At 55.1% G+C, this 138,323-nt stretch overlaps 5 protein-coding genes and 1 pseudogene across 5 annotated transcripts in view; 5 read left to right on the top strand and 1 right to left on the bottom strand.

Annotated features, from left to right (window-relative positions):
• The first annotated feature begins 18,520 nt into the window (after positions 1–18,520).
• LOC123369196 lies at positions 18,521–22,728 on the top strand (annotated as a pseudogene).
• Positions 22,729–24,196: 1,468 nt separating this feature from the next.
• Positions 24,197–29,103, top strand: LOC123369195 (serine protease 27-like). The gene is made up of 4 exons (XM_045014555.1): positions 24,197–24,349; positions 26,734–26,992; positions 28,032–28,201; positions 28,896–29,103. The coding sequence occupies exons 1-4, from the start codon at positions 24,197–24,199 to the stop codon at positions 29,058–29,060; spliced, it is 747 nt and encodes a 248-aa protein (XP_044870490.1). The 3' UTR covers positions 29,061–29,103.
• A 3,988-nt stretch (positions 29,104–33,091) lies between these two features.
• On the bottom strand, positions 33,092–36,919 carry LOC123368849 (serine protease 27-like). The gene is made up of 6 exons (XM_045014012.1): positions 36,615–36,919; positions 35,861–35,887; positions 35,548–35,707; positions 35,093–35,361; positions 33,793–33,971; positions 33,092–33,479 (listed from the first exon to the last, which is right to left on the bottom strand). Exons 1-6 carry the CDS (start codon positions 36,685–36,687, stop codon positions 33,267–33,269), a joined length of 921 nt encoding a protein of 306 aa, XP_044869947.1. The 5' UTR covers positions 36,688–36,919; the 3' UTR covers positions 33,092–33,266.
• An 18,242-nt stretch (positions 36,920–55,161) lies between these two features.
• LOC123368850 (prostasin-like) lies at positions 55,162–59,081 on the top strand. Its single transcript, XM_045014013.1, has 6 exons — positions 55,162–55,360; positions 56,094–56,120; positions 56,292–56,448; positions 56,677–56,948; positions 58,121–58,293; positions 58,740–59,081. Exons 1-6 carry the CDS (start codon positions 55,291–55,293, stop codon positions 58,983–58,985), a joined length of 945 nt encoding a protein of 314 aa, XP_044869948.1. The 5' UTR covers positions 55,162–55,290; the 3' UTR covers positions 58,986–59,081.
• A 9,588-nt stretch (positions 59,082–68,669) lies between these two features.
• On the top strand, positions 68,670–119,992 carry LOC123368848 (RING finger protein 112-like). The gene is made up of 15 exons (XM_045014011.1): positions 68,670–68,884; positions 71,348–71,583; positions 71,859–72,074; positions 73,910–74,047; positions 74,376–74,480; positions 74,782–74,832; positions 75,744–75,800; positions 76,014–76,100; positions 76,272–76,401; positions 76,556–76,686; positions 115,590–115,643; positions 117,371–117,445; positions 117,740–118,015; positions 118,296–118,568; positions 119,077–119,992. Exons 2-15 carry the CDS (start codon positions 71,506–71,508, stop codon positions 119,686–119,688), a joined length of 2,283 nt encoding a protein of 760 aa, XP_044869946.1. The 5' UTR covers positions 68,670–68,884; positions 71,348–71,505; the 3' UTR covers positions 119,689–119,992.
• A 12,865-nt stretch (positions 119,993–132,857) lies between these two features.
• LOC123369194 (RING finger protein 112-like) overlaps positions 132,858–138,323 on the top strand; it is a gene marked incomplete at its 3' end in the record, with an annotated part of 23,000 nt that continues 17,534 nt past the window's right edge. Inside the window, exons 1-2 of the mRNA XM_045014554.1 lie at positions 132,858–132,978; positions 135,790–136,056. Coding sequence (XP_044870489.1) covers positions 135,808–136,056 — 249 coding nt within the window. The remainder of the gene's footprint in view (positions 132,979–135,789; positions 136,057–138,323) is intronic.

Raw genomic sequence — 138,323 nt, 5'->3', positions numbered from 1 at the left:
GTGTGTGAGCATGCACCAGGATTGTCCCTCGTGGCTACACAGCTCCTAGTGTGTTTCGAGCTCAGAGGAAGGGGCTCTCAGATCCAACCCACAATCTACCAAATAGACCAGGGGTCTCATACATGCGGCGCGCGGAGATCTTCCCTGCGGCCCGCGGAGCTCCCCTAGGGCGTGACTCCGCAGGGGCCCCCAAGAGAAAAGCGGAGGCTCCCGCCTCCGCCCCTCTCCGGGGACGCCTCGGCACATAGAGCGCCGAGTCGCCCGTCACCGAGCGCCCTTGAGCCCCGCCACCATACGAACCGCGTGGGGATCTGGGGGCGGGGCTGGGAGCTCTGGGTCTGAGCGCTGCGCTCGGCGTGGAGCTCCCAGCCCCGCCCCCTCACCACGCGGCTCTGAGCGGGACGGAGCTCAGGCCTCGCCGGAGTCGCGCTGGGTAAGGGGGGGGGAAAGCGAGACCCGCCGGGCGGGGGGGGGGGGGAGGGAAGCGGGACCCACCGGGGCTGGGCTGGGGGGGGGAAGGGAAGCGAGACATGCCGGGGCAGGGCCGGGCCGGGGGAAGGGAAGCGAGACCCGCCGGGGCTGGGCCGGGGGAAGGGAAGCGGGACCGCCGGGGCTGGGCCGGGCCGGGAGCATGGGCGGCAGGTTATATATTTGTGTGGGGCCCGGGGCCCAGCAATATTCAGGGCTGGGCGCCCTGCTCCAGCAATAGTTGGAGCTGGGTCTCTTCCCGCCCCCCCCCCCCCGGTCCTGCCTGGATTGGGCCGGCCACCGCCGGTCCCCCCCCGCCGCCGCGCCCCTGCCTGGTGCCGGTCCCAGCCCCCGCCGGCCCCCCCCCCTCCGCGTGTCCCCCCCCCCCGCCGCGTTGTGTTGCGTCCCTGCCTGACAGAACGCAGCGCGCCTCTCCCCTGCCTGCTGCCCGGAGGGCTCCCAGCAGATTGGCTGTCTGCTGCAGCAGGGTACTAGTGCCTGGCCACCGCCAGTACTGGCAAGGCAGGCTGCCCTTACCCTGAGCCTCTCCAACCCCAAACCCTCAGCCCCAGCAGAGCCCTCATTCCCCCCGCACCCTAATCCTCAGCCCCAGCCTGAGCACCCCCACATCATGAACCCCTCATCCCCCGGCACCCTAATCCTCAGCCCCAGCCAGAGCCCTCATCCCCTGCACCCTAATCCTCTGCCCCAGCCCTGAGCGCCCCCACATCATGAACCCCTCATCCCCCCGCACCCGAATCCGCAGCCCCAGCCAGAGCCCTCATTCCCCCGCACCCTAATCCTCAGCCCCAGCCCTGGAGCACCCCGCATCATGAAACCCTCATCCCCCTGCACCCTAATCCTCAGCCCCAGCCAGAGCCCTCATCCCCCCGCACCCTAATCCTCTGCCCCAGCCCTGAGCGCCCCCACATCATGAACCCCTCATCCCCCCGCACCCGACTCCTCAGCCCCAGCCAGTTCCCTCTTTCCCCCCGCACCCTAATCCTCAGCCCCAGCCCTGAGCACCCCCACATCATGAACCCCTCATCCCCCTGCACCCTAATCCTCAGCCCCAGCCAGAGCCCTCATCCCCCTGCACCCTAATCCTCAGCCCCAGCCAGAGCCCTCATTCCCCCCGCACCCTAATCCTCAGCCCCAGCCCTGAGCACCCCCACATCATGAACCCCTCATCCCCCTGCACCCTAATCCTCAGCCCCAGCCAGAGCCCTCATCCCCCTGCACCCTAATCCTCAGCCCCAGCCCTGAGCGCCCCCACATCATGAACCCCGCATCCCCCGCACCCTAATCCTCTGCCCCAGCCCTGAGCGCCCCCACATCATGAACCCCTCATCCCCCTGCACCCTAATCCTCAGCCCCAGCCAGAGCCCTCATCCCCCCGCACCCTAATCCTCTGCCCCAGCCCTGAGTGCCCCCACATCTGAACCCCTCATCCCCGCACCCTAATCCTCTGCCCCAGCCCTGAGCGCCCCCACATCATGAACCCCTCATCCTCCGCCATCACCCCACACTCCAAACCTCTGCCCTAGCCCTGAGCCCCCTCCTGCATCATGAACCCCTCATCCACAGCCCTCACCCACAGCCCAACCTCTTCCCTAGCCCTGAGCCCCCTCCTGCATCATGTACCCCTCACCCTCCGCCCCACAGCCCTCACCCCTGCACTCCCTCCTATCCCCAAACTCCGTCCCAACGCCTGCCACCCCACCCCCTGCCGCAGCCTGGAGCCTGCATCGAGCACAGAGCCTGCATCCAGACCCCCTCCCCCACCCAAACTCCCTCCAGAGCCTTAGGCAGTAAATCTAAGTGCGTGTTTTGTCCTTTGAGTGAGGTGCATTACTGAGTGTATATATTTATTAAAACTGCCTGTGCTTAGGGGAGGAGGTGGAGAAGAGACAGGGCAGGGGCGGGGCCTCATGGAAGGGGTGGATTGGGGGTGGGGCCAGGGGCAGCAAGGGGGCGTGTCAGTGATCGCGGCCCTCGGGCCAATGCACTAGTCCTCATGCGGCCCTCGGGGTCATTTGAGTTTGAGACCCCTGCATTAGACCCACCAAGCTCCCATCCCCCCTCACCTTTACACTCTGGCCCGGTATTCCCCCAGCCCGTGACCCAGCACTTTTCCCGGCTGGGAACTGGGTGGAGGGGCCCAGCAGGGAGACGTGGGCGGATGGTGTCTGTGAAGTTGACAGGTTCCATCAGCTGCACCAGGGCGATGTCGGCGAAGAACGGGCTCTGGTTGTAGTTCGGGGTGGCTGATGAAGCGACGCACGGGGGACGAGATGCAGGTGGCGGGAGGCATTGGGGAGCTGGTACTCCCCCAGGTTCACGCAATAACTAGATTCACTGAGATGGCTCGGGAGAGGAGGGGCAGAAAATACTGATCAAGGAGGAAAGATAGATTGTGAAACATAGACAAAAATGCAGCCACTTCTGGGGCAGAGATGCTGGGGAACAGCCACACAGCAACGCGATGCCTCACCCAGCACAAAGATGCAGCCAGCTCTGGGGTGGGGGCAGCAGGGGAACCGTCACACTGCACCATGGGGATAGTCTGACCAAGAGCAGGAAGTCAGCCATGGAGCTGAGACCATAGACAGATGTCACTGCAAACCAAGTCAGGGCAGCCTGGGATCCCCTGCCAGGGTGACTCACCGACTGAAGCAGTGAGCGGCTGACACCACCCACTGGGCTGAGATGAGGGATCCTCCACAGATGTGGTCGTATTCATTTTTTTTGACATCATATTCCTGCACACTGACCTGCCAGGGCCATCGGACCCTCCTGTGCATCCTGCCCCCCTGTGATACAGGTCTGAACACTGCACAAAACCAGGGAGCCATGTTAACACAGGACAAGGTGCACACCTCTCCCCCTCCCAGAACTAAAGATAGAACCCAGGAGTCCTGAGTCTTTACCTGGCTGGTCTTGACTCTCCTCAGCACCTTATGGAGGGAACAGAAATGTCGGGAAGACATTACAGCATCAGGGCCATAGGGACAGGAGCGGCATTAGGATCCGAAGGAAGGGCAGGATGATGGAAGGTGCGGAACTACTAACTGTGGTATATAACTGTGGTATGTATTATTTTCAGTCAGCTTCTGGACCCAATGAATGGAAGATTAGCTAATGTGACTCCAGAGGTGATCCCAGAAATTACAGGCCCGTAAGCCTGGTTTCAGTACCGGGCAAACTGGCTGAAACTATAATAAAGAACAATATTGTCAGATTTATAGATGATTATAATTTGTTGAGGAAGAGTCAACATGGTTTTAGTAAAGGGAAATCATGCCTCACCAATCTACTAGAATTCGCTGAGGAGGTCAACAAGCATGTGGACTAAGGGGATCCGGTGGATATAGTTGTACTTAGATTTTCAGAAAGCCTTTGACAAGGTCCCTCACCAAAGGCTCTTAAGTAAATTAAGCTGCAGCGGGGTAAGAGGGGAGATTCTCTCAATGACTGTTAACTTGTTAAAAGATAAGAAACAAAGGGTGGGTATGAATGGTCAGTTTGCAGAATGGAGAGAGGTAAATAGTGGTGTCCCCCAGGGGTCTGTACTGGGATCGGTCCTATTCAACATATTCATAAATGATCTGGAAAAGGGGCTAAACAGTGAGGTGGCAACATTTGCAGATAATACAAAATTATTAAAGATAGTTAAGTCCCAGGCAGACTGCGAAGAGCTACAAAGGATCTGTCAAAACTAGGTGACTGGGCAACAAAATGGCAGATGAAATTTAATGCTGATAAAGGCAAAGTAATGCACATTGGAAAGCATAATCCCAACTATCGATATAAGATGATGGGGTATAAATTAGCGGTTCCCACTCAAGAAAGATCTTGGACTCATTGTGGAGAGTTCTCTGAAAACGTCCACTCAATGTGCAGCAGCAGTCAAAAAAGCCACCTGAATGCTGGGAATAATTAAGAAAGGGATAGATAATAGGACAGAAAATATCATATTGCCTCTGTATAAATCTATGGTATGCCCACATCTTGAGCACTGCGTGCAGATGTGGTCGCCCCACTCACAAAAGATGTATTGGAATTGGAAAAGGTTCAGAAAGAGCAGCAAAAATGATTAGGGGTCTGGCACGGCTTCCGTGTGAGGAGAGACTAATAAAACTGAGGCTTTTCATCTTGGAAAAGAGACGACTAAGGGGAGATATGGTTGAGGTCTATAAAATCATGACTGGTGCAGAGAAAATAGATAAGGATGTGTTGTTTACTACTGCCTATAACACAAGAACTAGAGGTTGAAATTAATAGGCATCAGGTTTTAAAACAAACAAAAGGAAGTATTTCTTCACACAACGCACAGTCAACCTGTGGAACTCCTTGCCAGAGGATGTTGTGAAGGCCAAGACCACGACAGGGTTCAAAAAAGAACTAGAGAAGTTCATGGAGGACAGGTCCATCAATGGCTACTAGCCAGGTTGGGCAGGAATGGTGTCCCTGGCCTCTGTTTGCCAGAAGCTGGGAATGGGTGACAGGTGACTGGATGCTTCCCGGTTCTGTTCATTCCCTCTGGGGCACCTGGCATTGGCCACTGTCGGCAGACAGGACACTGGGCTAGATGGACCTTTGGTCTGACCCAGGATGGCCGTTCTTATGTTCTTATCAGGCTGGAATACAAGCCCCACCCACTGTCCCATAGCTCCTCCCATAATCCCCATACCGCACCCCAAATTGTAGGTGGCTACCATGTGTCAATAGGTTTCAGAGTGAACATCGACATGAGATGAACGAGGGCTGCGCTCAGCTCTCTCAGGGCCAAACGTGCTCTTTCCACCCAGCCAAGCCTGAGGGCAGGAGATTGGGGCACAACAAATGGGAGGGGGACTGGAGGCAGTGGCTCCTGTGGGGGGTTAGTCAGAGGGGTGGGAGGGGTCAAGCCGGTGATGTCTGGGGCGGTGGGGAACAGGGTCCCTTCATGCACACCAGGGCCTGGGGACCGGCACTGTCATTTCTGCCCCTCTCTGGGTAGGATCTGTTTTCCTCATGTGCCCCCAGACCCACAAACTTACAAACCCAGGCCCTGGGAAAGAGTCAGAGCCAGTCCACTGGGGCAGGATCTGGATCTGATCTTCCCCTTCTGGTCTGTTCCCCATGGCTCTGCATCGCTCTGGATCCCTTGCTCCCTCTTACCATGCACTGGGGACGGCAGCAGCACCAGCAACAGGAGCAACGCGGCCAGCTGGGAGCAGAGTCCCGCCATGATCCGGTCCCACAGGAGCTCTGGGTCGGGACGGCCCAGCTCAGCCTCCAGCCGGCGGAGCAAGAAGCTCTGGCTTCGAGGCAGCGGGTTCTAAACCCAGCGGGAGCCGCCCCGTGGGTGTGGGGGCTGATTTTGGCCAGATGTGCTGATGCTGAGGAAGCCATGGCACCTCGGACTCTGGTTCTCCAGCTGTCTGGCTCGGAGCCCAGCGGTTACATTTCTGATTCACAGGAAATTGAAAGCAGAAGCTCATGAACCCTCATCTCTGCGCCCCACCCCATTGTGAGACACGCCCGTTCACAGCCCGGCTCCCCTCTGCACAGAGTCTCTTTTCCTCACATCCCCCAGACCTACAAACCCACGAGCCCAGGCCCTGGGAAAGGGACAGAGCCAGGCCACTGGGTCAGGCTCATCCCCTCTGGTCCTTCCGTCCGTCCCCCCCCGCCCCCGCCCCCGCCAGCCCCGGGGGCAGGATCTGCTTCTTCTCTGTTCCCCCCGGGGGAAGTTTGGCTGGTGGGGGTGGGGGTTCCTTTGCCAACCCACATGATATTTAAATTGCTTCTCCCTGCTTGGCCTACTACAGGCAGTCAAACCGCTGGTGGCAACATGGAAGCTCCCAACCTGCTTTCCACCCAGGTCTCCTGTCTCTGGCCCGTGTCAGGAAGTGGCCAGCTGGCAGATGCTTGTCCAACCTGTTCTTAAAAGCCTTCAATGACAGATATATTCCCCAGCCTCCCTCGAAACCCTGTTCCAGACACCTTAACTACCCTTAGCCTTAGAAAGCTCCTCCTAATATCTAATCTAGATTTCCCTTCAACCTCAAGATTAAACAAGGTCAGTTATAATAACACATGGAGATATACTTATCTCCTAGAATGGCAAGGGACCCAGAAAGGTCATTGAGTCCAGCCCCCTGCCTTCACTAGCGGGACCAAGTACTGATTTTTACTCCAGATTCCTAAGTGGCCCCCTGAAGGATTGAACTCATAACCCTAGGTTTAGCAGGCCAATGCTGAAACCACTGAGCTATCCCTCCCCCTAAACCTTATAGGCCCTGTTTTCTGAACCTTTGATCATTTATGTTGCTCTCCTCTGGACCCCTCAATTTGTCCACATCTTTCCTAATGTGCGGTGTCCTGAATTCAGCACACTCTGCCCCCTGAGACTTCACCATAGAGTGGGCAAATGACCTCCCATGTCTTCCTGACAACACTGCTTTTAATACAGCCCCAAAAGATATTCGCCTTTTTTGCAACAGCGTCCCATTGTTGACTCAGATTCAATTTGAGATCTGCTCTAGCCCCCGGGTCCTTTCCAGAAATACAACCCCCAGGCAGCGATTCTCCATTTTGTAGTTGTGCATTTGATTTTTCCTTCCTACTTTGTGCTCGTCTTTCCTGAATTTCTTCTTGTTGATTTCAGACCAGCTCTCCCATTTGTCAAGGTCTTTTTGACTTCTGATCCTGGACTTTAATTAATCACTATGCTTGGAAGGATCAGATTGTTACCGGTAAACGTCAATTTCACTGCATCCACCCCAACTGATGAGCAAATATTTCCATCGGCAATCATCAAAATTTACCAATAGGAAACATAAGAAAAATGTATCAGAGGGGTGGCCATGTTTAGTCTGGATCTGTGAAAAGCAACAAAGAGTCCTGTGGTACCTTATAGACTAACAGACGTACTGGAGCATGAGCTTTCATGGGTGAATACCCACTTTGTCAGATGCAATTGAGTATTCACCCACGAAAGCTCATGCTCCAGTACGTCTGTTAGTCTACAAGGTGCCACAGGACTCTTTGTCGCTTTTTACATAAGAAAAATGCTGTTTGAAAACTTAGAGTCAGAATCCAACGATTTAGATTTCTGAATTAGGCTTGTTACAAACGGGCTAGTGAATGAAGAGGTCTGATTTGAGATTTACTTTGTATATTTTCACGTGTGGTGTTCACATTTTGCGTTCATGCGTTATAAAGCTTAGACGCTTTGGATAGCATTTGCTATCAGTAAAATAATTGCCTGACTGCCCCCGCCTCCCCCACCCATCATTTCCTGCAACTGAACAAAATTAAACAGATAAAAACAGAAAAAAATGCTTAACAATAAGTATTGTTCTCTGTCAAAATTATCAAAAAATAAAATTTAAATGCTACCGAGCCTATTCCTACCCCGGGCGGGCAGACACCAGGTCTGTAGCCAACTTTTGGCTAACTTACAGTTACAATTGATACCGTTGATTATCTAAGCCATTGTATTGTCCAGCATGGCCATGCCCTGCTCTCAGATCCGGCTTCCACCAGGTCAGGGGCTTGCATCTGAGCCTTGACTGACCATCAGGCCGTGAATTTACGTTTCCTGGAAGTCAGTGGCTGGGGCATAAAAGTCTGTGCATGAGGAATTGTGAGAGATAAAACAGGATCCAGTAGGTTGGCGTTGGCACCCCTGTCACTGCCCCTTGCCACCCTGAAATGGCAGGCTGGGTTCTCCTCTTTTGCCAGGGTTATTGGATGAGAACCGGGCATCGCATGATGTGTCACCTTTCTTTTAAAGCTCTGAGCTCCAGGAGTCAGGTGATCACTGGTATTCTCAAGGGGTCAGTTACTTGCCTTTGTGGTGCCAGAGAAAAACTTGACAAGAAGGCTCAGAAAGCCAGAAGCTGCATTTGCCCCTTTTCTCCATCTCTGACCTCCCCGAAAATCAGCAGGGTTCTGGCCATTGGCACTTAGAACATTCCCGGCACTTTTGGAAGCCCTGGATGTGGCATTCAAACGCTATCACGTTACAGACAGGATCACCGCTGCACCCTGGCTTTGCTAGAGACCTTTGGAGGAACCGCTTCAGGGCACCCGACCTTCAAGGGATCCCCCTCTTTCTTCAGAGTCATTGTCCAACTCTGGCAGACCCCGGCTGAGTTCACAGGCTCCGCCTGCCGGAGATCCCCGGGGATCAGCGTCAGTTGTTCAGTCCTCAGGGCTCCGTTGTCCTGGCCAACCCTCCATTCACACGGGTCCATTTCAGCCAGTCTTGTAATGACCCCGGCACCCTACCCCAGTTATGTCACTCAAACACCCCATGTTTCCTTCTCGGTCCTCAAAATGGCTTTTAACCCTTTTTCACTCCTGGGTAGCAATGCACCGTAGAGAGGGAAACTGAGGCACACATCAGCATCCTAAAAATAGGACAGGAGATTCCTACTTCATCACAGCCCCACCTCATTCAAAGGGTGGGTGTGAAGCTGCCCAGGAGCTATGGGCTGAGGATTGGTTTAGGTGGAGGCAGGGGCGGGGGAAGCGAGATCACAGGGGAGCTGAGGAGAGACGAAAGACAGAACAGAGGAGAGCAGAGACAGAGGCAGAGGCAGGATCTTGTGAGAACAGTGCGATGCTGGGAAAAGCCAGACCGAGAGTTTGGGGCTCTGCTGGTGAAGGGGGCTGAAAGCTAAAAATCCTGCTCCTTTCAGTCTCAGCTCCCCCTGGGTTTGGAGAAGCAGGACTTTGTATGCTCTGTGTGTAACCAGCAGGAAGCTTACATCGATCCCTGGGTGCGTGTAGCTCAGGGGAACCAGGCTGGTTTGGGGAAGGATTGCAGGAGGTCTGCTTGGAGGATGGGTGTGAAGCTTGCTTTGTCTCTGAGAACCCCTTCTTCATCTACGTCAGTTTCAACCAGTCTCTTAATGACCCTATTCGTTCCTCCCAGACAACGCGGTGACAAACACCCCCCTGTGCCTCTTAGTCTGCCCTGAGAGCAAACTGGAGCCTGTTTTCCCCTGGGAGAAACTGAAGCTTCCTATAAATACGAAAAATGCAGACTATCGTGTTCCAAAGCTGTGGGAGTCGAGCGATTGCCAACAAACCCGTCCAAAATTGTGACTAACTCCCCAAAACCATGAAAAAACAATTAAATAAGTGGTGGGAATTTGCATCCCAATGTCATGATGCTGGGCAGTGTTAGGGATATAGATATTCAGGCCTGTCTGTAAAGGCCTATATTTTAAGAATGTAGGTATATGTTTTGTAACCCTTCGGCCCATCTGAGTTGGCAGCGACAAGGGCCGGGTTCAGTATCCAGGGGTTCCGTGTCAATAACACAATGCAAAACCGGCTCGAGCCCCCACCCAGTGACCTGGGACAATTACATACCCCCCCCCCCCACCAGGCGCCTCTAGGAGGCAAGACTTCCCCACTTGCAAGCACAGAGTCTGAGTGTAGCAAAATCCTTTTAATAAAGGAGGGAAACAATGCAGTGTTATGTTGGGGAAACACCACAAACAGGATTCACAACACAAACCATGAGCAAAAGACCCCCCCTCCCCCAAGTAAGTTTGGCAATGTCCTTTTCCCCTCGGGGTCTTAAGTCCGGCAACCCCCAAAAATCACCCAAAAGTCCAACAACCCAAAAGTCTCTGTCCCTGGTCAGTGCAGCCCCAGAGTTCAAAAGTTTATCTGCAGAGTTTTACCTCCCAGCCTGGGGGGGAGGGGAGGCACAGCAGTGTTAAGGGGCACCTTACGTGGTCCAAGGCCGACTGCCCCACCTCTCCATGGGGTTCTGCTGCAGTCTTCACCGTGAGCCATTCCACCAGCCGCTCCACTCCTCCAGCTGTCCCGTGAGCCGCTCCACAAGCTGTCCTGCAAACCACTCCAGCCATCCCAGAACTAGCTCTGCAGCATACCTTCAGGCTGCCCCACAGCACTCAGTGACTTCAGCTTGTAGTAGGGGAGCCTCAGTGCTGTTGTACCATTGGCCTGCAGTGAATTCAGGTCTGCAGCCTGTAACCAGTCTCCTAACGGAATTAAAGTTAGCTCTGATATTCCACAGTAGAGAGCAAAGAAAAACCTCAAGAAGGGCAGGCTGACCATCAGGTACAAATCCCTGTCCCTGTCCCTGTCCCTGTCCCTGTCCCCAGCCAGCCAGCCAGCCAGCCAGCCAGCCTGCCTGCCTGCCTGCCTGCCTGCCTGCCTCTCTCTCTCTCTCTCTCTCTCTCAATTCACTGGGTTTTGGAACCCATGTCCCTTGTCTAGCGAGTGCTACTTAGTTGATGGCAAGTCCCTCTGTCATGAAACAGTTCCACTGGCCTTGATTCACATAATCAGGGTAACAACACTTTATTCTTCCTGCCTCAATAACAGAGAAACTGGGGACCCCACAGCAGGCACAGTGACCATGTGGGCTCATGCTAGGCAGGGTGGGTGTGTCTATGCAAACAAGACCAACCCCTTAAGTTCTTTTCCACAACTCACCACAATTCACCACCAGATCTGAGGGTAGAGCTCAGCCTGACTCTGCTTACATGTTTATCATTTAGCTAGTTATAGCGGTATAAAAGAAAGAATCTGTTTAAGGGCCTTCTGTCACTGTGACACTCTGAGGCCCTGTTCTTAGGCTCAGGCCTTTGGCTAAGCAGTGCGAGCAGCCACAAGCCGGGAAGCGACCGGTCACGTCCTCACATTCCAAACTAGTCACACTGAAATAAGGCGCTATTGGGCTGTTAGGTAGGTGATCCGATCTATCACCTCCAGAGAAAGGGAAGAGCCTAGAAGATGTAAAAGGAAATTTACTTTGATCGTTTTCTGTTTGGTAAGAACTCATTTATCAATAGACACAGCTGGGAAATCCTTATGTCTGTCTAGATGTAGTTGTGAAATCCTCCCTTCTGTTATTGTTTTGTCATTATAGGTCCCACTTTGCTGTTGTTTATTTGCATGGTCTCTGTCTGATTCGGTGATTGTTTCTGGCTGCTGTATAATTAGTTTTGCTGGGTGTAAACCAATTAAGGTGGTGGGATATAATTGGTTAGCTAATCATGTTACAATATGTTAGGATTGGTTAGGTAAATTTCAGAAGAATGATCAGTTAAGGCAGGGGTAGGCAAGCTATGGCACATGTGCCGAAGGCGGCACGCGAGCTGATTTTCAGTGGCACTCACACTGCCCGCGTCCTGGCCACCGGTCCAGGGGGCTCTGCATTTTAATTTAAATTTAAATGAAGCTTCTTAAACATTTTAAAAGCCTTATTTACTTTACATACAACAATAGTTTAGTTATATATTATAGACTTATAGAAAGAGAACTTCTAAAAACGTTAAAATGTATGACTGGGACATGAAACCTTAAATTAGAGTGACTAAATGAAGACTCGGCACAGCACTTCTGAAAGGTTGCCAACCCCTGGGTTAAGGTATAGCTAAGCATATTACTATATAAATTAGGGGTGGGATGATGTGCAGTCTATATGGTTTTATAAAAATATGATAATGAGTGAATATAATGTAACTGGAATGTGCTTCATGCAAAAGGTCTCTTGTAAGGTATCGTTACAAAGCTTATAATCTACTGAGTGTGATCATCCTAGTTGTATAAATGTACCACTCTTGTATCTGAAACTAGAAATATGAACTATAAGTTTGAGGTCCTACTGTAATTATGCAAAGTGTGGACCATGAATGGTGGTTTGGAATCTTGATGACTCCCATTAGCCAGAACAATTGACTGCAGATGGCTCTGTTTTACCTGTCAGTCTTCCTGCATACCTGTGTGCTGGCAAGCGGGTAATGAAGTCTTGCAGTGACATGTGATCATGTCACCTGAACTGGAATCCATCTTTAACCTGGTGCTTTTCCAGTGATGGGGGGGTGGAAACCCAGAGAGAATAAGAATTCCCGCCTTATGCAAAAGATATATAAAGGGGTCGAACAGAATAAAGGTGGGGAGGAGCTATCGTGAAGAATCCCCTAACTACCACCTGAGCTGGAACAAGAGCTGTACCAGGGGAAAGAATTGTGCCCAGGCCTGGAAGGTGTCCAGTCCGAGGAAAAAACTTACTGAAGCATCTCTGAGGGTGAGATTATCTGTATTCAGTTTGATTAGACATAGATTTGCGTATTTTATTTTATTTTGCTTGGTGACTGACTTTGTTCTGTCTGTTACTACTTGGAACCATTTAAATCCTACTTTCTGTATTTAATAAAATCACTTTTTACTTATTAATTAACTCAGAGTGTGTATTAATACCTGGGGGAGCAAACAACATTGCATATCTCTCTATCAGTGTTATAGAGGGTGAACAATTTATGAGTTTACCCTGTATAAGTTTTATACAGCGTAAAACAGATTTATTGGGGTTTAGACCGCATGGGAGTTGGGCATCTGAGTGCTAAAGACAACAAGCACATTTCTGTGAGCTGCTTTCAGGTAAACCTGCAGCTTTGGGGCAAGTAATTCGGACCCTGGGTCTGTGTTGGAGCAGACGGGAATGTCTGGCTCAGCAAGACAAGGTGCTGGAGTCCCAAGCTGGCAGGGAAAGCAGGGGCAGAAGTAGTCTTGGCACATCAGGTGGCAGCTCCCAGGGCATTTCTGTGATCCAACCCGTCACAAGGGGCAAACAGGAAGTAAGTTGGGATTCAAAAATAAGGAAAAAGGAACTTGGATTTAAGCTTGCTCGAAGTTCAACCCAATAAATATCAAATTGTTTGCACCTTCGGATGCTTAGGGTGGCAAAAAGGCTGGAGCCGGCCCTGCCTGAGAAGCATTGCAACAGTGCCGGGCTTTTTGTGGGCTTTGTTTGCTGTCTTGTTTTGCAGCCAGTATGAATTCTGCTAACCCTTTTCATGTTCTCTGTATGTATAACTATCTCCTGTCTGTGTGTTCCATTCTATGCAGCTGATGAGGTGAGCTGTAGCCCACAAAAGCTTATGCTCAAATAAATTTGTTAGTCTCTAAGATGCTGCAACAACTTCTGTTGTTTTTGCGGATACAGACTAACACGGCTGCTACTCTGAAAGCTAACCCTCTTGTTTCTCAGAAAGAGCAGTTCGAACCTGCTTTTGGTTTCCAACTGCATGAGACAGGAAACCAACCTAATGAAAGGTGGAAGGTCTCATGGCCAGCGACTGAGATACATCAAAGAAACCTGACAGCTCTTACTGATGTCTCTGCAGCTCTTCATAATATGATCGCTGCCGTCTGGCCTCAAAGCCCGGGATCCACAGCGAAGACATTGGGATGCTGAGAAGTGAATCGCCCTTAGCAGGGATCAGAGTTAGCGCCACATTGAGGTGTATTGGGCCCAGCTTGCACCCCTCTCACAGCCCTTGTCTCAGGCTCTCGGCAGAGGTTAGGGAGTGGTTCACCCCATCTTTAAAGAACCAGAAACTGGGAAATACCAGACAGGAGACCATCACACAGGAGGGTTCGTACCCAGAGGCAGTAAAAAGCCCGAGCACAGAGATGCAGGGTACAGAACACTCTGAACAGAGCGGGGCTCATACAGCAGTGAGTTCCAAACATAAAAGATCCACTAATAAATATATGAAGAACCCACCTCAGAGGGGGTTAGGGGCCAGGCAGGAGGCTGGAACTGAAGGTTCAGAGGGGGTTTCGTTACACAGACTGTGACGGAGCAGGGCGTGGGGAGGACTGACCCGGGAATGTTGTGGGGGAGTTTTACTGGGACTGTCTGCATTGGGGATGGGATATCAGGGTGTGACTTCACTTGAGGGACGATACCTGAGCATGTAACCTGAGCCCAGGACGGGGATGGGGCCAGGTGACACCTTCTCCCCAGGAAACTGGACAAAGGCTGGAGGAGGAGCTGGGGGGAGGCTGGGGGAGAGGCTGGAGGGGTTTCAGTTCGGAGCTGGCTGGGGAAATGGAGGGAGACCCAGGGCCATGATCTAGGCTCCCTGTCCCCCAAGATGGACTTGACTGAGGGGGTCCTGCTGTTGGTACCTACAAGCTCTGTTTTGGTCTGTGTTCCTGTCATCTAATAAACCTTCTGTTTACCAGCTGGCTGAGTCACGGTGAATCACAAGAAGTGGGGGGTGCAGGGTCCTGACTCCTCCACACTCTGTGACACAGACCCCAAATGCAACCCAGGGAACCCCACCCGCAGCACAGCCAGGTCCTGGAAGAAGACACCGGACTCATAAATTTGTTGTGACTGTAAAGTTCATTGCACTTTAGAGACTGTTGCTCTGAACCTCACCCAAGCCATTTCCTCACGGGGTGCAACCTGGGCTGTGGGGCCACGGAGCCCTCTGCCCCACTGACCTGGGGTGAGCGTCTCACGCTGTGATGCTGTGACAAGCCACAGGCCTCTGGCAGGCGCTGCACCCACACAGACACCCACAGGCAGGGATCCGCCCATCTGAGATACATGGATGCTTCTCTCAGCCACTCATGAACCAACAGTTGAGAGGCCCAGCCAGTTCCCCCTCCGCCTTGCACCCCAGAGCTGTCCTGTCTGGCAGTGGTCAGAAGCCCGTCCAGTGCAAGTTCATTACCCAGTTCACCCCTCCCTCAGTTTGCAGAGGAGATGCACCAGCCTGAGCTGAGATTTCCCCAACACTTCAAACAAAACTAACTGTTTAAGGTAAAATATAAAACAGGTTTATTAACTACAGGCAGATCGATTTTAAGTGATTATAAGTAAAAAGCGCAGACATCAGAGTTGGTTCCTAAAGAAACAAAAAATAAATTAGCAGTCCCAGGTCTACAAACTAAACAGGATTTGAATGAAGCAGAGTCTCCCCCTAACAGATGGTACAAAACTGGTCAGAGATCCTCAATACATAGGCTGGGACTCTTTCCCGGCCCGGGACCACCCTTCCCTAATTCAAAGTCTTTGTCCTCCAGATGTGTTTCCAGGTGTCAGTTCCCCGCTTTTATAGTTTCTTCCAGCTTCCTGGAAAGATCCTTGCTGTGAAGTGGGGATCAAGCAGTCTCCATTGTATACGTGTTCCCACTGAGAAGTCTTCACTGTATGCGTGATCCCTCTGAGAAATCTCCATTGTCTACAGTTCCTGGGACAGTGGATTCTTTCCTTGCTGGGTGTTGATGAGCCATTGACCCGCTGTCTAGCTGTTTATGGCTACTCCGTTGTTGTACCTGAAAGGCTTGTTGTGGGTGTCTCCCTGCCTCACAACATTTTTCAGTGACACACACATAGCAAAGCTTCATAACTTCACATACAGTGGCAGCACACACAACTCAACAGGATATGAATGTTCAACAGATCAAGACTTTTCAAATGATACCTCACAAGGTATGTGTGCCGGGTTCGGTCACAGAGACCCCTTGGGACTGTCACCTGATGTGCTGAGACTGCCTCTGAGCCCATTTTCCCTGCCAGCTTTGGACTCCAGAACCCTGCCTTGTTGAGCCAGACACGCTCGCCTGCTGCAACACAGACCCAGAGTCTGAACCACGTCCCCAAAGCTGCAGACTTAACTGAAAACAGCTTAGCAAGTAGTCCTGTCTCCAGCACCCAGACACCCAGCTCCCAATAGGATCCAAACCCCAAATAAATCTGTTTTACCCTGTATAAAGCTTATACAGGGTAAACTCATAAATTGTCCGCCCTCTATCACACTGATAGGGAGACATGCACAGCTGTTTGCTCCCCCAGGTATTAACCACTTAGTCTGGGTTAATTAATAAACAAAAGTGATTTTATTAAGGATTCAAGTGGTTTCAAGTAAAACAGACAGAACAAAGTTACCAAGCAAAATAAAACAAAAACACTCAAGTCTAAGCCTAATACATTAAGAAACTGATACAGGTAATATCTCACCCTCAGAGATGTTCCAATCAGCTTCTTTCACAGACTAGACTCCTTTCTAGTCTGGGCCCAATCCTTCCCCTGGTACAGTCCTTCTTCCAGCTCAGGTGGTAGCTAGGGGATTCCTCATGACTAGCAGCACCCTCTGTTCTGCTCCACCCCCTTTTATATCTTTGGCACAAGGCGGGAATCCTTTGTCTCTCTCTAGGTTCCCACCGTTCCATCTAAATGGAAAAGCACCAGGTTTAAGATGGATTCCAGTACCAGGTGACATGGTCACATGTCCTGGGAGACCCCCCCAAGCCTTCATTCTTCCCTGCCTGACCCACAGGAAGGCTTTCAAATAAACAGAGCCATTTACAACCAATTGTCCTGGTTAATGGGAGCCATCAAGACTCCAAGCCATTATTAATGGCCCACACTTCGCAAAGTTACAATAGGACTTTAGAGTAATACTTCACATTTCTAGCTTTAGATACAAGAATGATACATTTGTACAAATGGGATGACCACACTCCGTAGATTATAAGCTTTGTGACGATACCTTACAAGAGACCTTTTGCATGAAGCATATTCCAGCTACATTATAGTCACACTCATTAGCATATTTCCATAAGCCATATGGAGTGCAACGTCACACCAGGCCCTGCACAGATCCCCCCTGACTGAGATCGGGGCCCCTCTCACACTGGGCCCTGCACAGACCCCCCTGACTGAGATCAGGTGCCCTGTTAAGCCAGGCCCAGCACAGACCCCCCTCACTGAGATTGGGGGCCTGTTGTGCCGGATGCTGCAGAGACTGACTGCGTTTGCGGCTAGGATGTGTCAGCGAGGGCTGTGCCGGGGGGTGACGTTTTGGGGGATGGGGCAAAGTGAAGCAGCCACAGCAGAGTAAAGGAAAAAAGCCGCTCTGAGCTCAGTGGTGTCGGCGTGTTTCTATAGCCCCCCCATGTACCATCCCCTCCCCACCTACTACCCCCTGCCACCAAACTGCTGCGGGGGCAGGAAATCTCTCTGGTGCCCCCGGCTGCTGGAGGCCAACGAGCGAGAGCAGCACGGGAGGCTGCTGCCTGCGACACCTGCCTGGGGAAAGGGCTGCACGGGAGCTCCCTGGAAGTGGTGGGTAGCGTCTGGGAGGGGGAGTGGGCGCATGTGTGGAAGAACTGGCTGGCTGGGGGGATCCTGACCCCAGAGCACTGGCCAGCCGTGGGCACCGAGCACTGGACAGAAAGCCCAGCCCGGCTACCTCCAGCAAAGGGACAGTCCCAGGCAGGGCCGGTTTTAGGCCAATTCAACCAATTCCCCTGAATCGGGCCCCGCGCCCAAGCCCCAGCACGGCGTACGGGCAAGAGCCGGTGCGCTGTACCGGGGTGGCCCGGCTTTCCCAGGGGGCAATTTAAAGGGCCTGGGGCTCCCAGCAGTGGCTGGAGCCCCAGGCCCTTTAAATTGCCACCAGAGCCCCACTGCTGGAGCCTTGGGGTAGGGCTGCGGGGCTCTGGGGGCTATTTAAAAAGTCCAGGGCTCTGCTGCTTCTACCGCCCCGGCCCTTTAAATAGCCGCCGAAGCCCCACCACTTCCCCAGGGCTCCCGCGGGTATTTAAAGGGCCAGGGTGGTAGAAGCAGGGGAGCTCTGGGCCCTTTAAATAGCCCCGGAGCCCTGTGGTAACGGGAGGCTCTGGGGGCTATTTAAAGGGCCGGGGCTCCAGCTGCCCCTACCGCTCTGGTCCTTTAAATAGCAGCCAGAGCCCCGCCACTTCCCCGGGGCTCCCTTGGCTATTTACAGGGCCGGGGTGGTGGAAGCACAGGCGCCCCGGGCCCTTTAAATAGCCCCCGAGCCCCGGGCTGCTGCTGCTACCCCGGTGGGGGAGGGAGGAGGAGGAGGCACTCACCGTACAGGGTGGGCTGTACCCCCTGTACCCAAACCCCTGCCCGCAGCCAGCCCCTGCTGCACCCCCTGCCCTGCCTGCACCAGCCCCGCACCCCCTTCCCTGTCTCCAGCCAACCCCTGCCGCACTCCCCTGCCTGAAGCCAGCCAGCCCACCCCACATCCCCGTCTCCAGCCAGCCCCACACCCCTTGCCCTGCCTGCAGCCAGACCCTACCTCCAGTCAGCCCCTGCCCTCCCTCCAGCCAGCCCCATGTCCACTGGTGCCTTGCAGTTCCCAGGGCAGTAACCCTGCTTCAATGAGGGGGGCAGGGAGCAGCTGGGACCCACACGTGTGCACACCCTAGGGTGACCAGACAGCAAGTGTGACAAATCGGGATGGGGGTGGGCGGTAATAAGATCCTATATAAGAAAAAGACCAAAAAATCGGGACTGTCCCTATAAAATCGGGACATCTGGTCACCCTAGCACACCCTCAGGGAGTGGCGGGGACCCACCCATGTGAAACGGAGCTCATTTCTAACTCAGGCCCATCTTTTAAAAAAAGAACTTTAGGTAGGATTAACATACATCCGTATTTTCCCGGACATGTCAGGCTTTTTGGTTCTTAAATCACCATCCGGGAAGAAATTTAAAAATTTAAAAATTCCTCCTGGGAAAATACGGACATATGGTAACCCTATTGGTACAAAAAATACATACCGTGGCATGTCCCTTAAATCAGAACTTTTTATAGGGAACTGGTTGCTAAGAAATGAAAGGCTTCTTTTTACATTTTTTTTTTTTTTTTTAGTTGTACCTGCCAGGGCCCCGCCGAAAATGTTCGAATTGGGCTCCGCACTTCCTAAAGCTGGCCCTGGTCCCAGGAAAACCAAGGCAAGGAGTTGCAGCCCTGATTTCTCCTCCCGACAGGTATGGCCCGGCAAGGACCAGATCTCGGTTAAGCTACGCAAGGGGTCGGGGAGAGATGAGGGTCTGTGAGCTTCTGCTTTCACTTTCCTGTACTTCAGAGATTTAAACAGGAAAACGCGGGGCTCCAAGCCAGAGAACCACAGGACCAGAGATAAGGGCTCAGAGGTGCCGTGGCTTCTTGGTGCACACGGCTGGTGGTCTGGCAGAAATCACACCCCACACCCATGGGGCGGCTGCAGCTGGGTTTATAACTCACTGCCTTGAAGCCAGGAGCTGTCTGCTCCGCTAGCTGGAGGCTGAGCTGGGCCGTCCCAACCCAGAGCTCCTGTGGGGCCGGATCATGGCGGGACTCTGCTCCCAGCTGGCCGTGCTGCTCCTGCTGCTGGTGCTGCTGCCGTCCCCAGTGCATGGTAAGAGGGACCAAGGGATCCAGAGCGATGCAGAGCCACAGGGAACAGACCAGAGGGGATGACCCTGCAGCCTGGGGTTGGGAATAGAGCTGAGGGGAGGAATCGACTGGATGAGACGATCCTGGCCCCTGCGGTTTGAATTGACAGGAAGGGACCATCCTGCCCCCCGAGGGTGGAATCGACTCAGGGGGACAATCCTGCCCCAGTCGACTGGCTCTGTCTCTTTCCCAGGTCCTGGGTACAAGGGTTTGTGGGGACGGGAGCAGAACAGGTTCTGTGCACTGAGGGGCAGAAATGATGTGCCAGTCCCCGGACCTGCTGTGAATGAAGGGACCCTGAGCCCACCTCTGAGACACCACCCCCCCACACACACAGGCCGGCATGACCCCTGCAGCCCCTCTGACTCACTCCAACAGGTGCCATGGCCCCAGCACCCTCTCAGCTTCAGCACCCAAACCCTCTCCCGCCCTTGGGCTTTGCTGGGTGGAGGGAGGACGTGTGGCCCTGAGAGAGCTGGGAGCAGCCCCCTTTCATCTCATGTCAGCGTTCACTCTGAAACCTACTGATGCATAGTAGCCACCAATGATTTGAGGCAGAGTATGTAGATTATGGAAGGAGCTATAGGACAGTGGGTGGGTGGGGGTTATTCCAGCTCTTTTCCCTGCCTTCCACCCTCCCCAATCGGACCCTAGTGATGCTCCTCCCCCAGTGGCCCTGACTCTGTAATGTCTCCCCAACATTTCCATCCCTCCGCAGGTGCTGAGAGTCAAGACCAGCCAGGTAAAGAGTCTGGACTCCTGGGTTCTATCAGCTGCTCTGGGAGGGGAGTGGGGGCTGGTGGGTTATGGGTGCGGATGTGGGAGGCAGACAGGACTCCTGGGTTCTCTCCCTGGCTCTGGGTGGGAGATGTGCACTTTGTCCCATGTTAACATGACTCCCTGGTTTGTGCAGTGTTCAGCCGTATCATAGGGGGGCAGGATGCACAGGAGGGTCAATGGCCCTGGCAAGTCAGTGTGCAAAAATATGATGACAAAAACCATGAATACCACCACATCTGTGGAGGATCCCTCATCTCGGCCCAGTGGGTGGTGTCAGCTGCTCACTGCTTCAATCGGTAAGTAACCCAGGCAGAAGCAGGGGGAGGGAGGGGCAGGTTCCTCTTATTTGGGTTGCAGCAACATCTGTTTGTGGCCTCTGCCCCCTCATTGACTCCCTGCTCTTGGTCAAGCCATCCCCACGGTGCTGTGCAGCTGTTCTGCTGCTGTGCCCGCCCCAGAGGTGGCTGCATCTCAGTATCACACTGTCTTCCCCTTTTCCTTTTCTCTCCCCCAGCTCTCTGCCCTATTCCCAGTACCAGTTAGTGCTGGGAGCGCACCAGCTCCTCAACCCCTCCCCCAATCAGGTCCTGGCCGAGGTGCAGAAGATCATCCCCCACCCCAGGTACAATAGGAGGAGCTTCGTTGCTGACATCGCCTTGGTGAGGCTGAAGGAGCCAGTGAAATCCACGTTCATCCGGCCCATCTTCCTGCCAGGTGCCTCCCGCCAGTTCCGCGTGGGGAAGAAGTGTTGGGTCACCGGCTGGGGACGGGTAGAAGTGAGCGGTAAGTCTCAGAGAGGCACTGGGAGAACATAATCATTAGGGAGTTGGGGAGAGAAGTACCCTGCTCTGTCCCCTCCCTTTTCCTCAAGTCCCTGCCCCTGCTCCGCCCCCTCCCCAGCCCCATTCCACCCCTTCCCCGAAGCCCCCTCCCCTGAGCGACGCGGCCTTGGGGGGGTTAGCACGGGGCCTGGTGCCAGCAGCAGGAGTGGAATCATCCCCGCATTGACCTGCTCTGCTCCGCTGGCTCCCAGCCGTGCCGCTCCACTTCCCACCACTGCCGGTGGGGCAGGGAGACAGGCCTGACCCCTGCTGCCAGCGCCAGGCCCCCACTAATCCCTCAGACTGTCCTGTGCCCCACAGGGCCCCCAAAGCACGGGGCCCGGGGCAGACGCCACACACCTTCCTATGAGAAGGGCTCTGGTGGTCATGGACACTGTGACCATCTCGGCTGACCTCCTGGAGAGCACAAGCCAGAGAACGTCCCTGAAGGAATTGCTGCTTTAAGGAGACCAGATCTCTGAGCTGGCCGCCCCATCTGGATTTACAAATGGAGAATCCACCACTGCCCTTGGTAAATTGCTCCAACCGTTAATCGCCCTCACTGTTAAAAACTGACACCTCATTTCCAGGCTGAGTGTGTCTGGCTTCAACTTCCAGCCGCTGGATCATGTTCAATCTTCCCCTGCTCGACTGCAGAGCCCGTTATTAAACACGTCTTCGCATTGTAGATACGAATAGACTGGGCTCAATTCACCCCTTAGCCTTCTCTCTGTGAAGTTAAATCAACTGAGCTCCTGAGTTAGAGGCCTGGGGTCCCGGATGATCAGGGCCGTGTGTGGGGGGGGTGGTGGGGCGCAGCGCTGCTCCCTGCTGCGCCAGAGGCTGGCAGAATAACTCTGCCGCACCTCTGCTTCTCCCCATCCAGAGCGTCTCCAACCACCCAAGACCCTGCAGGAGCTGGAGGTTCCCATCCTCAGCACAGCGACCTGCAACAAGCGTTACAGCACACTGAGACGAAACCCATTTCTGGGTCCACAGGCAGTCAAAACCAGCATGATCTGCGCTGGGTACATGGACAGCAACAAGGGATTCTGCCATGTGAGAGCCTTTCCTCCCAGTGATTGTGGGTATTACACCTCCGGTGCCCAGACCCTGACCGAGATCAGAGCCGCCTTGTGCCAGGCGCCGCCCAGACCCTGATTGAGACCAGGGCCCCCATGTTCACGGTGACAGCGACGGGAATTGGGGCCCTGACCCCCGTTTCTCTCTTTCTCTCTCTAGGGCGACTCCGGGGGGCCTCTGGCCTGTGAGCAGGGCGGCACCTGGTACCTGGCCGGAGTCGTGAGCTGGTTTCTGACCAGAAAAGTGAGTGGAATCGTCTGTTCTCATCCCAAGTTCCCCGGAGTCTTCACCCGGGTGACGGCCTACGACAGCTGGATCCAGGAGCATGTGAAGGGGGTGGGCCCTCTGCCAGCGCTTCTCCAGCTGCACTGACACTCGCCGCCCTCCTCCTCGCAGCCCTGTGAGCCACGCGCGGACCTGCCCCTGGCACTGCCAGGCCGACCCCCCTCAGGATGTCTATAGACCCCCGCCCCTTGACACCGGGTGTGGGCCCCGCGCTGCTGGGGTCTGCGGGACGCGGCTGGGAGAGGCTGGTGGATGGAAGCACGGGGGGCGGGGGAGGGCTATGGGGAGGTGAGGGCGGGGGGGGCTTACGTCCTGCTTTTCCTACAGCTCTGCAGCGCCCCCTGGGGGTGACTGGGAAGCCAACAGGGACAGGCCCCGCAGCCGCTTCTATCCCCTGACTTGTGCTCTGAAAATCATCAATAAATCGGCTTTGCAAGCAAACTGCCCTGCAGCAGCTGGTCCCACCTCCCGCTGGGACAGTCCTGCCATGGCAACAGCCTCCCATGGGCTCCACGGTTTAGCTGAGCGTAGGGGCCTCCCATCGCGCTGGGCGCTGCACAGACACCCCCGACCGAGATCAGGGCCCCCGTCATACTGGGTGCTCCACACACCCACCCAACCGAGATCAGGGCCCCCATCGCCCCAGGCGCTGCATATACCTCCCCCAGATGAGAATGGGGCTCCCAGCACACTGGATACCGTGCAGACCCTCCCTACCGACTGGGAACCCCATCATGCCGGGTGCTGCACATACCTTGAGTCAGATCAGGGCCCCATCGTGCCAGGCGCTGCCCAGAGACACGTTATGAGACAGTCCCAGCCCTCACAATCACAGACAAAAGATCCCAGCTGGAGACAGACAGACAGACGGGGAAGCACCAGGGAGCAACGGGACGATGCTGGTCACCGTGACGGGGTCTGTTCTCTGCCCAGTCACTCACCCACCGCCCCGGTAGAGCTTCCCTGCTGGACACTCACCGAGCTACGGTGTGAGGGTCTCAGTGCACCAGGCCCCATGTGCTTTAATCCTCCAGTGGCTGAACAGAGCCCAGGCACAGCCCCTGGCTGGGTCCCCAGGTGCCCCCTGTGCAAAATTGTGGGATTTGGGCATTTTTTAATTTTTTTTTTATTGATTTAAATGTTCAGAGTTGTGGGAAATTATGGAGGTGGGGGTCAGACACTGTGGGGATCAGACAATAATTAGATAATGACAGTGGATGCTAAAAGCTAAAGCTTTAGAACCGTTCAAATACCAATTGTCAACATCCCTCATCAAAAAAGTACAAAGTCAATCGCCTTAAAGCAAAGTCTTTTCTCACTGTGTCTGGTGGCACATTTCGATTCTTACTGATGGAAATATTAAGGCAGCAGTCTCTGTGTGTGTGCAGTGACATCAAGGTGGGGGAGCCAATATCCTTTCTCAGACCATCTTCCATTGGTGGAAGAGACAAGCTCAGGACCTCCCCAAAGCTCTGGTTCGGGTCTGGGCTGAAGAAGACCAGAAGAAGATTTGAAGAAGAGAAGCTCCGTGTAGCTGGAAAGCTTGTCTCTCTCACCAACAGAAGCTGGTCCAACAAACGGTATTTCCTCCCCCACCTCATCTCTTATATTCTGGGACCAACTCGGCTTCGACACTATGAACAGCTACGGTGAAACCGACATTTACCGACACAACTCCAGCCCTTCCCAGGCTGGTAGCGCAGGAGCTCAGGCGAGGTGATCACCATGGTCCCGTCTGGCTTGAGAAGCGACGTGTCTGTGTCTGGACTCTCGGACATGACCCGGGTGGCATCGCAGAGATCACAGGACGGGGACTGCAGCGAAGAGCAGGCCTGGCTCCTCGCCCCGATTTCTCCTCCAAAGGGAAACAGCTCGGACGTCAGATAAACCACCCGGGGCCAAACTGGGGAAACGGGTGTAAACACTCTGCTGCCGATTCGACTGCAAATCTCTGGTCCTGGCGGGGGAGGGGAGGGGAGACAAGGGCCCCGGCTCAGACGTGCCGGGGGCTTCCCAGCACAGAGCCACAGGGTCGGGGGCCCCCCAGGGTCGGCTAGTCCCAGCCCCGGTGGAGATGCAGGATTTGTCGTGTCTGCACCACCCAGGACAGATGGTTTCGCAGCCGCTTTCTGAAACCGCCCAGTGAAGGAGCTTCCAGCCCCTCCCAAGGCTTCCTGGGAGTGGGGCCTCCACTGTCCTGCTGCTCTTACCCAGCCGGGGGCCGGCCCAGATCGGCCCCAGCTCCGAGCTGCCTGGCCCCAGGGCTCGCGTGGGGCTGGCCCGGGGGGGGGGGGGCTGGGCTCCCAGCTGGCCTGGCTGCTGGTGCTGGTGCGTGTTCCCAGCTAAGAGGGGCCAGAGCAGCCTCCCACCGAGAGAGAGTCACAGACATCCGGGGGGGGCAGCCTGGAGGGGAAAAATCTGTCCAGGGGGGGGGAAATCGACTGGAGGGGGAGATCCTGCCCCCCCCCGGGGATGGTAGTTCCCCCCTCCCCCCCGTGACCGGCCCCACAGCTCGCTCTGTCTGCCCGGAATTTTCTCCGGCAGAACCGAAAGTAAAACCTCCGCTGGTTTCTGTTTCCTCCTGCCCCGCAGCCGGGCGCTGATCCCGCAGGAGATCGGCTCCCAGGGGCGGGAGGGGTGTAGCCAGAGGGGAGGCTGTTAATAGCCACTGCTGGTGGGGGCTGGGAGCCAGGACTCCTGGGTTCTCTCCCAGCTCTGGGAGGGGAGTGGGGTCTGGTGGGTTAGAGCAGGGGGGCTGGGATCCAGGATTCCTGGGTTCTCTCCCCAGCTCTGGGAGGGGAGTGGGGGCTGGTGGGTTAGAGCAGGGGGGCTGGGATCCAGGATTCCTGGGTTCTCTCCCCAGCTCTGGGAGGGGAGTGGGGGCTGGTGGGTTAGAGCAGGGGGGCTGGGAGCCAGGACTACCACCTGTTCAGCACATTGAATTTAGCAGCTGTTATTTCCTGGCTCAGGTTCCCAGGAAATCAGTCCCCATTATTCTCTATAGATGCAGGGAGGGGCACACAGGTGCCCATAAAAACCTGCCCTGGCACTTGCATTCCCCAGTCGGGCTTTGGTCGGAGCAGTGGAGGCAGCTGCATGCAGCCAAGACAGGCCTGGGGAAGGCTGAACCATGGGGTGTCTCCGCTCCCCACTGGCTCTAGCATTGCTGGCGATGACACTGCTGCAGGGTGAGTGTGGGGTGGGGATGTAGGGACCAGCCCCTCCCTCCCAGGGGGAGGGGAGTGAGATACAGGTTGTGGGGGAGGGAATTGGCTAGTGACTATCAGGGAGATCCAAGCCCTTGGCTCTTCATAGCCCCCCCCGAGCCTGGATTGGTACATTCAGTCCTGAGCTGCCCCACTCAGATCAATGGGGCATGTTGATTCTTGAACCGGCTGGTGGTAAATCAGAAACAGGGCTGAGACTTGTGGCTGGTGCTGAGGACGGCAGGGCTGCTCTGGGGCAATGGGCGGAGCTTGGGAATTATGGGTGGAGCTACTGGCACTCAGTCCCCTCCACACACCTTCTCAGGTCCCAGCAATGCCTGTGAATAACCCTCACCCCCAACACACACACTGGGTGCTCAGGGGAGCTGGAATCAGCCAGGTAAGACACCCACTACAGAACTCCAGCCTCACCTGCCCTGGGCATGTGCCCTGAGAATAAGGGTGGGAGCCTGGACTCCTGGGTTCAATCCCCAGCTCTGGCAGGGGGTGGGGGTGAGGCTGAAAGCCAGGAGTATGGCTTCTTTGCTCATCCCATGCCAATGCTGTTCCCCTCTCGGGTGCAGCCACAGCGGTCTGTCAGGTTGAATTGGTGGGGATGCCCCAAGGGGCCGGTGGCCGTGGCAGGTCAGCATCCAGTATAATAGACACCACTTTTGCGGCGGGTCCCTCATCTCAGCCCAGTGGGTTGTGTCAGCAGCTCATTGCTTCCAATTGTGAGTAACTGGGATGGGTAGGGATTGGTGCTGCACAGTCAGGCATCCTGCCTCGATCTATGCCAGGGAAACCATCCCTGGATGGCATCGCTGTGTGGCTGTTATCCAGCTGCCCCACCCCAGAGGTGGCTGCATCTCAGAATTGGATGGGCCATCCCCGTGCAGCGTCCTGGGTGGTTTTCCCCCAGCTGCCCTGCCCCAGAGGTGGCTGCCTCTCACCGTCAGGTGTTGCCTGGACCCTACTGCATTTTTGCCCATGTTTGCAATCCAGTTTCCCCCACTGATCGTTGCTGTCCCTCTGCTCCCCAGCTCTTTCCCCCAGTCTGCCTATCGTGTGACCCTCGGGGAGCACCAGCTGTCCAACCCCTCCCCGAGTTGGGTCTCATCCCCTGTGCGCCAGATCCTCGTCCACCCCGATTACAACAGGGGGACCCGTTCCGCCGATATTGCCCTAGTGAAGCTCACGGAGCCAGTGCGATACACCGACGAAATCCTCCCCATCTGCTTGCCAGGCCCCTCCCACTCCTTCCCTGGCAACCACACGTGCTGGGTCACCGGCTGGGGGACAACAGCTTCTGCGGGTAAGACCATCCCCCGCGGGAGATGCACTATCACTCTGTGACTCAAACCCCGAGCTCCTGGAGCCCCGTGATTCCTGCTGCATCTTGAAATAATCCTCACCCAGCTCTCTGCTGCCCCCTGCCGGCAGGAGGACCAGGAAGTAGGTTGGGGAGGTATATGGGGAAAGGGAATTGCCAGGCATGGGCATGGGTTGCAGCCAAGGATCTATTAACTTCTCTGAGGGCTCAGGGATATTAGATTTTGTGGGGCTCCCTAGGCTCAGGATGCAGCCAAAAATGTGGGGTAAAAGTGTGGGAGAAGGCAGGGGGTTGGGTGCAGGAGGGGGTGAGACCTTCAGCTTAGGGTGCATTTGGGGGGCAGGAGAGGGGGTCCAGGCTGGGCTCAAGGGGTTTGGCGTGCAGGAGCGGACTCAGGGCAGGAGGTTGGGATGTGGGGTCTGGTTGGGAGTCGGGGTGCTGGAGTGGGGTGGGAGTTGGAGTGAGGGTTCTGGGAGGGAGTTATGGTGCAGGAGGGGGATCAGGGCTGGGGCAGGGGATCGGGATGTGGGCCGCGTCCCTGGGGCAGCTCCTGTTTGGTGGCAGAGCTGGGCTGAGGCAGGCACCTGGTCTGTCTTGGCCCCATGCTGCTCCTTCCTGACTGAGCCTGAGGCTGCCGGCATGGCACGGACATCCCTGGCTGTGGCTCTGTGCACCGCCCCCCCGATGCCCGATCAATGGGAGCTGCGGGGGCAGAGCCTGCAGGCGAGGGCAGCATGCAGACGGAGCTCCCCAGCGCTCACAGCTCCAGCCCGGCGGGGCTGAGAGGGGGGAACAGGAGTGTGCAGAGCTGCCCCCACACTAGGTGGGGCTGGAACTCAGGGGCTTTAGTGGTGCAGCCCACGGCCCCAGGCTAAGGGGACCCCCGAAAAGATCTGCACTTTTGGCAGCCCGGAGATCTTTTTGCAGGGGCCCCCTTTAGCCTGGGCGTCTGTGTAGGGGTTCGCTCCTGCATTAATTCAGCCCCAGTTGTGGGTGTCCCAGCTCCTTCCCCACCCCCCAGTCTCTCTCCCACCCCCCAAGACGCTGCAGGAGGTTCCGGTCCAGCTGATGGACACTGCAGCCTGCAACGCCCTCTACAACATCGACCTGGCCCCGAACATCGGCAGGGACCCCATTAAACCCAACATGATCTGTGCCAGCTATGCAGAAGGGAAGAGGGACTCCTGCCAGGTGAGAGAGGGCTCTGGGCCAGCTGGATGCAGGTGAGCCCCAGTGCGTCTCCCCGTCACCATCTAGGGCCTATCGAAGGTAAAACGGCTGCTGCATTTGCAAAGCTCCAGACATGGTTCCTCCCAGCTGGCAGGTGCATCTCTGACTTTTAGAGCCAGGTGGAGTCACAGCCCTGTGCCTAAGCCCCAGCTCCTGGAGTCCTGGGATTAGGGCAGAGCCCCAGCTTTTATATTTTATTGAAGTAATAGTTGAACCTTTGTGTTTGCATAGAAAAGAGGAAGAATGTGGCTAGACAGTAACTGAGGCCTGCCTGAGTCTGCAGAGAGCCTGAGCCAGTCACTGTGGGATGGGAAAATACCCCATGCCTGAATATTCAAGGTGTCAACTCCCAGCCCCACTGCTCTGGGGAGCTCTGCCAGTGGTCTCTGTGTAGGGCAGGAGAGGAAGAACACAGCCACCCCAGCACCTGTGAATGTCCTGGGGGACTCTCACTTCCGCTACCAAAGCCTCCTTCAGGGAAAGTGAGCTGGAAAAGCACAGCAAACTCCTTTCACTTCTCATGTTGGTGTGGACAAAACTTGTGGGTGGGGCCATGGGATGGCCCATATGCCTACAGTCCCAAGGGGCTGGATGCCTGGGGATAGGGTCATCAGGGGGGAGACCCTCATTAATCCCAATTTCTCTACTCCTCCAGGGTGACTCTGGGGGGCCACTGACCTGTGACCACAATGGGACCTGGTTCCTGATGGGGGTTGTGAGTTGGGGGGACGGCTGTGGCCAGCCCAATCGTCCCGGTGTCTATGTCTGGACAGTGGCCTACGGTGAATGGATATGGGGGCACATGGTCTCCAGGGGATGAGCCACCAGTACAGAAAACAGCCTCTCTGCAATAAATGATGCCAGATCCTCCTTCAGCACCTACAGGCTTCTCTTCACCACTCTCATGATGGCACTGTGACGTCCCCCGCATCTCTCCCTCCTCCGTTCACCCAGCAGTGAAACCATCCACTGTCTGTGGACAGTGTGAGATGGAGATGGGAAAGGATCTGAGATCTATCAGCAATGCCCACATGCCAGAGTCTGCAGGGAGCCTGACCCTGTTGCAATGAGAAGGGAGAGCTGCCCTGAGTGTGACTGAGAGCAACACTGCCTGAGTCTGCAGAGAGCCTGAGCTGGTTGCTTGGAGAGGGGTGAACAGTGGATCCCTCAAATCTAACCAACTTGTTGAAACACTTTGGAGTCAAAGCTTCGCCCATGATCTCTGTGTAACCCACCTGGGAGCCCAGACCTGGTGAAGGATTCATTCCCTGGGACCCCGGCTACTGTCACAGACTCGGGATTTCTTAGGGGCTGGGTTGTGAAGGTGGCCACAGCGACCAGCCAACGTTCTCCACTAGAGTCTGTCTGAGGCAAAGTCCAAACCACGTCAGCAGCAACCTGCCCCATTGGTGCCCCCGCAAGTTACCGCCACGTCGGGCGCTGCCTGTCTTAGGGGAGCCCTTTCTTGCAAGGAAAATCACATTCCATGCGCCCGAGTTCTACACCCACCCAGCAGAAATTCACCCGGCGCTTGGCTATGGTTTTACACCCCTGAACTCTCCAGCCATTTTAAGACCGTGGCATGTCCCTTCTCAGAGTATCTGGTAGAAGCAGCTGATCCCGGGACTCATCCCTCACCCGCTGACGCTTCACTCCCACCACTAGATGGCAGCAGGGAGCCCCTCCCCCAGCGCGCTGCAGGGTAAGGCCGGATCGGATGCGAGAGTTCGGCTGCCACTTTGTTCAGCTGAACAATGGCAATTCTCTGAGCTGTCTCTGTCTGGGGGGAAAAATCCCACAAATTGCAAAAGGTTTCAATGATCAATTTTACCTCCATTTTATGACAGAAAGCACACCAGGAACTCTACCCCCCCCACCACCACCACTTCCCTGCAAGAGCTGGGGAGAGAACCCAGGAGTCCTGGCTCCTAGCCCCGCCTGCTCTAACCACCAGCCCCTACTCCCCTCCCAGAGCTGGGAGAGAACCCAGGAGTCCTGGCCCCTCTTCCCCTCCCAGAGCCGGGAGAGAACCCAGGAGTCCTGGCTCCCAGCCCCGCCTGCTCTAACCACCAGCCCCTACTCCCCTCCCAGAGCTGGGGAGAGAACCCAGGAGTCCTGGCTCCCAGCCCCCACCAGCAGTGGCTATTAACAGCCTCCTCTCTGGCTACACCCCTCCCGCCCCAGGAGCCAATCTCCTGCGGGGTCAGCGCCCGGCTGCGGGGCAGGAGGAAACAGAAACCAGGGGAAGTTTTACTTTCGGTTCTGCCGGAGAAAATTCCGGGCAGACAGAGCGAGCTGTGGGGCAGGTCACAGAGGGGGGGAGGGGGGCACTACCATCCCGGGGGGGGGCAGGATCTCCCCCTCCAATCGATTTCCCCCCCGGACAGATTTGCCCCTCCAGGCTGCCCCCCCCCCAGATGTCTGTGACTCTCTCTCGGTGGGAGGCTGCTCTGGCCCCCCCTTAGCTGGGAACACGCACCAGCACCAGCAGCCAGGCCAGCTGGGAGCCCAGCCCCCCCCCCCCCCCCCCCCCCCCCGCTCCCCGCCCCGGGCCAGCCCCACGTGAGCCCTGGGGCCGGGCAGCTCGGAGCTGGGGCCGATCTGGGCCGGCCCCCGGCTGGGTAAGAACAGCAGGACAGTGGAGGCCCCACTCCCAGGAGGCCTTGGGAGGGGCTGGAAGCTCCTTCACTGGGCGGTTTCAGAAAGCGGCTGCGAAACCATCTGTCCTGGGTGGTTTAGACACAACAAATCCTGCATCTCGGCCGGGGCTGGGACTAGCCGACCCTGGGGGTCCCCCGACTCTGTGGCTCTCTGCTGAGAAGCCCCCGGCACGTCTGAGCCGGGGCCTTTGTCTCTCCTCCCCTCCCCCGCCAGGACCAGAGATTTGCAGTCGAATCCACAGCAGAGTATTTACACCCGGTTCCCCAGTTTGGCCCCCGGGCGGTTTCCCTGACTTCCGAGCTGTTTCCCTTCGGAGGAGAAATCGGGGCGAGGAGCCAGGCCTGCTCTTCGCTGCAGTCCCCGTCCTGTGATCTCTGGGATGCCGCCCGGGTCACGTCTGAAAGTCCAGACACAGACACGTCGATTCTCAAGCCAGACGGGACCATGGTGATCACCGCGCCTGAGCTCCTGCGCTACCAGCCTGGGAAGGGCTGGAGTTGTGTCGGTAAATGTCGGTTTCACCGTAGCTGTTCGCACTGTCGAAGCCGAGTTGGTCCCAGGATATAAGAGATGAGGTGGGGGAGGGAATATCGTTTGTTGGACCAGCTTCTGTTGGTGAGCGAGACAAGCTTTCCAGCAACACGGAGCTTCTGTTCTTCAAATCTTCTTCTGGTTTTCTTCAGCCCAGACCCGAACCAGAGCTTTGGGGAGGTCCTGAGCTTGTCTCTTCCACCAATGGAAGATGGTCTGATAAAAGATATTCCCTCCCCCACTTTGATGTCACTGCACACACACAGAGACTGCTGCCTAAATATTTCCATCGGTAAGAATCGAAATGTGCAGACAGGCGCAGTGAGAAAAAGGCTTTTTGAGAACCTGTTAGATTTTGCTTTATGGCGATTGACTTTGTACTTTTTTGATGAGGGATATTGACAGGTTGTATTTAAACGGTTCTAAAGCTTTAGCTTTTAGCATCCACTGTCATTATATAGGTTTCAGAGTAGCAGCCGTGTTAGTCTGTAGCCGCAAAAAGCACAGGAGGACTTGTGGCACCTTAGAGACTAACACATTTATTTCAGCATAAGCTTTCGTGGGCTACAGCCCACGTCATCAGATGCCTGCAGTAGCCCACTAAAGCTTATGCTCAAATAAATGTGTTAGTCTCTAAAGTGCCACAAGGACTCCTGTGCTTTTTCTCATTATCTAATTATTGTCTGATCCCCACATTGTCTGACCCCCACCTCCATAATTTCCCACAACTCTGAACATTTAAATAAATTTTAAAAATGTTTAAAAATGCCCAAATCCCACAATTTTGCACAGGGGGCACCTGGGGACCCAGCGAGGGGCCGTGCCTGGGCTCTGTTCAGCCACAGGGGGATTAAAGCACATGGGACCTGATGCACTGAGACCCTCACACCGTAGCCTGGTGAGTGTCCAGCAGGGAAGCTCTACCGGGGCGGTGGGTGAGTGACTGGGCAAAGAACAGAGCCCGTCACGGTGACCAGCACTGTCCCGTTGCTCCCTGGTGCTTCCCCGTCTGTCTGTCTGTCTCCAGCTGGGATCTTTTGTCTGTGATTGGGAGGCCTGGGACTGTCTCATAACGTGTGCCTGGGCAGTGCCTGGCAAGATGGGGCCCTGATCTGACTCAAGGTATGTGCAGCGCCTGGCACAATGGGGCACCGATCTCGGTCAAGGAGACCCATGCAGCGCCCGGCGTGATGGGGTTCCCAGTCGGTAGGGCGGGTCTGCACAGTATCCAGTGTGCTGGGAGCCCCATTCTCGTTTGGCGGGTGTATATGCAGCGCCTGGGGCGATGGGGGCCCTGATCTCGGTTGGGTGGGTGTGTGGAGCACCCAGTATGATGGGGGCCCTGATCTCGGTCGGGGGTGTCTGTGCAGCGCCCAGCGCGATGGGAGGCCCCTACACTCAGCTAAACCATGGAGCCCGTGGGAGGCTGTTGCCGTGGCAGGACTGTCCCAGCGGGGGGCGGCGCCAGCTGCTGCGGGGCAGTTGCTTGCAAAGCCGATTTATTGATAATTTTCAGAGCACAAGTCAGGGGATAAAAGCAGCTGCGGGGCCCGTCCCTGTCGGCTTCCCAGTCACCCCCAGGGGGCGCTGCAGCGCTGCAGGAAAAGCAGGATATAACCCCCCCCACCCTCACCTCCCCATAGCGCCCCCCCGCCCCCCCGTGCTTCCATCCACCAGCCTCTCCCAGCCGCATCCCGCAGACCCCAGCAGCGCGGGGCCCACACCCGGTGTCAAGGGGGGGGGTCTACAGACATCCTGAGGGGGGTCGGCCTGGCAGTGCCAGGGGCAGGTCCGCGCGTGGCTCACGGGGCTGCAAGGAGGAGGGCGGCGAGTGTCAGTGCAGCTGGAGAAGCGCTGGCAGGGGGCCCACACCCTTCACATGCTCCTGGATCCAGCTGTCGTAGGCCGTCACCCGGGTGAAGACCCCGGGGAACTTGGGATGAGAACAGACGATTCCACTCACTTTTCTGGTCAGATACCAGCTCACGACTCCGGCCAGGTACCAGGTGCCGCCCTGCTGACAGGCCAGAGGCCCCCCGGAGTCGCCCTAGAGAGAGAGAGAAACGGGGGTCAGGGCCCCAATTCCCGTCGCTGTCACCGTGAGAGCGAAGGCCGGATGAGGGGCACAGAACATACCCGGTCTGAGCAACAGGAGCAACGACCTCAGTCAGAGGGGTCTGGGCATCAGCTGGTACTATGGGGCCCTGATCTCAACCGGGATCTGGGTGGCACCTGGCACACTGGGGCCCTGGTCTCGGTCGGGGTCTGTGCAGCACCTGGCACACTCAGGCCGTGGTCTCAGCTGGGGTCTGGGCAGCGGAGGTGCAATACCCACAATCACTGGGAGGAAAGGCTCTCACTTTGCAGAATCCCTTGGGGCTGCCCATGTCCATGTACCCGGCGCAGATCATGCTGGTTTTGATTCTCTCTGGACCCAGAGGTGAGCGTGGATTCAGTGTGTTGTAACGCTTGTTGCAGTCTGCTGTGCTGATGATGGGAACCGCCAGCTGCTGCAGGGTCTGGGGTCGTGGGAGAGGCTCTGAAGGGGGAGAACGGGGGTGCGGCAGGGTTATTCCACCAGAGTCTGGTGCTTCCTGAACCCAGCGCGCCGGGGTCCAGATGTGGCGTTTGTGCCCGTGAGCAGGTTCCCCCGGGCCTGAGCCATTCTGGAGAGGAGTCTGGCTGCCAAGGCACATTTCTGCACATGTGATTATCTCCTACTATGGCCAAGTGCAGGCGTGCCCCTGTGTGTGTCAGTGCTGCCCCACAAGGAATACACACACACACACACACAAAATCCCCTCCAGCAGGGGGCAGTGCTGCCCCCCCCATGGCCCTGATCATCCGGGACCCCAGGCCTCTAACTCAGGAGCGCAATCGATTTAACTTCACAGAGAGAAGGTTAAGGGGTGAATTGAGCCCAGTCTATTCGTATCTACAATGCGAAGATGTGTTTAATAAGGGGCTCTTCAGTCGAGCAGGGGAAGGTGGAACATGATCCAGTGGCTGGAAGTTGAAGCCAGACACACTCAGCCTGGAAATGAGGTGTCAGTGTTTAACAGTGAGGGCGATTAACAGTTGGAGCAATTTACCAAGGGCAGTGGTGGATTCTCCATTTGTAAATCCAGATGGGGCGGCCAGCTCAGAGATCTGGCCTCCTTAAAGCAGCAATTCCTTCAGGGACCTTCTCTGGCTTGTGCTCTCCAGGAGGTCAGCCGAGATGGTCACAGCGTCCATGACCACCAGAGCCCTTCTCATAGGAAGGTTTGTAGCGTCTGCCCCGGGCCCCGTGCTTTGGGGGCCCTGTGGGGCATAGGGCAGTCTGAGGGATTAGTGGGGGCCTGGCGCTGGCAGCAGGGGTCAGGCCTGTCTCCCCGCACTCACCGGCAGTGGTGGAAGTGGAGCGACACGGCTGGGAGCCAGCGGAGCGGCTCAAGCTGGAGCCAGGTCACTGCATTTCCCGCCAGTGTTCCCACTCCTGCACCAGGCCCCCTGCTACCCCCCCAGGCTGCGTCGCTCAGGGGAGGGGGCTTGGGGGAAGGGGTGGAACGGGGCTGGGGAGGGGGCGGAGCAGGGGCGGGGACAGAGCAGGGAACTTCTCTCCCCAACCCCATAACATTTATGTTCTCCCAGTGCCTCTCTGAGACCTTTGACACTTACTGGTCACTTCAACGTTTCCCCAGCCGGTGACCCAACACTTCTTCCCCACGGGGAACTGGCGGGTGGCCCCCGGCAGGGAGATGGGCCGGATGAACGTGGATTTCACTGGCTCCTTCAGCCTCACCAAGGCGACGTCAGCAACGAAGCTCGTCCTATTGTACCGGGGGTGGGGGATGATCTGCTGCACCTCGGCCAGGACTGGTTTTGGGGAGAGAGGGAGGAGCTGGTGCGCTCCCAGCACCACACGGTACTGGGAAGGGGACACGGGGCTGGGGGAGAGAAAAGGAAAAGGGGGAGACAGTGTGATACTGAGATGCAGCCACCTCTGCGGCGGGCACAGCAGCAGAACAGAGCAGGGGGGGCAATGAGGGGGCAGAGGCCACAAACAGATGTTGCTGCAAACCAAATAAGAGGAACCTGCCCCTCCCCAACCTGGTCCTGCCTGGGTTACTCACGGATGGAAGCAGTGAGCGGCTGAAACCACCCACTGGGCTGAGATGAGGGATCCTCCACAGACGTGGTCGTATTCATGGTTTTTGTCATATTTCTGCACACTGACCTGCCAGGGCCATCGACCCTTCTGGGCATCCTGCCCCCCTATGATATGGCTGAACACTGCACAAACCAGGGAGCCATGTTAACATGGGACAAAGTGCACATCTCCCACCCAGAGCCAGAACCCAGGAGTCCTTGGTCCCAACCCCAACCCCCTAGACCCCACTCCCCTCCCAGAGCAGGTGATACAACCCAGGAGTCCAGACTCCTTACCTGTCTGGTCTTGACTCTCCTCTGCACCTGCGGAGGGATGGAGATGTTGGAGAATCATTACAGAGTCAGGGCCACTGGGGGAGGATCATCACTAGGGTCCGATTGGGGAGGGTGGAAGGTGGGGAAAAGAGCTGGAATAAAAACCCCATCCAGTGTCCCATAGCTCCTCCCATAATCTACATACTCAATAGGTGGCTACTGTGCATCAGTAAGTTTCAGAGTGAACGTTGACATGAGATGAAAGGGGGCTGCTCCCAGCTCTCTCAGGGCCACACGTCCTCCCTCCACCCTGCAAAGCCCAAGGGCGGGAGAGGGTTTGGGTGCAGAAGCTGAGAGGGTGCTGGGGCCGTGGCACCTGTGGGAGTGAGTCAGAGGGGCTGGAGGGGTCATGCCAGCCGTGTTGGGGGTGGTGGGGGTGTCTCGGGGGTGGGCTGAGGGTCCCATCATTCACAGCAGGGCCGGGGACCGGCACATCATTTCTGCCCCTCAGTGCACAGAACCTGTTCTGCTCCCGTCCCCACAAACCCTTGAACCCAGGCCCTGGGAAAGGGACAGAGCCAGTCCACTGGGGCAGGATCTTCCCCCCGAGTCGATTCCACCCCCGGGGGGCAGGATCATCCCCTTCTGCCAATTCCACTCGCAGGGGGCAGGATTGTCTCATCCAGTCGATCCCCCCCCCCAAGGCTGCAGGGTCGTCCCCTCTGGTCCATTCCCCGTGGCTCTGCATCGCTCTGGATCCCTTGGTCCCTCTTACCATGCGCTGGGGACGGCAGCACCACCAGCAGCAGGAGCAGTGCAGCCAGCTGGGAGCAGAGCCCCCCCATCATCCTGCCCCACAGGAGCCCTGGGTTTGGACGGCCCAGCTCAGCCGCCAGCCAGCAGAGCAGGAAATCCCCAGCTTTGAGGCAGTGAGTTATAAACCCAGCTTGAGCCGCCCCGTGGGTGTGGGGTGTGATTTCTGCCAGACCACTTAACCGCCAGCCGTGTGCATCAAGAAGCCACGGCACCTCTGAGCCCTTATCTCTGGTCCCGTAGTTCTCTGGCTTGGAGCCCAGCGTTTTCCTGTTTAAATCTGTGATGTACAGGAAAGTAGAAGCAGCAAAGAATCCAGTGGCACCTTATAGACTAACAGACGTTTTGCAGTCTGTAGGGTGCCACAGGATTCTTTGCTGCTTCTACAGAACCAGACTAACACAGCTACCCCTCTGGTACAGGAAAGTGAAAACAGAAGCTCACGGACCCTCAGCTCCACCCACCCCTTGTGCAGCTTAGCCAAGATCTGGTCCTTGCTGGGCCATACCTGTCAGGAGGAGAAATCAGGGCTGTGACTCCCTGCCCAGGTTTTCCCAGGACTGTCCTTTTGCCTGAGGTAGCCGGGCCAGGCCGTGTGTCTGGTGCTCGGTGCCCACGGCTGGCCAGTGCTCTGGGGTCAGGAAACCCCCCGCTGTCCATTCTTCAGCACCACACCCCTGCTCCCCTCCACTTCCAGGGACCTGCCGTGCAGCCCTTTCCCCAGGCAGGTGTCACAGGCAGCAGCCTCCCATGCTGCTCTCACTCATTGGCCTCCAGCAGCCGGGGGCACCAGAGAGATTTCCTGCCCACGCAGCAGTTTGGTGGCAGGGGGTAGCAGGTGGGGAGGGGATGGTACATGGGTGGGGGGGGCTATAGGAACACGCCGCCACCACTGAGCTCAGAGCAACGTTTTTCCTTTACCCAGCCGTGGCTGCTTCACTTGTGCCCCCATCCCCCAAAACGTCACACCCTCTCCCCCCGCACAGCCCTGGCTGAGGTATCCCGGCTGCAAACGCAGTCAGTCTCTGCAGCATCCGGCACAACGAACCCTCCATCTCAGTGCGGGGGTCTGTGCAGAGCCCGGCGTGAGAGGGGCCCCAATCTCAGTCAGGGGGTCTGTGCAGGGCCTGGCGTGAGTGGGGCCCAGATCTCAGTGCGGGGGGTCTGTGCAGGGCCTGGTGTGACGTTGCACTCCATAAGTCTTATGGAAATATGCTAATGAGTGTGAATATAATGTAACTGGAATATGCTTCATGCAAAAGGTCTCCTTTAAGGTATCATTACAAAGCTTATAATCTACAGAGTGTGGTCCTCCCATTTCTACAAATGTATCATTCTTGTATCTAAAGCTAGAAATATGAAGTATTACTGTAAAGTCCTATTGTAACTTTGCGAAGTGTGGGCCATTAATACCGGTAATGGCTTGGAGTCTTGATGGCTCCCATTAACCGGGACAATTGGTTGTAAATGGCTCTGTTTACTTGAAAGCCTTCCTGTGAGTTAGGCAGGGAAGAATGAAGGCTTGGGGGTCTCACAGGACATGTGGCCATGTCACCTGGTACTGGCATCCATCTTAAACCTGGTGCTTTCCCATTTAGAAGGCGGGGTGGGGACCCAGAGAGAGAGAGGAAGGATTCCCGCTTTGTGCCAAAGATATAAAAAGGGGTGGAACAGAACAAAGGGAGCTGCCAGTCATGAGAAATCCCTTAGTTACCACCTGAGCTGGAACTAACAAGGACTGTACAAGGGAAAGGATTGGGCCCAGCCTAGGAAGGAGTCTAGTCTGTGAGAGAAGCTGATTGGAACATCTCTGAGGGTGAGATATTACCTGTAATCAGTTTCTTAATGTATTAGGCTCAGACTTGCGTGTTTTGTTTCATTTTGCTTGGTAACTTACTTTGTTCTGTCTGTTTTACTTGAAACCACTTGAATCCTACGTTTTATACTTTAGAAAATCACTTTTGTTTATTAATTAACCCCAGAGTAAGTGATTAATACCTGGGGGAGCAAACAGCTGTGCATGTCTCCCTATCAGTGTTAAAGAGGGCGGACAGTTTATGAGTTTACCCCGTATAAGCTTTATACAGAGTAAAACGGATTTATTTTGGGTTTGGATCCTATTGGGAGCTGGGTGTCTGGGTGCTGGATACAGGACTATTTGCTAAGCTGTTTTCAGTTAAGTCTGCAGCTTTGGGGTCATGGTTTAGACTCTGGGTCTGTGTTGCAGCAGGCGAGCATGTCTGGCTCAACAAGGCAGGGGTCTGGAGTCCCAGGCTGGCAGGGAAAATGGGCTCAGAGGCAGTCTCAGCACATCAGGTGATAGTCCCAAGGGGGTCTCTGTGACCGAACCCGGCACACATATCTTCTGAGGCATCATTTGAAAAGTCTTGATCTGTTGAACATTAATATCTTATTGAGTTGTGTGTGCTGCCACTGTATGTGAAGTTATGAGATTTTGCTATGTGTGTGTCACTGAAAAATGTTGTGAGGTTGGGAGACACCCACAACGAGCCTTTCAGGTACAAAAAAGGAGTAGCCATAAACAGCTAGACAGCGGGTCAATGGCTCATCAACACCCATCAAGGAAAGAATCCACTGTCCCAGGAACTGTAGACAATGGAGATTTCTCAGAGGGATCACGCATACAGTGGAGACTTCTCAGTGGGAACACGTATACAGTGGAGACTGCTTGACCAATGGGGACTGCCTGACCCCCACTTCACAGCAAGGATCTTTCCAGGAAGCTGTAAGAAACTATAAAAGCGGGGAACTGACACCTGGAAACACGTCTGGAGGACAAAGACTTTGAACTAGGGGAGGGTGGTCCCGGGCTGGGAAAGAGTCCCAGCCTACGTATTGAGGATCTGTGACCAGTTTGTACCATCTGTTAGGGGGAGACTCTGCTTCATTCAAATCCTGTTTAGTTTCTAGAACTTTGACTGCAAATTTATTTATTTTATGTTTCTTAAGTAACCAACTCTGATTTCTGTGCTTGTTACTTATAATCACTTAAAACTGATCTGTCTGTAGTTAAACCTGTTTTATATTTTACCTTAAAAAGTTAGTTTTGGTTGAAGTGCTGGGGAAATCTCAGCTCAGGCTCTGAACAGAGCGGGGCTCATGTGGCAGTGAGTTCCAAACATAAAAGATCCATTAAGAAATATATGAAGAACCCACCCCAGAGGTGGCTGCATTGCAGTGCTGGCTGCTGGGGGACTGTTACCAGCACTGGAAAGAATCAAGTATTTGATAAGGAGGGTTTTGTTTTCGATCTAAGAAACACCTCATTCCTGAGAAGAGGCGCCTGCCAGGTTATTTCTGTGTGGCGAGGAAGTGGTCACACCCAGTAGTTCCCGAGGGGGCTGTGTCTCTGCCAGGGCTCCGGCCAAACCCTCTGGCCCCAGGGCAGTCACAACGCAAGGCAGGGTCGTCTCCTGTCTATTCTCCCCTCCCCAGGGGCCAGGATCGTCCCCTCCAGCCCATTCCCCAGAGATGTGCACCTCTCCGACGGGAACAGAGCCGGTGGAGAGGGTGTTAAGGGCCAGGCAGGAGGCTGGAACTGAAGGTTCAGAGGGGGTTACATTACACAGACCCCAAAAGCATCCCGGGGAAACCCCACCCACAGCACAGCCAGGTCCTGGAAGAAGACACCGGACTCATACATTTGTTGTGACTGTAAAGTTCATTGCACTTCAGAGACTGTTGCTCTGAACCTCACCCAAGCCATTTCCTCACGGGGTGCAACCTGGGCTGTGGGACCACAGACCCCTCTGCCCCACTGACCTGGGGTGAGCCTCTCACGCTGTGATGCTGTGACAAGCCACAGGCCTCTGGCAGGTGCTGCACCCACACAGACACCCACAGGCAGGGATCCGCCCAGCTGAGATACATGGATGTTTCTCCCAGCCACTCATGAACCAACAGTCGAGAGGCCCCAGTCAATTTCCCCTCCGCCTTGCACCCCAGAGCTGTCCTGTCTGGCAGTGGCCAGAAGCCTGCTGGTATGAGTTCATTACCCAGTTCACCCCTCTCTCAGTTTGCAGAGGAGATGCACCAGCCTTTGTAAACTGAGCTGAAATTTCCCAAACACTTCAACCAAAACGTCCTTTTTAATGTAAAATATAAAACTGGTTTATTAACTACAGACAGATCGATTTTAAGTGATTATAAGCAGCAAGCGCAGACATCAGAGTTGGTTACTTAAGAAACAAAACTAAATTTGCAGTCAAAGTTCTACAAACTGGGGTAAGACGAGGCCCTGAAACATAAACCCTTATATCAGAGGCCTGGTATGAGGCCTGAGGCCTGAACTAAAGTAATGGTCAAGACTTTGCTAACGTAAAGCAAAGTGAAGCTGTGAGCCAGAGGCAGGCCCTGCTCACAGGAGCTGGCAAGGAAAGGGACAAAGAGACACACCTAAAAGGTGCTGGACACTAGAGATATAAACAATGCCAGGATGGTACCAGAGCTCTGATACTTTCACATTCCACACAGATAACAAGGAACAGGCCGACCCATCCTAAAGACAGAGGCAAAAGGGTAACATGATGGATAGAGTTGTGTTAATTGAACCAACATGTACAAGGAGGGATTATACCTCAATACATCAGGAGTGATGTGTAACTTGTTTGTACCTGTGTGAAAAATGGACCCCTGAGGAGTTGTCTTTGTCCAGCCTAGGGGGCAATGGAGAGTCCTGCCACTGACTGAGCCGGTCCATTGTCCGGGAGCACATCTATACTAGCAGAACTGTAGACATCTGATCCGGGGAGCTAGAGACTGTTTTTCGTTTGGCAATAAACCTGGCCGGGAGCCTTCGTACCTTATCGGAGTCTGTGGTCATTGGGCAGTTTGCTCAAGATCTGCTGTGTCAGCGGTCTGCAGAGCTGGGGCAACACACAGAGGGAACACACACATGCAGCCGACTGTTATCAAGATTGAATAGACCACTGGTCTGGTGAGTAAGCGAGCTGTCCAGTGTAGGAATCGTTATCTAACATGACAGAAAACCGCAAGCTAGGAAACCCCTTTAACTCCTCCCTGCAAAGCCCCACAGAGTTTAATAACTCATGGACCTGCTGGGTTGCTAGCAAAAGAGGGTCCATATGAATGTAAGCAGAGTCAGGCTGAGCTCTACCCTGAGACTGGCGGTGAATTGTGGCGAGTTGTGGAAAAGAACTTGAGGGGTTGGTCTTGTTTGCATAGACACACCCACCCCGCCTAGCATGAGCCCACATGGTCACTGTGGCTGCTGTGGGGTCCCCAGTTTCTCTGTTATTGGGGCAGGAAGAATAAAGTGTTGTTACCCTGATTATGTGAATCCCGGCCAGTGGAACTGTTTTATGACAGAGGGACTTGCCATCAAATAAGTAGCACTCGCTAGACAAGGGACATGGGTTCCAAAACCCAGTGAATTGAGAGGGTCAGGTACAGACATTTAGACCTGGTGGTATGGGCCCTTTTGAGAACCTTAAATGTCTATTACACCACCATTTTTCTCCAGTGTGGAGTATCAGAGCTAATTTTGATTTTATTAAGAGTCTAGTTACAAACTACTAAGCTGAATTCTCTTTAGGCCAATGGTGCACCAGCACTGAGGCTCCCCTACTGCAAGCTGAAATCACTAAAGAGCTAGAATTGCTAAGAGCTGAAATTGCTGAGGAGGCAGCAGAGCAGAGGAGTTTGCAGGACAGCTGGAGTGGCTCAAGGGATGGCTGGTGGAGTAGAGTTGAGCAGAGCAGCTCACGGGATGGCTGGTGGAGCGCAGTGGCTGGGGTGAAGGCTGTAGCAGAACTCCACAGAGAGGTGGGGCAGTCGGCCTCGGACCTTGTACGGTGCCCCTAAACACATCTGTGCCCCCCGCCCCATTTCCACCCAGGCTGGGAGGTAAAACTTTTGAACTTTGGGGCTGCACTGGGGTGTTGGGCTTTTGGGACGTTGGGTGATTTTTTGGGTTGCTGGACTTAAGATCCTGAGGGGAAAAGGACACTGCCAAACTTACTTGGGGGTGGGTCTTTTGCTCATGGTTTGTGTTATGAATCCTGTTTGTGGTGTTTCCCCAACGTAATGCCACATTGTTTCCCTCCTTTATTAAAAGGACTTTGCTACACTCAGACTCTGTGCTTGCGAGAGGGGAAGTATTGCCTCCTAGAGGCACCCGGGGTGGGGGGGGTTATGTAATTGTCCCAGGTCACTGGGTGGGGGCTCGAGCCGGTTTGGCATTGTGTTATTGAAACGGAACCCTGGATACTGAACCCGGCCCTTGTTGCTGCCAACTTAGATGGGCAGAAAGGTCACATGCATTTAAAAAATATAGTGGGGAAGTGATTCTATGACTGAATCAGGGTTTTTGGGGTGTTGTAATGGATGTAGGCACGTACATACTAAACCAAAACAAAAAAAATGGCCACCCACTGATAGTAAACCTACCCCTATCTATCACTACACGTCATACAGGCATTCTATCTTGAAGATACATTTCTTTGCAACAATCTGTTGCCATAAATCTCCCTCATGAGCAGTTCTCAGGGGAGGGAGGAAGGGGCCCTGAGCCAGGGCTTGTTTATGTAGCTGGGAGGGAGGGGGAGAACATTTCTTTTACCTTCTCTCACACAAATGGCATTTATTTGACAGCTACATTTCTCCTGCAGGTACATCCTTATCAATCCTCACAAGCAACACGGAAGGGAAGAATATAGCAACTTACGTATTAAACAAAGAAATACTGCCTACTCCAGTTTGTTCCTCACGGCAGCCCAGCCTTGGCTCTCTTCCCCGCCCCAACCTGCACTGTGCACTTGCAGCGCTTTCCTGTAGCCGAGGACTTTCAAAACCCCTGTCCCAGCCGGGCTCAGCCTGAGGCTGACGCCCGAAAGCGCATCAGTGACACCGGCTCTCACGGGTCTGGCGGTATTAGATTAGCTTTTTGCTTTTATTTCATTTGACCAAATCTTACTTGTTCTCCTTTGACTTGTAATCACTTAAAATCTATCTTTTGTGGTTAATAAATCTGTTTGTTTATTCTACCTGAAGCAGTGCGTTTGGTTTGAAGCATGTCAGAGACTCCCCTTGGGATAACAAGCCTGGTACATATCAATTTCTTTGTTAAATTAACGAACTCATATAAGCTTGCAGCATCCAGCGGGCATAACTGGACACTGCAAGATGGAGGTTCCTAGGATTGTGTCTGGGACCGGAGATGTTGGCTAGTGTCATTTGGTTGCTCAATCCAAGCAGCAGCTGACATGCCAGAGGCTGTGCGTGACCAGCCCAGGAGTGGGGGTTCTCCCAGCAAGGCTGGGTCAGGCTGGCTCCCAGAGCCAAGGATGGAGTGACCTAGCAGATCATCGGTCCAGATAACACCACAGTGAGCATGAAAGATTTGCTTGGTATATGTATTCAGTGCATGTTGCTAACAAATAGATGTTTAGTGCACAACTGTGTAAGGCTCTTTCACTGGGAAAAGGTTCTGCAGACCCATAGAGCTCTGAGGGGAAGGGCGGGTACTTAAATTGACCCAGTTTCTTCCTGATCCCCGTGGGTACAGATAGGTTTGCCAGTAGCTGGGATTGGGCAACAGGGGATGGATCACTTGATGATTCCCTGTTCTGTTCATTCCCTCTGGGGCACCTGGCACAGGCCACTCTCGGAAGACAGGATATTGGGCTAGATGGACCTTTGGTCTGACCCACTGTGACCATTCTTCTGTGTCTTACACCCCGAACCCTCTGTAAGGAAAGGGTGAGGGTGCCTTAAATTGACTGGGTCATGCCTTGAGCCCTAGGTAGGGTATAGGCGGGGGGCCCCAAATTGACCGGGTAACACAATGACTCTGGGACAGTCTCTGCTGTGGTGCTATTCTGAAGTGGCTATTGGGGTGTAGTTATTCTGGAATAGTTAAGCCAGCCTATTCCCCCCATGTACATAAACTGAGTCCCCCGTGTTCTCCTCTAGAAGAGGGTCTGGGTAGCACCTCGCCCAGCAAATCTGAGGCTGACACCCAAGAGAACTTTGCAGTCCATGTCTATGGTTCTGTCTACACTGCGATGTAAGCCCAGAGTTAGCAGGAATGGATTTAGCAGCCCCTGGGGTTGTTAACCTAGGGCTGGAGCATCTAGAATCATTTGTAACCCCAGGTAAGGGCTGGTTGAACCCTGGGTTCCAGCTCGGAGCTCCAGCATCTGCACATCATTGTGCAGGCCTGAGTGCAACCACCCGCATCCCAGACCCCCTAGCGCCCTCCCCAGCTGCTGCTGCCCTTTCCCCCTTTGGGGGTGGTGCAGCCTGGGAAAACTGAACTGGCCAGAGGAGAAAGAAATTCGGCCCGTGGGATTGTGGGATACTTTGGGCAGCCTCCCAGAGCACAAGTCCAGCAGGGGTAGGGTTAGGCTGCAAAGAACAGGGCTTGAACCCTGGCTCCCAGCTTGACTCAGGCTCGGACCCTCCATCCCCGGGCGGTCCTGGGTCCCTGGGTCCCCGAATTCAGGGTCACAATAGTGGCTTTAAAGCACCTTCCCCCATCCTGCCACATGTGCCTCCCATGATGCACTACAGCCATGATGCCTGGCTTCCCCTCACCGAAAAAGGGCACTGTGGTGCATTGTGGGAAATGTAGTTTGGGTGCCTCATTCTCCTCTAGCTCAGCCCAGCTCCCTGGTCGGACTAGAACTCCCATGGTGCACTGGGGCCATGATGCCTGGCTTCCCCTCACCAAACAAGGAGTTGCTGGTGCATCATGGGAGATGAAGTCTATTTGTCCTCTGAGGCCAGGCTCATGGGAGGTGCCGTCCAACCAGGATTCCCACCTGTGATGGGGTGAACCTGGCCCCTTAGGGCTTGTTGCTGGAGGTCCTGCAGTCCTAGGACACCGCCCCCCCCCAGGAAAAGGAGCAATGAGGGGGGGTCCTCCAGGCCTGCCTAGAACGGCTGCAGGGAAGCAGCCAATCAGGGTGCAGCAGGCTCAGTTAAAAGGAGCTGCAGGGGCTGAGCAGGGCAGTCGCTGGCTGGACCAGAAGGGTCACAAAGGAGTAAAAGACGCCACCGGGAAAGCGACTGGGGCCAAGCCCTGCTCACCCCGGGACAGGCCTGGGACGCTGCCCAGCCACAGGGGCCTGAGAGACCCTGGGAACTCAGGACAGAGAGAGAGAAACTCTCAGGCGAGGAGACCTGGGGGAGACGCTGCTCAGACAGGGAACGGACAGAGAACCCAAGAAGAGGGTGGGACAGAGCGGGGAGCAGCCCAGGAAGTGCAGCAGTAGCTGCTCCTTGCAGGGTCCCTGGGTTGGGACCCAGAGTAGTGAGCGAGAGTTCAGCCTTCACCCCAGCCACTGCACTCCACCAGCCATCCCGTGAGCTGCTCCGCTCAACTCTACTCCACCAGCCGTCCCTTGAGCCACTCCAGCTGTCCTGCAAATGCCTCTGCTCTGCTGCCCCCCCCCCCCCAGCAATTATAGCTCTTAGCAATTCTAGCTCTTTAGTGATTTCAGCTTGTAGTAGGGGAGCCTCAGTGCTGGTGAACCATTGGCTTAAAGTGAATTCAGCTCAGTAGTTTGTAACTAGACTCTTAATAGAATCAAAATTAGCTCTGATACACCACACTGGAGAAAAGTGGTGGTGGTGCAATAGACATTTAAGGTTCTCAAAAGGGCCCATCCCACCAGGTACAAATGTCTGTAACTGACCCTCTCATTTCACTGCGTTTTGGAACCCATGTCCCTTGTCTAGCGAGTTGATGGCAAGTCCCTCTGTCATAAAACAGTTCCACTGGCCTTGATTCACATAATCAGGGTAAGGACACTTTATTCTTCCTGCCCCAAGAACAGAGAAACTGGGGACCCCGCAGCAGCCACAGTGACCATTTGGGCTCATGCTAGACGGGGTGGGTGTGTCTATGCAAACAAGACCAGCCCCTGAAGTTCTTTTCCACAACTCGCCACAATTCACCACCAGTCTCAGGGTAGAGCTCAGCCTGACTCTGCTTACATTCATATGGACCCTCTTTTGCTAGCAACCCAGCAGGTCCATGAGTTATTAAACTCTGTGGGGCTTTGCAGGGAGGAGTTAAAGGGGTTTCCTAGCTTGTGGTTTTCTGTCATATTAGATAACGATTCCTACACTGGACAGCTCGCTTACTCACCAGACCAGTGGTCTATTCAATCTTGATAACAGTCGGCTGCATGTGTGTGTTCCCTCTGTGTGTTGCCCCAGCTCTGCAGACCGCTGACACAGCAGATCTTGAGCAAACTGCCCAATGATCACAGACTCCGATAAGGTACGAAGGCTCCCAGCTAGGTTTATTGCCAAACGAAAAACAGTCTCTAGCTCCCCGGATCAGATATCTACAGTTCTGCTAGTACAGATGTGCTCTAGAGTTTAGACAGGCCCAGAGATGAGGCTCAAGACCCCCAGAGAGGCCAACTGTTTGCTGGACTGTGTTACCCGGGAAGGGGTTCCTTCCTTTGTGTGTCTTTAGATTGTGTGTGACTTAGCCGGAGGGCCGAGGCACCCTGAGTATGAGAACCGGCAGCAGGGGGGACCAGGAACAGAAAAAGGGAAGGGGGCAGGATCACACCCAGCTGACGGGAGCCGCTCATGAACTATGCTATGATTGTAAAACCTCTGAATGATCTTACCAGGGGATACCAGTCCAACAAGAACAAATCTAAGACCCAGAATAAGAGGAGGCCTCCAAAGCCTCCTGTGCAGAGACACTATGGCCCCTTCGAACCTTTTGGGCCACGGTGGGATGAGAGATTGAGAGGGCTTTTCGGGAAATCATTACTCGCCTAACTCATGCTCCCATCCTAGTCTTTGCTGACCCAAGCAAGCCATTTACCCTGCATACTGATGCCAGTTTGGAGGGTCTGGGAGCAGTACTGTACCAGGAGGTGGAAGGCAAGCGTAAACCTGTAGCCTTTGCCAGCCGAGGACTGTCTGACAGTGAAACCCGCTATCCCATCCACAAGCTGGAGTTCTTGGCCTTGAAATGGGCCATCACTGAGAAATTTCGAGACTACTTGTATGGTGCTCAGTTCCAGGTGTGGACAGACAACAACCCACTGACCTATGTGTTAACAAGCGCTAAGTTGGATGCTACAGGGCAAAGATGGGTGGCCGCTTTGGCTAGCTATGACTTCAGCATTCAGTACCGATCAGGGAGAAGCAAAGGCCCCAGAAATCCCTTGCGGCATGCGTTCGAACTGGTAGAACCCTAACGGGCAGATGAAGGCTGTCTTCTCCTTATCCTCTTCTCCCAGAGGGATCTGGTAGTATCCACTCCGAAGATCCAACACAGAGAACCACTGGCTACCCAGCAAACAGTCCAAGGCATCTTGTACTCGAGGCATGGTGTACTGATCTACTGTAGTGCGCCTGTTTAGGGTGCGGTAGTCAATACACATCCGGATTTTTCCACTCTTCTTACGAACGACCACAATGGGTGAGGCATAGGGGCTTCGGGACTCTGTAATGATACCAGTCGCGATCAGCTCTTGAAGATGATGGCGTACGTCTTCCATCTCAGAGAGGGCAATCCTCCTAGACCTCTCCCTGAAGGGTCAGGGATCTTGTAGCCTGATGTGGTGTTCCACTCCTTTGGCACATCCCACATCCCACTCATGTAGTGAGAACACCTTGGATCTCTCGCAAAGCTTTTTCCTCAGGCGATCCTTCCACTCCTCAGACAGTGGTCAGTCCCCGAAGTCAAACTTTGCAGGATCTATCATTGGAACTTCAGCTTCACACTGCGGTCTCACAATGCTTTCAGGCTCAAAGATTTCTGCCCTGGTTTTACAAACACATCACGGCGTGTTTCATTAGCAACCAGGATAGTCACCTCCTCCTGGGCTTCAGCAGGTAGGGTTATGACTCCACTGAGAACCAGCACTCCTTCTGGGAGCCCTCCCTCGGTTGGCTGCTCTGCCACAGCTAATGTTCCCTTACTGCCTTTTAGGCCGGTACTTCTGACAATCACCTCCTTTTCTGACATTGCAGGCACCACTAAAGGGACCGGGCCCTCATACCTCAGTGCTCCCACTGGCAAATCAGGCATCACTTTTCTTGTGTCCTCAATTTTTCTGTAGGCCGCAGCACAGTGTCTGTGTATCACCAAGGTGTTCAGATATTGGTCTCCTGCTTGCTGTCTGCAGTAATCGGCAAGTATCCTAAAGAGGCTGGAGTTGTTGTACCCGAAAGGCTGGTTGTGGGTGCCCCCAACCTCACAGCATGTTTCAGTAACATACACAGAAATAGCTCATAACCTCACCCAACATGGAGGCTGGGGAGCAGTGGGGAACTGGCTGGAGCCCCTCCATTGAGGGTTCATGGGTGGCTTGTGAAAGCAGTCATGTCACTCAGCTGGGTGTGTCCCTGCTTGTGGATGGCTGTGTAAGTGCGGTGCCTGTCAGAGGCTTGTAGCCTGACATCGGTGTGAGAGGCACCCTCACTCGATGTATTTGGGAAGGTTTAGTGGTTCCACAGTCCAGGCTGCACTCCAGGGACCAAGTCACAGGGGGTCGCTATCATCTTTCCATGTTTCACGCCCTCCCATCCCTCCCCTCTCCCTGGGGGCTCTGCCCTCCCACTCCTCCCCCCGGCCCTGTTGTCACCAAGGAAGGAAGGAAGCAGCACGTGGAGTGGTCCCGTTCCTCACCCTCCAGCAGGGGGCAGAGACAGCAGCAACACGGCTAGTGGGGAACACAGATGCCCCGTGATGCTGTCGTCCAAGGAGCAGCCTCCCCGGATGCTATCGGCAGATGGAGACTAGAAAGTGCAGCTCCCAGCCCGGCGATGCCCAAGGGCTGCCGGGGAATGAAGGAAACACTCCGGCAATTATAGGCATCGCCAAGCTGGCTGGGCGATGAAACTCCAGAAATGTACATTTTGCCGCTCCTCACCTCGCAGTCACTGACCCGCTCCCTCGCGAGGCCAGTGAGTGGGGGTCTGATTGTCACATCCTGGAAAGAGGAACAACTAGATCCACTGTAGCAACCCTAACAAAAGACTAAATGAAACAGCAACGGGCATCCTCTGATCAAGCCGGTCTCCTAGCGCCCCCACGGATGCTCTTCTTGGGGTCGAAGAGGGGCTTGTTCTGCTTCAGCTGAAACCCCGTCCCAAGAGACACCGGCTGTTGTTGCATTTTTCTGACCTGAGTGGCTAGTCAGGGGTCGGGGCCCTCAGGATGTCCCAGCCGGACAAAGAAATGGCTGGAGTTTGCTCTTCTCTGTGCTGCCGTCTTGTTTACTTGCAAGGAACCTCTGTCGTCCTGCTGCTCCGAAACCAGGACCTGGGCCAGGAGAACCAAGAACGGAAGAAATTTTCTTAGCTTTTTGCCCCACTCCCAGCCCCCTGAGCCAGCACAGCCCCAAACTCTCTGTCTAGCTTTGCCCAGCGTCACGCTGTGTTCCCAGGCTCCTGCCTCAGCCACACTCTCTGCTCTCCTCAGCTCCTGTGTGATCTCTCTTCCCCCGCCCCTGCCACCACCTAAAACAACCCTCAGCCAAAAGCTCCGGGGCAGGTTCACACCCACCTTTTGTCTGAGGTGGGGCTGTGATTGACTAGGAATTTCCGGTCATATATTTATGATGCTGGTGCGTGCCTCAGTTTCCCTCTCTACCGTGCACTGTTACCCAGGGGGTGCAAAAGGGTTTAAAAGCTGCTCTTGGGGCAGAACAGGAAACATGGGGTGTGTGGGTGATGTTACTGCCTGGGGTGAGGGGTGACTGGGTTGTTACAGGACTGGCTGAAACTGACCCGCATCACTGGAGGTTTGGCCAAGACAACGGGCGCCCCAAGGACTGTACAACTGACACTGATCCCTGGGGAATCTCTGGCAGGCGGAGCCTGTGAACTCAGCTGGGGTCCCTTGTACAACGGACCATTGCAGTGGTGTGGCCGACCCCGACGGAAAAGGGGGACCCCTTTGGCGTTGGGGGCACTGAAGAGGTGCCCTCAAGGGGCTGTATCAAAGCCAGGGTGTAGAACAGGTCCTGTGACCCCAGGACAGGACCCTATACTGACACTTATCTGAATGGAAAGGTGAGTCCAAACCCAACAACCTTAATGGGGTGTTAACTCAACCCGTAACACGGTGTCACCCAGCTCAGAAGGCTATCTGTCGCTCCCACCACCACCGTCTGTGGCTGAGCTGACAGAGGCCCGATACACACCCGATGGTGTTTCTCTGCCCCTCTCTATGCAACAGTGTTTAAACGCCACATTGGAGCCTTTCCAAGATTTCTGGGAATCTTCTAGGCACCAGTGGCTGGAAACCCATTAATTTGGGGGGAGCTGGAAGGACCAAAATGGGGAAAATGCAGCTTCAAGCATTTCTGGCTTTCTGAGTCTTCAGGTTGTGCCCCAATTCGATGTTCAAGCTTCACTCGAACCACAAGAGCCAGAAATTGTCTCCATGTGAAGACCCAGCTTCATGGTAAGAGGGTGGGGCTGCGAGCTCCTGCGGGGCAGTGTGTTTAGCTCCGGCGGGCCGCGCGGCTGCCAGACACGCTGCTCTGAGCGGCATAGTAAGGGAGCCGGGGCCAGGGGGTTGGATAAGGGGCAGGGAGTCCGGGGGGGCAGTCAGGGGATGGAGAACGGGGGGTTGGATGGGTGTGGGAGTCCCAGGGGGTCTGTAAGGGGGCGGGGGTGTGGATAGGGGCCAGGGAAGTCAGGGGACAGGGAGCAGAGGGGAGTTGGATAGGAGGTGGGGTCCTGGTTAGGGTGGGAGGGTCTCAGGAGGGGGCAGTCATGGGACAAGGAGCAGGGGGCTTAAATAGGGGGTGGGGTCCCAGGGGGGTGGTTAGGGGCAGGGGGATTTCTGGAGGGGACGGTCAGGGGACAAGGAGCAGGTGGGGGGTTCTGAGGGAGGCAGTCAGGGGACAGGGAGCAGAGGGGTTGGATGGGGGGGCAGTCCCGGGGGGGGCTGTCAGGGGGCAGGGGTGTGGATGGGGGCAGGGCAGTCAGGAGACAGGGAGCAGAGGGGTTGGATAGGGGGTGGAGTCCCGGGGCGGTGGTTAGGGGCAGGGGGTCCCAGGAGGGGGCAGTCCAGGGACAAGGAGCAGGGTGGGTTGGATGGGTGGGGGGTTCTGAGGGAGGCAGTCAGGGGACAGGGAGCCAGGGGGGGTTGGATAGGTGGTGGGGTCCTGGGGGGCAGTTAGGGTGGGGGGGTTTCTGGAGGGGACAGTCAGGGGACAAGGAGCAGGGGGGGTTGGATGGGTGCAGGGTTCTGAGGGAGGCAGTCAGGGGACAGGGAGCCGGGGGGGGGTTGGATAGGAGGTGGGGGGGTTTCTGGAGGGGGCAGTCAGGGGACAAGAAGCAGGGGGGGTTGGATGGGTGCAGGGTTCTGAGGGAGGCAGTCATGGGGCAGGAAGTGGGTGGGGTCGGATAGGGGACAGGGGACAGGCTGTTTGGGGAGGCACGGCCTTCCCTACCTGGCCCTCCATACAACTTTGCAACCCAGATGTGGCCCTCAGGCCAAAAAGTTTGCCCACCCCCGCCATAGTTCTTTTGGGGGGAGGAGTGGGGGGGCCAAGGAAATTCCCACACCAAAAACTTTGTGAATTTACAGTTAAGGTTGCTACAATGAATAACCCAGGGATTCTCAAACTGGGGGTGGGACCCCTCAGGGGGTCACAAGGTTATTACTGGGGGGTCGTGAGCTGTCAGCCTCCACCCCAAACCCCGCTTTGCCTCCCACATTTATTAATGGTGTTAAATATATAAAAAAGTGTTTTTAATTTATAAGGGGGGGGGTCGCACTCAGAGATTTGCTCTGTTAAAGGGGTCACCAGTATAAAAGTTTGAGAACCAGTGCAATAACCTATTTTCTTCCTCTTCTTCTTTCCTATGGCTTAACAACAGAAATGCTAGATGTCCAATTGATTGCTTCAGCTGACAGGGAGTAGATGGCAGAAATACCACCGGGCTATGATAGTTCGGCACATTGGTTGATGATGTGTTTCATAGTTTCAAGGCCATTTCCACAGTCACAAACAGGGTTGCGTCTCAGTCCCCGTTGATGGAGAAGGTAGGCACATCAGCCATGTGACGTGAAGATGCTCTTGAAAGTAGACCATATTTTCTGTGGAAGTGAAAAGCAACTAGATTATTTGGTTGGGTGCTTGATTAGGTGTTTGTTCAGGATGTTGGCATCCTTCCATCTTGCCACCCATTGGTCTTTGAGGGAGAGCTTTGAGTTCTTGTGCTACTTGTGGAAAAAGTTTTTTGGATTCATTCAGAATCTCAGTAAGTTATTTCTATCTTCATGTATTGGAAGATCCTTGTTCCTTTGAATACAACAGGATTCCCAATAATCTAACTTCCCCTCCTGCAAAGAGCATTGCCATTAAAAAACACTTCAGTGTAAAAATGGACAGCTGAGGTGATTGACATAAATATTGGATTGTCCTCAGGGTTCATAGAGCCAGCAACAAGCGTAAGGAACATGTGAAAATGCAACTTGCATCCCCTCACAATACCCCATAACTAGGCTTGGCAGGATTCGATTTTTTTGCTAAACAGCAGTAAACATCAATTTCACCGCACACACGCAGCAACCGATGAAAAAATATTTCCACAGATAATAATCAGAATTTACAGACAGGCAGAGTAAGAAAAATGCTGCTTGAGAACTTCTTAGAGTTTGATTTAAGGATGTCTACTTTGCATATTTTGACATGGGCTATTGACATTTTGTTTACGAACACTTATAAAGCTTTAACTTTATGAATCTCAACAACTACTGTCATAGAATAATTATTCTTTGACCCCTTCAAATTGCATGAACCCCCATACTCTTAATTAGCTGTGCAAATTTAAATCGATAAAATACAAAATGCTTAAAAATGAACATTGATCTTATCCGTCAACATTTTAAAAAAAGTCTAATACTGCCAAGCCTACGCATAATACAGTGCAGGTTTGCTTGCCTGTAAGTCAGGAGTTAAATGACTCAGACCAGACAGTGGATGGGCAGGTGTGTGCGGAATAAACAGATCAAGTCCACAAAGGAAGTGTACGTATTTATTTTGGCATGCTTTCCGCCAGCTGAGAAGGGGTGGGTGTGGTATCTAACGTCCACACCTTAGCAAACAATATGCATTCTAAAAATTCCTGCCCTTTGCTCAGGGCTCCCAGCCCGGTGGGGTGTTGAGCGGATTGAACCATGAAGCTGGGTTATCACTGCTTTCTCTGCCCAGATACACTGGACCAGGGGTGATCTCTGCTCTCTAGTGGCCACTGCCCCTGCTGAAGGGTGAGTGCGCAACTGGCAGGAGATGTGGGATGGGCAAGATGGGCCCTGATAGGGCGTCTCCATCCCGGCTGGGGAATATACGGTCAGAAATGATCCTGCCCAGATGGGGAGGGCAGTGAATTGGCCTGATCATGCCCCACAGTAGCTTTGATCCCGGGACCCGTGCTCTGAAAGTCATTAATAAACAGTCTACACAAATTCGGTCTCCTCCCAGCAGCAGCCATGATCTGCCCCACAGCAGATGGTGTCGCCTCCCGCTACGGCCACCATAACAGTCTCCAGCTAGCTCCATCGCTTGTTATTAGCTGTGGGATGGCAGAGCGAAGAGGCCGCCCACCATGCTGGCTGCTGCAGAGACCCAGCTGACGAAGATCAGGACCACTGTCTCACCAGATGCGGCACAGGACACCCCCCCCCACAACTGAGATTGGGGCCCCTGTCACACCGGGCTCTGCACAGACCCCCTGGCTGAGATCGGGGACCCGTTGTGCCGGGTGCTCCAGAGACTGACTGCGTTTGCGGCTGGGATACGTCAGCCAGGGCTGTGCGGGGGGAGAGGGTGTGACATTTTGGGGGATGGGGGCAAAGTGAAGCAGCCACGTCTGGGTAAAGGAAAAACGCTGCTCTGAGCTCAGTGGTGGCGGCGTATTTCTATAGCCCCCCCCCCATGTACCATCCCCTCCCCACCTGCTACCCCCTGCCACCAAACTGCTGCGTGGGCAGGAAATCTCTCTGGTGCCCCCGGCTGCTGGAGGCCAACGAGCGAGAGCAGCATGGGAGGCTGCTGCCTGCGACACCTGCCTGGGGAAAGGGCTGCAGGGCAGGTCCCTGGAAATGGAGGGGAGCAGGGGGCGTGTGGAAGAACTGGCCGGCTGGGGGGATCCTGACCCAGAGCACTGGCCCGCCGTGGGCACCGAGCACCAGACAGAAGGCCCAGCCTGGCTATCTCCAGCAATGGGACAGTCCTGGGAGAACCTGGGCAGGATCCACTGACTGGGGATGGCTCCACAGGGCAGGCCTGAGTCACAGCCCTGATTTCTCCTCCCCATGACTATGGCCCTGCAAGGACCAGAACTCGGCTAAGCCGCGCAAGGGGTGGGTGGAGCTGAGGGTCCGTGAGCTTCTGCTTTCACTTTCCTGTACATCAGAGATGTAAACAGGAAAACGCTGTGCTCCGAGCCAGAGAACCACGGGACCAGAGATAAGGGCTCAGAGGTGCCGTGGCTCCTTGATGCACACGCCTGTCGGTCTGGCAGAAATCACACCCCACACCCACGGGGCGGCTCCAGCTGGATTTATAACTCGCTGCCTTGAAGCCAGGAGCTGTCTGCTCCGCTGGCTGGAGGCTGAGCTGGGCCGTCCCGACCCAGGGCTCCTGTGGGGCAGGATGATGGGGGGGCTCTGCTCCCAGCTGGCCGCGCTGCTCCTGCTGCTGGTGCTGCCGTCCCCAGCGCATGGTAAGAGGGAGCAAGGGATCCAGAGTGATGCAGAGCCACGGGGAACGGACCAGAGGGGTCGAACTTGCAGCCTGCGGGGGGGAATAGAGCTGAGGGGGGCAATCGACTGGACGTGACGATCCTGCACCCGCTGGTTGAATTGACAGGAGGGGACCATCCTGCCCCCCTGGGGGTGGAATCGACTCAGGGGGATGATCCTGCCCCAGTGGACTGGCTCTGTCCCTTTCCCAGGGCCTGGGTTCAAGGGTTTGTGGGGACGGGAGCAGAACAGGTTCTGTGCACTGAGGGGCAGAAATGATGTGCCGGTCCCCAGGCCCTGCTGTGAATGACGGGACCCTGAACCTACCTCTGAGACACCCCCTCCCCCTGCCTGGGCTGGCATGACCCCTCCAGCCCCTCTGACTCACTCCCACAGGAGCCACGGCCCCAGCACCCTCTCAGCTTCTGCACCTGAACCCCTTGGGCTTTGCAGGGTGGAGGGATGACGTGTGGCCCTGAAAGAGCTGGAAGCAGCCCCCTTTCATCTCATGTCAATGTTCACTCTGAAGCTTACTGATGCATAGTAGCCACCTATTGAGTGGTAGATTATGGGAGGAGCTATGGGACAGTGGAGGGGGTTTTTATTCCAGCTCTTCTCCCCACCTTCCGCCCTCCCCAATCAGACCCTAGTGATGCTCCTCCCCTAAGGCCCTCACTCTGTAATGTCTCCCCAAAATCTCTGTTCGCTCCACAGGTGCAGAGGAGAGTCAAGACCAGCCAGGTAAAGGGTCTGGACTCCTGGGCTCTATCACCTGCTCTGGGAGGGGAGTGGGGTCTAGTGGGTTATGGGTGCGGATGCGGGTGGGAGCCAGGACTCCTGGGTTCTCTCCCTGGTTCTGGGTGGGAGATGTGCACTTTGTCCCATGTTAACATGGCTCCCTGGTTTGTGCAGTGTTCAGCCGTATCATAGGGGGGCAGGATGCCAAGAAGGGTAACTGGACCTGGCAGGTCAGTGTGCAGGAATATGACAAGCGTGAATACTACCACACCTGTGGAGGATCCCTCATCTCAGCCCAGTGGGTGGTGTCAGCCGCTCACTGCTTCGATCTGTGAGTAACCAAGGCAGGAACAGCGGGGGGGGGGGGAAGGGAGGGGCAGGTTCCTCTTATTTGGGTTGCTGCAACATCTGTTTGTGGCCTCTGCCCCCTCATTGACCCCCTGCTCTTGGTCAAGCCATCCCCACGGTGCTGTGCAGCTGTTCTGCTGCTGTGCCCACCCCAGAGGCGGCTGCATCTCAGTATCACACTGTCTTCCCCTTTTCCTTTTCTCTCCTCCAGCCCCGTGTCCCCTGCCCAGTACCGTGTGGTGCTGGGAGCGCACCAGCTCCTCCCTCTCTCTCCAAAACCAGTCCTGGCCGAGGTGCAGCAGATCATCCCCCACCCCAGGTACAATAACGAGAGCAACGTTGCTGACATCGCCTTGGTGAGGCTGAAGGAGCCAGTGAAATCCACACAGTTCATCCGGCCCATCTCCCTGCCAGGTGCCTCCCGCCAGTTCCCCGTGGGGAATAAGTGTTGGGTCACCGGCTGGGGATGGGTAGAAGTGAGCGGTAAGTCTCAGAGAGGCACTGGGAGAACATAATCATTAGGGGGTTGGGGAGAGAAGTACCCTGCTCTGTCCCCGCCCCTGCTCCGCCCCCTCCCCAGCCCCATTCCACCCCTTCCCCCAAGCCCCCTCCCCTGAGCGACGCGGCCTGAGGGGGTAGCAGGGGGCCTGGTGCAGGAGTGGGAACACTGGCGAGAAATGCAGCGACCTGGCTCCAGCCTGAGCCGCTCCGCTGGCTCCCAGCCATGTCACTCCACTTCCCACCACTGCCGGTGAGTGCAGGGAGGTGGGCCCAGCCCCTGCTGCCAGCGCCAGGCCCCCACTAATCCCTCAGACTGTCCTGTGCCCCACAGGGCTCCCAAAGCACGGGGCCCGGGGCAGACACCACAAACCTTCCTATGAGAAGGGCTCTGGTGGTCATGGACACTGTGACCATCTCGGCTGACCTCCTGGAGAGCACAAGCCAGAGAACGGCCCTGAAGGAATTGCTGCTTTAAGGAGGCCAGATCTCTGAGCTGGCCGCCCCGTCTGGATTTACAAATGAAGAATCCACCACTGCCCTTGGTAAATTGCTCCAACCGTTAATCGCCCTCACTGTTAAACACTGACACCTCATTTCCAGGCTGTGTGTGTCTGGCTTCAACTTCCAGCCACTGGATCATGTTCCACCTTCCCCTGCTCGACTGAAGAGCCCGTTATCAAACACTTGTTCCCCAAGTAGGAACTTATAGCCTGGGAGCAAGTAACCTCTGGAGCGTCTCTTTGCTACATTAAATGGATTGAGCTCCTGTGTTAGAGGCTTGGGGTCGCAGATGACCCGCCATGATCAGGGCCATGTGGGGAGGGGAGGGAGAGGAGAGGCAGTGCTGCCCCCTGCTGGAGGGGATGAGGACCCTGTGTGTGTGTGTGTGTGTGTGTGTGTGTGTGTGTGTGTGTGTGTATTCTTTGAGGTGCAGCAAACACACTGATGCACATGGGGACACGCCAGCACTTGACCATATTAGGAGATAGTCGCATGCACAGAAATGTGCCTTGACAGCCAGACTCGTCTGGCACAGGCATGTGGGAAGCTGCCCAAAGGTACAAATGGCTCCTCCACACCACAGCGGGCCGGGCACAAGGAGCTCAGGACACTGGTGGAATAACCCTGCCACACCCCCGGTTCTGTCCCTTCAGAGCCTCTCCAACCACCCAAGACCCTGCAGCAGCTGGAGGTTCCCATCCTCAGCACAGCAGCCTGCAATGATCATTACAACACACTGATTCCACGCTCACCTCTGGATCCAGAGAGAATCAAAAGTGACATGATCTGCGCCGGGTACATGGACAGCACCAAGGGATTCTGCCTTGTGAGAGCCTTTCCTCCCAGTGATTGTGGGTATTACAGCTCCCCTGCCTGGACCCCGACCGAGATCAGGGCCCCAGTGTGCCAGGCGCTGCCCAGACCCCAGCTGAGACCAGGGCCCCAGTGTGCCAGGCGCTGCCCAGACCCCAGCTGAGACCAGGGCCCCAGTGTGCCAGGTGCTGCCCAGACCCCAGCTGAGACCAGGGCCCCAGTGTGCCAGGCGCTGCCCAGACCCCACCTGAGACCAGGGCCCCAGTGTGCCAGGCGCTGCCCAGACCCCAGCTGAGACCAGGGCCCCCCGTGTGCCAGGTGCTGCCCAGACCCCTCTGACAGAGGTCGCTGCTCCTGTTGCTCAGACCGGGTGTGTTCTGTGACCCTCATCCGGCCTTCGCTCTCACGGTGACAGCGATGGGAATTGGGGCCCTGACCCCCGTTTCTCTCTCTCTCTAGGGCGACTCCGGGGGGCCTCTGGCCTGTGAGCAGGGCGGCACCTGGTACCTGGCCGGAGTCGTGAGCTGGTTTAGTATCAGAAATGTGAGTGGAATCGTCTGTTCTGAGCCCAGGTTCCCCGGGGTCTTCACCCGGGTGACGACCTACGACAGCTGGATCCAGGGACACGTGAACGGCGTGGGCCCCTCTGCTGTCACATCTCCAGCTGCACTGACACTCGCCGTGCTCCTCCTTGCAGCCCTGTGAGCCACGCACGGACCTGCCCCTGGCACTGCCAGGCCGACCCCCCTCAGGATGTCTATAGACCCCCCCCCCCTTGACACCGGGTGTGGGCCCCGCGCTGCTGGGGTCTGCGGGACGCGGCTGGGAGAGGCTGGTGGATGGAAGCACGGAGTGGGGGGGCGCTATGGGGAGGTGAGGGCGGGGGGGGGGGTTATATCCTGCTTTTCCTACAGCGCTGCAGCGCCCCCTGGGGGTGACTGGGAAGCCGACAGGGAAGGGCCCAGCAGCCACTTTTATCCCCTGACTTGTGCTCTGAAAATTGTAATTAAATCGGCTTTGCAAACTCTGACTCCTCCTGCCAGCAACCGCGACCTGCCCCACAGCAGCTGGTGCCAGCTCCAACTAGGGCCAGTCCTGCCACGGCAACAGCCTCCCACGGGCTCCATGGGTTGGTATTAGCTGTGGGTTGGCAGAACGTAGGGACCATCCGTAGCCCCAGGTGCTGCAGACCCCGACTGAGATCAGGGTCCCCGTCATGCTGGGCACTGCACACACCCACACAATCGAGATCAGGGCCCCCATTGCGCCAGGCGCTGCATATACACCCCCCAAAGGAGAATGGGGCATCAGTCACACTGGATACTGTGCAGACCCTCTGTACCGACTGGGAACCCCATCACGCCGGGCGCTGCACGGGTCTCCTTGACTGAGATCAGTGCCCCATCTTGCCAGGCGCTGCCCAGACACACATTATGAGACAGTCCCAGGCCTCACAATCACAGACAAAAGATACCAGCTGGAGACAGACAGACAGGGAAGCACCAGGGAGCAACAGGACAATACTGGTCACCCTCATGGGCTTTGTTCTCTGCTCACTGTCACTCACCCACCGCCCCGGTAGAGCTTCCCTGCTGGACACTCACTGGGCTATGGTGTGAGGGTCTCAATGCACCAGGCCCCATGTGCTTTAATCCCCCTGTGGCTGAACAGAGCCTAGGCACGGCCCCTGGCTGGGTCCCCAGGTGCCCCCTGTGCAAAATTGTGGGATTTGGTCATTTTTAAACATTTTTTAAATTGATTTAAATGTTCAGAGTTGTGGGAAATTATGGAGGTGGGGGTCAGACAATGTAGGGATCAGACAATAATTATATAAGGACAGTGGATGCTAAAAGCTAAAGCTTTAGAACCGTTTAAATACAAACTGTCAACATCCCTCATCAAAAAAGTACAAAGTCAATCGCCTTGCAGCAAAGTCTAACAGGTTCTCAAAAAGCGTTTTTCTCACTGCGCCTGTCTGCACATTTCGATTCTTACTGATGGAAATATTTAGGTGGCAGTCTCTGTGTGTGTGCAGTGACATCAGGGTGGGGAGGGAATATCTTTTATCGGACCATCTTCCATTGGTGGAAGAGACAAGCTCAGGACCTCCCCAAAGCTCTGGTTCGGGTCTGGGCTGAAGAAAACCAGAAGAAGATTTGAAGAAGAGAAGCTCTGTGTTGCTGGAAAGCTTGTCTCTGTCACCAACAGAAGCTGGTCCAACAAACGATATTTCCTCCCCCACCTCATCTCTTATATCCTGGGACCAACTCGGCTTGGACACTGCGAACAGCTACGGTGAAACCGACATTTACCGACACAACTCCAGTCCTTCCCAGGCTGGTAGCGCAGGAGCTCAGGCGCGGTGATCACCATGGTCCCGTCTGGCTTGAGAATCGATGTGTCTGTGTCTGGACTTTCGGACATGACCCGGGCGGCATCCCAGAGATCACAGGACGGGGACTGCAGCAAAGAGCAGGCCTGGCTCCTCGCCCCGATTTCTCCTCCAAAGGGAAACAGCTCGGAAACAGATAAACCACTTGAGGCCAAACTGGGGAAACGGGTGTAAACACTCTGCTGCCGATTCGACTGCAAATCTCTGGTCCTGGCGGTGGAGGGGAGGAGAGACAACGGCCCCGGGTCAGACGTGCCGGGGGCGTCTCAGCAGAGAGCCACAGGGTCGGGGGCCCCCCAGGGTCGGCTAGTCCCAGCCCCGGCCGAGATGCAGGATTTGTTGTGTCTGCACCACCCAGGACAGATGGTTTCGCAGCCGCTTTCTGAAACCGCCCAGGGAAGGAGCTTCCAGCCCCTCCCAAGGCCTCCTGGGAGTGGGGCCTCCACTGTCCTGCTGCTCTTACCCAGCCGGGGGCCGGCCCAGATCGGCCCCCAGCTCCGAGCTGCCCGGCCCCAGGGCTCGCGTGGGGCTGGCCCGGGGGGGCTCCCAGCTGGCCTGGCTGCTGGTGCTGGTGCGTGTTCCCAGCTAAGGGGGGACCAGAGCAGCCTCCCACCGACAGAGAGTCACAGACATCCCGGGGGGGGGCAGCCTGGAGGGGACAAATCTGCCCCGGGGGGGGGGGAAACCGACTGGACGGGGAGATCCTGCCCCCCCCCCCCGGGGATGGTAGTTCCCCCCTCCCCCGCTCTGTGACCTGCCCCACAGCTCGCTCTGTCTGCCCAGAATTTTCTCCGACGGAACCGAAAGTAAAACCTCCGCTGGTTTCTGTTTCCTCCTGCCCCGCAGCCGGGCGCTGACCCCGCAGGAGATCGGCTCCCAGGGGCGGGCGGGGTGTAGCCAGAGGGGAGGCTGTTAATAGCCACTGCTGGTGGGGGCTGGGAGCCAGGACTCCTGGGTTCTCTCCCAGCTCTGGGAGGGGAGTGGGGGCTGGTGGGTCAGAGCAGGAGGGGCTGGGAGCCAGGACTCCTGGGTTCTGCCCTCAGCTCTGGGAGGGAAGGGGGGGGGGGGGTTGTAGAGTTCCTGGTGTGCTTTCTGTCATAAAATGGAGGTGAAATTGATCGTTGAAACCTTTGCAAATTGTGGGATTTCCCCCCCCCCAGACAGAGACAGCTCAGAGAATTGCCATTGTTCAGCTGAACAAAGTGGCAGCCGAACTCTCGCCTCCGATCCGGCCTTACCCTGCAGCGCGCTGGGGGACTGGCTCCCTGCTGCCATCTAGCGGTGGGAGTGAAGACTCAGCGGGTGAGGGATGAGTCCAGGGATCAGCTGCTTCTACCAGATACTCTGAGAAGGGACATGCCACGGTCTTAAAATGACTGGACATTCAGGGTGTAAAACCGTAGCCAGGCGCCGGGTGAATTTCTGCTGGGCGGATGTAGAAATCGGGCGCATGGAATGTGATTTTCCTTGCAAGAAAGGGCTCCCCTAAGACAGGCAGCTCCCGACACGGCGGTAACTTGTGGGGCACCAATGGGGCAGGTTGCTGCTGACGTGGTTTGGACTTTGCCTCGGACAGACTCTAGTGGAGAACGTTGGCTGGTCGCTGTGGCCACCTTCACAACCCAGCCCCTAAGAAATCCCGAGTCTGTGACAGTAGCCAGGGTCCCAGGGAATGAATCCTTCACCAGGTCCGGGCTCCCGGGTGGGTTACACAGAGATCATGGGCGAAGCTTTGACTCCGAAGTGTTTCAACAAGTTGGTGAGATTCTAGGGATCCACTGTTCACCCCTCTCCAAGCAACCAGCTCAGGCTCTCTGCAGACTCAGGCAGTGTTGCTCTCAGTCACACTCAGGGCAGCTCTCCCTTCTCATTGCAATAGGGTCAGGCTCTCTGAAGACTCAGGCATGTGGGCATTGCTGATAGATCTCATATCCTCTCCCCATCTCCATCTCACACTGTCCACAGACAGTGGAGGGTTTCACTGCTGGGTGAACGGAGGAGGGAGACACGGGGGGGATGTCACAGCGCCATCAAGAGAGTGGCGAAGAGAAACAGGTAGGTGCTGAAAGAGGATCTGGCATCATTTATTCCAGAGAGGCTGTTTTCTGTGCTGGTGGCTCGTCCCCTGGAGACCACGTGCCCCCATATCCATTCACCATAGGCCACTGTCTGGACATAGACACCGGGACGATTGGGCTGGCCACAGCCATCCCCCCAACTCACAACCCCCATCAGGAACCAGGTCCCACTGTGGTCACAGGCCAGTGGCCCCCAGACTCACCCTGGAGGAACAGAGAAATTGGGATTAGTGAGGGTCTCCCTCCGATGACCCTATTCCCAGGCATCCAGCCCCTTGGGACTGTAGGTATATGGGCCATCCCATGGCCCCAACCACAAGTTTTGTCCACACCAACATGAGAAGTGAAAGGAGTTTGCTGTGCTTTTCCAGCTCACTTTCCCTGATGGAGGCATTGGTGGCAGAGGTGAGATTCCCTCAGTACATTCAGAGGTGCTGGGGTGGCTGTGTTCTTCCTCTCCTGCCCTACATCTCACAGTAACTGGCTCAGGCTCTCTGCAGACTCAGGCAGGCCTCAGTTACCCTCTAGCCACATTCTTCCTCTTTTCCACCCAACCACAAAGGTTCAACTATGACTTTAATAAAATATAAAAGCTGGGGCTCTGCCCTAATCACAGGACTCCAGGAGCTGGGGCCTAGGCACAGGGCTGTGACTCCACCTGGCTCTACAGCCAGAGATGCACCTGCCAGCTGGGAGGAACCATGTCTGGAGCTTTGCCACTGCGGCAGCCGTTCTACCTTCGACAGGCCCTAGATGGTGACAGGGAGCCAGGCTGGGGCTCACATGCATCCAGCCGGCCCAGAGCCCCCCCTCACCTGGCAGGAGTCCCTCTGCCCTTCAGCGTAGCTGGCACAGATCGTGTCGGGTTTGACGGGGTCCCTGACGATCTTCAGGTCCAGGTCGATGTTGTAGAGGGTGTTGCAAGTGTTATATCAATATAATAAAAACCAGCAGGATCTTATTAAGAGGGATAAGGCAAAGATGCCACATTTATTGTAAATATAATAATAAAGCAAAAGATAAAAGCAAACAACGTTGTTTGACTACTTATTCCTATCACTACTTATTCCTTACGCACACACACACACACATATGTTCATTCACACAATCATTCATTCAGGTTCTGTATAGGTGTTATAGTTACCAGCCTAGACGTTGCTCATGCCAAGTTACTGGCCAGGTATCTTGGTCATGAGGATGGAGCTGAGTCTGTGTCAGATGCACCTGATGCTCCTGGAGATTGGCAGCAGAACCATAGACTCAAAGTCCTCAGACTTTAGAGCTCATTCTTATAGGAATTAATTCCTATGTTAGTCTATGGGAACCGTTTCATCCTGCTGTTGTTGGCTCAATTAGCAGATGGCACATTCCTGGTGGCTCCACACTGTCTCCCATCTCCCGTCCATACCAGGACTGGTGAACTGGGGCCATCTGTCATGGAGTGTGGTGAAGTCAGGGCCCTGCACCCCCCACTTCCTGCAATTCACCCTGACTGTCAGCCAGCCGGTAAAACAGAAGGTTTATTAGACGACAGGAACACAGTCAAACCAGAGCTTGTAGGTCCAGAAAACATGACCCCTCGGTCAGGTCCATCTTGGGGGATACGGAGCCCAGACCCCGGTGCTGGGCCTCCCTCTGTTTCCCCAGCCAGCTCCAAACTGAGACTCCCTCCATCCCCTCCTCTGGCCTTTGCCTTTTTCCTGGTCAAGGAGGCCATCTGATCTCTTTGTTCTCCAACACCTTCAGTTGACACCTTGCAGAGGAGGGGCCCAGGCCATCAGTTGCCAGGAGACAGGGTGTCGGCCATTCTCTGTGCAGACGGCATCACCCCTGCCCTCTAGGGCTCTGCAACAATCACACCCCCTGATCCCACCAGCTAGATACTTCAGAACTGCACAGGGGAAACTGAGACACCCACAGTATTCAGAGAAAACATTAAGAACATTCCCACTTTGTCACACCCTCCTACTGGAGGTGACTGGGAAAAGATCTCAGGTTCTTGGACTTCAAGGCAGAAGAATTTGACTAGACTAGTCAGGTGCTTGGGGTGGCCACTCCGGAGCAAGGCGGCACTTTCAGGTATTCGGCGGCAATTCGGCAGAGGGTCCCTCACTCCCGCTCAGAGCGAAGGGCCTCCCACTGAATTGCTGCAGATCGCGATCACGGCTTTTTTCTTTTTTTTCTTTTTTTTTGGCTGCTTGGGGCGGCAAAACCCCTGGAGCCAGCCCTGCCTTGAATCTCTGTAAGTTTCTTATTGGGTGTTTTGGGGTTTTTTGTTTTATGTTTGTTTGGTTTTGTGTTTTTTTTTCTACAGTTGCTTTGCTGATAAACTGAATAATGAATTAGGATTTGGTGTCGCTAGAGAAGTTGTTTCAGCCCATTAGGGGTTACTTTGAGTTATGCTTTGTTTTGAATAACTTATAAAAGAGAATAGTTCGTGTGTGCACTTTGGAGACGCTTGTGTGAAGTTCAAGAGATTTTTCTACAAGCAAGAAGCCTGACATCAAACTCCCCAGCAGCTATGCAGAAGGCCGGCCTCTGGAAACCTCTTGCTGTCACTCAACAACCCCTAAGACTTTGGGTAACTATAGTCTGAGGTGCCTTAGCCTAATGCTATTTTTGACGTGTGCTTTGTACTCAATAAAAACAAGGATTTTGGGGTGGAAGCACTCTTGGGTCTACCAATCATTTATCAGCTAAGTTAAGCTGGGTGAATAATGTTTTGTCATCGTTGTTGTTCCTAGTCTCTGATAATTCCGAAAAATTGAAAAAAAATAAAATAAAAAAAACAGCGGATCAAAAAGTTGAAAAAATTTCCATCTAGCGTCAAAGGAAACATTTTGTTCAACTTGAAATTAATTTTTTTTCAGTTTTGAGTAGGGATTTTTTTATATATATTTTATTTAATGTTTCCTCCCCCTGCACATGTCGACTGGCCACGCCCCCCCAGGTTGGTGACGTAGTCCCTCAGGCTCTCCCAGAAATCCTCATCCGTCTCCGCAAAGGGGAGGGAGACGGATGATGTTGGGGGAATCTAGGGCCTGTCTGATCCCTCTTCTCTCTGCTGTCCAGGCATGGGCATGAGCGGTGAGCCAGTCGCCTTGCTCTGCACATGGGAGGGGGCTCAGAGATGCTGTCCTGGGTTCATCACCTCTCAGCCTTCCCTCTCCTCCAGTCATGATCCCTCTCCTGGGGAAGGGCGTCAGGTAACAGCAGCTGCTGCTTCTGCTCAGCCCTTCCAGGGCCCTGGGGTGTTTGCAGGGGGACGTCACCTCCAGCATCTGCCAGAGCCGGGGGGAATCGTTACATTGACACACAAACACCTGGGTGTTGGCTCATTACAAAATCTAAACTTAATTTCCCCAATACTAATTTCTCCGTACTGTTATTCACACCTTCTTGTCAACTGTCTGTAATGGGCCACTCTCATTATTTTTCCTCCCTTGGTATCCTGCTGTTAATTGATTTATCTCATTAGACTGACCTCACACTTGGTAAAGCAACCCCCTTCCTTTCATCTATTTATACCTGCTCCTGTATTTTCACTCCATGCATCTATGAAGTGGGTTCTAGCCCACGAAAGCTTCTGCCCAAATACATTTGTTAGTCTCTAAGGTGCCACAAGGACTCCTCGTTGTTTTAACAAACACCTGTGTTAACATTAGCCAGATCTGCTGGGCAGCAAGAGAGGAGCCGGCCTCATCTGTGGCAGATGTTGGAAGGGGAGCAGTGAACGAGGCAGGAGATGGCAGGAAGAGACAGGAGTGGATGTCAGTCCCAGTCTCCCCTCCCAGCCCCCCAGGTCCCAGGCTCCCCTCCCAGGTCCCAGTCTCTCCAGACTCCTTGTCCCAGCCTACTCCTGTCCCTCCCCCTTGGTCCTGATTTTGATCCCTTGTGCACTGCACTCAGGCAGACTCCTTCTCTGTGCCACCTGGGGTCATTGAGAAACAGGTGCCCCCCATCTCAGCTCTGGTGCCCCCACCCACCTCAACCTGAAGCAGTAGAGAAGGGTGCAAAGCAACCGGCCCAGGCCCTGGCCCCAGCAACCTACCCATGAACAGCGGAGCTGGGCGGGAGGGGAGGGATGGGTCCTAACTTTGGCCCAGTGCCCAATGCCCGACCCCTGGGAGCAGAGAGCCAGGCTGGGCCATGAGGTGAAAGTGCTGATTCCAGAGCCCCACGTAACCGTGGGACCAGCCGTGTCCCCCCAGGCTATTTGGATAATCAGGAGTAGGTTGTATCTTGTTGCAAAGAATGAAACTACATGAGTCAGCCCGTATTTCTCTCGCACTGCAAAAAGGATGAGAGCCAAAGTGAGAAGTGGTTCAATTTGGTCGTCCACGTGTTATTAAATATGAAAGTTTGTCACCGGACTGGTCCTCAAAGACGCATCCTGAGACCCTTGCAGGAAACTTGTGCTGAACTCTAGTAAGAACCGTACAGCCGCTCAGCTCAAGTGCAATCAAACCCAGTGGAATTAAAGTTCCATCGAGGTCTAGAGGTTGGGTTGGAAAATCCACGTCTATCTCACAGACAGCTGCCGATGACTTGTTTTCTGCATGTAATTCCCTTCTGCTCCAGTGCTGTATGGGATATACTCTGTTTAACTACTTCCATTTGTAGGCTGTGAAGTCTGAGGATGACCTAAGGGCATAATGGGTTTGTTCTTTGCCAGGCAAACTCGGTCCTAAATGTCAAGAGATAATTTAAGGAGAGCGGATTGAGAACTTTTTGTCAAACGTTTTTTTGGACAAAAAGGGGCTTTGGGACCAAATTGAGTAGGAGAGAAAAGGAAAATAGTTTTGTAAAAATGAAAATAGTGTGGGTGTCAGAGAGAGAGAGAGGTGGGGGGAGGTTAATTTAAAAGGTGGGGGAAGGGAGGGAAACGGAATGATTTGGAAAGGAAATGAAAATTGCCAGATTGTTTTTGGGTTGAGCCATTTGTCAAGGGAGGTCAGCACGATGTCATCCTAAGAGGAACACACGTGACACTTAACCGGTCGACAGAGAGTCTGCATCCACTGAAAGCAAAGCAATTTCCTCTAATGGAGCTTCCGTATAAAGAAGTGAAACTTTCTTGGGTGGGAATGGCTTGGAAGGGATTTCAGAGTGCTGTTGCACAGCATTTTGTTCTGTGTATCATGCGACCACTGGGAACCCTTCATCTGCAATCCTGTGTCCAAATCTGGCACCCGTCTATTTAGCTTAACAATGAGGGGGTTCATGGGGGGGCGTGAATCTCATCTGTAAGTTACCTACAAGGGGAATAGAAATTAGATCTCAGAAGGATCCTCCATGTATTTGGTCTGACACAGTCCAGTGGCTGGAAGTTGAAGCTAGACAAATTCAGATTGGAAATAAGGTGTCAATGTTTAACACTGAGAGTCACTGACTGTTGACACATCTCACCAAGGGGCGCAGGGGATTCTCCTTCACCAACCACTGTTTTTCTAACTGATCTGCTCTAGTTGAACCAGGAATTAGTTCTGGGCCGTTCTCTGGCCCGGGTTATACAGGGAGCTGAGGCTAGGTGATCACATGGGTCCCTTGTGGCCTGGGGATCCGTGACTCTATGTTGCAGCAAGAGGGCTCTGTGCCGGGCCAGGTGCAGAGAGGGGCTGCTGGGGTGATCAGGGGGACGGAGAGCCCATCTTGTGGGAAGAGACTCAAAGAGCCTGGGTCATTCAGTCTAAAAGGAGGCAGAGAGTGGTTGTGACTGTTCGCCCTGACGGCATGGGTGGGAGGAATTCCAAGAACGGGGGAGACCATGGAAGCTGGAGGACGGTGTGGCAAAAGGACAACGGGGGCTGGACCAACAGCGGTGGGAAACGAGAAGGTGGCTCCTACACCCAGAGATGGCAGGTTCTGAACAGCCTCCCAATGGGAGCAGTGGAGGCTGGAGGGGGAGGGAGCAAGAAGCCCAACTTGTTTGGAGAAGGTGCTTGGGAGAAAGCAGAAGTCACTTGGGACTGACATCCAGAGAGAGTTCAGTGTTCGTGGTTAGCGTCGTTCTGCTGGAAGGTGGCCAGGCAAAGGGTCTTGAGTGCGGAACCATCCCAGAGCGAGGAGGCATTTAACATTCTCCTTCGTGCCCATCAGGAGAGACTGAAGCAGGATCTGCACTTTACATTCAGGTTGGTAGATCTATATGGCTTGGAGTGGGGGTGAGAAATCCACACACGCCCCACGCCCCCCTAATCACCATCGCTAGGCCGACCTGACCACCAGTGGAGACCCAGCTAGGTGGACGGAAGGTCGTTTCCGTCGATGTAGATACTGCGGCTCGGGGAGGTGGGGTTTGAACCCCCTGCCACCGCTGTGGGCTGTATCTGTACGACAGGGTTATGCTGGCGTAGCCGCAGTGCTGCCGCTGTGACACGCTAGTCCCGGCCGTGGAGGCTCGGCCTGAGACGCCCCTGTTGGAGCAGAGTGGGGTCGAGCCCTTGCTAGTTTAAGGATTTGATTCTTTCTTCTCCCGTGTTGACCAGGAGATGGCCCAGCCATTGTGGTGTGTTAGGGTGGGAATGGCCGCACACCTCCATGAGTGCATGTAACAGGCCGCCATGGGGAGGTGCTAAGGAGCGATCTCCCAGACTGAAACACCCCTGAAATCGGCCTCATCAGGCCCAGGAATGGGGGGTTCCTAGTGTGAGGAAAGTGTCCACAGAGACTGGGAGCTGCAAGTTGTTATCACCACAGTGAGAAGGGCTCAGTGTGTAGCTGCCTGGGGAGAATGAAGGGGCACCCGGAGCCCCTGGCATGGTGGGCGGGCAGGGGGGGCACATGGATCTCCTGGCATGGTGGGCGGGCGGGGGGGGCACATGGAGCCCCTGGCATGGGGGAAGGGAAAATGGGGGCACAGGGGGTGACTGGCTGTTGGGGGAAGGGGGCACACAGAGCTCTGGCTGCTCCCGGTAAGTGACTGTTACCCCCCTTCACCACATTATTATTTGTTTCCATGCTGGCCGGGCGCTCACCCATTCAAGGTGTCAGTGTGTCCCCCCGAATCCGGACACTGGGGACCAGCTGAGACCGAGGGGCTGCAGTGCAGGGACACGTTCATTGCTCCCAGCCACCTGCAGAGCTTTTGGCTGCCGTACCAGACGCCAGGGGCTCCGTATGTCCTTCACTCCCCCTGTTCCTGTGTGACGAAGTGGGACTGTTCTTAATGTTTCCTCTGAATACTGTGGTGGTGCCTCAGTTTCCCCTGTGCATTTCTTAAGTCTCTAGGTGGTGGGATAAAGGCCAGTGTGCGTAAATGGCCGACACTCTGTCTCCTGGCAACTAATGGCCGGTGCTCTTCCCCCCTGCAAGGGGATAGCTAAAGGTGCTGGAGAACAAAGGAATCAGGTGACCTCCTGGCCCGGAAAGGGACAAAGCCCAGAGGAGGAGGGGCTGGAGGGTGAGTTAGTTAGTTAGTTTGGAGCTGGCTGGGGACATGGGGTGAGGGCAGACGTGGGGGTCTGGCTCGCTGGCCCCCCAGGATGGACCCGGCTGAGGGGTCCTGTTTTCTGTACCTACAAGCTCTGTTTTAGACCATGTTCCTGTCATCTAATAAACCTTCTGTTTTACTGGCTGACTGAGAGTCACGTCTGACTGCGAAGTGGGGGTGCAGGCCCCTCTGGCTTCCCCAGGACCCCGCCTGGGCAGACTCGCTGGGGGAAGCGCACGGGGGGACGGGGATGCTGAATGGTCAGACCCAGGAGGTGAAGCCATGTGAGCTTCTTGCCCTGAAGACAGTCTGCTCCCAGAGAGGAGACTTCACCAGAGTCCTGACCGGCTTCGTAGGGAGTAGTTCCAGAGCATCGCCCGGGGACTCCGTGACATTCTGGTCTTCCGGTTTTCACCAAAACCCACCGGGCTCTGGCCATTGACGCACAGAACACCCCTGGAGATTTTGGGCGGGAACAGAGGTGGCGTTAGGAAGTGAGTGTGTTGCAGCCAGCAGGCCAAGGGGAGAAATTCCAGCATGGGAAGCACAGCCCCTGGATTCACTCAATCAGGAAGTTTTTCAAACGTCTCCTGGGTGCATAGGTTCCATCTTGCGCTAGCTGGGGACCAGACACCTGCCACTGGATCGCCTGGCATGGGCGGTGCAGTAAATATGCCCCCCCAAGTGTATGCCCACTCAGACCAATGGCGCTAACCCTGCCGGGCTGTGAATGCAACAAGCCAAACAGGACATGAGGACGTATCAGGCAAGATTAAAATTAGTTTCACTTGCAAATCAGACGTGGGAGAAAGGAAAAGGGGGGAATGTTTCATAGGTCAAGTAAGAGTCTGAAAAATTTCTTTCCATTTGAAAACTGCGGGAGCCAGGAAGCCTGGGTCTCAGTCTCCTTTACTCCAACCACTAGACACCACTCTCCTCCCAGAACTGGGGAAAGAACCCAGGAGTCCTGGCTCCCAGCCCCCCCCTGCTCTAACCACTAGACCCCACTCCCCTCCCAGAGCCGGGGAGAGAACCCAGGAGTCCTGGCTCCCAGCCCCCCGTGCTCTAACCCACTAGACCCCACTCCCCTCCCAGAGCTGGGGAAAGAACCTGGGAGTCTTGGCTCCCAACTCTTCCTGGATTAACCACTACTCCCCTCTGTCAGGCTGACCCCACTGCGTCACCTTCTCCATCTGCCTGGACGTCTTGGAGGACCCCGTCTCCATCGAGTGCAGCCACAACTTCTGCCGGGGCTGCCTCTCGGCTCACTCATCCCAGACATACCGGTGCCCGGAGTGCCACCACCCCTGCTCCAAGCACAGGATGATCCCAGACTCACACGTCAAAAGCCTAGTACAGAAATTCAGAAACATGCCACAGAGCGGGAGAGAGACAGAGCGGGTGAGAGCAGGGGATACTGGACATGGGACACGGGGACTTTCTGTACTAGGAGGCACCAGCTCTGATCCAGGAGGCCAGGGACGGGCTGGCTCAGGGGGTGGGAATGGGATATGGGGCCTGTCCCCTCCAGGGGGCACCAGCTCTGATCCGACACCAGGGCGGGGGACAGGCTGGCTCAGGGGTATGGGAATGGGGCACGGGGCTCTGCTCTGGGGAGCTGGAGACTGGCAGGCTTATGGGTGGGGTGCCAGCTCTGGCCTGCTCTCTCCCTGCAGCAGGGGCCGGGGCCTCCACCGGAGATGGGGTGCCCGGTGCAGCTGGTGCGTCTGGATGACAAAGGAGACCTGACCCTGGACGAGGAGGCCCTGAGCCGCTGCCTGGAGCAGGGTGGGGTGGGGGACGCCCCCGTCTGCCTGGTGTCCATCATTGGGGAGCAGCGCCTGGGCAAATCCTTCCTGCTGAACTACCTGCTGCGCCGGCTCCGGAGCCTGGTGAGTGTAAACGGGAACAGGAGTGAGCTGGGGTGTGAGCGGCCCCATCCTGCCCCCTGCTGGGGGGTCAGAGCTGCACACGTGTCTGTGAGCAGCCCTTCCCCCACAGTTGCAGTTAGTAGGAGCCATGGCTGGATCCTAGTGTCTCTGTCTGCCTGTCTGTCTGAAAGTAGTTTGTCTGTCTGCACCCCTAGCGTGTCCGTCTATCAGATTCTGAGCAGGCCTGTCACCATGTATTCCTCACCACCACCATCCCACTCGAGAACAATTAACTCCCTGTGACAGTTTTGGGTTCAACCCAGACCAAGGAGACGTGTCACCGCTAGCCTCCGCCTTCAATGCCACAACAGGCAGTCCACAACCCTGCAGGCCACACCCAGGCTCTCACTGCCCTGTTGTTTTGTGCAGAGGGACCCCAACACCCTTCCCATCCCAAGTCGCCCCCAAACCAGCTGCCAAGGTGATGAATTGCTGGGCTTCCAGGAACTGTGAGTTCCGGGTCACCCGTTCCAGCCTCCCTGTCCGCCCTGCCAGCAAACCCTTCAGCACTCAGCCAGTCCTGTCCTCTTCTTGGGGGAAACAAACACGGAACCCCGACTCCCAGACTCCCCAGAGACGTCTCCCTGCAGTGCCCAGCCCGCTCCTGCAACACGCCCAGAAACCATTCAGTGTGTTGCTCCTTTATGGAGACAATGTGCGGCCGCTTGACTGGGATTGACAAACGTTCAGATTCCAATCGCTGCCCCGGGCTGGTTAATACTCAGAGTGAAACAAGGTTGATTAAACAAAGGGCCCATTGGGTTAAGTGGCACCATGTGTAAGGAGTGAAGCCGGAAAGGACAACAAGCAAAGAGAAGGGAAAATACACGTCGCTCTCTAACACTAAACTTCCACAAGCTACAGACTTTGCCAAGGCAGGTTCCTCCCCTAGAGTCGTTTCCCAGAGACTTCAGCCCCCTCGGTCGAAGGACCCACCGTTGTGTGATTTAAAGAGCTCTGGCCTATTTTGTCCTGCCAGTGCAGGGTAACACCAGTGTCTCTCTGCTCCCCTCCTATCACCCCAAAGTTCAGTGTCTCCATTTAATGTGTAATACCAGTGAGTATCCAAATGTTTCCTGTAGCGTTAATACAGACCTTGCACAGTGATAGTTATTGCCGGTGGGTCACTGGCCTTTAGCGAAGGCCTCACACAAGCCACTTTGATAATACAGGGATATTGTAGACAAGCCGTTGATTTGATTATTTATTTGAGGTTCAGGCCCCGCCCACCCATCTTTTTAGCCCAGGAAACCACTGAAATGAGTCCTTTGAAAAGCCAAACCCAGCCTGAGCGTCTCTCGCCTGCTTGGTGTCGCGGGGTTATCTCTGCCGAGCTTGACGTCTTTGTGTAGCTTCTGTGTAACTACATTTCCGATGTCCTGCGGTTTCCTTTGGAGACCCAGTCGAGCAGGTTACCACGTTCCCTGGCCCAGGGCAGCCCGGGGGATGCTGGACTTGCCAAACACATTTTAAGAGCCTAATTCTCACCCATGACCACACCCCTTTGTGCGCACCCCGTGCAGACAGCACCCACAGATATTAAGGACCCAGGAGGGCTGAGTTGGTCAGTGAGGCTCACCTGCCACCCCTTAGGTTAGAACATGATGCCAGGGCGTGAGGTGCAGTGAGTCCATCAGGTCTCACAAGAGTTGGTGGCACAGAGCAGTGACCCACCAATTAGCCTGTGTCACACTCCCATACCCTCCCCTCCCGAGCCCTGGGAATTTGCAGGATGGTGTGGGTCGGGCCCAGTCAATCTTATCCCCCCACCCTGATCTGACTCCCCCTCACTGCAGGACGCGAGGGACGGGTCATGGATGGGCCGGGAGGACGAGCCCCTGGAGGGGTTCGAGTGGCGAGCGGATGAGCAGCAGGTCACCAAGGGGGTGTGGGCCTGGAGTCAGCCCTTCTGGGTCCCGGCCAAGGGGGGGAAGGTAAGTGAGGTCATTGGGGGTGCACAAGGAAAGAGGTGGGACCATGAGTTGTCTGGGAGAAGGGAAAGGGGAATCGAGAAAGAGGGTGGAGGGCTAGGAAGAGAGGGAAAGGGGCTAGACCTGGGAAAGAATTCCCATGGGGCGCCTGGTGGAGAGATAACGGGGGGAATGGAGAAGAGCGAGAGGAGGGAGCTAGCACTGGGGCAGGTGAGAATGAGCTGCCAGGTGCCAGGGGGGCTGGGCAAGGGGGCAGTTCCGGGGCCAGAGGGGCCGTGGGTGGCTGGACGAAGCCGGGAGCTGACCTGGGGCTCTCACTCTTGGCCCCCAGGTGGCCGTGCTGCTGGTCGACACCGAGGGCTCCATGGACCTTGAAAGGAACAAGGAGACGAGCGTCAAACTCTCTGCCATGTCCATGCTGCTCAGCTCCTACCAGGTTTCGGGTGCTCGGCATAGGGTGCTGTGCTGTAGGGAACAGGGCGGGGCATTAGGCGGGGGACCTCTCCTCTCCTCTGATGGTAAGGGCTGGTGCTAAGGCCCCATAATGGCACTAGGGGGCGCTGTGCTGCAGGGAGTGGGGCAGGGATCAGCAGGGGGCGCTCTCCCCTGGGGGTCAGGGCTGGCCCCGATGCCCCGTGCGGCACTAGGGGGCGCTGTGCTCGGGGCGGGTGCCGTGGCTGGGAAGTGGCTTGGGGCGGCTATTGTTGCAGCTCTGTTCATCTCTTCATTATCTGCAGATACTGAACATTGGCCGTCAGGTGAAGGACCCGGATCTCGAATACCTGGAGGTGAGGCCGGGCAGCGCGACACAGAACGTGGCCAGGCCAGGTTCTCCCGTTATCCCCACAGGGTTATTATCCCTCCCCATGGGTCCTGTGGGGAAACTGAGGCCCAGAGAGAGAAACCGACTCTCCCACGGTCACACGGGCCTCTGGAGTCAGCACTGTCACCGCACGGCCCAGCCTGGCTCTCTGCTCCCAGGTGGCCGGCATTGGCCACTGGGACACAGTTGGGACCCCTCCCTCCCCTCCCCTCCAGCCCAGCTCCGCCGTCGGTGGGAAGCTGCTAGGGCCAGGGCTTGGGGCGCTCGCTCTGCCCCCTGCCCTGCCGGGTCGAGCCCCTGGCAGTCACACCCTTAGCAAGGTCACTGCACGTCCTGCCTCTCGGCCATGTCCCAGGCCGTGGTTTGGCCTGCGGGGCTGTGCAAACAGTGCTGGTAGCATCCGGCAACCTGAGGCAATGGTGTTTTTCTGGGGCGGAAGGGGCGCAGCTCAGGAACCGCTCGGGAAAGGACCCTACATCAGAATCACTAACCCATCCCCACCCTGCACCTCCACAGAGCATCCTGGAGACAAGCAGCGAGCCCTGGAACTGGATTTGCTCCTCTGTGGGGTGTAGGGGGCGGAGGAGGGGTATGTGCTAACAGCCACCCTCCCCCCAGCACCACACCCTCGTGCCCCACGGCCTTCCCCCATCCCCTGGGCTGGGTGCACCTTGCTTCTCTCTGCCCCACAGAAAATGCCTCTGTCCGTGTCCAGCTCCATTTCGCGCTTGCTGGGCCTCACTGCGAAGGGAGCAGGTCAGATGGGGGGGTGGGGATCAGGCCCCTTTCCTCTTCACAGGAAGGATCCCCCCGGCCAATGTAAACACCTCCCAGCCCCCAGACTCACTCCCTCCCCCTAAACTCTTCACTCTGCAGATGTTTGTGCAGGTGGCCGAAGTGGTGGGAAAGAAATACAGACTGGAGCCCATTCAGGTGAGACGACATTCCCCCCACATCACTCGCCCTGCCCCATGTGTCCCCACAGTGCACCTCTCCCCCACTCCACAGCATGCTCCTGCCCCATGCACCACCCCCCTGCCCCATGCCCTTCAGGGTTGAGGCTTCCCCTGCAGATACCGTCCTTTGCCCCCTTCCAACCTCCGCCACCCCCAGTGACCCCCCACTCCCCTCCTGTCTCCCCTGCAGCACCTAGACCTGCTGGTGCGAGACTGGAGCAGCTCCCTGGTCCTCGGAGCCCAGGGTGGGGAGCAGTATCTGAGAGACGTCCGACAGGTGAGTGTGGGGCTTGGGGGAGGGGTGGGATGAGGAATGGGACATGCAGCCTGTCCCGTGAGGCGGGGGTTGGCTCTGAAAGTTCCTCCACTCTTTATTTAGTGTTGCTAGCTGCATTTCATTGTTATAAGTTCTGTATATCTATATAACGATTCCCCCCGGCTCTGGCAGAGGCTGGCGGTGACGTCCCCCTGCAAACACCCCAAGGCCTTGGAAACGCTGAAGAGAATCAGCAGCCGCTGTTACCTGATGCCCTTCCCTGGCAAGCGGATCATGATTGGGAGCGAGGGAACCCTGAGAGGTAACCGACCCGGAACAGCGGCTCTGAGCCCCCTGCTATGTGCAGAGCAACGCGACTGGGTCACAGCACATGCCTGCACGTGGAAGATAGAGAGAAGAGGGATCAGATGGTCCCCAGTTTCCCCCACTATTGTCCATCTCTCTCCCCTTCACAGACATGGATAAGGATTTCCAGGAGAGCCTGAGGGACTATGTCACCACCTTGGTGAGCGAAGCCAGTCGACACGTCCGGACGGACCGGCATGGGGAGCTGCTCACCGGGACACAGCTCGCTGCCAAGATAAAGGTGGGGACCGTCCAGCTGTGCTGGAGGGAGCAGGAAGGGGATGCTCTCCCTTTGCAGTCAGTGATAATCCCAATACCCATAAGCATCGCTGTGTGACCTTTCCACAGCTGGCCCTCCCCAGAGGTGGCTGCATCTCACAGCTGAGAAAACCCATGTTCACAGCCTTTCTAAGCCCTGTGAGTCTGTGACGTGATGGTTTCTTTTGGTTCCTTTGCAGAATTTATCTGATGTGATGAAGAAACATCGCTCTGGGTTCTCCTCCCCCTGTCAGGTACCGTCTCTGTCTCGGACCTGATCGTGGGGTGTCTCCCCTCCCCCGTCCATACCAGGGCTGGGACAATGTTGGGAACTGGGTCCATGCTGCTGGAGGTGATGGGGAAAGGGTCCAAGTGAAATCTCACATTCGGGGTAGAAGATTTTGATTAGCCTGGAGGGTGGATGATGCTGGAGGCTTCGCCCCGTCTATGGACCCATCTCCTATCCATGAAACCCATAGCACCAAATCCTGTTTTTCCCCCAAGAGATGCCCGTTGGCATTTAAATGAGAGGAGCTTGTTAGAGCTGGCCCAAAATGGGAATGTTTTTCCTGCAGAAAACTTGGGAGTTTCCAGGAAAATCTCAGAATATTTCTGTGTGGAAAGGTCATTGGGGCAGGTCCTGGGAATTGTAGTTCTTGTGCCTCGTGTTCCCCATTCTTCTCCACGGATTGGGCACCTGGTTGAACTACACATCCCATGATGCACTGCAGGCAGCATGCAGTAGCAGGCCTCCCCAAGAGGAGAGACTCTGCTCCTGCGTCATGGGGATGTATCTCGGGCAACCCATCAGTCCTCCCCATTCTCCTCTATGGGTTGGTGTAACAGTGTGGCAGCCGCCTCTCACGAGCCCCCCCTCTGATCGGATGTGTCTGAGCTTCCTGAACCACTCCTGGCCCTAGGATCTGGCCACACCCCAGGGCTTCCTCCCTGGAGGCGATTGTTTCCCCCGCTCTGGGTCTGTTCTGACCCCAGCTCTCCAGCCAGGCCTCTTAACAGTTCAGCTCCCCTTCCGGGGGTTTAATCATTGTCCAAGTGTAGGTCACGTCCCCAGTGGCTTATCGGGGGGATCCGAGCCCACCCACTACTCCAGGTCCCAGCCCAGGGACCATAACAGTAGCAACCGTACACCACAGTATCCCTTTAGCAAAACTGTCTTTTGTTCCCTGGAGCACCTCCCAAGGTCCCAGCCTTCACCGACACCCTACCCTTAGCTCAGGACCCTTCTAAGTTCAAGCTCAGCAGCTAGCCAGGAGCTCTCCCTCGCTCCCCTGGTCCCTCCTAGCACTGAGCTCTCCATTATGGTGCAGTTCCCTTTGGCCAGACAGGAGCTCCCACCTGCACTCCACTGGCTCCTGCGAGGAATTGTCTGTCTCTGGCTCTGCAGCTCCTTTTTATAGGGCTCTCCTGGGCCCCGATTGGCCGCTCCCTGCAACCTCATTGATTGGCCACTTCCCCTGCAGTCACTCAAGCCTGCTTGGAGGACCTCTCCACTGCTCCCTTCCTGCAACAAGTCTGGCAGGGGGCTTCTGGGCCTAGTACACCCCATCACAGTTGGGCTTTCTGCTTCAACTGCAGCTCCCAGGAGCCCAGCTTTCAGAGGAGAATGGGAGGTTGGGGCAACCAAACTACATCTCCCATCATGCATCATGGTATCCTCTCTTGCTGATGGGAGGCGGTGCCTCATGGCTTCAGGCAGCAGCACCAGCTTTCTAATGAGTTGGGTGGTACTCGACCCCCAGCTCTGCCCCAGGTCCTGCTCCCACTCCATCTTCTCCCACCCCCACCCCAGCTCTTCCCTCCCCCAAGTGTACTGCACCCTCGCACCTTCCCCCTTTCACCCAGCACCTCCTGCATGCCACAAATTAGCTGATTGTGGTGGCTGGGAGGCCCTGGAATGGAGGGTGAGGCACTGATCAGCTGAGGCACTGGGGGAGATGATAGGGGGCTGCTGATTTTTCTCCATATGTGCTCCAGCCCCAAAGCACCCACAGAGTTGGCACCAATGGCAGCAGGACAGCATGGGAGGTTTAGTCCAAACTCAGTGCTGGGTGTACAGAGGAGAATCAGGCATCTGAACCACATTTCCCATGATGCACCAACATCTCCTCTCTTGGTGCGTGTCTCATGGTCATGGTGCATCATGGGAGGCACCTGCAGCAGCAGGGGAAGGGGGCAGGAGAAGGTGGGTTCAGAGGCTCTGTCTGCTGGCCCCGCTGGGGAGTCGGGCATAACCACATCACAGCACTGTCTGCTCCAGCCATAACCCCCCTGCCCACCCCCTGTGAGAATAGACCGGCCTAGCAATAGCCACTCCAGAATAGCTGCACTGCAGAGACTCTTCCAGTCATTGCTCCTCCACAACAAGATTTAACCCAGCCCGAACAATACCCCTCCCCCACCCCAAAAGGAGAGTGGAGATTCACACCCAAACCACCTGCTGCCTGGGGAATTGAGAAAAGCCCCCAAATACCGCCAGACCCATGAGAGCCGGCATCACTGAGGCACTCTCGGGAGCCAGCCTCAGGCCGAACTGGGGCAGGGAATGGAGCCAAGGCTGGGCTGCTGTGAGGGTCAGACCGCAAACTGGGGGTACCATAGCCTCAAACAGCTGCCACGCCCTCTAGCAGTGTCGCTTTGTTACCTGAGGCTGCTGCAGTGGAAGCTGGGTGGAGACAGGGGTCCATGAACTGCAGCTCACCCCGGCCTTGTCCTCCCCGTGCAGATGGCCATCACCTTCGACAACCAGAGAGTCCTGGACAGAGCCCGCGCAGACCACGCTGCGTTTCTGAACGATGAGGTGAGTGTGGGGGGACGGGTCTGTGCCCCTGGGCAGGGGAACTCGAGGCAACCATCCAAGCCGGTTCCACAGGCTCTGGGATTTGGGACAGGAGATGGGAGTTCATATCTCCAGCTCCCAGGGTGGCTGCAGAGATGGGAGACAGCGGCACATGAGTTGGGGGTTCTGCCCAGCACCAGCAGAACGGGGCCCCCAATATCAGGCGGGGAGGGCTATGCAGCACTGCACATGGCAGGCGCTTGATTTCAGTCAGGAGATCTGTGCCGTGCCCGGCACGATGGGAGCCAGCCCTGATCTCAGTTGCGGGGGTGTCTGAGCTCAGTTAGTGAGTGGGTCTGCGTGTTTCCTGGTGTGACATGAGCCTCACTCTCGGCCGTCTCTCCTGGTGGCTGCAGGACAGCAAATCCCGGAACATGTTTTACTGCCTGAAGGTGCGGCCGAGCAAGATGGCGGAGAAGTTCGCGGAGCGGCGCGGGCAGTTGCTGAGGCGGTGCCGGACGGACATGCGGGAGCCGGCGCCGGAGAAAGAGGCCCAGCTGACGGAGCTGGAGGCGGAGCTGAAGCAGGAGGCTGAGACCTTCCTGGAGACCTACAGGAAGCGCTTCAAGAAATTTGTCATTGCAGCAGGCATTGGCACGGGGGCGCTGGTCCTGGCACCGGTGGGGGGAGCTGCCGGTGTCGGGGTCGCTGCTGCTGCTGCGCTCGGTATGGCTGAGGCAGCAGCCATTGGAGCCGGGGTGGGCGCCGTGGCTGGGATGTGTGTGGGCGGGGGTGTGGGACAGGGAGTTGGTGGGAATGTCACCTGGAAGGATAAGCAGAGGGCTGAGGCCAGCGCCAGCCAAAGGGAGCAGGGGGACGGCACTGAGGAGCAATCTGATGAAGCTCCCCTGATCAGAACAGCGCACTGCTAAGTCTGGGGTGACAAATAAGGTGATGGGGCTGCAGAGTGGCCGAGACACTTCGGCCACAAACCATCCTAGACCAGGGGAGCCACCCACCCACAGATTCTAAGAAGGGACATTGGGTAGAATCTGCTCTGAAAAACCTCCAATGACTGTGTGACCCCCAGGCCCATCAGTGCCAGCGGACAGAGGGTTCAGTGCCCTGTGTCAGCACCTTGTAATATATCAAATGCAAGTCGAGAGCACCCTGAGCATGAATATGCGTGTGTAACATAGGCCTTGTCACGCCGTTTGGGGTCACACTCACATGCAGATATGGAAAACTTGTTTTGAAGTCTGAATAAAGGCAGGGTTGGCAGACAAGTTTCTGCCAGACAAAGGACGTATATTTGCCTGTGTCATAAATATAGAGGGAAGGGTAACAACTGCTTTACCTGTAAGGGGTTAAGTAGTTCAAATAACCTAGTTGGCACCTGACCAGAAGGACCAATGAGGAACGAAGATACTTTCAAATCTGGGGGGGGGGGGGAGGATTTGTTTGTTTGTTGTTGTGTGGGTTGTTCCCTTTCCGGATGGTAAAACATCTCCTGAAAATATACTTGGAATAATCCATCTAAATCCACAGAAATTGTAAGTAGGGCAAGGAAATGCATTAGGTTATCTTTTGTTTTGGCTTGTGAATTTTCCTATGCTACAGAGGTAGTTTTAATTCCTGTTTTTGTAACTGTGAAGCTGAGCCAGAGGGGAATCCTCTGTGTTTAAAAGCTTTTTATTATCCTGTAAAAGTTACTTTCCATCCTGATTTTGCAGGTGTGATTCTTTCACTTTTTTTCTTTATAAATAAGTTTTTCTTTTAAGAACCTGATTGATTGTAGTGTCCTGAAGACAAAGGGTCTGGTCTGTGCTCACATTGCTGGCCAATTCGTTGGTATGTTATTCTCAAGCCTCCTCAGGAAAGGGTGACGGGGCTTGGGGTTAGGGTTAGGGTTTGAGGGGATAGGGATTCCAAGTGACCCTTCCCTGAATTTTTGTGTTAATAACTTGGTGGTGGCAGCAATACTGTCCAAGGTCAACGAAAGGAATTTGTGCCCTGGGAAAGTTTTAACCTAAGCTGGTAGGATATAAGTTTAAGGGGTCTTTCATGCTGGTCCCAACATTTTACCACAGAGTTCAGAGTTAGGGGGGAACCCTGACAAGGTGACAGTGTGGTGGGATCATTTTGAACTACAGACCTCAGGATTTTAAAAAGACACATTTTTCCTTTTCGCTGCTTAAAAGCCAGGGAGTTATTTTTTCTTTTCTTTGCTGCCTGAGGAAGAACAAGCAGGCAAAAGGGTTCGGCCTGAAAATCAGGGAGTTTCTTTTAAGGGACACTTTTTTTTAATTTTATTTTAGCTGAGAGCAGCTGAGGTTTTTTTTCTTTGCCTGGGGGCAGAGTAGTTAAGCAAGGAAATTCACAAGCTGTTTAGGGTTTTTTTTGCATTTTTCACAAGCTGGTTGCATTCTGTCTGGTGGGCTTTCCCTCGGTGCAAATACTTTTCTAGTAGAGATGTAAAGTCAATATTCCTAACTTTAGATACAAAAATGATACATGAATGATAATCCTATTCAGCAAATCAATACCTTTCCAATGATACTTCACAAACCCCATCTTGCATAAAATACATTATGATTATGACACAATCATATCATAATATTACTATGAAAAGCATAGGAATCAATGTCACGATCTGCTTGTGCCGGGCTGGACAACTGGCCCCCCCGGTGAGCTCTGCCTCCCCAATGCAACTCCAGCTCTTAGCTCAGTTCTTCAAGATACAAGGGGCTTGGGGGCTTTAAGTACCAGCCATGTCTCTACCACCCAAAGAGTTATTCCCTCCACAAATGTCCAGTCTCTCTCTGTGCTCTCCAGCTCCATCCAGGGACTCTCACTGCTGACACCAGAAGCAGAGTGTAGCCAGGCACGAGGGATGTAATTATTGCAGTGGCTGTAGGCTGACATAAATTAGGTCAGCTTAATTTTGGAGTGTAGACAGGCCCATAGTCTTGCTTTCACTACAGCTGTAGCTCCATGTTGTGCTATGAACTGAAGTGTGCGCCTTGAGCTGGAATCATTCCAGCTGCTGCGTAGCATCCCTGTGGGACAGCACAGCTGGTAGTTCTGTGCATTTCCAGGGGATCGGGGCTGGACACGCTGTCATGGAGTCACAGGCCCGATGCTCGGGAACTACTCTGTATGAAGCCAGCCAGGACTCTGGGTAGCGTGACTCCCCACAGGGCACGCTGTCCAGGCAAAGACGCCTCCTCAGCTATGGCGTTCCTGGGTCTGACCTCGGAGCATTCAGCTCCCTGTTCTCACTGGGCACTTCCTGCAGCAAGTCCACCTGAACGGACACCTGGGGAAGCTGGAGGGACCCTGCATCCCAACTCCGCAGTTAGCAGTGACTCAGCCAATGTTGTAAAACAGAAGGGTTTATTAGTCGACAGGAACATAGCATAGAACAGAGCTCGTTAACCAGAAAGCAGGGCCTAGTTTTTCTATAGGACAGGAATCCTTTGTCTCCCACTGTGTTCCCATCCCCGGTTAGTGAAAAAATACTAGTATGATCATAGAGTCCAGTACCAGGTGACTTGGTCACATGACCCTGCAGCCATAACGCAGAGGCTGTTTGTAGCAGCTGAAGTGATTTTCAAGAAATGTTTGAAAATTTGAGAGATGTCAACATTTGAGACCAACAAATGTATTTGGGGATAAGCTACAAGCCACTTTGTTAGTGAAAAGATGTGTTAGTGTATTTACATCCAGGGGCGGCTCTAGGCACCAGCAAAACAAGCTGGTGCCTAGGGCGGCAAAATGTAGGAGGCGTCCCCTGCCGCTGGGGAGGGCGGGAGGCTGGGCCGGGGGACCTGCCGCAGTCATGCCTGCGGGAGGTCCACCGGAGCCCCGGGGCGAGTGGACCTGCCGCAGGCATCACTGCGGAGGGGGCGCTCGTCCCGCGGCTCGGCTGGCCCTCCCGCAGGCATGACTGCGGCAGGTCCCCTCTTCCCGCGGCTCCGGTTGAGCTCCCGCAGGCATGCCTGCGGCAGGTCAACCGGAGCCGCGGGACCACGGCACCCATCGCAGTCATGCCTGCGGCAGGTCCGCTCGTCCCGGGCTCCGGTTGACCTGCCGCAGTCATGCCTGCGGGAGCTTAACCGGAGCCGCGGGAAGAGGGGACCCGCCGCAGGACCGGGGAAGGGCGGCGCAGCGCACCGCGCTGCTTGGGGCAGCCTGATTTCTAGAGCCGCCCCTGTTTACACCTTCCTGCTGTCATTTTCACTCCATGCATCTGATGAAGTGGGTTCCAGCCCACGAAAGCTTCTGCCCAAATACATGTGTTAGTCTTTAAGGTGCCACAGGACTCCTCGTTGTTTGTGCTGATACAGACTAACCCAGCTCCCCCTCTGAAACCTGCCAACATTTGCAGTGATTATAGAGCAATATTTGATCCTTACAGAGAATAGTTGAATCTGAGGGATTTTAGATCAAGGGTCAATAACTGGGGGAGAGGGTTAAATCTGAAAGCACTTTATATCCCTAACGGATCATTACAAACTAGCAATACAAACATTTTGGGAGGTTTTTAGTTTGATAATTTGATGTCCCTGTGACAGAGGCCGTTCACCACTGGTGGCGTCTCCTCCTGGGGATTAGCTGGGCCAGGCATTGCGCCCTCCTCTGGCCATGTCTCTCCCATCATCCTCTTGCTGTCTGCCACGCTGGGGGCCTCCTCTCCATGTCGTGTGCTTGGGCCAGGTCACCATGTTTCCCCTTCTGGGGGGTATCAAAGTCTTCCCAGGATGAATCATCCTACGGAGTCCACTAGCCTCTGCCTGGTCTGTGCCACATCCCCAGTGGCTGGCAGCCTCCCAACTCCCTCCTCTCCGGGAGGGACCACAGGCCGCCCTCTATAGCCCGGAGCACCTCCCTGCCTCCGGGGGCGGACTGCAGCCTGCCCTCCTGCAGCCCCCAGCTGCTCCTGGGCCTCCTGCAGCCCCCTCCTGTTCCTGTCCCGCTGACCCTGCTTCCAACCGGTGGCCCCTCTGCAGCCTAAATCTCTCCCATTCTAGCTGCTTCGTTTGTTCATTGGGCACTTGGCCTGTTTCAACTCGAGGGTTGCCAACCCTCCAGGCCTGTCTTGGAGTCTCCAGGAATTAAAGAGTCGTTTTAATACAAAACTGAGAGTTCAGTAGAGAGGTGGAAACGTTGCCGGGGGATTAGATCAATATTCAGTCATAAGAGAGATGAGGGGAAAACGGGAGGGAATCTGTGTCAGTGGGTGCACGTGGCCCAGGCTGCCTGGCTGGTGATGCAGGGGGGTGGGGGGAGTGAGGCCCGTGTCTCTCAGTCTCCTTCACACGGAGCCGGCGTCACTCACGGACGAGGCCAATGCAGGACTCAGTGCGGTGCCCAGCCCCATCCACTGGCCTTGGCCTGCCTGGTCTTTGCCCCCTGCGGCCCATGGGCAGAGAGCAGAGTGACCCCTGGTTCCCCAGTCCCAGCCCCATGGGACAGACGGGAGTGGAGGGAATCTTTAGCCAGGACTCACCATCTCTCCCTGGCAATGTGCCCTCCCTCCTGCTTCCCTCAGTGGTGGGGGAGTTCAACCAGCCAACTCCAAAGACTCCTCCCCTCCCAGGAGAAGGAAAAGCCACTGAAGGTCCCTCCCCTTCACCCCACAGCGCAGGTTCACCATCGCGGGTCGGGAGCTTTCAAGCCGTCCCCTCCCAACAGGGAAACCCACAAGCAGTTCTTCCTCTTCTTCTCTGTCTGTGCAGCGCCTGGCACACGGGGGCCCTGATCTCAGCTGGGGCAGGGACCGTCTCACACTGTGTGTTGGCTGGCGCTTTGAGGTGCTGCTTATAATGTGCTATTAATATGCTTCACGCCGGCTATAAAAATTACATAATGATCCCCGAGCCCAAAGACTAGTTTAAAGTCAGAGAATTCACCTCTTTGCTGGTCATACAGGTGCTGTCCCTGCCTCCAGCACAAGAGGTCTCTGGGTCTGTGATGTATTTGGTCCCAGTACTAACGATATATGATCATCTCCTTCTGGAAACCACAGCAGGGAGAATTTCAGTGACGTCTCTCAGTAACGTCTGTAGCACAAGTCTTTGCTTTAGGAGCAGGGGAAAGGAGTTTCCTGAGAGTGGGGTGGGGTGTTGGGGAGGGGACGTATTTTGGGGAGCAGGGAAGGTTTCAGGCAGCTGTTTCTTGGCTAACATGGACCCAGGGGTCTTTTTGGAGGAAGTCCTGGCCCAACTCACCTTCCCAATAACGGAAACCCTCCGTGATTCCCCTCAGCCTGAATTTATGTCTCCCTCATTCCCTGCTACTAGAAATCGAATCACATCACAGACACCCCCAGGTCCCCCACCACTCTGCTGCTGCACCCTCCCCAACATCCCGGACCCGCGTCCCCATGAGTCCCACCTCCCTCAGTCTCTCACAGACGGGGCTTGGACTGAGCCAGCACAGCTGGGTGTTCCTATGCAAATTTTGCATAAATTGTCACACATTTTGCTGCACAAAACTAGGCAGCCGGGCTGTGGTGGTTCTTGTTCCCTGTTCTGCGAGGAATGTTGCAACGTCCCTGCCTGGTGTTATATGCAGGGTGGTTGTAGCTGTGTTGGTCCCAGGGTATTAGAGAGATAAGGTGGGTGAGGTCGTATCTTTTATTGGACCTACTTGTGCTGGTGAGAGAGAAGCTTTTGAGCCACACGGAGCTCTGCCTCAGGTCTGGGAAAGGTTTCAGAGGGGTCGCCGTGTTAGTCTATATCAGCAAAAAGAACGAGGAGTCCTTGTGGCTCCTTAGAGACTAACACATTTATTTGGGCAGAAGCTTTCATGGGCTAAAATCCACTTCATCAGCAGCACGGAGTGGAAAATACAGTAGAGAGGTATAAATACACAGCATAGGAAAAGATGGGAGTCACCTTACCAAGGTGGGGGGGGTCAGTGCTAACAAGGCCAATTCAATTAAGGTGAAAGTGGCCTATTCTCAACAGTTGACAAGAAGGGGTGAATATCAACGGAGGAAAATTACTTTTGTAGTAACCCAGCCACGCCCAGTCTTTATTCAGGCCTAATTTGATGGTGTCCAGTTTGCAAATTATTTCCCGTTCTGCAGTTTCTCATTGGAGTCTGGTGTTGAAGGCTTTTTGTCGAAGAATGGCCACTGTTAAGTCTGTTATTGAGCGACCAGGGAGACTGACGTGCTCTCCTACTGGGTTTTGAATGTTACAAGTCTTGGTGTCTGGGAAAGGTCTTTAGCAGCGACACTGAGTAGAAGTGCCTGGTGTTAGGGACTTTGGTCGTTCAGTGTAGGGCTCTGTCCTTCTCTCACTGCACCTCCCTCCCAGCAACATCTCCGCTCTCGCTGGCAGTGGGCAGGGAGCAGGTTGGAGCCACTTCTGCCTGAGAGAGCCTGGCTGGGAGGCAGCAACCGCCCATTCCCTGCCCGGACTCTGCTGCCCGGGACAGGGGCTGGCTGAGCGAGTGGGAAACATGCCCGGGGAGGGGGGGCTCCAGCTGACTCGGCCCCTGTCCCAGGCAGCTGGTGATTCCCAGTTTACAGAGTTTTGTTGGGGACCCTCCCCACCAGCTCCCCAGGTGAGCTCAGTCACCATGTGGCCAGCTCTGCTCTGGCTGCTAGTCCAGGGCTGCCACCGGCTGGAGTGTGTCTGAGCGCTGGGGACGGGACTGAAGTTAGGATTTTTAGTACAGTTTTGCAATCTGCACCTTGAGCCCTGCACCCCTTTGCAGGGAGGGGAAATCCTGGGAACAGAGGCCGCCGGCCAGCAGAGATCAGCCCCTCTGCAGTGACTGAGGAGTCCAGAGCCAGATCTGAACCTGAGGCTCCGTCACGGGGTCGTGAGGGCACCATCCTTCAGCTAGCGAATCAGGGAGACTGTTGGGGAGACCCCCAGTCCCTGAACTGTGTCCTCAAGGCAGGGAGTCAGCAGCTTTGGGGATTTTAATACTTGCTGCCTATTAAATCTGCAGCGGGACCTGCCACCTTCTCCCACTTGTGAGTCTTTGGGGCTGTTCGGAGCCCAGGCAGCAACATCGCTAACTGCTGCACAGAGATATTGTGGCCACAGGCCATCAAGGGCCCCTACAAAGAACATGTACCAACGGGACACTGATTATTACATAGGACTCAGGAAATTTACAGTTATTATCAATGTGGGCACAAACGACCCTGAGAATTGTCTTTTACCCTGTTATGTTATATTTGTCTCCTGTTTAACATAATGACTCTGTCCAATACATTGTGTGTGGTTGTGTTATTTCTTGGAAGTCTCCAACTGTGTGGTAAGAGGGGTTACCCCGTGATTAGAGTTTTCCTCCCACGCCGCCCTGATGACCTGGCCAGGAAGGAGCGAGGGGATGGAGGCACCACCAAATACATTCATGTGGGTGGAGGCGGGTTCCAGAAGAACCCAGGCCTGACCATCGAAAGCTGAAAGGAGATTGGTGCTCAAGGGGGTAACTGGGTGGATGTGTCACTATCCGGGCAGTGGGAAGACGGGTGTGGTATAAACACCTCACTAACTGGATAGATCTATCTATGGACCTCCATGTGGGGCTGGTGTCCATCTCTCTACTCATGTCTCCTCTCAACAATCCCTGGCTCTAGCTATCCCTGTCAGCTCTGTCCTCATCTCTATATCTTTTCTCTCTGTCTCATTATAGGTGAGGCTGGTAGAGACACCACCAGTCAAGGCTGACCGACACTTTCCATTTGAAAACCGTTTTCAGTTGCCTGTAACTTTGCCAAACTGTAACTGTTTGAGCTGAAATTTCCCAGGCCGAGTGTCTGCCTCCAGCTGAAGTTTTGGGGAAAGTTTCCACTAAAATGGATCAGCAATTGCCTAGAGTGAGGCCAGGAAGGGGAAAGATCTCTTTTTGCCATGTGTCATGGTTACAGGGCTCTGGCTGCTCCTCTGACACCAACTCTGGGTGCGTCCCATCACGTGCCATTAGTAGCACAGACACACACGGCCTGCCCTTCCTTTCACTGGCACACAAGAACATAAAAATGGCTGTACGGGTCAGACCAAAGGTCCATCCAGCCCAGTGTCCTGTCTTCTGACAGTGGCCAAAGCCAGGTGCCCCAGAGGGAGTGAACCTAACAGGGAATCACCAAGTGATCTCTCTCGGAAGGACAGCCCTGGGTTTCCACTCACCAGAGGGGCCTGCAACTTTTCTGTAGCTCTTCCCACGGGTGGATCCCAGCCGTTCCCTCGTGGCCTGTTCATTCACCTCCCTGGGAACCTCCGCCCCAGCACCCTGGCTGACGTGTCCAGCATCACGTCCCTGAGAACCTGCCCATTCAATGGGCTTTCTGGGATTTTTGTCCTGTGTGACACAGACACGCCCAGGCTGGTATATGACACCTCTGTCAGACCATCTTCTTGATGGTTCACCAAAGGGGGGCAGAGGTTGTGTGGGGGGGTCATGGCTTTGCATAACTGGTGCTGCGCCCTCAGCTTTGGAAGAATTCTCCCATCGACCTGGCACTGTCTACACCAGAGCTTCGCTTGGCTTAACCATGTTGCTTGGGGGGAGGATTTTTCACACTGCTGAGCACCGTAGCTGGTTCAACTTAACTTCTGAGTGTAGACTCGGCCTGAGTCCTTTATTCTCCAGGCAGGGCTGTGCTGAGATCACCACCCCCTCGTCACAACGTCCCACTGTTGACCATTGATCCATGTGTCCTTGGAGCGTACTTCGTCTCTGTGGACCCCTAGTTGATCTGAGTCATTTTCAACCAGTCCCTTAATGACCCTGTTCATTCCTCCCAGACAGTGAGGCAACACACCCACCCCTGTGTCTCTTGGTCTTCCTGAGAGCAAACTCAGCCCTGTTTTCCCCTTGGGGAAACTGAGGCTTCATAAAAATATTACAGAAAATCCCCACTTTGTCTGCCGGAAGTTAAGGACGGTTACAGTGAGGGGTTTGTCACAAGAGAGACGCAAAATGCCGACTATCGTGTTCCAAAGCTGTGGGAGCCCGGCGATTGCCAACAAACCCGTCCAAAATTGTGACTAATTCCAAAAAACCGTGAAAAAACACCAAACACGTGGGGGAGGGGCGGAATTTGCATCCAAACATGATGATGCTGGACAGAGACTTGGGGCCAAACACCACGCAGCAGGAGCGGATTTGGGGCCAAAGGTCATGATGCTGGGGAAGGGATTTGCATCCAAACATCATGATTCAGACAAGTGTGGAAGCCAGTAAATAATTAACAAGGTTTTGAAGAGATCTTAATGAATGTTAGTTAGCATGAGTTAGGTTAACTGTGACCCTGGTGACGTGAGGAAGCAAGATAATGTAAGACAGAGTGAATTGTGTGAAAGTTATTACGACCTTGCAATGTGCAGTCTTGCAGTCTTGTTTTTCTAGTGAGATAGCAGGAAAGCTTATGTATAAACAAAATGTATTTGTTGTTTTTTACTGTCTGTATTATTGCTAGAAATTGTCTGTAAAAGGTATAAAGGCTTGCTGTGATTGTTTACCAGTTGAGAGACCTGTCCAGGACCCTGTGTCCTATGGCACTCTCTCCCTCCATGGTAATTACTGGAGAAATAATAAAGTATTTGATTTTGCTGCATCCAAACAAAAAGTGAGAACTGAGTTTTTCTTCGACAATTTGGGGGCTCGTCCGGGATGGCAACGCCCACGGACCCACAGACAACTACTACGGATCATTCCCCTTCGAACCCCATGGCGCCACATGAGAGGTATGAGACCTTTTGAAATCTCTATTGGGGTATCGGAGGAGGACTTTCCGTGAGGACGTCTGTCTCTGTTGGGCTCACGCCATCTGAACTTATTGACTGTGCAGCAGGATCAGATGCAAAGTGGTATTGGGGAGAGGCCCCAATAAGGTTAGTTTATTGCAGTACTGGGAACTGCTGAGTTGGCCAAGGAAATGCATAAGGAAATGCATAAGGTAATGCATAAGGTAAATGCATTAGAATGCACCGGTGCTGAGGGGTTTTTACCGCCTCAAGAGGGGTTGTCATACCGCCTCATGGTATTGGTCCGGACCAGGTAAAGATGCATCATGGTTTAAAAAAAAAAAAAAAAAAAAAGATAAAAAGGTTGAAAAAGGGTTAAAAAAAAAGACAGAAAAAGAAAAAGGAAGAAAAAGAGGCCTTGGTGTGTGTGTGTGTACACCAGTGTGAGTGGCTGTTACCGGGCTAGCCCAGTAACTAGTGGATCTTTAGGAGATCCGACCCACGGTGGGCTGACTCAGCCTGGCATAGTCCGGCGAGGAAGCTGCCTGGGTCTAGGAGTGTGTGAACCCATCTTCCCTCCCCTTTCCTTGTGAGTCTCTCCTGTGTGAGTGGAAAATGGGTAAGGGACTGTCTAAATATTCCACCTTACCCCCTAAGGGTACCCCAGCATATTACATGTACGTACATTATGGTCCTAAAACCTGCAGGTATTTAAATGATTGGAATCTGTATACGCGTGAAAATTCATTTAAACAATGCCCATTAGAAGGTACCTTCAATCTAGATAAGATCATATATCTCAGTGGAGCTTTAATCACAAAGAAAAACCTCTGTTACAGTGTGAGCAATTTGTCTAGGAACGGGTTAATTTGAAATTCGGCTTAGCCCTGAGATAAGGGAGAAGTTGTTTTGTCTTCAAGGTCATGAATTAGTGCGGACTATGCTAAGTGCTAAGTAAAACTGCTTCAGCCCCAGCTGGTTGTGGAAAATAACAAAAAAGGCAAACCAAAAAAGCAGTATAAGTTACAAAACTGAGATTGCATTTGCAAAGCTTAACGGTTCAGTGAGATCCAACAGTTTTTGCAACCCTGAAGCTGGACAGGCAGCTGACCTGAACTGGAATCTCTGAAAGAGACGCCGCAGGAGATTCCAGGGTGTAAAAGAACAGCCATCCCAAGAGTGGCAGCATGTTGGAAATGCTGGACAAGCTGTATACAGGATAATCTCCCGTCCACCTATTTCCCTTCTCTGAACATTATACACAGACATGCCAGTCTGGATATGTGTAAGTATTAAAGTGGCTTAAGGCTTGGGGCATTCATATTTTTCCCGAGTGATGTGGGAGCATTCCCAACACTCTCCATTGTTGTTTTATTATTTTAATGAAGCTTTAAAATTTGATTATATGCTCTGTCAGTTTGATCACCTGACATGAGGGATAAATTAGTAATAGGAATTTGTCACAGTTTGGTGAGCAATTGCAGAATTTACACCATCTATCTGTTTTACCCTTGTTAGTTTATGTTTGCTTTGTTTGGTACTGTTGGTGTTTTGTGTTAAGAATAGCATGATTATAGGTGAGCTCTAATAGAATAAGGAAACACTATTTGGTTTTGGTGCACTATTTAGCTTTGGCTCTGTTTTGTTTAACCGGTTACTGATGTTTTTCTGCTCTGTTCATTTGGGCGTTAGGTGTGTGAGCGGAACTGAACTTCTCGTTCGTAATTCCTCAGGGTGGAAGCCATGTGTGCGATGAAGCTCTGAGGTTGTCCTGAAATTTTACAGTCCCGCCCCCCCCCCCGTAGCGGACAATATAATAGAAGTAGAAAAATTTGGCTTAGACTGTAATTTTCTTTGTTTTTTGTGTAATTTTCTTTTCTGTTTAAGTGTCAGCAGACAAATGGGTGGGTCTCTGGGTAGACCCCCAAAGGGGTTTGGATTATGTGTTAAGTGAATGGCCATGTATTTTTGCCCAGGTGGCAAGCCTTACTAGGAAGGACTCAGGTAGTCTTGTGAGTAGAAATGTTTTGGGGACAAGACCAGAAGGGTGGGGGCTAGTTGAGTAGCCCACCCTCCTAGCTAAGAACTGGTTGTGGAACAAGCTAGTGTCCATGGACGGGACGATTCAGTGAGGAAAAAAGGATCGGGCCCAGGCAGGCGGGCAACAGACAGAGAGATTTGGAAACTTTTGAGGGTGTAGTGGAAAGAAGGAGTAAGTGAATATAAGCATGAGGATTTCAAATACTCAGAAGGATATTTGGAATGGTGATTTGCATTGGTAAAGTGGCTGTTGGAAGGAGAAAGCAATTGATTTTTAAGGGAAAATGAAAAATTGACTCTGTGTTTGCTGGGGGGAACAGCACTTGAACTTTGTGAAAAAGCTGAAGAGAACAGTTTTTTGGTGTCTTTGACATGTTTGTGAATGAATTCAGGCAAAGAAATTATTAGATTGCACTCATTTGGCTATGAACAATTTTGTTAAATCAGTTGAAGAATGTATACAGTGCTATGTAATGACATTGTATTAGGCCCTACAGGCACTATAAGTGGTGATGTTTTCTTTCAGTGTTTAAAAGCAGGAGTTAAAAGAAATAAAAAGCAAGCCGGAGAGCATCTGTGTTAATGCAAATTAACTAACTGATAAGGTAGAGGCCGCTGAACCAGGGCTGTCTAAGAAGCACATACGAGAAAATATGGGGTAATTCCTCTGTTTTGCCTAGAATCAACAAGAGTATTTGTATATTTTAAGTATTTAACTGCCCCGAAGGGGTGGACCTCTGTTTTTGTCTGTCAGATAATCAAAGAACATTAATGCCAGCTACACAGCATTCAACATACTATGATTTACTGGCAGTCACAATTATGTTGTGTGTTCTATGTTCTGTTTTGTGGTGTTTTGCCAAAGAATTGTTGTGTTTAATATTTTCATGAGATGGTCTGATTTGACATCAAGCGAAAATGTTGCATTGCAATGCAGATACTTGTTTTGTTCAACTTAGAGTACAAAGTGTTTAGTTATATCAGAAAAATGTGATATACTAAAGTCTAATACATTTTCTTCAGTAAGGGAAAGAAACTACATTGGCCAAATCTTTTAATTGAGAATTGTTGTTTAAATTTGCATACTGACAGTCTTTGGAAGCAAGGACATGAAAAGTTAACCCACTCCCCATATTGTACGAGGGATCCTTCTGGCTACCTCAGACTTTAGCCAGAGGGCTGGGGATGGTGGATAGCTATTGGACTAGAAGTTATATTAAGTGAACTTCTCAAAGTGGGTGTGCTTGTCCTGGCTTGTTCTTCCAAAGTTCTGTAATAAGGTTATTTTAGTGAAAGGGTATATGTGGCATACATTGAATGATAATACTTCTGTACTGTATAACAGTACTGTTTATGTGTTCATGGTATGAAAAAGGTGTATAATTGAAGAGTAAAAGTTTCCTTTGTAGGTTAAATGAAGAAAAAAAAAAAAAGCCAAGTAGAGAATGGCTAACATGCGCTGGCCCCAGTCAAGGACACCGCTTGGCTGCCTACCAAGGGAAGGGGGGGGGGAAATGTTTGCTGCAGTTACACGAGATTGGTGTGCAGCGGCCAGCCCACTCTCCTCCTTGGGGACCTTTTGTAAATATTCAGATTGATTTTATTTCGATGTCTACATGTTGTGGTTATGGATATGTATTTGTTTTAGTTGATGTATTTACCAATTGGGTTAAAGCGTTTCCCTGCAGGAAAGCAGGTGTCAGGACTGTTGTGACATTTTGCTTAAAGATTTTGTGCCACGTTTTGCCATCCCTGTGGGTATCAACAGTGATCGTGGAATTCATTTTTACTGGACCGATTGTGAAGGAGTTATGTGCAACTCACTGCCCTCACCACCCACAGTTGGGACAGTGGAACGCCAGAACGGGATTTTACAGAATAAACTGGCCCAGATTTGTGCTGAAACGAACTTAAGGTGGCCGGATGCCCTTCTTTTGGCACTGATGTGTATGAGAACCATTCCCAATCGAACGACTGGACTCAGCCCTCATGAAATTTGACAGGACACCCAATGCTGACTACCAACTGCACCCCCACTAACCCCAGCTCAGATGGACATTCATTTGCTGGATAACATAATGCTTAAATATTGTCAGGCACTAATGAAATGTGTTAAGTCTTTTTATACACAGGTGATGGAAGCACTAACGAAGGATCCTGTGCAACCTTGCCACTCGTTGGAACCAGGAGCCTGGGTCTACATAAAGATCCATCAGCGAAAGACTGCCTTGGCTCCATGCTGGAAAGGCCCTTTCCCAGTCCTGCTGACTACCGACACCGCTGTGAAGTGCCACAAACTGACTGCTTGGACCCAGGATTCTCACAAGAGAGACGCAAAATGCCGACTATCGTGTTCCAAAGCTGTGGGAGCCCGGCGATTGCCAACAAACCCGTCCAAAATTGTGACTAATTCCAAAAAACCGTGAAAAAACACCAAACAAGTGGGGGAGGGGCGGAATTTGCATCCAAACATGATGCTGGACAGAGACTTGGGGCCAAACACCACGCAGCAGGAGCGGATTTGGGGCCAAAGGTCATGATGCTGGGGAAGGGATTTGCATCCAAACATCATGATTCAGACAAGAGTGAGAACAATCGACACCTTCCCGCCGGCCCGACCCCGTGTTTACAGGCAGGACCCGCCGCAGGCCTGTGCATGGACAAAGGAAAAAGCTCCCACAGAAAGACTCTGAACCGGGCCCCTCGGGGCTGAGCTGAGCTGAATGCCCTGGGCTGAGACGTCTGAGGCTGTATCAGAGAAGAAAAAGGGGCCCAAGGGGGATCCGTCGTGGTCAGAGGCGATGCTCTGCCCGTGGGAGGGTCTCACGCACCCCTCTCGCAGCTGATGTGTCAGGAGTGGTTCACGCTACATTTGAAGCACATTAAACACAGGGAGACCCGATTCCCTGGCCTCGCCCTGGGGTAACAGTCCCATGCAGAGCGAGCCAGGGAGCCGTGTGGGGCTTCCGGACCCGCTGGAGACAAGCCAGGCTGAGTTGTTCGCCCCTTCCCTGCCCAGGCGTCACTGCCAGTGAGTCCCTAAGGAGCGCCAGGTCAGCAGGGCTGTTTCGTGGCATTAGGAAGTGCTCCTTCCCCCTCCCCCAGCACCTCCTAACGCCGGGAAACAGCTGGTCGGTGGCAGGCAGGAGGTGCTGGGAGGCAGGGGCAGGGGCTGATCGGTGGGGCCCGCTGACAGGCAGGAGGCGCTGGGGGGAGGAAGAGGTGTTGATGGGGGGCTGTCGGCGGGTGCTGAGCACCCAGCATTTTTCCCCATGGGTGCTCCAGCCCCGGCGCTCCCACGGAGCCAGCGCCTGAGGCGTGTGGGCACCGCCAGAGCGAGTGTCTGACCCGTGGTGTCACCGCAGCGCAGCCAGGGCCGGGGCAGGCGGCTGGGGCGTGTGAGGAGCAGCCTGTGACTTTCCTTTCAGCCCCAGAGATGGTTGTTTCTAGTCACCCTGGGCCCTTCGGGTGGGGCCCCTTGTTCCTTTAACTTTTCCCGTTTCCCCCTTATTTTCCTCACCACGGCGGCTGGTCTGAACTCACTGCAGAGGCCAGTGGGTCGGGGAAGTGGCCGGAGCAGAGCGAGCGCCCCGGGGTGGGGACGCCCTGGTCCCTCTCCTGAGCGACCCACGGCCAGACTGGGGTGAACCCGGGGCCCAGACTCGTCAGGGTTAGGAGGGGAGTCCACGTGGGGCATCCTGCAGGGCAGGGAGGCCTCTGGGTAAAGAGAACTGGAGCGAGGACTCGGCTCCGTTCACCATCCAGAGCTACTGGGGCCCTGCAGAACCAGCCGGCTCCAGGGAGCCGCCCCAAGAGCCCAGCCGGGCTCATGGCTCTGGTTACGGAACTAAAGAGTTTGCCTGGGATCCCTCTGAGCAGAGGTACGCTAAGTGCTGCATTAGGGGGACTGCGCTGGTGAGTATCTGAGTGTCTGTTGAGGGGACAGTTTGGCAGTTTGACCGTGTGCTTGATTGTTTGATTGCCTGTTTGACCAGAGTGACCTGGGAGTGCTTTGTTCCAGCTGGGCCTGACTGTTATAAAAAGACAGTCAGCTGCGAACCAGCTGAGCGGCGAACAGCAGAGAGGTGAACAGAAGGAGTTTGCCTGGGAGTTCGCCTGGAGAGAGCCTACTGAGGCCCCCCTCTCGCAGGTTTCTCTGAGTAGCTTCTGCCACAAGTAAGGAGTCTCTTAGAAGGAAGAGACTATGGATGCTGAGCGATCCGCTGTCGTGACCTGCACAGGATGCGCCATGTTCGTCTTCCTTCCACAGGATAGAAGCGACTTTGTCTGTACGAAGTGCAAGCTGATCTCCATATTGGAAGAGAAGATTCAAGGTCTGGAGAAACAGATATCGACCCTGCGTTCCATAAGAGAGAATGAGGATTTCCTGGATAGACGTCAGGATCAGCTTCAGTGGGCACAATGTTCTGAAGATTCAGAGCAGGCTACGCAGCGGGGAGAGAAGGCCAGCGAGGATAATTGGCGGCATGTGACTTCCAGAAGAGGAAAGAGTACCAGAAACGTCCATGTACCAGCAACACAGATGCAGGTGAGCAACCGTTTTCATGTTCTCTCCGCAGGTACTAGGGCAGAGGGTGGAGTGGATGATACACCTGAGGGAACAGAGCAGAAGGAGACTCCACTGATTGGAAGGCATGAGATGCGCCGTCCTAGGGATGGGGGTTCCACGACCACCACTCCCAAGAGGAGGAGGAGGGTGGTGGTGGTCGGGGACTCTCTCCTCAGGGGGACTGAGTCATGTATCTGCCGCCCTGACCGGGAAAACCGAGAGGTGTGCTGCTTGCCAGGGGCTAGGATTCATGATGTGACGGAGAGACTGCCGAGACTCATCCAGCCCTCGGATCGCTACCCCTTCCTGCTTCTCCACGTGGGCACCAATGATACTGCCAAGAATGACCTTGAGCGTATCACTGCAGACTACGTGGCTCTGGGAAGAAGGATAAAGGAGTTTGAGGCGCAAGTGGTGTTCTCGTCTATCCTCCCTGTGGCAGGAAAAGGCCAGGGTAGAGACCGTCGACTCGTGGAAATCAACGAATGGCTACGCAGATGGTGTCGGAGAGAAGGGTTTGGATTCTTTGACCATGGGATGGTCTTCCAAGAAGAAGGAGTGCTAGGCAGAGACGGGCTCCACCTCACGAAGAGAGGGAAGAGCATCTTTGCAAGCAGGCTGGCTAACCTAGTGAGGAGGGCTTTAAACTAGGTTCACCGGGGGAAGGAGACCAAAGCCCCGAGGTAAGTGGGGAAGTGGGATATCGGGAGAAAGCACAAGCAGGAGACTGCAAGAGGGGAGGGCTCCTGCCCCATACTGGGACACCAGGACGATCAGTGAGTTATCTTACATGCCTATACACAAATGCAAGAAGCCTGGGGAACAAGCAGGGAGAACTAGAAGTCCTGGCACAGTCAGGGAATTATGATGTAATTGGAATAACAGAGACTTGGTGGGATAACTCACATGATTGGAGTACTGTCATGGATGGATATAAACTGTTCAGGAAGGACAGGCAGGGCAGAAAAGGTGGGGGAGTTGCGTTGTACGTAAGAGAGCAGTGTGACTGCTCAGAGCTCCAGTATGAAACTGCAGAAAAACCTGAGAGTCTCTGGATTAAATTTAGAAGTATGAACAACAAGGGTAATGTCATGGTGGGAGTCTGCTACAGACCACCGGACCAGGGGGATGAGGTGGACGAGGCTTTCTTCCAGCAGCTAACAGAAGTTGCTAGATCACAGGCCCTGGTTCTCATGGGTGACTTCAATCACCCCGATATCTGCTGGGAGAGCAATACAGCGGTGCACAGACAATCCAGGAAGTTTCTGGAAAGTGTAGGGGACAATTTCCTGGTGCAAGTGCTGGAGGAACCAACTAGGGGAAAAGCTCTTCTTGACCTGCTGCTCACAAACAGGGAAGAAATAGTGGATGGGAACCTGGGAAGCAGTGACCATGAGATGGTAGAGTTCAGGATCCTGACACAAGGAAGAAAGGAGAGCAGTAGAACAGAGACCCTGGACTTCAGAAAAGCAGACTTCAACTCCCTCAGGGAACTGATGGGCAAGGTCCCCTGGGAGAATAACATGACGGGGAAAGGAGTCCAGGAGAGCTGGCTGTATTTTAAAGAATCCTTATTGAGGTTGCAGGAACAAACCATCCCGATGTGTAGGAAGAAAAGTAAATATGGCAGGCGACGAGCTTGGCTTAACAGTGAAATCCTTGCTCGTCTTAACACAAAAAAACAGCTTACAAGAAGTGGAAGATTGGACAAATAACCAGGGAGGAGTATAAAAGTATTGCTCAGGCATGCAGGAGTGCAATTAGGAAGGCCAAATCACACTTGGAGTTGCAGCTAGCCGGAGATGTTAGGAGTAACAAGAAGGGTTTCTTCAGGTATGTGAGCAACAAGAAGAAAGTCAAGGAAAGTGTGGGCCCCTTGCTGAATGAGGGAGGGAACCTAGTGACAGAGGATGTGGAGAAAGCTAGTGTACTCAATGCTTTTTTTGCCTCTGTCTTCACAGACAAGGTCAGCTCCCAGACAGCTGCACTCTGCAGCACGGTATGGGGAGGAGGTGACCAGCCCTCTGTGGAGAAAGAAGTAGTTCGGGACTATTTAGAAAAGCTGGACGAGCCCAAGTCCATGGGGCCGGATGCGCTGCATCCGAGGGTGCGAAAGGAGTTGGCCGATGAGATTGCAGAGCCATTGGCCATTATCTTTGAAAAATCATGGCGATCAGGGGAGGTCCCGGATGACTGGAAAAAATCTAATGTAGTGCCCATCTTTAAAAAAGGGAAGAAGGAAGATCCAGGGAACTACAGGCCAGTCAGTCTCACCTCAGTCCCTGGAAAAATCATGGAACAGGTCCTCAAGGAATCAATCCTGAACCACTTAAAGGAGGGGAAAGTGATCAGGAACAGTCAGCATGGATTCACCAAGGGCAAGTCATGCCTGACTAACCTAATTGCCTTCTATGATGAGATAACCGGCTCTGTGGATGAGGGGAAAGCAGTGGATGTGCTATTTCTGGACTTTAGCAAAGCTTTTGATACAGTCTCCAACAGTATTCTTGCCAGCAAGTTAAAGAAGTCTGGGCTGGATGAATGGACGGTAAGGTGGATAGAAAACTGGCTAGATGGTCGGGCTCAATGGGTAGTGATCAATGGTTCCATGTCTAGTTGGCAGCCGGTATCAAGTGGCGTGCCCCAAGGGTCGGTGCTGGGGCCGGTTTTGTTCAATATCTTCATTAACGATCTGGAGGATGGTGTGGACTGCACCCTTAGCAAGTTTGCAGATGACACTAAACTGGGAGGAGTGGTAGATACGCTGGAGGGTAGGGATAGGATACAGAGGGACCTAGACAAATTAGAGGATTGGGCCAAAAGAAACCTGATGAGGATCAACAAGGACAAGTGCAGAGTCCTGCACTTAGGACGGAAGAATCCCATGCACGGCTACAGACTAGGGACCGAATGGCTGGGCAGCAGTTCTTCAGAAAAGGACCTAGGGGTTACGGTGGACGAGAAGCTGGATATGAGTCAGCAGGTTGCCCTTGTTGCCAAGAAGTCTAATGGCATTTTGGGCTGTATAAGTAGGGGCATTGCCAGCAGATCGAGGGATGTGATCATTCCCCTCTATTCGGCACTGGTGAGGCCTCATCTGGAGTACTGTGTCCAGTTTTGGGCCCCACACTACAAGAAGGATGTGGATAAATTGGAGAGAGTCCAGCGGAGGGCAACAAAAATGATTAGGGGGCTGGAGCACATGACTTATGAGGAGAGGCTGAGGGAACTGGGATTGTTTAGCCTGCAGAAGAGAAGAATCATAGAATCATAGAATCATAGAACTTAAGATCAGAAGGGACCATTATGATCATCTAGTCTGACCTCCCGCAAGATGCAGGCCACAAAAGCTGACCCACCCACTCCTGAAATAATTCTCTCCCTTGACTCAGCTGTTGAAGTCCCCAAATCCTGATTTAAAGACTTCAAGTAGCAGATAATCCTCCAGCAAGCGACCCCTGCCCCATGCTTCGGAGGAAGGCGAAAAACCTCCAGGGCCACTGCCAATCTACCCTGGAGGAAAATTCCTTCCCGACCCCAAATATGGCGATCAGCTGAACCCCGAGCATGCGGGCAAGACTCTCCAGCCAGACACTCAGGAAAAAGACTTTCAATATCTCAACATTGACCCTCGGTACTAATTACCAGTGGTCGCACGTTATTGACCTATTGACTAAATCACGTTATCCTATCAAACCATTCCCTCCATAAACTTATCAAGCTTAATCTTAAAGCCAGAGAGGTCCTTTGCCCCCACTGTTTCCCTCGGTAGGCTGTTCCAGAATTTCACTCCTCTGATGGTTAGAAACCTTCGTCTAATTTCAAGCCTAAACTTCCCGACTGCCAATTTATATCCATTTGTTCTCGCGTCCACATTAGTACTGAGCTGAAATAATTCCTCTCCCTCCTTGGTATTTATCCCTCTGATATATTTAAAGAGAGCAATCATATCTCCTCTCAACCTTCTTTTGGTTAAGGAAAACAAACCGAGCTCCTCAAGTCTCCTTTCATACGACAGGCCTTCCATTCCTCGGATCATTCTAGTGGCCCTTCTTTGTACCCGTTCCAGTTTGAATTCATCCTTCTTAAACATGGGAGACCAAAACTGCACACAGTACTCCAAATGAGGTCTCACCAACGCCTTGTATAACGGGACTAGCACCTCCTTATCTCTACTAGAAATACCTCGCCTAATGCATCCCAAGACCGCATTAGCTTTTTTAACGGGCACATCACATTGCCGACTCATAGTCATCCTGCGATCAACCAGGACTCCGAGGTCCTTCTCCTCTTCCGTTACTTCCAACTGGTGCGTCCCCAGCTTATAACTAAAATTTCTGTTAGTCATCCCTAAATGCATAACCTTACACTTCTCACTATTGAATACTCCAGTTTACAAGGTCATCCAAGTCTCCCTGGAGGATATCCCGATCCTTCTCTGAATTGGCAATACCTCCTAACTTCGTGTCATCCGCAAACTTTATCAGCCCACTCCTACTTTTGGTTCCGAGGTCAGCGATAAATAGATTGAATAAAATCGGACCCAAAACCGAACCCTGAGGAACTCCACTGGTAACCTCCCTCCAACCCGACAGATCACCTTTCAATACGACCCGCTGCAGTCTCCCCTTTAACCAGTTCCTTATCGACCTCTGGATTTTCATTTCGATCCCCATCTTTTCCAATTTAACCAGTAATTCTTCATGCGGTACCGTATCAAACGCCTTACTGAAATCAAGATATATTAGATCCACCGCATTTCCCTTGTCTAAAAAATCTGTTACTTTCTCAAAGAAGGAGGTAAGGTTGGTTTGGCACGATCTACCTTTCGTAAAACCATGTTGTAATTTGTCCCAATTGCCATTGACCTCTAGGTCCGTAACTACTCTCTCCTTTAATATTTTTTCCATGACTTTGCATACTACAGATGTTAAACTAACAGGCCTGTAGTTACCCGGGTCACTTTTTTTCCCCTTCTTGAAAATAGGAACTATATTAGTTAATCTCCAGTCAAACGGTACAACCCCCGAGTTTAGAGATTCATTAAAAATTATCGCTAACGGGCTTGCAATTTCACTCGCCAATTCCTTTAATATTCTAGGATGAAGATTATCCGGGCCACCTGATTTACTACTGTTAAGCTGTTCAAGTTTGGCTTCTACCTCGGATACTGTAATGTCTACCCCCGCACCTTCCCTCCCATCAGTCACTCTGCCACTATTCCTAAGCCCTTCATTAGCCTCGTTAAAGACCGAGGCAAAATATTCGTTTAGATATTGTGCCATGCCTAGATTATCCTTAATCTCCACTCTGTTTACAGTTTTAAGCGGTCCCACTTCTTCTTTCTTGGTTTTCTTCCTATTTATATGGCTAAAAAACCTTTTACTATTGGTTTTAATTCCCTTCGCAAGATCCATCTCTACCCGGCTTTTGGCCTTTCTCACTGCATCCCTACACCCTCTGACCTCAATAAGGTAGGTTTCTTTGCTGATCCCTCCCATCTTCCACTCCTTGTACGCTTTCTGTTTTTTCTTAATCACCCCTCTGAGACGCTTGCTCATCCAGATCAGTCTAAAACTGCTACCTAAGGATCGTTTTCCCTTTCTCGGGATACAGGCCTCTGACAGCTCCTGCAACTTCAACCTGAAATAATCCCAGGTGTCTTCTGCCTTTAGATCCCTAAATATGTTAGTCCAATCCACTTCCCTAACTAGTCACCTTAATTTAGTAAAGTTAGCCCTTTTGAAATCGTAAACCTTAGTCTCAGATGCAATTTTGTTTATCCTTCCATTTATTTTGAACCGAATTAGCTCATGATCACTCGAGCCAAGGTTGTCCCCTACAACCATTTCCTCAACAAGGTCCTCACTACTCACCAAAACCAAATCTAAAATGACATGCCCCCTCGTCAGTTCAGCTACTACTTGATGAAGGAATTCATCAGCTATCACGTCTAGGAAAAGCTGAGCCCTATTATTATTACTAGCATTTGTTCCCCAATATATATCCGGGAAGTTAAAGTCTCCCATGATCACACAGTTCCTATTAGTATTTACCTCCTTAAAAACATTAAAGAGTTCTCTATCCATATCCAGGCTAGATCCCGGCGGTCTATAGCACACCCCAATCACTATCCTGGGGGAGGCTCTAGTAGTTTTCTTCCCCAATGTGACCATTGCCCAAACAGACTCCGTATTATCCATTCCATTACTAGTTATTTCGTTACATTTCACCTCATTATTGACATACAATGCTACTCCCCCACCTTTACCTTTGTTTCGGTCTTTCCTAAACTGCACATACCCTTCCATACCTGTACTCCAGTCATGGCTACCGTTCCACCATGTTTCGGTTATTCCTACGATATCCGGTTTCAATTCTCGGACCAGGAGCTCCAATTCCTCCATTTTGTTACCTAGGCTTCTCGCATTGGTGAACAAACATCCTAATTTTTGCTGTTTGGCTTCTCTCACCTTTGTTACCCAATTTGGTAGGGACACAGTACCACCAGTATGACCTATTGGTCTAGTATCCATCCCCCCCCTCTTCCTTACGTCCAAACCCCTGCCTCTGGCTATATCCATTCTTATCCTGTTGTTCTCCCTCTCAATGTTTAAATTTGGCGTGGAGAGTGACTGGACCTCTCCCAACCGTCTCCCCCCAATGTCTAGTTTAAAGCTCTTTTGATCAGATGAGCCAGCCTCCCTCCTAGAAGTCTATTTCCCTCCCTACTCAGGTGGAGCCCATCCCGTGAGAACAGTTCTCTGTCCCCGAAAGCCTCCCAGTGCCCATACATCCCAAAGCCCTCCTTATAGCACCACTCCCTGAGCCAACTATTTATCATCACAATCCTGTCACCCCTTTGTCGCCCTTCCCTAGGGACAGGTAGAATCCCACTGAAGATCACCTGAGCCTCAATTTCCTTGAGCGTCTTACCCAGCCTGGCATAGTCTCCCTTGATTCTCTCCAGCGAGAATCTAGCCGTGTCATTCGTTCCTACATGAAGGATGATCAACGGGTTCTTACCTGCTCCTCTTAGGATCCTTTTCAACCTCAGGTCCACATCCCGTATTTTAGCGCCCGGTAGACAGCACACCCTTCTGTTCTCCGGATCGGCCCTGGTCACAGGCCTGTCCAACCTTCTCAGTATGGAATCCCCAATCACGTAGACCTGCCTTTGCCTGGTGACAGTGTGGTTTGCTAACCTATCCCCCGTTCCCCCTGATTGCAAGCTCCTTCCATTCCTATCATCCCTTGTAGTCCCCCTTAAGCCATCCTGCATCCTCCTGGGGCCCAAAGTTGGCGCTGTCTCCATCGACTCCTCCCCTCTTTCTATCGGACTAGCCTGGCTCCTCACCTTTTTCCTTGCCCTCCCAGTGTCAGCTACCACCTGCTGTACCCCTTCCTCATTCTCCAAACCTTCAAACCTGTTCCTTAGCTCTATTTCTCCTTCACTGGCTCTCCTTTTCCTCTGCCTGCTTCTCACGGTCACATGCTTCCACTGCCCATGTTCCCCATCCAGCATTCCCCCCTCGCAGGCCTTAGCCCCAGCTTCCCCCTGCACTCCTGAGCGTTCCCCTTCAGCCACAGCTTGCCTTTGCTCCATCAGCTGCTCAAACCCCCTTCCATGCTCTACCAGGGTTCCTACCTGCAATTCCAGACCCCGGATCTTTTCTTCCAGCAGGTCTGTTAGGCGGCACTTCATGCATATGTACCTCCGTTCCGGCACCCCCACTAGGACCATGTACATACCGCAGCTGCTGCATGCGATCATCCCCATGGTATCCTCTGCTGCTGGGCTCATGGCTGCTGTTGTCTCTGCCTCTATCAGCATTCCCACCTGGGGAACGCAGCACGCACGGCACCTTCCACCTCCCCCTGTCAACTCCCCTGTTAGCAGCCCTGTTCGCCGGCTCCTGTGCCGCTGCTCTCAGCTGAATGAGGGGGGATTTGATAGCTGCTTTCAACTACCTGAAAGGGGGTTCCAAAGACGATGGAGCTCGGCTGTTCTCAGTGGTGGCAGATGACAGAACAAGGAGCAATGGTCTCAAGTTGCAGTGGGGGAGGTCTAGGTTGAATATTAGGAAACACTTTTTCACTAGGAGGGAGGTGAAGCACTGGAATGGGTTCCCTAGGGAGGTGGTGGAATCTCCATCCTTAGAGGTGTTTTAAGGTCAGGCTTGACAAAGCCCTGGCTGGGATGATTTAGCTGGGGGTTGGTCCTGCTTTGAGCAGGGGGTTGGACTAGATGACCTCCTGAGGTCCCTTCCAACCCTGAGATTCTATGATTCTATGAGACTGAAAGTGAAACTAAGCAGGGAGCGGCCAGCCGGGCTCTGTGCAGAGACAGACACGTGGAGAGCCAGGGAGGCAGAGGGGGAAACCCAGAGACAAACGGAGACATTGAATTAACCGTTGGGTCTGCGCTGGACTCTGCTCATCAGGGTGAGCTACAGGGGAAGAGTTGTGGGAAGAGGGTGCCCAGGGGCTGGCAGGGGCTGCAGGTCAGGAGTGAGGGGCACCGGCAGAGCTGGGGGGAGCCCAGGGCTGGGCTGGCAGGGGCTGCGGGTCGGGAGTGAGGGGCACTGGCAGAGCTGAGGGGGGGCAGGGCTGGGCTAGCAGGGGCTGCGGGTCGGGAGTGAGGGGCACCGGCAGAGCTGGGGGGTCCCAGGGCTGGGCTGGCAGGGGCTGCGGGTCAGGAGTGAGGGGCACCGGCAGAGCTGGGCTGGCAGGGGCTGCGGGTCGGGAGTGAGGGGCACCGGCAGGGCTGGGGAGGCAGGGCTGAGCGGGGGGTGGGGCTGTGGGTCGGAAGTGAGGGGCACCGGCAGAGCTGTGAGGGAGGGGAGCCCAGGGCTGGGCTGGCAGGGGCTAGAGGTTGGGAGTGAGGGGCACCAGCAGGGCTGTGGGGGGCAGCAGGGCTGGGCTAGCAGGGGCTGCGGGTCGGGAGTGAGGGGCACCGGCAGAGCTGGGGGGAGCTGGGCTAGCAGGGGCTGCGGGTCAGGAGTGAGGGGCACCAGCAGAGCTGGGGGGGGCAGGGCTGGGCTAGCAGGGGCTGCGGGTCGGGAGTGAGGGGCACCGGCAGGGCTGGGGGGGCAGGGCTGGGCTAGCAGGGGCTGCGGGTCGGGAGTGAGGGGCACCAGCAGAGCTGGGGGGGGCAGGGCTGCACTGGGCTAGCAGGGGCTGTGGGTCAGACATCAGGGGCACTGGCACGGTTTGCTCTGGCCAGATGCACTTTGTCCAGGAGCCCCAGTGCCCTGTAAGCAGGGGGGAAGGGAGGGGGGCAATTCAGGATGCCCCAAGGCAGCCCCCCTCTAATAAGAACAGGAACAACTGCAGCTGGTATTTCCAAGGTCCCTTGACCGGCTCGAACAGTCTCACCCCACGGCTGACCCCAAGTCCTGGGGGGTCAGGTGCTTCTAGCGGGCTGAGCTGGGGCGATGTGGGGGGTGGGGGGGAGGCAGCAAGGGCTGTGTCATTCTCTGCACTCCTGGGTCCCCAAGGAATCCCAAAACCCCAGGAGCAGAGAGACACTTGCCAGCCCTGCCCAAAAATGGGAGTGGCCCAGCGCACAGCAACCGACTGGAAACTTACCCAGCAAAGTGGTGAAAACTAACAATAGACCCAGGAGTCCGGGCTCCCAGCTCCCCGCCCAACCACTAGACCTCACTCCCCTTCCAGAGCTAGGAACAGAACCCAGGAATCCTGGCTCCCAGCCTCCTGCTCTAGCATCTTGGGATGGAGCAACTCCGGGAGGACGTCACCTCCTCCATCTGCCTGGACATCTTGGAGGACCCCGTCTCCATCGAGTGCGGCCACAACTTCTGCCGGGGATGCCTCGCGGCTCACTGGAGCGAGGTGTCAGCCCAGGGGCCCTGCTGCCCCGAGTGCTGGACTCCCTGCTCCACGGGCAGGATGGTCCCAGACACACGCGTCAAAAACCTGGTGGAGAAAATCACTGAGCACCTGCAGGAAGAGACGGAGCCGGTGAGACCACAAAGGGGGGAAAAGACCTTTTTCTTGACGGGGATGCTGGGTCCAATCCAGCCCCAGGGCAGGGACTGGCTGGCTCAGGGGATCAGGGAATGGGACAAGGGGCCTTTCCTCTTTAGAGGGCGCCAGCCCTGATCTGGGCCCAGGGTGGGGACTGGCTGGCTCAGAAGGGTGGGGAATGGGGCACAGATTCAGACTTGCAGGGCAGAAGGGACCATTATGATCATCTAGTCTGACCTCCTGTGCAGGGCACAGAACCTGACTCACCCACTCCTGTAATAGACCCCGAACCTCTGGCTGAGTGACTGACACCCTCACATCATGGTTTAATGACTTCAGGTTACAGAGACTCCACTATTTACATTAATTCAAACATGCAAGTGACCAGTGCCCCATGCTGCAGAGGAAGGCAACCCCCTTCCCCCCCCCACCCCGGCCAGGTCTCTGCCAATCTGACCTGCAGGAAAATTCCTTCCCAATCCCATATGTGACAATCACCTAGACCCTGAGCATGTGCGTGAGACCCACCAGCCAGACCCCTGGGAGAGAATTCTCCGTAGTAACTCACAGCCCGTCCCATCTCCGGCCGTTGGGGATATTTGATGCTAGCAGTGACAGATCGGCTACACGCCGTGGTTGGCAGTCCCATCATCCCATCCCCCCATAAACTTATCAAGCTCAGTCTTGAAGCCTTCAGAGCTGCGTGGCTGGAGGGCGGTGGCTGCCCCGCCAGCAGCACCGCAGGAGTAAAGATGGCAGGTGTGGTATTGCCACTCGTACTTCTGTGCTGCTGCTGCTGGCAGGGCACCGCCTTCAGAGCTGGGCTCCCGGCCACAAGCCGTCGCTGTCCAGCTGCCCAGCTCTGAAGGCAGCGCAGAATTATGGGTGGCAGCACTGTGACCCCCCAAAAATAATCTTGCAACCCCTCCCCTGCACCTCCCTTTTGGGTCAGGACCCCCAATTTGAGAAATGCTGTTTTCCCCATGAAAGCTGTGTAGTTTAGGGTAAAAGCACACACAAGATCAGATTACACAGGGGGAGACCAGATTTCACGATCCGTGACATGTTTTTCATGGCTGTGAATTTGGTAGGACCCAAGATACAACCCCTGACCTTTACAGATTAATTACAAATCTCATGTGCCATGTTCTTTAATATTCATGGATGGAGATGATCCAGGCCCCCAGTTTGGCCCCATTAAGCTGTTTGAATCTGGCTTCCATTTCAGCCAATTCAGCGACAATTTCTACTCCCGTATTCTTGTTCTCAGTAGCCACCTTGCCACAAGCTTCTCATTACGCTTATTACAATCTGAGGCCATGTCTCTATCGTTAGGTGCTGGCCCACGCAGCCTGTATCTTTTATCTCCACCCCAGCCTCAGCGCTTTGCCGTCCCACTTCTTCTTTCCTTCTTTTCTTTTTCTTTATAAGGCTCAAGAACCTTTTCCTGTTGATTTTAATTTTTTTGCAAGTTCAAATTCTGCTTGGCCTTTGGCAGTTCTCACTTTATCCCTACACGGAATCACCTCTTTGAGATCCTGGTTCATCCGGTTTGGTCGGCAGCCCTTCCCGACGGGCTTCTTCCTGGGTGCAGACTCCAGAGAGTTCCTGCATCTTTGACAAGCCTCCTCCATATCCAGATCCTTCAGCTTTGCAGGCCTGGTCACTTCCCTACTGTGACGGTGCTGCCTGTGGGAGCCAGCTGAGGTCACTCAATGAGGGTGAATTGCAACCAGAACAAGGCAGACAAACCCCAGAAGCTGGGGGTTATTCCAATACTTAGATTTACCAACCAGCCCAAAACAGCTTCTCTAGTATCTCACTGGTTACTCAGAAGTTCAAACACCGCAGTTCCCTTAAAGTGCCCAGCCTCAGGCCTCTGTCCAGACACACACTTCAATATGATGATGATTCCTGAAAATCTTCTCTCATCATATAAAGAAAAGGTTCTTCCAATCCCAAAGGATCAGCCACATACCCAGGTCCAATTATAAATCAGATCTTACCCAAAATACCCGCTACAGCCAATTCTTAGTAACTAAACTAAAATTTATTAAATAAGAAAAGAGCGAGAGTGTTGGTTAAAAGATCAATCTACAGACAGACTTGAATTCAATTCTTGAGGTTCAGGTACACAGCAGAGATGAGCTTGTAGTTGCCAAAAGTCCTTTTAGAAATAGTCCAGAGGTTATAGTCCAATGTCCATATTCAGGGTGGCTCCAGTCAGTGACTGGGGATCTCAATCCTTGTGGCTTAAGGTTTCCCCCTCTTGAAACCCAAAGCAGATCTGAGATGAAGCAGGATCGTGTCTCAGGTTCTTATACATTTCCAGCAGCCTTTCGGCCTGAGAAAACAACAGGCTGAACTCTCCTTCCAAACAATCCTGGCAATTAGCACAGGGTAAGTTATCCATTAAACAGTTCAGATACAGGTTACCACAACCTGCAACGAGGCACATAGACACTAATACTATTTCACTCAAGTATCATCATAAATGTTAATATTCTTTTTTTGATCTTTGAATTAAAGTTATAGCGATAGACAAGACTTGTTTGCTGACATCACAAGCCCTGAGCAAACATCTCCCCTTGAGATCTCTAACAATGCCGGCTGCATTTCAAAGCTCTGTTCATTTACAGATCTACCCAACCATTCCTGAAGGTTCCCCCATGGGTCAGGTCAGTCGGTGAGGTGAGTTAATTAACTCTTTCTGGCCCTGTCACCTTTCAGCGAGATATTATATTACACTCAGAATGTCACACCTACCTAATTCCCTTCATTTTTCCAGTTTGCCCGTTTGAAATCCAGGACCCCCAGCTGCCGATCGGTTCTGGTTTATCCTTCCATTTAGTTAAACTGAATTAGCTCACGGTCACTCGAACCAAGGCTGCTCTCTCCAGCCAGTTCTTCAGTGCGGCCCTCGCTACTCACCAAGGCTAAATCTAAACTGGCGTCACCTCTTCTTGCTTTGGTCACTGATGAAAAAATCTCTCAGCTGTGTCACCTCCAGGATTCTCTGGCTGCTGCCATGACGAGCAGCACTTCTCCAATCTCTGACCAGAAAATTAAAGTCTCCCATGGTCACACAATTCCCAGTGATGGTTATTTCATTCAGACTATGAAAGGGGTCTCTATCCATATCCAAACTGGATCGTGAGGGTCTGTAGCAGACCCAAGACACTATCCCAGCGGTGCCTCTGGTACCTTTCTTCCCCACAGTGATTTTGACCCAAACAGATTCTGTTTTACCCATTTCAGTGCTTCCCATTTCTTCCCCCTCCACCTCGTCATGAACACACAATGCTGCTCCGCCACCTCTGCCTTCTTTCTTTCTTTCCTGTACCCCGGTCATGGCTGGTTTCCCGTCCCACACCCGTAGTTCTGGCTCCTTCCCTTTTGTCACCTGGCACCTGGCGTTGCTGAGCAGACACCTCACTGCTTCCGCTTGGCTTTGCTCAGATTTCACACCCAGTTACATGCAGTCGTTTTACCGCCGCTATCGGCTGCCTGACTATCAGTGTCGGTGCCCGTGGCACTATTGTTCCTCTTGTCCGTTCTCCTGCCCCCGGCCTTCCTTTCTGCCCTGCTGCGCCCTCTCCGATGTGACCTGCTTCCCGCTCAGTGTGAGAATCAGGCCTGGAGATTCCAAGAGCATCTCCCAGGGTTCCTAGTTTAAATCCATTTTCACCAGCTGTGCCAACCTCCATCCCGGAACTCTGTCCCCCTCCCCACGCAGGTGGTGGCCCTCCCATGAGAACAGTGCTCTGTCCGTGAGCGCCTCCCAGTGGTCGAACATCCCCAAGCCCCCCTCAGCCCCACTGCCTGAGCCACCTGTTTATTATCACCATCGTGTCTCGCCTTCGCTCTCCTCCTCTGGGGACAGGGAGAATCCCACTGAAGATCCCCTGAGCCTCCATTTCTTTAAACATCTCCCCCAGCCTGGCGCAGTCTCTCTCCATGTGTCCCAATAAGAATCTAGGGGCCTTTCCCCTCCAGGGAGCGCTGCCTCTGATCCAGCCCCAGGGCAGGGACTGGCTGGCTCAGGGGTGGGGTCCCAGCTCTGACCCGACTCTCTCCCCGCAGCAGGGGCCGGGGGCTCAGCCGGAGATGGGGCGCCCGGTGCAGCTGGTGCATCTAGACGAGGAAGAGAACCTGATCCTGGACGAGGAGGCCCTGAGCCGCTGCCTGGAGCAGGGTGGGGTGGGGGATGCCCCCGTCTGCCTGGTGTCCATCGTCGGGGTGAAGCGCCGGGGCAAATCCTTCCTGCTGAACTACCTGCTGCGCCGGCTCCGGAGCCCGGTGAGTGTGAACGGGGGCAGGAGTGAGCTGGGATGTGAGCGGCCCCATCCTGCCCCCTGCTGGGGGGTCAGAGCTGCACACGGGTCTGTGAGCACCCACCCCCCATCGCATGTCTGTCGGCCTGTCTGCCTGGAACTGTCTGATAATATTGTCTGTCCGTCTGTCTGTCTGAACCCGAGCACGTCTGTCTTTCTGGCTGTGTGTCTGTCTGGAATGCAGCGTGTCTGGGTCTCTCTGGTTATCTGTCAGAAACTGAGCACACCCATCACCACGTGTTCCTCCCCGCCCCACCCTAGTACAATTACCCCCCAGCCCCCTCCCAGAGCTTACAGTCTGGAGGTGTGGGGGAAACAGTCACTCTTCTTCTCCCCCTGCACTGACCCCGTCCCTCCATGTTCCTGTCCGGCAGGACGCGAGGGACGGGGCATGGATGGGCCGGGAGGACGAGCCCCTGAAGGGGTTCGAGTGGCGCGCGGACATGCAGCGAGTTACCAAAGGGGTGTGGGCCTGGAGTCAGCCCTTCTGGGTCCCGGCCGAGGGGGAGAAGGTGAGTGGGGGCATTGGGGGTGCAGAGGGAAGGGGGAGGAGACCATGGGAGGTGGGAGAAGGGGAAGGGGAACAGGGTGGAGGGCTGGGAACAGAGGGAATGGGGGAAATAAAGAGGGAACAAGGGATGGAGATGTGGGGAAGGAGGCCCCAGGGGAGAGATAACGGGGGGAATGGAGAAGAGCGAGAGGAGGGAGCTAACACTGGGGTGGGTGAGAAGGAGCTGCCAGGTGCCAGGGGGGCAGAGCAGGGGGCAGCTCCGGGGGCAGAGGGGCCGTGGGTGGCTGGACGAAGCCGGGAGCTGACCTGGGGCTCTCACTCTTGGCCCCCAGGTGGCCGTGCTGCTGGTCGACACCGAGGGCTCCATGGACATTGAACGGAACAAGGAGACGAGCGTCAAACTCTCTGCCATGTCCATGCTGCTCAGCTCCTACCAGGTTGGGGGGTTCCCTGGGGGGCGCTGTGCTGCAGAGCACAGTTTGGGGGCTCAGCAGGGGGCGCTCTCCCCTGGGGGTCAGGGCTGGCCCCGATGCCCCGTGCGGCACTAGGGGGCGCTGTGCTCGGGGTGGGTTCCGTGGCTGGGAAGTGGCCTGGGGCGGCCGTCGCTGCTCGTTGCTGTAGCTCCGTCTGTCTCCTGACTATTTGCAGATACTGAATATTTTGAGTGAGGTGAAGGACCCGGATCTCGAGTACCTGGAGGTGAGGCCGGGCAGCGCGACGCAGAACGTGGCCAGGCCAGGTTCTCCCATTAGCCCCACAGGGTTATTATCCCTACCCATGGGTCCTGTGGGGAAACTGAGGCCCAGAGAAACCGACTCTCCCACAGTCATGTGGGCCTCTGGACTCAGCACTGTCACCGCATGGACCAGCCTGGCTCTCTGCTCCCAGGTGTCCAGTGTGGGCCACTGGACCAGTGTTAGGACCCCTCCCTCCCCTCCAGCCCAGCTCCGCCCTCGGTGAGAAACTGCTGGGCCAGAGCCTGGGGGGGTCGCTCTGCCCCCTGCTCTGCTCTGCTCCTCTCTCCAGGCTCTTACCCAGCCCCGCCGGGGTGAGCTCCTTGCACTCTCACCCTTAGCAACGTCGCTGCCGCCTGTGACATACAGCGTGTCCTGCCCCTGCACTGCACCCCGGGGGGATTCTCTGTGCAGGGGAGGGGTTGGCTCTGGAAGGGTTTTTATCTGTGCACACTGCCCTGGGTCCAGGGGCTGGCAGGAACCTGGTTAATGAGGAGATAAGCAGCCCAGGGAGAGCTTGAGTAATCGCCACGTGGCCGAGATCGTTCGAGGCGGGAGCAGAGACATGGTGTCAGCGCCGGGCCTGTGCAAACGGTGCTGGTGGCGTCTGTCAGCCTGAGGCAATGGTGGTTTTGTGGGTGGGAGGGTACGTCTCAGGAACCCCTCAGGGAAACGACCTCACATTGGGCTCACTGACCCACCCCCACCTCCACAGAGCGCCCTGGAGTGAAGGGGGGAACCCTGGAACAAGACTTGCTCCTCTGTGGGGCATAGGATCTGGAGGATCCTTGTGTCCCACGGCCTCCCCCACCACCCTCCTGGCCGGGTGCCTCCCACTTCTCTTTCCACCCCGTGGAAAATATCTGCCGCTCTCTCCAGCTCTGTTTTGCACTCACTAGGCCTCGCTCTCTGCGATAGGTGGAGGGAGCGTCTCAGATGGGGATGGTGGGGGGGCGATCAGGCCCCTTTCTGTTCACCTGCAGGATGACCCCCCAGTGTAAGTGCCTCCCATGCCCCAGTCACATCCCCCACCCCCGTTCTCTTTGCTCTGCAGATGTTTGTACATGTGGCTGAAGAGGTGGGAAAAGAGTACGGACTGGAGCCCATTCAGGTGAGACGGCTTCCCCCCCAATCACCCGCCCTGCCGCGTGTATCCCCACACTACACCCCTCCCCTGCATGCATTGTGATAGGGACGTTATGTGTAACTACCTTGCTGCGGCTGCCAATACTTCACCCCATATTCACCGTGTGGGGGCCTCCGTCATGGCGCTGGCCAAGATCCATGAGAACAGTGACCTGCCTTTGTACACAGACCTCTTCAGCCACCCACCAGCTCCCCAGTCTTCTAGACGCCCATTAGGGTCAATCATGCAGGATGGGTGGAATCAGCTCAGTGCAATGAGTGGTCAGCGATGACCGTCATTAATCACTGATCCAACCATTGGTCCACCACTTTTTGAGCTGCCCAGGCACCTGAGCTGGTTCCTAATAGGACAGGGCAATTGTGTGGCCAATCTCTTCAGATGGGGTTTCTCTGATGACCAGGGATGTAGCTGTGGTCAGCTATTCTTGACGAGCGCCCACTGACTTACTTCACCTGGCTGATGACGATGCTGTCAAATGGTTGGGTACTGAAGACCCCTCCCCCACTTCAGAGCATGTGTCTGCCCCATGCACTCCCTCCACATTCCCTAGGGGTTGAGGTTTTCCCTCCAGACATCAACGTTCTCCCCAACCCAGCATCCCCCACCACCAGAGACCCTCACTCCCCTCCTGTCTCCCCTGCAGAAACTAGACCTGCTGGTGCGGGACTGGAGCAGCTCCCTGGTCCTCGGAGTTGAGGGTGGCGAGGAGCATCTGAGATTCATCAGACAGGTGACTGGGAATCAGAGATGGAGGAATGGGACATGGGGCCTTTCCCCTCTAAGAGATGATGGGCTCCAATGTTTCCAACCTGGGGGAGGTGAGACCCCAGGAGGTTGTGTGATGGGTTTTGTGGGGGGTCGCAAGTGCAGGGCTGGAGTTCGGGTGTGGCAAACAGAATATTTGTCCAGAGCCCCACACCACAGGGGACCCTGGAAAGCAGCCGGAGCTGAAGGTGAAGTCCCAGCTTAAGGTGGAAGTCACCATTTTTTTAAATACAAGGGTCCAAATTGTCTTTTAAGGCCAAAGGGGGTCACCAGTACAACACGGTAGAGAAACGCTGTGCGTGAGTTTAGCCGCTGACGTCTCCAAAGAATCCATCCACAGTGAGCAACCTCCAGCCGGGGGCTGCCGAGGCAAAGCTGGGATTGCAAAGGGGAGGGGAGAAAAACCAGGCCAGGGGGAGGGAAAGGAGCAGGGTGGGATAAGGAGTCTGCAGAGCCTGGGACCTGGGGTTGGGAGGACTGGGACTGACAGACACTCCTTTCGCTTCCTGCCATCCCCTGCCTCGTTCACTGCTCCCCTTCCAACATCTACCACAAACGAGGCCGGGCCCCTCCAGACCCTCTCTGACTGCCCAGCAGGTCTGGCTGGTGTTAACACGGGTGTTTGTGTGTCAATGTAACGACTCCCCCGGCTCCGGCAGATGCTGAAGGCAAAGACCCCCTGCAAACACCTCAAGGCCCTGGAAGTGCTGAGCAGAATCAGGACCCGCTGTTACCTGATGCCCTTCCCTGGCACGCGGATCACGATGGGGAGCGAGGGAACCCTGAGAGGTAACGGACCCGGGACAGCGGCTCTGAGCCCCCTGCCATGTGCCGAGCAATGCGACTGGGGTGCTGATCGTGCCCGTACATGGAAGGCAGAGAGAAGAGGGATCAGACAGGCCCTGTATTCCCTCACCATCATCCGTCTCTCTCCCCTTCACAGACATGGATGAGGATTTCCGGGAGAGCCTGAGGGACTATGTCACCACCCTGGTGAGCTCGGCCGGTCAACACCTCCGGAGGGACCGGCATGGGGAGCTGCTCACCGGGACACAGCTGGCTGCCAAGATAAAGGTGGGGACCGGCCAGCTGTGCTGGAGGGAGCAGGAAGGGGATGCTCTCACCTTGCAGTCAGTAATGACCCCAGTACCCCCAAATCCCCAGCTGCCTCACCCCAGAGGTGGCTGCATCTCAGCACCAGGCGAGCCGTCCCCACGTTCACAGCCTTTCTAAGCCCTGTGGAGTCTGTGACGTGATGGTTTCCTTTGCTTCCTTTGCAGAATTTATCTGATGTGATGAAGAGACATCGCTCTGGCTTCGCCTCCCCCTGTCAGGTACCATCTCTGCCTCTGACCTGACCGTGGGGTGTGTCCCCTCCCCTGTCCATGCCAGCGCTGGGGCAATGTTGGGAACTGGGGCCAGGCTGCTGGAGGTGACTGGAGAAGAGTCTGGGTGAAATCTTATTTTCTTGGACTCCAGGGTAGAAGAATTTCACTAGCCTGGAGGGCAGCTGGTGCTAGACTGTTTATCCTGCCTACGGACACGTCTCCAATCCTTGAGACCCATAGCCCCAAATCCTGTTTATCCCCAGGGAACTCCTCCTAGTGTTTAAATGAGAGGAATTTTTATGAGCAGATCTGAAAATGGGGGTGTTTTTCCTGCAGAAAACTTGGAGTTTCCCGGGAATTGTAGTTCTTGTGCCTCACGTTCTCCATTCTCCTCTACGGGTTGGGCACCTGGTTGGACTACACATCCCATGATGCACTGCAGGTACCAGACACCACCGCTCCTCTCCCCAAGAGGAGAGTCCCTGCTGCTGCATCATGGGGATTGTAGCTCAGGCTCCGCATCCTCCTCTATGGGTTGGTCTCGCAGCTTGCACTGCACCTCCCATGAGACCAGCCTACAGAGGAGGATGGGAGATTAGGGCAACCAAACTACATCTCCCATCAGGCGCCAGGTATCCTTTCTGGGTGAGGGTGCTGCGTATCATAGCTGTAGGTCAGCATGGGAGGTGTAGTCTGAACTGAGTGCTGGGGGTACAGAGGAGAATCAGGCATCCCATGAACCACATTTCCCATGATGCCCCAGCATCTCTTCTCTTGGTGCATGTATCATGGCCTGGTGCATCATGGGAGGCACATGCAGTGGAAGGGGAAGGGGGCAGGATAAGGTGGATTCAGGGGCTCTGTTCGCTGGCTATTCGGGGAGTTGGGGCATAGCCACAGCACAGCTTACTCCAGCCATAACCCCCCAGCCCACCCCCTATACGGTGGCCGGCAGCACAGACCTTTCCACCTGGTGTCATGGGGCCTCTGGGGAGCTGTGAATCAGGCTGGCTGAGCAGAACATCTGCCCTGGCTCCTTTGGTCTGATCTGCCAGCCGGGCAGCATCCCAGCAAAGCCCCCTCCGAGCCCTTCAAGTCACAGTTGTGCCGTCTTCCCCCGCAGCAAGGCAGGACCCAGCATAGACAGACCCTTCGACATGGTCTGGGAAGTTCCCTTGGGCCTCAGCCTCAGATCACCTGAGGAGAATTGGATGCGGGGAGCTTCTCGGCATGGGGGGAATCGAGCGGCCTAGCTATAGCAGAATCACTACTCCACAATAGCTGCGGAGCAGAGACTATTCCAGAGTCGTTGCGCCTCCACAAGAAGATTTAACCCATCCCCCACCCCCAAACGAGAGCTGAGATTCACCTGCCTCCTGGAGATCAATAAAAAAACCTAAATACCACCAGACCCGTGAGAGCCGGTGTCACTGATGCTCTCTCGGGCATTAGCCTCAGGCGGAGCCTGGCTGGGACAGGGGTTTCCAAAACTCCTCGGCTACAGGAACGTGCTGCAGGTGCAAAGTGCAGGTCAGAGCAGGGAAGGGAGCCGAGGCTGGGCTGCTGTGGGCATCAAATTGAAAAGTGGTGCTGCCAGAAGCCCCAGGCGGCTGCCACACTGGCTAACTGTGTCGCTCTGTTACCTGAGGCTGCTGTGGTGGAAGCTGCAGTCGCTAGGTGGAGATGGGGCCCCACAAACTGCAGCTCACCCCAGCCGTGTCCTCCCCGTGCAGATGGTCATCACCTTCCACAACCAGAGAGTCCTGGACAGAGCCCATGCAGCCCACGCTGATTTTCTGAAGAAGAAGGTGAGTCCGGGGGTGTCTCTGTGCCCCCAGCCCAGGGAACCGCAGGGAAACATCCCAGCCAACCCTGTGGGCTACGGGCTTTGTGGCAGGAGAGGAGACCTCATATCAGCTTTCAGGGGGCTGCGGAGATGGGAGACTCCAACCCCAGCACAGCAGTGGCCCTGATCCCAGTCATGAGGGTGAGGAAGTTGCTGTGCTGTAGCCAGAGGAGCCACTGGTGAGATGGGGTCACACCCTCGCCCCTTCTAACCTCTTGGACCCCCTTCTCTCTCCTTCCTTTCCCACTCGACACAGGATGACCTGTCCCAGTGCATGGACGACTGTCTGAAGGTGGATCCAGGCGCAATGGAGGAGCAGTTGGTGGAGCAGCGCAGGTCACTGCTGGGGCGGTGCCGGGAGGAGATGAAGGAGCTGGAGAAGGAGACCCTGCTGATGGAGCTAGAGGCGGAGCTGACTCGGGAGGCCAAGACCTTCCTGGAGACCTACAGAAGGCGCTATCAGCATCACGCCACCAACAAGAGAGCCATGGACAGAGCCCGCACAGACTATGCTGACTTTCTGAAGGAGAAGGTGAGTCATGGGGAGTCTGTGCCCCAGTCAGGGGAACCCCCAGGAAAAATCCCAGCCAGGCTCTGGGCTTTGGAGTAGGAGATGGGAGTTCATATCTCCGGCTCCCAGGGTGGCTGCAGAGATGGGAGACTCCAACCCACGTACAATGGGGGCTGTGACCTTGGTCAGGGGGGTGGAGGGAAGTTGCTGTGCTGTAGCCAGAAAGTTCATGGGTGAGACAGGTTCACACACCCACCCCTTCTAACAGCCTTGGGCCCCCCTGCTCTTCCACATAATGCAGGGCAGTCTGTCCCAGCGCATGGTCGACTGTCTGAAGGTGGATCCAGGCGCAATGGTGCAGCAGTTGGCGAAGCAGCGCAGGACACTGCTGGGGCGGTGCCGGGAGGAGATGAAGGGGCCGGAGGAGACCCTGCTGACGGCGCTGGAGGCAGAACTGACTCGGGAGGCCGAGACCTTCCTGGAGACCTACGGAGAGCGCTATCAGTGTTATGCCACCAACCAGAGAGCCATGGACAGAGCCCGCGCAGGCCACGCTGCCTTTCTGAAGGAGAAGGTGAATGGGGGGGAGGGGGAGCTGTGCCTCCCACCAGAGGAACCTCCGAGAACCATCCCGGGCTATGGGCTTTGGGGATGAGGTGGGAGTTCACATTTCCAGCTCCCAGGGTGGCTGAAGAGATCAGAGACTCCAGTCCCAACACTGGGGGGGGCCCAACTCAGTTTTGGGGGCTCTGGGCAGCACCTGGCATGATGGCAGCCCTGATCTCCGTCCAGAGAACTGTGCCTCACCCGGCATCATGGGGGCCCAATCTCACTCATGGGGGGGGGGGTGCAGCGCCGGGCACAAGTGGGGCCCCGATCTCACTCGGGGGATTGGTCTGTGTAGCAGCTGGCATGACGGGGGGTCCAATCTGAGTTGTGGGATCTGTGCAGTGCCTGGCACGATGGGATCCTGATCTCAGCTGGGGGGTGTTTGTACAACAAGGGCCCCGATCTTGGTCAGGGTCTGTGCAGCACTTGCCACATCTAATACTCTTGGCTGTCTCCGCTCGCTGCTACTGCAGGACAGGGATTCCAGGAACCCAGTTAAATGCCTGAAGGTGAGGCCGAGCGAGATGGCAAAGCAGCTCGCAGAGCAGCGTGGGCACTTGCTGGGGCAGTGCCGGAAGGACATGCTGCCAAATGAAGAGGCCCTGGGGACGGAGCTGGAGGTGGAGCTGATGCAGAAGAAAGAGGCCCTGGGGACGGAGCTGGAGGAGGAGCTGATGCAGAAGAAAGAGGCCCAGCTGACGGAGCTGAAGGCAGGGCTGACGCGGGAGGCTAAGGCCTTCCTGGAGGCCTACGGGAAGCGCTTCAAGAACTTTGCCATTGCGGCGGGTGCTGCTGCGGGCGCTGCTGCAGGGGTGCTGGTCCTGGCACCGGTGGCTGCAGCTGCTGCTGCGGGAATTACTGCTGCTGCCATTGCTGCTGAAGCAGCTGTGGTGCTCGGCATGACTGAGGCGGTGGCTATTGGTGTTGGGACGGGCGCCATGGCTGGGATGTGCGTGGGTGGGGGCGTGGGAGGGGGAGTTGGTGGGAACATCGCCCAGCAGGATATGAACCGGGCCGAGGCCACTGGCAGTGAAGTGGAGGAGGATGACCCTGAGGAGCTGTCTGATACGACCCCCCTGATCTGAACAGTGCCCCTCCCCCAATCTAGGGGTGACGGGGCTGTAGCGTGGCCCAGACACGTCAGCCACAAACCACTCCAGACTGGGGCAGTCGTCACCCACAGATTCTAAGAAGGGACATTGGTCCAACCCACTCTTCAAAACCTCCAGTGTCTGTGTGACACCCAGGCCCAGCGGTACCAGCTGGCAGAGGGTTCAGTGCCCTGTGTCAGCAACTCCTAACTGGCCTGACAAACTCGCTGCACCTAACCCACCGCTGTAATGTCATGGTATTTTGCCATAAATAGTGTCTTGTAATGCATCAACTGCATCCCAGGAACTCACGGTGTTAATATCAGTGTGAAATGTCGGCCCTGTCATGAGCTGAGGGGTTACGCGTATATGTACCTGTGGAAACCCCGTTTTCAAGTCTGAATCAAGGCAGAGCCAGCAGGCAAGTTCCTGCCAGACATAGGAGGTACATTTGTCAGCCCACCTTGGCTGATGTCAGTTCAACTTTGGAATCCAGCCTCATGCAGGCTCCCCTGACATACGGAGGTCACACAAATATAAGGGGTCATCATGCTGGGGAACAAACCATGGCGGGAGGGGAACGGGCTCCTGACTTTTGGGCCAAACAGACTTTTGGGGGGTAGAAGGAGAAGGTCAGCGGATCGGATGCCCTTGTATCCTTCACGGCTGAAGCGAAGGGGCAGCGAGTCGGCAAGGGGAGGCCCAGCTGTGTTGGTCCGAGATGACAGGCGCTGGGTTTAGGTGAGGCAGCTACTTTAGCCTGTTCCAGGTCGAGCCCCTCCCCTCTCTCCCCCCAGTCGTCTGGGACCCTGTCACCACGCTGGGCGTCTTTGCAGGCAGGTCTGCACCCACTCGCCAGTGCCGAGGTTTGAAGGGATGAACTTTGCTGGGGGCAGGGCAGGGCCGGGCTGAACTGGGGACGTATATTTACAGTTTAACGCCTCCCACCCCGTGTACCTCAGGGTGCATCAGTCACTGTCCCAACCGCTGGACCCTGAACCCAGTTTGTTCTGCCCCCCACCCTCAGCTCGCGACTCCCCAGTTTCCTCGCTCACAGTTTGAGTTTCTGGGAGTTCAGGAAAATCAGGGTCTCTGGTCCATGAGCAGCCCTGGGCTCTATCACCTGCGCAGCAATCGCGGTTCCAGCAGCTAGGACAGGGAGGCCGCGCTGGAGTCACTAGGCTGCCACGGACGCTGCTGTGAACTCCTCTGCTCCCGATGTAGTACGTGCAATGGCTCTCCCGTGGCAGCTCCCCCACCAAACACTGTCGGGCTACGGCTGAATCCAGCTGCTGCTTTGCTCTACCTGTCCCGGGCTGGGCAACTGGCCCCCCCGGTGAGCTCTGCCTACCCAAGGCAATTCCAGCTCTCAGCTCAGCTCTTCGAGATACAAGAGGGTCGGGGGGTTTATGTACCAGCCACGTCTCTACCACCCAGAGTCATTCCCACCACGGAGGTGAAGCCCCTCCAGCTCTGCCCAGGGCTCTCGCCCTGCCTTGGCCAACATCCATGTCATCAGAGTGACCCCACACCTGGCTCTGTACCGTGTGGGTTCCCCGCGGGGGATGCTCAAAAATATGGGCCCCAAGTACTAACCTTAGTCCAAGTTTACCCCAATGTCCCCAAACGACCTGCAGCTATTTCGCAAATGACGCACGGACATGCTCAGTCGACTGCCTTTGCTCGCCAGTAGATTCCATCGCAGCGGCTGGTCCATTACCCCCCCCCCCCTGCATCTCTCGCGGGGGTCAGACCACAGGGCTCACACGTGTAACCGTTCGGTGTCCATGACCCTTACACGCTATTTGCCTCAATCGCTGACTCTCGGCTCTGTTCAGGAACAGGCCTGGTGACACTACAGAGTTAGGGTGACACAAGGAAGCTCAAGTTGACCTCACTCTGGAAAATCTACCCTTAGACTTCGCTTCCGCCAGTGTAAATCCCCCCACCCCCCGCACTGCGCCAACAACAACTCCACCTCCGCGAGCGGCGTAGAGTTCAGGGCGATGTAGTTCGGTCAACGCAGTGTCAGTGTAGACACTGCATTGCTTATGTGAACTGTTCCTGGCTTCCAGGAGCCTTCCCACAATGCCCCGCACTGACAGTACAGCCGACACAAGTGATGCTGGTGAGGACGAGCACTCTTGACACCAGGAGCAGAGTGTAGCCACGCACAAGTGATGCAATTACCGCGGTGGCTGTAGGCTGACGGCAGTTAGGTCGATTTAATTTGGTCGTGTAGCCACGGCCATAGTCTTGCTTTCACTACAGCTGTAGCTCTGGGCTGTGCTAGGAAGCACAGTGTGGATCCTGTGTTGAAATCGTTCCAGCTGCTGCGTTGTGTCCCTGTGGGACCTGATAGTTCAGTGCGTGTCCAGTGGACCCGGGCTGGATGCTCCAGGGTGACACTCCGAGAACACAGGGGGTCAGGGGCTGCCTGTCACTAACCGGCCCACACAGGGCGAGGCCTGTGGGGCCCGAGCAGGCAGTGCTTGTGAGGGTGGAGGCTGGTGGTTTCGGGGAGCTGATCCACACTAGCCACAGACAAAAAAGGCTTAAATGATGGGGGACGTTAGCACTAGAAAATTGGGAAAAACCGACACAATGACAATAGGGGTTTTTTGGCAACTGTCTCACATTCTTGACTCCTATTCAATTTGTCAGCCACTGTAGCTCCTGATCCTTTCCAGCCGTACGCCCACCTCGCCAGTTATACCCCCGTCTGTAGCCCGGCCTTTGATTTTTCCTTCCTAAGTGCGGCACTTGGCCCTCGTCTTTACAGAATTTCAGCTTGTTCATTTCAGACCAATTCTCCAGTGTGTCAAGATCACTTGAATTTACATCCTGCCCTCCGTGTAGCTAAGAAACCAGCTGCCATTCCAAGCTGGACCGGCCTAGCAAGGCAGCGTGAGGATGGGTGTGGTATAAACACTTCACTAACGAGCTAGATCTGTCTATGGACTATGCTCCGTCCAGCTGTCCAACCATGTCCCCTCTCTGCTATCCCTGTCTCCAGTTACACCTGGTAACCTCCCCTGGACATGTGGGGTGCAGGGCTGGGGGCACCCTCAGTGCAGCTCTGCAGGCGTCATCCCCAGTACCTCTCTTGGGGTGGAGCCGTGCCCTTGGGCTGCTCTCAGACCGAGCCCCCCATGGCTGGGTAAGTTTCCATTGGGCTGCTGTGAGCTGGCCACTCTGATTCTCTGGCGAGTGCCACCGAGAAGGCACTGCCCGCTGTACCCTCTGCTGTGGGGTTTGACGTTGCCTGGGGGCCCGGGAGCACAGAACCTCGAACTCCGATGGGAACAAACAGCCGTTACTGAGCTCAGCCCCCTGGAAACACCCGACCTGCCAGGACGTGTGCTCAGCCGTGGGGAGAGACGCTCAGAGCCCCGGGCGTCTGCCAGCCCAGCCGGCCAAGGGGCCTGGGAAACGCCAGCTGCTGTCGCTCCTGTTGTATTGCAGGGGGGCTGCCATGGGCATCCTGAATCCTCCCCCCCGCAGCTCACAGGGCCCCGGGGCTCATGGGCCAAGCGCAGCCGGGCAGAGCAAACCACCGTCCCCCGGGGGTTGGCCACAGGCAGGGGAGGGGATTGAAGGTCACTGGAGCAGATCTGGGCACCAAGCCCGGCAGCTCTGACAGCCAGAGCCAGCCCTGATCTGCCCCTGGCAGATCTCGGAGCGTCCTGCTCTGAGAGACCCTCAGCCCTGGATCCTAGCTCTGCCGGTGCCCCTCAAACCCAACCCACAGCCCCTTCTAGCCCAGCCCTGGGCTCCTCACCCCACAGATCTGCCAGTGCCCCATAGCCCCCTCTAGCCCAGCCCTGGGCTCCTCGCCCCACAGATCTGCCAGTGCCCCATAGCCCCCTCTAGCCCAGCCCTGGGTTTCTCACCCCAGAGATCTGCCAGTGCCCCACAGCCCCCCACTAGCCCAGCCCTGGGCTCCTCACCCCACAGATCTGCCAGTGCCCCACAGCCTCCTGCTAGCCCAGCCCTGGGCTCCTCGCCCCACAGATCTGCCAGTGCCCCACAGCCCCCCTCTAGCCCAGCCCTGGGCTCCTCACCCCACAGATCTGCCAGTGCCCCATAGCCCCCCGCTAGCCCAGCCCTGGGCTCCTCGCCCCACAGATCTGCCAGTGCCCCTCAGTCCCCTGCTAGCCCAGCCCTGGGCTCCCCCCTTCCCCAGCTCAGCTCTGCAGCTGTAACTCACCCTGGAGAACAGACTCGAGCGCAGACCCGTTAGTCCCTGGTGGTTTCCCTCTGCCCCCCTCGCTCTGCGTCTCTCTGCACAGAGCGACGGGCCGGCTGCTCCCTCAGCCTCTGGCTTTGGCCACTGGATGCCCTGGACGTGGCTGAGGAATCTTGGCTCGTCTCCCTAGACATATTTCTAGAGGGGACAGTTGGCACAAGGGTGGAGCCCGGGGCAGGTTCCTGGGACCCTTGGCCGTGGCCTGGACCCTCAGCACTGGGGTATCGGGGTTGAACTGGGGAAGGGAGAAATGGTGACACCTCAAAACTCCTCCCACAGCCGGACCCCCCCCTGCACTTGATACCCCAAAACAAGGGGCTTCTCACAGCCCCCTGCACCGTCCTCCCTGCCCGGCTCCACGCTCAGACCAGCCGCAGGACATCCAGGGAGGGGGCAGGGCAGGAATTTCCCATCTAAGCGGTTGGTGGACTGGAAACTGGGCTTTCCTCCATGCTGGGAAGAGCTGAACCTTCGCGGAGGGTTTTTGTTCCAGTTCGAGAAGTGCCTCGTCTCGCAGAAGAGGCAGCAGCTGGGTGTTATCGCCCTACGGAGAACAGGCGTTGGCCAAACTGTCCTGGGACGGTCACAGCACCCGGCACTTCCAGTGCCCTTTAAAGCAGGTGCATTTCTGGACCCTGCTGCGCTGGTGGCAGGATCGTCCCCTCTGCTCTGTTCCCTGCGACTCTGCATCACTCTGGATCCCTTGCTCCCTCCTACCATGCGCTGGGGATGGCAGCACGGGCAGCTGGGAGCAGAGCCCCCCATGAGCCAGCCCCACCTGAGCCCTGGGTCGGGACAGCCCCACTCAGCCACTGGGGAGCGCGGCAGCAAACAGCCCCTGGCCTCCGGGCTGCTGGAGCCCAGCTGGAGTCACCCACGTGTGCAGAACTGGCTCGACCCCAGCTGTGCGCTTCCAGCTGAGCGGCTCCTGGCTCCGGGCCCAGCGTTTTCCTGTCTCAGCTCCGAGTCACAAGAAAGTGAAAGTAAAAGCTCCTGGTCCCTCATCCCCTCCCCTCCCCTTCCCTGCATGCTGAGAGCTGCCGTCCACCCTTGGCCCATCTCAGTGTAGCGGGGGTCTGGTCCTTGCTGGGCCGTTCCTGTTGGGATGGAAGCAGAAGGGAACTACTGCAGTGAGGAGGGTGGGGGGTTATATCCAGCCCTTCCTGCAGCTCTGCAGCACCCCCCAGGGGTGACTGGGAAGCCGACAGGGATGGGCCCCGCAGCCGCTTTGATCCTGGGACTCGTGTCCTGAAAATCGTCAATAAATCGGCTTTGCAAATTCTGTCTCCTCCCGGCAGCAGCCAACCTGCCCCGCAGCAGCTCCCACCGCCTCCTGCTAGGGCCAGTCCTGCCGCCGCCTCCCACCAGCTCCGCGACTCGGTACTAGCTGTGGGCGGGGGGGAGGCGCGACGAGCGGCCAGCAGGGGGCGGCGGCGAGCAGGGAGCAGGCGGACGGCAAGCGGCCAGCAGAGCGACTAAGATGACTCTTTCCGTCCCCCAACCCAGGGTGGGAGGTGAACTCTGCGGATGCACCTCTGACAGGGCCGGCTCTAGGCACCAGCGCTCCAAGCATGTGCTTGGGGCGGCACTTTCCAAGGGGCAGCGCTCTGGCTTCTCTTTTTTTTTTTTTTTTTTGCTTAGGGCGGTGGGTCTTTTGCTCCTGGTTTATGGGTATGAGCCCTGCTTGTGGGGTTTTCCCAAATTAATGCCAAGTTGCTTCCCTCCTTTTATTAAAAGTTTCTTTTCCACACTCAGACTCTGCTTGCGAGCGGGGACGTGGTGCCTCTCAGAGGCGCCCAGGGGTGGGTGCACAACCCCATCCCACCAACGCGCCTTCTGGCTACATCGCAGCAATTTCCCCTCACTCCACTGACCGAGATCAGGGCCCCCGTTGTGCCGGGCGCCGCACAGACACCCCCCCCAACTGAGATCAGGGCCCCCGTTGTGCCGGGCGCCGCACAGACACACACCCCGACCGAGCTCAGGGCCCCCGTTGTGCCGGGTGCCGCACAGACACACCCCCCGACCGAGATCAGGGCCCCCGTTGTGCCAGGTGCCGCACAGACACACCCCCCGACCGAGATCAGGGCCCCCGTTGTGCCGGGCGCTGCACAGACACACACCCGGACCGAGATCAGGGCCCCCGTTGTGCCGGGCGCCGCACAGACACACACCCGGACCGAGATCAGGGCCCCCGTTGTGCCGGGCGCAGCACAGACACACACCCGGACCGAGATCACGGCCCCCGTTGTGCCGGGCGCTGCACAGACACACCCCACGACCGAGATCAGGGCCCCCGTTGTGCCGGGCGCCGCACAGACACACCCCCCGACCGAGATCAGGGCCCCCGTTGTGCCGGGCGCCGCACAGACACACCCCCCGACCGAGATCAGGGCCCCCGTTGTGCCGGGCGCCGCACAGACACACCCCACGACCAAGATCAGGGCCCCCGTTGTGCCGGGCGCCGCACAGACACACACCCCGACCGAGATCACGGCCCCCGTTGTGCCGGGCGCTGCACAGACACACACCCCGACTGAGATCAGGGCTCCCGTTTTGCCGGGCGCTGCACAGACACCCCCCCCAACTGAGATCAGGACCCCCGTTGTGCCGGGCGCCGCACAGACACACACCCCGACCGAGATCAGGGCCCCCGTTGTGCTGAGGTTGGAGTCTCCCATCTCCGCAGCCCCCTGTGAGTCCCATCTATTTCCCCAAAGCCCCTAGTCCTTGGCGCAAACCAGGAGTGTTCCTTGGGGTGCCCCTAGCTGGGGGTGCAGCCACCCTCCTCCCAGACTCACCTTCTTCGTCAGGTAGAAAGTGCGGTACTGGCAGGCTCTGTCCAGGACTCTCTGGCTGTGGAAGGCGATGGCCATCTGCACGGGGAGGACACGGCCGGGGTGAGCTGCAATTTATGGGGCCCCATCTCCACCTAGTGGCTGCAGCTTCCACCGCAGCAACCTCAGGTAACAGAGCGACACCACTAGCTGCTGTGGCAGCCGCTTGGGGCTTATGGCACTGCTGGTCTCCATAGAATCATAGACTATCAGGGTTGGAAGGGACCTCAGGAGGTATCTAGTCCAACCCCCTGCTCAAAGCAGGACCAATTCCTGACTAAACCCCCAAATCGCCCCCTCAGGGACTGGGCTCACAACCCTGGGGTTAGCAGGCCAATGCTCAAACCACTGAGCTCCCCCCCACCCCCCAGCAGAGGTGCTTTGTTTAGCTCTGAGCGAGGAGTGTGGTTCAGTCGGTTAAAGCGGCTGGGAACGCCCACCCCGGGGTTTTATCCTGGCTCTCAGAGCAGAGTGCGGGTAGTTACCTGCCCTTGTAAAACCTTGAATTTATTCCCCCAGTGTCTGGTGCCTTGTGTGCCTGCCAAATGGATGGCGGGAGGGCCCTTTTTTGCTGCTTTTTTAACTGGTTTTGGGCAACTCCATGTGTTAATGCATCAATTCTAGGTGTTAACCTGCTTCATTTCGGGTTTTTACTTTGAAATTCTTCTTTATTCACTCCTCTGCGAGCGAGTCGCAGCTCCTGTCTCCTAGTGAACTCTGTGAACTGTTCCATGTTTTCCTCCATCTGATTTACCAATTCAGGGAAGTATTGTGAGCTCCTCTTTCCTCCTGTGCACGTACTTCTCCTGTTCTGCCAGGCGCCCGCCTAGGGCTCAGCTGAAGTCTAACCAGAACCTGGTGTTTATTATAAGCTGGTGGTTGCAATGCAGTGGACCCCGTTTCATCTTTCAATTCTGCTAGGCCCCCCTTTGCCAGTGCTGTCCCCGTTGCTCAGGCACAGGGGAGCGACCTGAAGGCTGCTGTTGACCACAGACATTTATAACAGGGGCCGGCACATCTCTCTCTTTTGTAGGTTTCTTACAGCTGGTTTCACGGTTTTATTCTGTTCCTGTGCTGGCTGCCTGGGGGCTGCTGGCTGCCCCGCAAGGAGCGAGAGCAGCCCAGGGCTTTGCCGCGTCTTCTGAGTCTTTTAACACTTTCGTTGTTTCTGTTACTTGCCCCACCAATGTTGTGGCCTGTTGTCTTAACCAGTTAACAGCCCTGGTTACAGTTTGCAATTTTCTACGTTTCAAGGCTAGTTTCTGCCCTAGACTTACACATTTCATTCCATGTTTCTTCCCCACTATATTTTTTAAATTCATGTAACCTTTCTGCCCCTCTGAGTTGGCAGCAACAAGGGCCGGGTTCAGTATCCAGGGTTCCGTTTCAATAGCGCAATGCAAAACCGGCTCGAACCCCCACCCAGTAACCTGGGACAATTACATACCACCCCCCCGGGCGCCTCTAGGAGGCAATACTTCCCCTCTCACAAGCATGGAGTCTGAGTGTAGCAAAATCCTTTTAATAAAGGAGGGAAACAATGAGGCATTACATTGGGGAAACACCACAAACAGGATTCATAACAGAGAGGAGTGATAGCTCAGTGGTTTGAGCATTGGCCTCCTAAACCCAAGGTTATGAGTTCAATCCTTGAGGGGGCCACTTAGGGGTCTGGAGCAAAAATCAGTACTTGGTCCTGCTAGTGAAGGCAGTGGGCTGGACTTGATGACTTTTCAAGGTCCCTTCCAGTTCTAGGAGATTGGTATACCTCCTATTATTATTAACCATGAGCAAAAGACCCTCCCTCCCCCAAGTAAGTTTGGCAGTGTCCTTTTCTCCTCAGGGTTTTAAGTCCAACTCCCAAAAGTCCAACACCCCCAAAAGTCTCTGTCTCTGGTTCTGGTCAGTGCAGCCCCAGAGTTCAAAAGTTTATCTGCAGCGTTTTATCTCCCAGCCTGAGTGGAAATCAAGGGGGCAGACGTGTTAAGGGGCACCTTACATGGTCCAAGGCCGACTGCCCCACCTCTCTGTGGAGTTCTGCTGCAGCCTTCACCACCAGCCACTTCACCAGCCGCTCCGCTCCACCAGCCGTCCCATGAGCTGCTCCGCTCGACTCTACTCCACCAGCCGTCCCTTGAGCCACTCCAGCTGTCCTGCAAACTCCTCTGCTCTGCTGTCCCCCAGCAATATATCTTCAGCCCCCTCCAGCAATTTCAGCTCTTAGCAATTCTAGCTCTTCAGGTTCATTCACCTGCACTTCCAACAATGTAATATATGCCATCATATGCCAGCAATGCCCCTCTGCTATGTACATCGGCCAAACTGGACAGTCTCTAAGGAAAAGGATAAATGGACACAAATCAGACATTAGGAATGGCAATATACAAAAACCTGTAGGAGAACACTTCAATCTCCCTGGCCACACAATAGCACATCTTAAGGTGGCCATCCTGCAGCAAAAAAACTTTAGGACCAGACTTCAAAGAGAAACTGCTGAGCTCCAGTTCATCTGCAATTTGACACCATCAGCTCAGGACTAAACAAAGACTGTGAATGGCTTGCCAATTACAGAACCAGTTTCTCCTCCCTTGGTTTTCACACCTCAACTGCTAGAACAGGGCCTCATCCACCCTGATTGATCTAACCTCGTTATCTCTAGCTTGCTTCTTGCTTGCTTATATATACCTGCCCCAGGAAATTTCCACCACTTGCATCCGAAGAAGTGGGTATTCACCCACGAAAGCTCATGCTGCAAAACGTCTGTTAGTCTATAAGGTGCCACAGGATTCTTTGCTGCTTCTACAGAACCAGACTAACACGGCTACCCCTCTGATACTGGCTCTTTAGTGATTTCAGCTTGTAGTAGGGGAGCCTCAGTGCTGGTGCACCATTGGCCTAAAGAGAATTCAGCTCAGCAGTTTGTAACTAGGCTCTTAATAGAATCAAAATTGGCTCTGATACTCCACACTGGAGAAAAGTGGTGGTGGTGGTGGAATAGACATTTAAGGTTCTCAAAGAGGAGCATCCCGTCAGGTCTAAATATCTGTACCTAACCCCTCTCAATTCACTGGGTTTTGGAACCCATATCCCTTGTCTAGCGAGTGCTACTTAGTTGATGGCGAGTCCCTCTGTCATGAAACAGTTCCACTGGCCTTGATTCACATAATCAGGGTAACGACACTTTATTCTTCCTGACCCAATAACAAAGAAACTGAGGATCCCACAGCATCCAAAGTGACCATTTGAGCTGCTGTGGGCTCATGCTAGGCAGGGTGGGTGTGCCTATGCAAACAAGATCAGCCCCTGAAGTTCTTTTGCACAACTCGCCACAATTCACCACCAGATGTCAGGGTAGAGCTCAGCCTGACTCCGCTTACATTTCAAAGCAAAAAAAGTCCAATTGTTTTTTTGGAATATGTCAAAGAAAGGGTTCCACTTTTCTTTTCTTTTTTTTCACCTGAAACTATTTGCCAAATTCAATCTGTATTTGTCAATTGTTCTGGTCGACCCCAAACTGCATATTTCAGTGAATAAACTATTCCTCCAAACGCTGTCACTCAGCTGTGCTGACTAGCACAGGAAATACACAGCGCTAGACAAAATAACCAGCACACCTACGTGCATTCCCCTGGCTCGGGTTCCTCACTGCTCTGGAGAGATCTTTGGGTTAGAACAGGGTCATGCCCCAGAGCCGGGGATAGATTGGATGCAGCATTCAAAAGCGACCATGTTACAGACAAACATCCAAACAGGGCAGTGCGGGTCAGTTGAATGTTAAGCACTTTGCAGCCTTGGCCAAAACTTTTCTCCCTCTTCTTAAATTGCAAGTGCTCAGTCGGGGTCTCTGTTGTGCCCACCCAATGGGGACCTGATCTCAGTCGGCAGCTGTGTATTGCCTGGCACAATGTGTCCCTGTAACAGTGCGGCCTTGGGCGGGACACTACTGAGAGTATCTGTTCAGGACAAATTACTCAGAGCAGGGCAGTGACAGCCCAAGGCCGAGGGTTTTTCACTACTAAGGCACCAAACCAGCCAGACAAAGAAGACTTTGGTTTCACCCCACTGGCTAACCACAAGTCACACAAGTCCCTCAGACCCTCCAGTTTCCCGGTATCACCACCAGCACAGCTCCTTATGGGGATGAATGGTTATGAAAACCAACACCCCAGGAAAAGAAAAAGAGGCTCTCTGGATCCCAAAGGACCAAGCCCCAGACCCAGGTCATATACCAGTCAGAACTTACCCACAAATCCTGCTGTTGACAATCCTTTAGAATCCAAAATCTAAAGATTTATTCATAAAAAGAAAGAAATATAGATGAGAGTTAAAACTGGTTAAATGGGATGAAGTACGTGCAGTGATGGCAAAGTTCTTGGTTCAGGCTTGTAGCAGTGATGGAATAAACTGCTGGCTTAAGTTAAGTCTCTGGAATATCCACAGCTGGGATGGGTCATTCAGCCCATTGCTCAGAGCTTCAGTTTGTAGCAAAGTTCCTCCAGGGGTAAGAAGCAGGGACAAAATGGAGGGGTTTCCAGGGCCTTTTATATCCTCTGCCATGCGGAAGGACCCCGCTTTGTTCTTACTGTGGAAAATCACAGCAGCAAGATGAAGTTTGGAGTCACATGGGCAAGTCACATGGCCATGCATGACTCAGTTCTTTACAGGTAGAGCAGCCATTGCTCACGTGTTACCTTGAATGTTCCCAGGGAGGCTTCGCATGTGGATTGGAGTCTCCCAAGGTCCATTGTCAGTTCAGTGTTTCCTGGTTGGGCACTTAATCTGAAGAGTCCCTTCTCAATGAGCTGGACAAACGCTTCACTGCTGCTGCTCACAATCAAACACACTGAGATACAAGTACGTAGCCAATACTCATAACTTCAAATACAAAACTGATACACACCTACAGACAGCATCATCCTAACCAGCAAATTCCAGCCTTTTCATGGACACCTCGCGTGACCTCCTCTGTACAAGATTTGGTGCAGCTAATGGACCTGGGTTGCAATAACGATCTATACGGTCACACGTCATGTCAATAACATCTCAGCCCCGATCTCAGTCGGGGTCTGTGCAGCACCCGGCACAACGGGGGCCCCTCACTGAAACTCATTGGGTTTTTTGGCTGGCCCTGTCCCAACAGCAAAAGAAAGAGGAAGGGCCAAAGAGAAAGCAGGATCCTGAGACTGACATTCCCCAGGGCCAATGTGGAGTGGGCAGTGCCCCAAGTTAGCCTGATTGACAGGGCAGGCAGGCCAATGAGGGAGTCAGGAGCCCAGGGCCCATCCTCCATGTGAGCTGGGCAGAGCTAAGGGGATCAACGAGTGGCTGGGGAGAGCAAGGGGGGTCCTGGGCAGAGGACCCAGCACAGGGAGGCCTTGCAGGCTGGACTCTGAGGGGGGGATGCTGGGGAGAAGGATCCTGCCCGCGAGTGCCTGAGGGCGTGTGGCCACCCCCAGAGCAGGTGTCTGACCCCCGGTGTCCCTGCAGCACAGCCAGGGCCTGGGCGGGAGGCCTGGGATGGGTGAGGAACAGACTGTGACCTTTCCTGATGCCCCAGAGACGGACGTGTGGGGTGTCCCCGGGCCCACAGGGTGGGGTCCTTGTTTCCTTTAACCTCTCCCACTTTTCCCTTTCTTATAGTTGCTGTTCAATCAATTGTATTAGGTTTTACCTGATTGCAGCGATCCGGGAGTCGGGGCAGCGTCCAGTGTGAAGAGAGCACCCTGGGGTGGGGACACCCGGCCGGGCCCCTGGCCTGAGCAGCCAAGTCAAGACTGGTGGGTCGAGCCCCCCAGGAGCCCTGGGCCCAGCCCTGTCGGGGAGGGGGAGGGGAGCTCTCGAGCTGCAGGCTTCCAGGTGAAGGGAGTTGGGCCGAGGACTCGGAGCCTTTTGCTAAACGATTCACCGGGGCCCTGCCGAAGCCAGGAAAGTTCCCCACAATAGTGGGACCATCCCCCACCTACACAATCGCCCCCTTGGCAAAGGGCTCTAGGGAAAGGAGCCAAGAGCCGCCCCCCCTCAGCCGCACCCACGGCGTCCAGTGACCAAACCCAGTGACTGAAAGTGAAACTGGGGGGGAAGCAGCCAGCCCAGCTCTCTGTGCAGACAGACAGGCAGAGCGCGAGGGAGGCAGAGGGGAAACATCAGAGACAGAGGGAGAATTAACCTCGGGGCTTGTGCTCGAGTCTGTTCACCAGGGTGAGCTACAGGAACAAAGCTGGGGTGGGGAGCCCAGGGCTGGACTAGCAGGGGGCTGAAGGTCGGGAGTGAGGGGCACCAGCAGAGCTGGGGGGTGGGGGGCTGCGGGTCAGGAGTGAGGGGCACCGGCAGAGCTGGGGGGGGCAGGGCTGGGCTGGCAGGGGCTGCGGGTCGGGAGTGAGGGGCACCAGCAGAGCTGGGGGGGGCAGGGCTGCGGTTCAGGCGTGAGCGGCACCGGCAGAGCTGGGGGGGGGCAGGGCTGGGCTGGCAGGGGCTGCGGGTCGGGAGTGAGGGGCACCGGCAGAGCTACGGGGGGGCAGGGCAGGGCTGGCAGGGGCTGCGGGTCGGGAGTGAGGGGCACCCGCAGAGCTGGGGGGGGCAGGACTGGGCTGGCAGGGTCTGCGGGTCGGGAGTGAGGGGCACTGGCAGGGCTGGGGGGGGCAGGGCTGGGCTGGCAGGGGCTGCAGGTCAGGAGTGAGGGGCACCGGCAGGGCTGGGGGGGGGCAGGGAAGGGCTGGCAGGGGCTGCGGGTCGGGACTGAGGGGCACCAGCAGAGCTGTGGGGTGGGGAGCTGCGGGTCGGGAGTGAGGGGCACCGGCAGAGCTGGGGTGGGGGAGCCCAGGGCTGAGCTGGCAGGGGCTGCGGGTCGGGAGTGAGGGGCACCAGCAGTGCTTCGGGGGTCCCAGGGCTGGGCTAGCAGGGGCTGAGGGTCGGGAGTGAGGGGCACCAGGAGAGCTGGGAGGGGCTGGGGCTGTTTCTATGTTTGCAGGGCTGAGTTTCCGGCCTTCTCGGCACTGCTCTGTGGTTTGGGGCAGGTGGCAGCGGTGAGCTGGGTGGGGTGGGTCCGTTGGGTGCAGTGTCGAATCCTCAGCGTCATGGAAAAGTCCAGAGTTGCGGGGGGGGGGAGAGGGGGTTGTGTGAGTCTCCCGGCTGCCCTGAGCCCGTTGTGTCCTTGCGGGGGGGGGGGCCATGGGGGTCAGGTTGTGACGGGGGTTGTGGGGGGCGGGGCGGCCGGGATGCTGTCTGCTGGGGGGCAGTGTTGCCCCCTACTGGAGGGGGGTGTCTGGGGTGGGTGTATTTCCTACCTCATGCACCGGCCAGTGTGACTAGGGGCTGCGGGGGGCGGGGGGAAGGTGGCAGGGAGGGGGTTGGGGTCATTGAAGGGGGGGATCCCAGAGCACCATGGGGTGACACCCCCACACCGTGACCCCCTCCCCCACCTCCTGCTGCCCCATCCCAACCCTCCCCCCCACGAGACTCCCTCCATCCCCTCCCCCATCCGTCCCCTGAAGGACCCCGCCCCCCCGCCCCGCACTGCCGCCACCTGCAAACCAAGGCAGCTCAGCCACATCCTGGCGCGTCTGCTGGGAGGGAGGAGGCTTCTCCCCTCATGAGCCACTTGTGCCCATATAAGGGCATAAACCCCGTCCCACGGCTCAGGGACAGGGCCCACATCCTGGGGCTCAGGACTCCTGGGTTCTCTCCCCAGCAATGGGAGAGGAGTGGGGTCTGGTGGGTTAGATTAGCAGGGGCTGGGAGCCAGGCGCCTGGGTTCTTCCTACTGCTCCCCCCACCCCCACCCCATCATAGAATCATAGAATCTCAGGGCTGGAAGGGACCTCAGGAGGTATCTAGTCCAACCCCCTGCTCAAAGCAGGACCAACCCCAACTAAATCATCCCAGCCAGGGCTTTGTCAAACCTGACCTTAAACACCTCTAAGGATGGAGATTCCACCACCTCCCTAGGTAACCCATTCCAGTGCGTCACCACCCTCCTAGTGAAATAGTGTTTCCTAATATCCAACCTAGACCTCCCCCACTGCAACTTGAGACCATTGCTCCTTGTTCTGTCATCTGCCACCACTGAGAACAGTCTAGATCCATCCTCTTTGGAACCCCCTTTCAGGTAGTTGAAAGCAGCTATCAAATCCCCCCTCATTCTTCTCTTCTGCAGACTAAACAATCCCAGTTCCCTCAGCCTCTCCTCATAAGTCATGTGCTCCAGCCCCCTAATAATTTTTGTTGCCCTCCGCTGGACTCTCTTCTTGTAGTGTGGGGCCCAAAACTGGACACAGTCTCCAAATGAGGCCTCACCAGTGCTGAATAGAGGGGAATGATCACATCCCTCGATCTGCTGGAAATGTTCCTATTTACACAGCCCAAAATGCCATTAGCCTTCTTGGCAACAAGGGCACACTGCTGACTCATATCCAGCTTCTCGTCCACTGTAACCCCTAGGTCCTTTTCTGCAGAACTGCTGCCTAGCCATTCGGTCCCTAGTCTGTAGCAGTGAATGGGATTCTTCCATCCTAAGTGCAGGACTCTGCACTTGTCCTTGTTGAACCTCATCAGGTTTCTTTTGGCCCAGTCCTCTAATTTGTCTAGGTCCCTCTGTATCCTGTCCCTACCCTCCAGCGTATCAACCACTCCTCCCAGTTTAGTGTCATCTGCAAACTTGCTGAGGGTGCAGTCCACACCATCCTCCAGATCATTAATGAAGATATTGAACAAAACCGGCCCCAGGACTTGGGGTGCTCCACTTGAAACCGGCTGCCAACTAGACATGGAGCCGTTGACCGATACCCGCTGAGCCTGATGATCTAGCCAGTTTTCTATCCACCTTATAGTCCATTCATCCAGCCCATACTTCTGTAACTTGCTGGCAAGATACTGTGGGAGACGGTATCAAAAGCTTTGCTAAAGTCAAGGACTAACACATCCCCCAGGAGTCCTGGCTCCCAACCCCCCTGCTCCAGCATGTCAGCCCTGGTGTTCCCATGTGCTGGCTCCTGACCCAGTGAATCTCCCCAGGTCTGCGGGACCAGAGGGATGGAGCAGCTCCGGGAGGACGTCACCTGCTCCATCTGCCTGGACGTCTTGGAGGACCCCGTCTCCATCGAGTGCGGCCACAACTTCTGCCGGGGCTGCCTCTCCACTCACTGGAGCCAGGTCTCAGCCCAGGGACGCCGCTGCCCGGAGTGCCGGGCTCCCTGCTCCAGGGGCAGGATGATCCCAGACACACGTGTCAAAAGCCTGGTGGAGAAATTCACCGAGCTCTTGCGGGAAGAGCCGGAGCCGGTGAGAGCAGACGGGCCAGATAAGGGGAAAAGGAGCTTTCTCCTGTCGGGGATGCTGGGCCCAATCCAGCCCCAGGGCAGGGACTGGCTGGCTCAGGGGAGCAGGGAATGGGACACGGGGCCTGTCCCCTTTACAGGGCGCCAGCCCTGACCTGGCCCCAGAGTGGGGACTGGCTGGCTCAGGGGTGGGAATGGGACACACACACTGGTCGGCCAGAAGGGACCATCATGATCATCCAGTCTGACCTCCTGCATATCGCACGGCACAGAACCTCACCCACCCACTCCTGTAATAGACCCCGAACCTCTGGCTGAGTTACTGACGTCCTCACATCGTGGTTTAAAGTGGGGGTGGGCAAACTTTATGGCCAAAGGGCCACATCTGGGTGGGGAAATTGCATGCAAGGCCATGAATGTAGGGCTGGGGCAGGGGGTTGGGGTGAGGGAGTGCGGGGTGTGAGAGGGGTTTAAGGGGCAGGGATTGGGGTGCAGGGACGGGTGTGGAGTGAGGCAGGGGGCTCAGGGCAGGGGGTTGTGGTGCAGGGGGGTTCAGGGTGCGGTAGGGGGTTGGGGGACAGGGGCACTGCGGCAAGGGGCTCAGGGCAGGGGGTTGGGGTGGTGGAGGGGTGTGACAGCAGGTTGGGGTGCAATAGGGGTGTGGCAGGGGGCTCAGGGGAGGGAGTTGGGGTGCAGGGTGCAGGCTCCAGCCCGGCACCACTTACCTTGAGCAGCTCTGGGGTGGCATCAGCGCACCGTGGGGCTAAGGCAGGCTCCCTGCCGGCCCTGGCCCCACACCGCTCCCAGAAGCAGCCGGCACCACGTCCCTGCGGCCCCTGGGGGAGGAGGAGCAGAGGGCTCCCCACGCTGCCCTCACCTGTGGGTATCTCCCCCGAAGCTCCCATTGGCCCCGGTTCCCCGTTCCCGGCCAATGGGAGCTGCGGGGGCGGTGCCTGCAGGCGAGGGCAGCGCGTGGAGCCCTCTGCCCAACCCCTCCCCCAGGGGCCGCAGGGACGTGGTGCCGGCCAGTTCCAGGAGCAGCGAGGGGCCAGGGCAGGCAGGGAACCTGCCTTAGCCCCGTGGTGCCATGGCGGGGGCGATCCCATGGGCTGGATGCAAAGCCCTGACGGGCCGGATCTGGCCCGTGGGCTGTAGCTTTCCCATCCCTGGTTCAAAGACTTTAAGTTACAGAGAATCCACCATTTCCACCTGTTCAAACCTGCAAGTGACCCGGGCCCCATGCTGCAGGGGAAGGCAAAACCCCCCAGGTCCCTGCCAATCTGACTGGGGGGGAGATTCCTTCCTGACCCCGAATATGACGATCAGTTAGACCCTCAGCGTGTGGGTGAGACCCACCAGCCAGAGCCCTGGGAAAGAATTCTCCGTAGTAACTCACAGCCCGTCCCATCTCCGGCCGTTGGGGATATTTGCTGCTAGCAGTGACAGATCGGCTACATGCCGTGGTTGGCAGCCCCATCATCCCATCCCCCCATAAACTTATCAAGCTCAGTCTTGAAGCCTTCAAAGCTGGGTGGCTGGAGGGTGGCAGCTGCTGGCTGGGAGCCCAGCTCTGAAGGCAGCGCAGAATTAAGGGTGGCAATACTGTGAGCCCCCCTCAAATAAAATTATGACCCCACCACACAATTCCCTTTTGGGTCAGGACCCCCAATTTGAGAAATGCTGTTTTTCCCATGAAAGCTGTGTAGTTTCAGGTAAAAGCACACACAAGATCAGATTACACAGGGGGGAGACCAGATTTCACGATCCGAGACACATTTTTCATGGCCGTGAATTTGGTAGGATCCGAGATATGACCCCTGACTTGTACAGATGAATTACAAATCCTTGCTATTGGGCTTCCAATTTCATGTGCCAGATTCTTTAATATTCATGGATGGAGATGATCCAGGCCCCCAGTTTGGTCCCATTAAGCTGTGTGAATCTGGCTTCCATTTCAGCCAATTCAGGGACATTTTCTACTCCCATATCCTTTTTCTCAGTAGGCATCTTGCCACAGCTTCTAATTATGCTTATTGAAAACTGAGGCACTTGGGATACGTTAGGGTTCAGTAAAGCCCTGGGAAGTTGCTGATGTGCTGACATGGCATTAGGGGACACAGGCGTAAGCAGGGAGTATTTCTTTGTGTAATAAATAAGTTGCCATATTTTCCCCTTCCCTGTTGCCTGCGAGAATTGATAAGGATGCAGCTGCATGAGAAATGTAGCTGTCAAATTAATGCCCTTTGTGTGAGAGAAGGTAAAAGAAATGTT

The sequence above is a fragment of the Mauremys mutica genome, chromosome 4 (genome assembly GCF_020497125.1).
Source record: "Mauremys mutica isolate MM-2020 ecotype Southern chromosome 4, ASM2049712v1, whole genome shotgun sequence".
Taxonomy (NCBI): domain Eukaryota; kingdom Metazoa; phylum Chordata; order Testudines; family Geoemydidae; genus Mauremys; species Mauremys mutica.
Note: the sequence above shows the minus strand (reverse complement) of the source record. Positions and strands in the feature narration are given on the sequence as shown.

Bases quoted from the DNA above. Each gene is read 5' to 3' on its own strand.
- LOC123369195 (XM_045014555.1), top strand. From the start codon at position 24,197: ATGGTCCCGTCTGGCTTGAGAAGCGACGTGTCTGTGTCTGGACTCTCG. The intron at 24,350-26,733 runs GTCAGATAAACC...TCTTTCCCCCAG, and splicing joins CAAAGGGAAACAGCTCGGAC to TCTGCCTATCGTGTGACCCT. The intron at 26,993-28,031 runs GTAAGACCATCC...CCCACCCCCCAG, and splicing joins GGGGACAACAGCTTCTGCGG to TCTCTCTCCCACCCCCCAAG.
- LOC123368849 (XM_045014012.1), bottom strand. From the start codon at position 36,687: ATGATGGGGGGGCTCTGCTCCCAGCTGGCTGCACTGCTCCTGCTGCTG. The intron at 35,708-35,860 runs GTAAGGAGTCTG...TGGTTTGTGCAG, and splicing joins GGAGAGTCAAGACCAGACAG to TGTTCAGCCATATCATAGGG. The intron at 33,480-33,792 runs GTGAGAGCCTTT...CTCTCTCTCTAG, and splicing joins GCCCCAAGGGATTCTGCAAA to GGCGACTCCGGGGGGCCTCT.
- LOC123368850 (XM_045014013.1), top strand. From the start codon at position 55,291: ATGATGGGGGGGCTCTGCTCCCAGCTGGCCGCGCTGCTCCTGCTGCTG. The intron at 56,121-56,291 runs GTAAAGGGTCTG...TGGTTTGTGCAG, and splicing joins GGAGAGTCAAGACCAGCCAG to TGTTCAGCCGTATCATAGGG. The intron at 56,949-58,120 runs GTAAGTCTCAGA...CTGTCCCTTCAG, and splicing joins GGGATGGGTAGAAGTGAGCG to AGCCTCTCCAACCACCCAAG.
- LOC123368848 (XM_045014011.1), top strand. From the start codon at position 71,506: ATGATCCCAGACTCACACGTCAAAAGCCTAGTACAGAAATTCAGAAAC. The intron at 74,833-75,743 runs GTGAGGCCGGGC...TTCACTCTGCAG, and splicing joins CGGATCTCGAATACCTGGAG to ATGTTTGTGCAGGTGGCCGA. The intron at 118,016-118,295 runs GTGAGTCATGGG...CACATAATGCAG, and splicing joins CTGACTTTCTGAAGGAGAAG to GGCAGTCTGTCCCAGCGCAT.